Source organism: Pseudophryne corroboree, chromosome 10 (genome assembly GCF_028390025.1).
Source record: "Pseudophryne corroboree isolate aPseCor3 chromosome 10, aPseCor3.hap2, whole genome shotgun sequence".
Classification (NCBI taxonomy): Eukaryota; Metazoa; Chordata; class Amphibia; order Anura; family Myobatrachidae; genus Pseudophryne; species Pseudophryne corroboree.
This window is the reverse complement of record NC_086453.1, coordinates 364687903-364832081: the sequence shown is the minus strand read 5'-3', so window position 1 is coordinate 364832081 and position 144179 is coordinate 364687903. Positions and strand designations below refer to the sequence as shown.

At 42.9% G+C, this 144179-nt stretch overlaps 2 protein-coding genes and 1 pseudogene across 2 annotated transcripts; all 3 read right to left on the bottom strand.

Moving 5' to 3' along the window:
* Nucleotides 1-41208: 41208 nt before the first annotated feature.
* On the bottom strand, nt 41209-69794 carry LOC134965381 (nicotinamide N-methyltransferase-like). The gene is made up of 3 exons (XM_063941846.1): nt 69639-69794; nt 68407-68614; nt 41209-41971 (listed from the first exon to the last, which is right to left on the bottom strand). Exons 1-3 carry the CDS (start codon nt 69787-69789, stop codon nt 41551-41553), a joined length of 780 nt encoding a protein of 259 aa, XP_063797916.1. The 5' UTR covers nt 69790-69794; the 3' UTR covers nt 41209-41550.
* A 5016-nt stretch (nt 69795-74810) lies between these two features.
* On the bottom strand, nt 74811-74920 carry LOC134967948 (U5 spliceosomal RNA; annotated as a pseudogene).
* Nucleotides 74921-85816: 10896 nt separating this feature from the next.
* On the bottom strand, nt 85817-114220 carry LOC134965380 (indolethylamine N-methyltransferase-like). Its single transcript, XM_063941845.1, has 3 exons — nt 114070-114220; nt 112838-113045; nt 85817-86658 (listed from the first exon to the last, which is right to left on the bottom strand). Exons 1-3 carry the CDS (start codon nt 114218-114220, stop codon nt 86238-86240), a joined length of 780 nt encoding a protein of 259 aa, XP_063797915.1. The 3' UTR covers nt 85817-86237.
* Nucleotides 114221-144179: the final 29959 nt, after the last annotated feature.

Here is a 144179-nt window from a genome sequence, read left to right as displayed (position 1 = left end):
ACCCCTTGGCAGTGAATGGAAACAATGAGAGCGGGGAAAAGCCGCCCACCTGGAGACAGAAAGGACAGAGTAGTGCGAGCCGCTTCTGCTGTCCACGCTTCACATCCCCCCTCCCCTGTTGTGTATACACATTGCAGGGGGGGCCCGTAGATGTCTAGCGATGGATGAGAGGGCGGCTCTGAATACCTGTTTGGAGTCCAGGTCTATTGTGTCACTGAGCTGGGTTAGATCTCTGAAGGTAGCGGATAGCCGCTCGCGGGAGCCAGACGCCGGGTCGGGTGTATATCCCGCACCTCCGTGTTCTCTGCACGTCCGCACCCCGCTGGTAATCTCTTTGCCAAATGCTGCTGCATTTAGCAAAGAGATTACCAGCGGGGTGCGGACGTGCAGAGAACACGGAGGTGCGGGATATACACCAGACCCGGCGTCTGGCTCCCGCGAGCGGCTATCCGCTACCTTCAGAGATCTGACCCAGCTCAGTGACACAATAGACCTGGACTCCAAACAGGTATTCAGAGCCGCCCTCTCATCCATCGCTAGACATCTACGGGCCCCCCCTGCAATGTGTATACACAACAGGGGATTGGGGATGTGAAGCGTGGACAGCAGAAGCGGCTCGCACTACTCTGTCCTTTCTGTCTCCAGGTGGGCGGCTTTTCCCCGCTCTCATTGTTTCCATTCACTGCCAAGGGGTAACCACGGCACATGGAACAACAGCAGAAAGGGAAACCGTCACTACATACCTGGGACTCTACATCTCTTAGTTATTACACCTATCAATAACGAAGCAATTCTTCACTTGAATAGATAATAACAGCAGACTGTAATAGCAGTTGCAATTGACACCATTCCTTTATATAATATATCAATCTGTGAAGAATTAAATAGCGATGTTTAACAAAAGGGGAGAGTAAATGGAAGAGGTAAATTATGATATGAAAGAACATGTGTGTAAAAGAATACCGATGTGGTCTATGTTAATTATGAAACAGTCTGAATAATAAGAGACAACCAGAGAATTAATGTCTCTGAATTTGATTTATCAATTAGAGATTTAGATTGGCAGTATTTGCATATTGTAGTACCGCTGTTCCCTCTTGTGTGGATTACCTATAATATATGGTGATTGTCAAAATATGTGTGCCTGATGGGACGAGATTCTGTCATTTATCTAGGTATCCAATACAATTGATGACCATCATTGTAATAAATGCTCTCTAAATGTGATATACATCTTCTCATATGAATTTAGAAATGAACCATTATAGAGAGAAGTAGCCAATATTTACAGTAATCAGTCATATGTATACCTTAAGATCAGAGACAGTGTATAAATTATCTGTTCTCTTGTAACCACTGCTCCTTGTGTCCACAGTTGTATCTCATCAATGTGGATACAAAATGTATTAAATTACATCCGTGCAACCACTGCAGTCTGGTCAATAGACTGGCAGACAAAATGTGCGCATGTTACAATTGATATTTTTCTATGCATCCACAAAGTTGAAGGTAACCTTGAAGATCTACGCAGGGGGTTCTTTCAAGGTAATTATGAAATCTACCTCTATGAACTGTAATTATAATTATAGTTTTTATGACACAGAAAGGTCACTTATGCATACAGCAATAAATTCTCTCTAAAGTATAGTCTATGTCAGACTCATGTCAGAAATCTGAAGACCAATCAAGTTATGCTAATAGGCAATAACGACAGCAATTAGCATAGCTAATTTTCAACAATATTTCACTAAGCTTGGTAACAAGATATTTCTTCTGTCCCTACCATTTCGGTTATTTAACCAGTATATGAACATTTTAGTTGGGGATATTATTTTAGAATAAGTTCTACTCTTTGGCTATCAAATATATTCATGTGCCTGAACATAGAGATTTATTTCAAATGATGTAATAAAAGTTAATTTTTTTATTGATTAATAATCATTACAAAAGAGTGCGCCACAAACTAAGCTTCTTTTTTAGTGTAGAACCCACTAGTGGTTTACACTAATCACCCCTAGAAATATATACTGTAATTTCATCTTAGTGGCGCACCTCCAACCACACACAATTTCTGAGGCCTTGTCATAAAAGAAAGGCCAAGCGATTTCCTTTATTGGTTGGTTTCCTTACTATTATATGATGAATTGTTGAATGCTTGTGCAGTGTCCCTTGGACTTTGTCTTCTCTCCATAGAGAGTCGCCCCCAGTTATGCAAACATATTTATGGGACTCTGGGAGGAGTCATATGTTTGGCAGAATGAAGATCTGGGGGCGAACCTGGTATCATGGTCATGGTATATAGATGACATTTTGTTTATTTTGAAGGGAAATAGAGAGAGTTTAGGGACTTTTTGTTCCCATTTAAATAACAACACCCAGAATATCAAACTCACCTTTGATATTAGTGAATCTAGTTTGAATTTTCTGGACATCACCATATGCGTTAAGGACGGCAGATTAGAAACTAAAACGTATCAAAAACCAACTGACTCGACAGCTTACATCCATATTGACAGTTGCCACCATAGGAACTGGCTTGATGCAATTCCAGGGGGTCAGTTTAAGCAACTCAAACGTAATTGCACCAAAGTTTCTGTTTTTGAAGAACAAGCTGAACAAATTAAGCATTCCTTTTTGGCTTGTGGATATGATCAGGGTAAAGTAGAAAATAGCCTATTAAGAGCACAGGGTACTGAACGAAAGGATTTATTACAGAGTAAAGAAAATAAAAGGGATGATAATAAGTTTCAATGGGCATTCACTACTAATTTTAACTAACAGCATAAGGATATAGAGAAAGTTTTTAGAAAAAATTGGTGTACTCTACAATGAGACCCAATAATAGGGAAGTTACTACCTGATAAACCTTTACATATATATAGAAAAGCCATAAATATTAAGAACCAGTTAGTAAGAAGTATATATCCGAAAAAAGAGGAACAGATTAGTTTTAATAGGTTGAAAGGTTTTTATAGATGTAATTCTTGCATTGGCTGTAGAAACATTAATGGCTTAACCACCTCCAAAGTGGATAAAATTGCCATTAATGGGGTTGAACATAAAATAGAGGAATTTATAACATGTAATACAGCCAATGTTGTTTATGCAGTGGAATGCAAATGTGATAAATTTTACATTGGCCGCACGACACAACCTCTAAAAATATGAATATCCGAACACTGCAGAAATATTAAAAAGGGCCTAGATAGTCATGCGTTATCTCATCATTTTAAAGACAAACATAAGTGTTCTCTGTATGAAATTAAAAAATGTTATGGTTTAAAATTAGTCAAGCCCACTGAGAGATGAAAAGACCTTTTGGGTATTCTTGCTAAATTGGAAATGACTTATATATATAAGTATAATACCTTGTTACCATTAGGGCTTAACAGTGATTTTGAATTACAATGGTTTTTCTAGGTAACATGTAGAATTCCTGTGGGCTGATATTCTTAATTTTTTAATGTGGATAATTGCATGTTTTTTTTATGTTCTACTGGTCTGTTTATATATGTATTCATTGATGGTAATAGGACCTATAAGGATTACATACATGGATTTTTTCTCTCAAAGATTCTTTCTAGGCACCTGAGGATGGCCATTATAACATCAAATAGAAAGTTAATGTTAACTACACATATAAGGTGGAACGATTATGGGAGGATCGGATGAGGAGAGGAACAAATTCCTGGGACACATCTGAGGCGGAAGTGCGGCAGATCCGAGAGATCGAGAAAAGGAGATCGCGGGATGAACTCCCAGCGGAAGTGGGGCGGATGTGGCATCTTCTGTGAACGGAAGTTAGCGGCCGGGCTGGAGACCGGACCATCGGCGGAAGCGGGGAACACAACATGCTGCGTCTGGACGGAAGTTGGCTGGCGGCCATATTGGGAGAGGCGTGACTCGCTTCTCGGCCGGGACTGTTTGATTTAATAGGAACTATGCAATTAAGAGGAGCCCATATTTAGTATACAGAGGGAGGGGTTCTTTATACCAATTGTATACACCTGAATCATATTGTTAATTACTTTGGGTATTTATTGCACACATCACAGGTCACCCCTCACACCTTGACAAAGATCCGTGGAGGATTGAAACGCGTAGGTGGGGGTACCTGTGCCACGGGAAGGACGCTATCCGGTGAGGAGAGATTTCTGGGATTGTTCAAACTGGGCCCCATTTTTCTACAGTTACCATCTCATTCCTGGGATATCTCCAATCTGGGTATGCTCCTTAAAGTTTTTTTTTAAGAGAGTTGTTTTTAATAAAAATGTCTTTTTATGAGTGAAAACCGGCATATCATTCCACTTTTTTCTGAGGATTTACCTTGAGAGACGAGGGTGGAGTAAAACAACCACAAGGAAGAGAAAAGACCCACCTACTTTGCATATGGTGCATGGCCTACATCACAAAACATACCCAGAAAGACTAAGAAATCTCAATATGTATAGTTTGGAGCAGAGAAGGGAAAGGGGGGACATGATAGAAACTTTCAAATATATGAAGGGTTTTAACAAAGTCCAGAAGGGAAACATTCTCCAAATGAAGAGAAGCAATAGGACACGAGGACATGCACTGAGACTGGAGGGGGGGAGGTTCAGGGGAAATTTGCGGAAAAATTATTTCACAGAAAGGGTAGTGGACAAGTGGAATAGCCTCCCATCAGAGGTGGTAGAGGCTAAGACAGTAGAGCAATTTAAACATGCATGGGATAGACATAAGGATATCCTTACAAATAAATAAGGATCAAATAAGGTTAGTGTTAAAAAATAATATAAAAAAAAAATAAGGGGCAGACTAGATGGGCCAAGTGGTTCTTATCTGCCGACAAATTCTATGTTTCTATGTATATACAAGGTTTCGTGTGTGAGTGTCTTGTTTAAGGGGGCATCCTCTGATTTTCATCTAACATTGGAGTTATGTTACATGTTCCTATACAAGTCTTCTCTTGTGAGTCCTTTGTTGAAGGGGGCATCCCCTGACCCTTACATTCTACACTGATGTGATTGAGTTATTCTACATGCCTATATACAAGTTCTTACTTGTGAGTCATATATTGAAGGGGGCATCCCCTGAAACTTATATGGTGACGGTTCTCTAATATACCGGAAGATTTACATCTATTTCACCAATTCTGTGTGATTGTATTTAGGGTTATAAAACCCCGATCAAAATCCACATCACTAGTAGTGAGGTGTCGTCTCCCTATTTGAATGTGCAATCTTATCCAACAGTATTACACGAGGGTTTGTTTTTTGTTCTCTTTTATGTCAAACATCATCTAAAGAGACAAGTGGAACACCTCAAAGAACTACACGAATCAGGGGAGTACATATACCCTTTTCTCTTATTCATTTTTTTAGTTTAGGCACACTTATATACCAGAGATAATCTGTCTTTCCCTGTATTAAAAGATAATTGCTTTGAAAAGAATGTCACGCAACACCAGTCGCAGAACATCACGCAACGCCGTGCGTCAAATCAAGCGGATGAAAGAAGCATATTGCACAGTATTAAAACCGGGTAGTTTTAGCAGTATTGATAAATATTATAGCGCGGATAAAAATACATTTAAAAGATCCGACGTAGTGGTTACAAGAACAAGACCCATACACGTTGCACAAACCTGCAAGAAAAAACTATAAAAGGAACATGATATGTGTATTTATTATTTATTTATTTATTAACAGTTTTTATATAGCGCAGCAATTTCCGTTGCGCTTTAAAATTTGAAATAACAATAACAAACTGGGTGATAACAGTCATAGAGGTAGGAAGGCCCTGCTCGCAAGCTTACAATCTATAGGGAAATAGGCATATGTACACAAGGAAAGGTGCTATCTATTGCATAGAATGAACAGACATGTGAGGATATGTGTGGACTGTACAGAGTGGATGTAATTTGATAGGAAGGTTTATGAAAGTTATGTGGGCGGTTCAGGAATTTGATACGCTTGCCTAAAGAGGTGAGTTTTGAGGGAACGCTTGAAGGTTTGGAGACTAGAGGAGAGTCTTATTGTGCGTGGTAGGGCATTCCACAGAGTGGGTGCAGCCCGATGAAAGTCCTGCAGTCGTGAGTGGGAGCGAGTAATGAGTGTGGATGAGAGACGCAGGTCTTGTGAAGAGCGAAGAGGTCGGGTTGGGAGATATTTTGTGATAAGCGAAGTGATGTACGTTGGTGTAGTTTGGTTAATGGCCTTGTGTGTGAGTAAAAGTAATTTATATTAAATGCGGTAGAGTACAGGTAACCAATGGAGGGACTGACAGAGTGATCTGTGTATCAGAGTATATGTGTATCAGGTATAAATCAACAGTGGCAATGCGATTTGGTTTCGCTCATAGGGGGTAATTTTGAGTTGATCGCAGCAGGAACTTTGTTAGCAGTTGGGCAAAACCATGTGCACTGCAGGGGAGGCAAATATAACATGTGCAGAGAGAGATAGATTTGGGTGTGGTGAGTTCAATCTGCAGTCTAAATTGCAGTGTAAAAATAAAGCAGACAGTATTTACCCTAAACAGAAACAAAATAACCCACCCAAATCTAATTCTCTCTGCAAATGTTATATCTGCCCACCCCCTGCAGTGTACATGGTTTTGCCCAACTGCTAAAAAATTTCCTGCTGCGATCAACTTGGAATTACCCCATAGATCTGTCAAAATACAACGATGGTATTAAATACATATTAACTGTTATCGATATATTCAGTAAGAGGGCCTGGGCTGAAAGTCTGACCGCTAATAATACCGCACACATTCGTTAATGCTTTTGAAAAAAATATTCCAGCAGGGGGAAGTGCCGAAGAAGCTACAAACTGATAACGGTAAAGAGTTTCTAAACAGAATCCTAAAAAAGGTATTAGAAAAATACGGTATAAATCATTTCACAACCAATAACGATGTGAAAGCGGCGGTTATAGAGCGCTTCAATAGGACTTTAAAAACATGAATGTGGCGCTATTTCACGGCAAAGAATGCCTACAGATATATAGACATTTTACAAGACTTCATACACAGTTATAATAACACTTACCATAGAACGATTAAGCACGCTGCAAACGATGTGAGTGACTAACGCTTTGAGTGTCTTTGAGTGTGATTACTTTAAAAGTAAGAAAACACCCACTTGTTTAGGAATTGGTGACCATGTCCGTATTTCTAAATATAAGGACATATTTTAGAAAGGCTACGGACAGAGTTTTTCTGAGGAGATATTTGTAATACGAGGCGTGAACACGAAAGGTGTTAAGCCGCTTTACACGTTGGAGGATCTCTACGGTGAGACTATTACAGGTAGTTTTTATCCCGAAGAGCTTCAAAGCATACCAAAAAACTATAACAGGGTTTACAAAGTGGAAAAGATTTTAAAAAATAAGACGGTCAGAGGTCGGACATACACTTTAGTCAAGTGGCGGGGATACCCTGCAAAATTTAACAGTTGGGTCACGGCATCGGAGATAAAAGATATAAAAACAAAGAGGACTATGGATGATAAATCGTTCTACATAACACTGCTGAGTAACACCTCAGCAGCCACATTCCCACAAAATAAGATTTCTAACTATACAACAAAGTTGGCTAAACCGATGGACTTAAATGGCGAATGGGAAGTGGCTCTTACAGAGATACAATACCCGCACACGTGGAATAGTTTGGATATACAAGATCATAGGCTACAAATAACACAGGACGGCACGCTTTCCAAGTCGTTTGTGGATTTCACAACCGTGTGCGTTAAACCCGGTTTTTATAAAACAATAAACGCGCTAATGGATGTAATCAATACGGAAATTGGGCAGCATAAACTGGAGGGTGGATTAAGACTAACGTACGATCCGCTTAAGCGCATTGTAAAATGCGACAGTAAGCAGCTGTATCAACTTATAGCCGGTGATAAACTGGCAAGGATCCTTGGTTTACAACCTAAAGCTAAGATCTCTAAACCATGCGCCTACATCAAAGGCGGTCAATATACGCTGTACGTGTACACAGACATTATTGAACACCAGAGGGTCGGGGATAGTTATGTACCGCTACTTTGCACTGTTGAAATTTAGGGTTATAACAATGAGGTGATCACAATACGATACGAGAAGCCCGACAACGTACCATTGTGCAAAGTGCATTTTGTCACGATAGCCACAAAGAACGACCCAAATGAGAACATGGCATTTAAGTTTGGGAAAGCGATCGTGAAACTACATTTCAGAAGCCGTAAAACTGAATTTTATTAACTAAACAGAATGGTCGCTGTTAAAAATTATGGAGATCCTGCTCTCTATGCGCAATATTATAAATCTTTAGCCGGTAATGGATTACCCGGTTTTCACGGCAATGCATACATGTACGGTTGTGGATTAGGCGGCATATTTCGAAGTCTGTTCAGAAAGGCTGTGCCGCTTTTCCGAAGAGGCCTGGAGTTAGCAAAGCCCCACGTGAAGAACGCAGCACGCAATATCGCAAAAGACATCATCGGACAGGCTACAATGGCCATTGTGAATAAATTACACGAGGCAAACCAAACGAAGCAAGATGGTTCCGGATAAATTTATACGCGGAAAGGGGCGGTTAAATGAAAACGGAAGCGTTCGATGCAACTTCCACCTTGGTGCATGCCCCTTTTAAACAAAAACCGAGGCAGGCGCAACTTAAATAAAAAAAGGAATCAAAAGCAGAGAGTTGCTGATATTTTTTAAGCATGTCTTTCATACACAATGAATCCATGGAATGCGCAAAATCTGAGCTTGATCTTTTTGACGTGCCCCCAACGCAAACCAGCGTAGAGAAAAGTCTATATGTCAAAGTTCAACCTTTAGCGGCGTTATCCAAGACTGCTCCGCTTGAATTCTATATAGCGGCCAGCGATGAGCACTACTACGATCTGAACAACACGCTGCTGTACGTAAACTGTAAGATTGTACGGTCTGACAATAATCCAATACCAAACATATATATTGGTAGATGCTCAATTAGCTTAGTGATATCATTCAGGTGCTCGAAAGGGAGGGGTATTTCTAAGCAAGAAAAAAAGGCATTTGTTTCCCCCAGCACCCTGAATGATAACCGTAACCAGATATAAATTCCACATAATAATAGAATTCAGAGATCTTCGTTACACATATTTGCGCAAATGTGTGAATAAGCCCAAAAGATGCATCAAGGCGTCTCTGTATATTTGGGGTCCCTAGCGCTATATCTAGGTGCAGGGTGTGGCACCCCAAAACACCAGCATAAGCCAGAAAGCCCAGCGTAGCATACCAGTGAAAAAACTATAGTGTTAATAAATTAGTATATAGGAAGCCGAAGCTATAGAGAAAGTGATACAAAAACGAAATGCAATTAAAATAGAGAAATAGTGTTAAAAATTTAATAAGTGAAAATGGTTAATAGAATGTAAAGGTATGCCACACTAAGGCCATCCAGTTCAGCCAGTCCAGAGGCACCACACCTCACACCTCCATTACCCCAATCTGGGTCTAAGATTAACCAGCAAGGAGCCACATGATAATGGCTCATTACTAAAATATGTCTAAGCTAAGAGCTACCTACCTTGGAGCAACCCCATAATGCTCCATGTGGCATGTCAGGGCCTGCACCTCCTCCTAATGCAGGAACCTCTCTGCCTCTCACAACAAACATATATATTGGTAGATGCTCAATTAGCTTAGTGATATCATTCAGGTGCTCGAAAGGGAGGGGTATTTCTAAGCAAGAAAAAAAGGCATTTGTTTCCCCCAGCACCCTGAATGATAACCTTAACCAGATATAAATTCCACATAATAATAGAATTCAGAGATCTTCGTTACACATATTTGCGCAAATGTGTGAATAAGCCCCAAAGCTGCATCAAGGCGTCTCTGTATATTTGGGGTCCATAGCGCTATATCTAGGTGCAGGGTGTGGCACCCCAAAACACCAGCAAAAGCCAGAAAGCCCAGCGTAGCATACCAGTGAAAAAACTATAGTGTTAATAAATTAGTATTTAGGAAGCCAAAGCTATAGAGAAAGTGATAAAAAATGAAATGCAATAAAAATAGAGAAATAGTGTTAAAAAATTAATAAGTGAAAAGTGGTTACGGTTATCATTCAGGGTGCTGGGGGAAACAAATGCCAATAATCCGATACCGCAAGGGGCTCGGGCAGCGCTTATTAATTACCCCATAGCAACTTTATTCAACCAGGTGGATGTTTCTTTGGGCGATAGACTCATATCACAATCCAATAATCTTTATGCTTATAGGTCCTACATAGAGACCATATTGAATTATAGCTCAGATGCATTATCCACAAAACACACAACAGGATTATTTTACAAAGATGTGGCTGGAGAACACAACACCCGGGCGCTGGATGGGCTAATCACAGGATTTATAAAAAGAGCAAATGCAATGGCTCAAAGTCGATCGGTGGAATTACTAGGACCACCACACTGCAACCTTTTCCCATAAGATAATCTTAAACACAGTTGATTTGAAGATAAAACTCACCAGAAACAAAGACTCATTCTGCTTAATGTCGGCGGAGGTGGACGCTTTTAAAATTCAGATCGTCGCTGCGTCCCTGTTTGTGAAAAGAGTTCAGGTTTCACCCACCGTCCAGATCAGACATGCTCAGGCCTTGTTAAATGGCAGTGCAAAGTACGCGATTGATCATGGTGGTATGAAAATATACAGCGTACCAGTGGGAAGTAGAGTATTTAATTTAGAAAATCTGTTTTTAGGCAAAGAAGCAAAAACAGTTATTGCCGCGTTTGTAGACAACAAAGCGTTTTCAGGAGCCTATGACAGGAACCCTCTATGTTTTGAACATAAAAATGTAAACTTTGCATCCCTTTATCAGGATGGCACCCCGCATCCCGCCAAGCCATTTCAACCTGACTTTGAACACGGTAATGCTGTTCCTGAGTACATGTCACTCATACAGATCACAAATAAGCAAAAATCAGATTAAGGTATACTAATTGACCGTGAAGAGTACCTCAACGGTTACACGCTATTCGATTTTGATCTTTCACCTGAACAGGAATGCGCTGAGAACCTCTCGCTAATCAGAACAGGTAATCTACGCGCCGAATTCTGTTTTTCTGAAGTGTTAGACCGGACAGTCAATGTGATAATATATGCAATATTTGATAATATCATCGAAATTAATCAAAGGCGTGATGTGCTGTACGATTATCTATAAATGAAATAAATAATTTTAATATTTATTGTATATATTTTAACATATTTATCGCATGTTTTAACAAATAGTGTTACACAACAGCAAGATGAACACATTACAGATAAACTGCATACTGTACGCAAACCCAATGACGTGACTAATTTTTAAAGGTACCTTTCCATGCGATATGTTACCGACCGGTAAATTGTCGCAATACCCCTGCGCGTTTGTAATCATTACGCATAGCAGCGGGCAGCCGAGTGAGCACTGGTTGAACGTTTATTTTAATGAACAGCGTCAATGTTACTTTTTTGATTCTTACGGGCTAGCCCCTGACAGCGCCCTATTCCCAAAGGCTATAATACAATTTTTAAACTTGAATTCAAAAAGTATTTATCACCAAAATAAACAGTTGCAAAATTTTAACAGCACTGTTTGCGGGCAATATTGCGTATACTTTATATTTTTCATGTGTAAAAATATTACAAATATTACAAATATGCGAATGTACTGGCCCGTTTTAGTGTTGACACAAAACGTAATGATCGTTTTGTTTCAAATTTTGTAAGACGTCTCCCAAGAAATCATTATCTGAGTCATCATGCGGTTAGATATATACAGACTTGTGTAACTTGTAACCAACGTTGTGTATGAAGCGTTTTATGTACAATGCGTCATAACTATGACGCGTTGTACATAAAACGCTTCACACACAACATTGTGTGTGAAGCATTTTATGTACAATGCTGTATTGTTCGTGTAACTTGTAATCAACATTGTGTTTGAAGCGTTTTATATACAATGCATCATATCTATGATGCTTTTATAATAAACAACGCTGTTTGTTAAACTTTATATAGCGTGATTGAGATTTCTTCCGTGTATATCAATTAGAAACAATGAACAAAACTCTGTTTTATAAATCATTAGTATATTTTATTGGTATATACAAATCATAGTTACAGAAATATAGGCGTTGAATAACACGGTAAAACTTCACATTTAAAACATTACATAAAATATTATTGGAGCAATACAAGTTAAACATTGTGGTGCAAAATACCCACACAAAATACAGTGTATAAAAATAGTATAAATTAGTTATTTGTTATAGTTTCAGCCACTGTGTTTCCTGAAATAGATTTACGTCTCTTTTTCTAGGTAGCAAGTAGCCATGCGGCGTTGTTAATCCCGGGGAGTTTAAAACATTTATTCAACTTTTGTTAAGGATTTGTAGCAACATGGGCGATGTTACAGCGCCATCAGAGTCTTCATGCTTCTTGGCTTTTAAGCGATCTAGGTACATTATATTTACCGCATTGCCAATGACGGTTGAGGGAATATTTAATTTAGACATAGCGCTCATACATTCAGACCAATCGTTCGGCGTATTACGACTCGACATGCCGTGGCTTTGCGTGATGCTTCTTATTAGATCTAACATGTTGGAACCTGGTACAGCGCTGCCTTTATACAGAAACTCCCCTATACTGTTCCAGTCTGTGATGTGTTTAGAGCAGGTCATTTCACTCAATAGTATTTCACAGTTTTTTTTATACCTAGCATTAACACCGCTCAAAATCTCATGATAAACAGCATCGGTAGCAAACGGCTGTGCCGTATTATTTTGATCATCAACAGGTTTTGCAATGGGGATAAAATAACTAAAGTTGACATTTCACTATCAGCTTGTTTACACAACACCAGATACCTCTGCAACAATGCTGTATATCGCTTTGCCTTTTCATATTCTGATAAATCATTATTCTGTAGTATTTTCATGATCTCTACATCTAGACCAAGCGTTGCTGTTTTACGTATGTCGTCACTGTTCGACTTATTATGTAAACGCTCTATCTGATTCTGAGGCACCAGATACATTTTCTCAGCATACTCCATCAGCGATTAGACAATAGTCCTGTAATTAATGGTATAGCAAAACCAAGCAGCGAACCGATAAAACACCCAATTGTTTCACCAACCTCTTTTTTTTTTCCAATGGCACATTTCTTATTACAAAGCGATTTTATAAGCTCTCGCTTCTTTTTAATGTAGTTCAACTGTCGTTGAGACTGAGGTATTTTACCTTTAAGTGTGTTGAGCACTATCTCACAAATTGCCGTGACTAAATTGTTTGAAGCATTGGATAAAATAGCGTTTCTTTGGGATTGGCTGCCTTTAATTAACGTTTTTTAAAAGCGCTTAATTACACCATATCCGACCCGACATGTTTACTGTTGTTAAAATGACAACAAAATACTAAAGGTTGTACGGTTATGGCTTTATAGAACCGCGCTTCTTAATGACAAAAACGACAGGTGTGTCTGGTGGGAATAAGCCGCTTCGTAAATGATAATCGTCAAGAGCGTTGTTTCTTAAATCAACCAGTAAATACCCATAAGAGGCCTCCGTCGTGGATTCATAGGATTCGAGAAAAAAACAATATTTTGATGGACACATTTGTCTAGCCAGAATGCCCACCTGCATTTTATCCCTGGGGTTTTTGAACAGGATCATATATTTTGTGTTTAAATGTATAGTCCTGCTCTTTTTTCCTTGACAAAATATGTTTTGTACAAGGTACAGGATACTAAGATTACGTTGGTGTACATACCTTGTGAAAGCTTTCTCAACCTCAGAATTATTACTAGCTGCGTCCATCAGATCATCAACCACTGTTAAATTAATCTTATCAGGGGGAAAAAGTTGATCATCGCTAAAAGACTCGGGTAAACCCTCTGTAAAACGCATACCGGGGAAATCACGCAGAAGTTGGTCATATATAGGTTGCCAGCAGGTGTAAAACCAAACAACATTATCAGGTACATGAGTCATATGCGTAGCAGCGTGCTGCAACAGCGTTTTCACAAAATAACTTTGACTCGAATTGGACGGGCCCGCTAAAATACAAGAGAAGGGGTGCTGAAATCTGGTGTCCATCTTAATAGCTGAACGGAATTGTTGTGTAGTTGTCCATAAGAGCCATTTTAGTATAAACACACCTTTGCGTCTTCTGCAAAGCCTCCGTCTCCATCCGCCAGTACTTTTTCACACGTACTATACTGGGTTGACGGATCACAACCTTTTTCTGGTCATCGCCTTCGGGGTTTAAAGGATAATCTAAGACCAGATCTTTCAGACTGTCAAAGTTAACGTGCTGCACATTATCAACATTGAGCGTAATACCTTTAACTTTTAAACAGGTCTTAACGTTGTTTAGTTGATAGCCGTATGACTTGGGCCCGGCTGAGACAAATTCTGTTATATGTGTGCCTGTGGGTTGTTCACTAGTCAACTCACCTTAATAATCACCCAATGGTGGGTTCCAGTCACCAGGTCTACTGACAAAAATTACAGAATCTGTGTCGTGATACAGACATCTATCTTGTAATCTATCCAGTAGTTTGTACAACTCAACACGAGCATAAGCCGTTGTGAAGATACACATGTGTCCACTCTCATCTTTGCTTTTTTTACTGAATTTGGCACAACATGCAAACCATGGCTAAGCTGTTTTTCACAAGTAGTGAGTGGATGGATTTAAAAAATGTTGTTTGCCATAATAGAATATGTATAAAGCAACATATTAAAGAAGCAAATTAAGAAAACTCACAAGGCATGGCTGAATCTCTGAGTTTATGGCATGCAAAACTGTGCCATACATGGCGGGATATAGCAAATATGTATGTGGACACATCTGTACCTCCAATTTACCATAACTGTATCATCATCAACAAAGTCCAAAGCAGACATATCATAGTATGGTAAGAACGCGTATTCAAAAAGTTTGTTGGGGTCAGTCACTAGACACATATTGGACATGTTGCTACGTTGGGCAAATTTACCCCATAAGGAATTCAAAAACAATTTTGAAATTTGTCTTATGGCGGGGTTTATTTCTATGTGATCGGGCCGTAAAGACACACCTTCATTTTTTTGATAGTCATCTATATACTCTTGGCATTTCACAGAGTCTGTACATCAGTCAGGATAACCAGATGCCTCTAGTTTATCCCTGAGGTGCGTTTTAATGTGACTTGAAAACAATTTGTCAGATCTCTCATCAAAATGCCACACCTCATAGATTTTACACACTCTGTACCCCATTTCTACAGCCAAATTTAGTTCCACAGTACACCATGTACTGATGAGTTCCCGATTTTCTGAATCATGAACGCACGGCTCAGTCTGTCCAGACTCGGCACACGTGCGACATAATGGAAACTAACTTACCACCCATTTTAACCAGCAGAACCGGAAAGAAAAGCCCATGAGGCGGGTAAACTTTAACCCTGGCAAAACCAAAATACTTTGTGACATCACCGAAATCCTTATAAATGATGCGCGGGTGTTGTATAGGATACGTTTTGGTTTTGTTAACAAAAGGGCGCAGGCTGGTAAAGTCAAAATAGTGAATGTTTTCATCACAATCTGTTTTGTGATACAGCTTTATGGCATTCATGCAAAGACCATAAAGAGCATAACGTGGCTCCAAGGGTTCAGGTAATTCTTTACCCTTCAGAAAAGCCTGTAGACCCTCATCAGACTCTAGCATAGACATCCACTCACAACCCCTGATTTCACGTATCTGAAATCCGCATTGTTTAAGGTAATGCAACTTCACCTGCGTCTTGTGGCGCAATTGACCGTAGGTCATTTTAGTCAGTTTGTTTTCATCATCGGTGTTGTAATACGCTCCACAGCCGTGATAAAAACAACCTTGGAATTCAAAGGCTGTGGGTACGCTGTTAATCACGGTGTAACCATCCATGCTGTATTTAGAGACTTTCTTCTCGCCCCCTTGTAAAGCATGTCTTATACTCACACCTTCTTTGTGCTCTATGTACATTAACCACTGTATGGCAGGCATTGAGTAACGCTTCTGAGTTTTGTGATAGTTATCGCCCGGCACAATGGCCAGTGTGTTTTCCTGTAAAAATTAATGTCGGTACATGGCCATGCAGATGTAAGCCAGGATGGCCAATGGAAAAGGCTCGACGTGCCTCTTAACCAAAACATATCTTTTTTCCTTAGTTATTAGAAACTCCTGTTCTGTCATGGCTATAACAGCCGACCTGAAAGCCTCACAAGCTTTTTGTAATATTTTCACATAGTCTTTACAATATCGTATGAGTTCTTTTTGAAAGATAAATGGCTTGTGTACACACTAATTGTACCAAGCTGTAAAATTAGATAATTCATCTGACATCATGTATTGTGGACCAAAATACTCTATTGACAGTATATCCCCTATGTAATTTTGGTTATCAGCTGTGTTAAAAAAAAATGTGGGAAATAACCTTTGGTACCGTCAAAACCCATCGCCTTTGGTAACTTGCTAAGCCGCATGAGTCGATAAACCTTATCTTCAAATCTTTTACCATGATGCACATTATGTTGCCACCTCTAGATAATAATTGCATCTTTAATTTCTCCTTAATTAGCTAGCGCATCACAAAATACTCATCATAACGACCGGCATTATGGGCTATGAATGTGTAATGTGCAAATTTTGGTTTCATGAATGTTTTTACAAAATATTCACTACACGCAACACCCTTAAACTCCCAGTCTTTCTCTACCATTAATGTTAGTGCGTAACAGTAGTTTGGTATGTGCATCCTCGTCACCTGCATACACTCAAAATCATAAAAGATGTATTTCTTTGTGGGTTCTTCCAGCTTGATAGTTTGTATATAACACAAATGGTGTGAAAATCCATCAACGGTCACCTTACAGATGTGGCACTTTAGGCCTTGGCAGTTATGGTCTGTTCGCCGGTAGAGACAACACCTGTCACAATATACATATTCAAGACAGGATATTTTGTGATCAAAAGCTAAAGCTTTGTGTAGCTCTAAGCATTCGTTTGATCAACAAAATACCCTACACACCGAACACCTTAATGCAGTCACCACGTCATCAATACAATCCGACCTGTGACAAGCCTTACAAAAGAAAACACAATCATGATTATTTCTATGATGGAAAGGGCTATGACAACAGCTGCAATAATTTCGGGCACCAAGAAATGCTTTGATATCGAGAATTCCATAAAAGTGACAATCGTGATATAGCACAAACAGGGTGTCTTTGTAACGGCTAACCATACAATGGTATCTCTAGTCTCCATTGCTGTAATACAGAATCTTAACTGTAACATTTAAGTAATTTTCAAAAAATGCAACTTCACTAAAGCTGACCGCTTTATCAATCGTTAGATTTAAAGCTTTATGTAGTTGGATTGCTCTCTCTTGTATTACATGGTCATTGGCGTTTTTACCTTTATCCAGAAGTTTACAGACGCTAGCACCCAAACACGGGTTATTACTGATGTTTTTGAAATCGTACAAATAACGATTGTTTTTTTTAAATAATAAGGCTGTACGGAAAGCGTAGTAAACACCTAACTGTCAAACCTCCGTCTGCCCTGATCCTAAAAACACTGATCACAAACCTTAAACCTGTGGATAATAAGAATTCAGCGTTACTTTGAAGTGCGTTTGTAATCTGGTTCAAAAACTGGCCGCGTCTAATGTTTCTTGTGGCTTACGATGCGAATAGATAGCGTTGTGTAAACAGCCCGCCTTCTCCAATCTAAGCTGAACGCGATCGGAAGGATCCACGCCAGCTAGGAAGCCATCGAGCATGGCCTGTATAGCGGTATGAACGGCTCGAACTTGCTTTACAAATGATGTAACCCTGTCCAAATTAACAAACCGATAATGGTTGTGGTACTCAACGGCTCTGAAATTTGGTTGTTGTTGTTGTTCATAACTGTTAATTGCTTCTAAGTATACATGATGCTGACCTTCATCATTACCGGGCGATTCAACCCCGTGTGCCTCGTTCAATATTGTCAGGCTGTGATTCGTCAATCGATAATGCTTGGGGTTGCAATTGTTCTAAATCTACATTCCTCGCACTCTGCTCCCCACCTACCACATGTTACCGGGGTGGCGATTGTTCTAAGTCTACATTCCTTGCACTCTGCTCCCCGCCTACAACATGTTCCCGGGGTGGCAATTGTTCTTAGTCTACATTCCTCGCACTCTGCTCCCCACCTACCACATGTTCCTGGGATGGTGAATGTTCTAAGTCTACAAACCTCGCCCTCTTCCCCCGCCTACCTCCCATTCCCTGTGCTGTTTGTGCTTTCTCAATCTGGTTAATGTTGTTACAGCCTGTTTCACCTTTGCACGTCGGAATAACTGTGAGATTTTGTAAGTTACACAAGGTTTAAGTCTTGTTTTTTTTACAGACATTTAAATTTAAAACACGTTTCAAACCATTGCCTAACATGCATAGTCACGGATCAGTTTCAATTATTTATGCAAAATGATGTATGATGGCTTTAATGCAGTTGTCTTAAATGACCGATCTATGTATTTTGACATGACATTCATATACATCTCAACAACTTCTTTATTAATGTCATGTTTACATTTAGCACTGTGGCTCACACCTTTAATGTGTTTTAACAAATACCCGGCATTTACACCCATGTTCTCAACATCTTCCCGTATCTTACCCATCAATGAGTAAAATTGTATTTCAGCATCTTGGCCTACTTGTTATGTATTTTGACTTCCATCAACTATGTTGGGCGCTATCCCATGCGCCGGGGAACACGCATCTGCCGATACGTGTGCCCCGGCATCCGTGGTAAAAATATTGGGCATTGATGTTACCCAATCAACCGCTGTAGTATTACCAGGAATTCCTGCAACAGCTGATAACATTTCATCAGAACTATTCTGCTGTTCTTGTGTAGTTGACTATACACAGGGAGTAAAAAACTCTTGCGCATTTATGTCCTCAATATTTGATAACTCATCATTACCAGCTATGTGTCTTGTTTCTGTTTCAGAGCAATCCTGTGTATCAGGAATTATGATTACATCGGATTGTGACAATTGCTTAACTTTCATTCTTGAAAGGCGTGATGCTCTCTTAACCTTTACAGTCTTTGTATTACCAGTGTCAAATGACGTGTTTTTTGCTGTTACATTGCCCTCGTTATTTATGCTTGATACAGTTTGTAACACGATCCTTCTTCGTTGCGGCGTATCATTATCGGAATACGACAATTTTCTTTTAAGATCGGTAAATGCTGAATTATGACCTTTCTCATTCATTCTTGGTCGAGCAGGTTTGCGTTTTTATGGGTTGATACCACCGTGATGCATCCCCATAACTGATGGCCTAGCATTCTCCTTTAGGTGGTTATGTACGATCGACGGCGTTGCAAATGGTTGGTTCTCTGTTTCAGCGACGGTTGTGCAAATTTTTGTTTTCCCACTTGTGCTAGGCCTGTGTATTTGCGCATCTGCATCATTGCCTCCTGGTATCGTTGAATCATATTGTCGCGCTACAGCGTCATCTGTAACACATATATTATAAAATAATTATAAACACAGACGCACGTAAAACAGCATTTAAGTTACTTTATAATAATATACCGTATAACAATATAATCAGATGCACATAAAACAGTATTTAAGTTACTGAATAACAATATACCATATAACAATGTAATCAGATGCACGTAAAAAAGCATTTTTGTTACTATATAACAATATACCTTATAACAGTGTTTGATTACACACATTTATATTCGAATGTTTGAGCACGTCTCCCTGTCGAGCATCTCCAAACTGGTCGCTCATCAGCAGCATTGCCGGTCTGTATAGCAGTGTTGTGACAATGTGCAGGTATGTTCAATATGTCCCGCAGAATACTGTCAGCTGTTGCGTTATCCATTATTGTGGAATATTTAGCCAGTGAAAAAATAAAAAAATAATTATTACATACGGTATAAAATTAGAATAACATGAAAAAGAGCTGCATTATTGGGAACATAAAGTGTGTACAGGCGATACCAAATCCACACAATATTACAAGCGTTTAACCTCATTATTTTTAATTTATTTTAAAATCTAAAACATTTTTGGCTGTTACTTTATTACATACTGTATAAAATTATAATAACATGAAAAAGAGCTGCATTATTGAGAACATAAAGTGTGTACAGGCGTTGTTATTTTTTTGGATATCACACTTTACTCACATGCTGCTGGCAATACAAACATAGTAGTAAAATCTGGAACAACATTGTAATCTGAACCAAACGGATTTTCTCCAACATCATCAAAATTCTCTGTGTTTGCGGTATCTGTAGTTTAATTGTGAGAAATAACATTTTTAATTAGCTAATTAACCACTTTGTATCCACCTTGTTGTACGCTCATACTATTTAAACTTTTAAAAATACTTAAAAATGAACAAATTGTAGGTCGTGACTATAAGTTTGTACTATTTAAACTTTTAAAAAGAAATAAAAACAAGTCAATGATTTTTATAGGCTTAGTTTACCATGGTTCATTTGATAACTTGGTAAAACATCATCTTCAGAACCGGATGTGCACATGATGTTATCTTTGTTGACAATGTTCTGCATTGTCTGTCACTGAACCAATAATGAAGATGAGATACTATTAATGTCTGTGTTCTTTTAAACTAGATTAAAATGTAGATACGCTAAAATATCTTTAAAATATAATGTTTGTAAAATATGAGACAGCATATAGCATCTGTCTTCAAACAATATACATGAAATAATACAACACCATTAAATTATATATTTGTATGTATATATATTTAAATGCATTTTCAAAATGCGCCGCTAGATGGCGCTATTACCACATCAGAGTGCAGCATTTTTAAACAGCCATACAATGCCTGCAGTAAAACATCTTTTCCACACACACAACTACAGTATGTATTTCCAAATCAAGCGGTTTTAAATACAGCGTACATTGTACACGGTACTTACAAATACACATAGCCCCCTCACAGCACAATCATTAGAGCCATAATGATAATAATAATAATAATAATAATAGCAGATTAAAATGTAGATATGCTAAAATATCTTTAAAATATAACGTTTGTAAAATATGAGACAGCGTATATCATCTGTCTTCAAACAATATACATGAAATAATACAACACCATTAAATTATATATATATATTTAAATGCATTTCCAAAATGTGCCACTAGATGGCGATATTACCACATCAGAGTACAGCATTTTTAAACAGCCATACAATGCCTGCAGTAAAACTACTTTTCCACACACAAGACTACAGTATGTATTTCCAAAACAAGCGGTTTTAAATACAGCGTACATTGTACACTGTACTTACAAATACACATAGCCCCCTCACATCACAATCATTAGAGCAATAATAATAATAATAATAATAATAATAAGACCTTGAACACGTCGCAGTCAAGTTAGAGTAATAATAATAATAATAATAATAATAATTTTATTCCCTCACAGCCCAATCATTAGAGCCATAATAATAATGATAATTACAAGACCTTGCACATGTCACAGTCAAGTTAGAGTAATAATAATAATAATAATAATAATAATAATTTATTTTCTCTATTTTGCTATCATTCCGGACAAAACAACAGCCGTGTAACTAAGCCTAGTAAAAATCTATGTGTTTCCAAAACACATTATTTTAAATACAGCAGACAATTTTAAATACAGCATAGATTGTATTCAATACTTACAAATACACATAGCCCCCTCATAGCACAATTATTAGAGCCTTAGTTATAATAATAATAATAATAATAATAATAATAATACTTACTGCGACGTTGTGTGTGTATAGCAATGTAGCTTCAGTTGAAATTCCTTCTCGGAGCTGTGTCCCATTTCAGAGCTGTGTCCCATTCTTATAGTCCTGGGTATGAGCCAACTGGCCTCCACCAACCTGTGATATGCCGTCCCACATTTCCAAGATGCAGGGCCGGGATTTTAAACATATACACTTTGGACGTATAAATTATTAAGTATGATAATTATTTTCAGTTACAATGAAAATATAATCTTTTAGCTGATCCGTAACCACTTTATTTCATGCTTCTAAACAATACCAAATACTTATAATTTACCATTTATGAGATTATTTCATCCTATTTTCGTGTACTTCTATTTAAAGTATTGTGGTCTGTTGCAACACAGTTCTTGTAAGTTGCCTTTATTAGCCCAGAAATGGCTAACAAAAAAATAAATAAAATAAAAAAAAGGTTTGAAGCTCACGGTCATTGATATATATTTAAAAGACATCTTTAATCGCTTCATAATGTTTTACAGATCTGTTTGCAAGTTAAGATGTAATTTTGAGGCAAAACATTGACCAGTAGGTGGTGCTAATGGACTTTTGCAGAGATTAACACGTTATGTACATTAATGATAACCAGATGGCTGGTCATTAACCGTCTTGGCATTGGAGAGTCTGTAGCTGATACTCACACTACCGGCACCCTATTGGACATAGGTCATGCTATAATTGTACAAGGCCGTGCACAGCCAACATTGTTCATTGTATTTTTTTTATGATGGGCTGCTACTCCGTACATCTAAGACTTTTGAAATTTGTGCTGTCCTCATTAATCACACATGGCCCTGGTAATTAAAACCAGTACACTTTTTGAATCATCCCATGTGTGAGATAGCCTGAAATTTTAGCCTATGTAATGTGAGTCCCGTACATCTAAGACTTTTGTAATTTGCGCTGTCATCATTAATCATGCATGGACCTGGTAGTTAAAATCAGTAGACTTTTTAAAGCATCCCATGTGTGTGAGATGATTTTTTAGCAGATGGAATGTGAGAACCCTTTTGTGCCACTGTAAAAACTGTGTAATATACTTCTTTCAGCCTCTGTGCTACTTTAAAAACTGTTTAATATGCTTCTTTCATCCGCTTGATTTGACGTGCTGCGTTGCGTGACATTCTGCGACTGGTGTTGCGTGACATTATTTTCAAAGCAATTATCTTTTAATACAGTTTGATATCGAGCGCTATAAATTTTATATAAAATAGATATCAAGCACTATAATTTGATATCAAAGGGGATGTTGCCGGAGGGCTGGCTGTGGACATTAACCTGTCAAAATCAATTAAGTTTGATAGAAAGGTGCTCTCTCCCTCCTGTGGACACCCACGAGTGGGAATAGTCCCTGTTGGTCAGCAAGCTGACTGGCGGGATATTCAGACCCTGGGATCTCTGCGTCTGTATTGTGATTGGTGGTCTCCTGACAACCGGTCACATAACTATATCCCGACCATAACAGCTTCAGGTGGCATATCCTACATATTGGGGAATTACTAATTCTGCCTAATTTCTTCTCAGGAGATGCATGGAACCTATTTATTTTATCCTGTGTTATAGATTTAATTCAGGGAGAATATAATTTTTGGAGACTGGAGAAATGACAAGAATATAATAAAATACATGATAAACTATCAAGTATGATTTACCTTACCTGCTGAAATTACATAACTACAGAATCTGCATTATTTAAAGAAATATAGAAACATAGAATGTGACGGCAGATAACAAGCACTTGGCCCGTCTCGTCTGCCCATGTACACACACACACACACACACACACACACACACACACACACACACACACACGGGTTAATTTTGGTTGGGAGCCAATTAACCAACCAATATGTTTTTTGGGCTGTGGTAGGAAACCGGAGCACCTAGAGGAAACTCACTCAAGCATATGGAGAACATACAAACTCCACAAAGGGCCATGGTGGTAATCAAACCCACAACCCACTGCCCAAATAATTGGGTAACAATATCTCATTTGACAGCTGAGGTATGTTATGAACAGCAAATGAGAAGGTTTTAGGACAAGCGCACTGGAGTTCACCTTCAAATGGGTGAAATTATGCTATGTATTGGAATTATATTAGATCTTAAAATGATGAAACACTGTACTTAATGTATAGAGGATATAGAGCTATTTGAGGAACCGGTGGTGCTCCCTAGAGTTGTGTATATAATTGAAAGGAAGGAAGAAAAAGAAAAATCTCTTTTTTGGGGACACCCTTAGTTAGAATTTAAACTTAACTTTTATTTAAGTAAATAAAAAACACATCTACAAACAAACATCCAAAACTTATTTAAAATATATATGACAGTATAATGGAAAATATAATGGAAAATAAAAGGAGTCTTTTTTCTAATCAACTGTGGAGCGGCGGCCGCTCCACAGTTATAGACAGCAGATTTGTGTGCTTGCTATTGTAGTGTATATCTTCTGTATAGAGTTAATCCAAAGCTGTGAAGAAAATGCACTATTAGAACATATTCTTATCCAAGAGATCTTATGTTCTCTTAAAAGTTTACATTATAAAAAAATAATAAAAAAGGGTATTAAAAGACACTCTATAAGGACACTCTAAAAAACACTATAAAAAAGGAGCAATTTCAAAACTTTCTTTAAAACCCAGAGGCGACAGAGTTTTTCATTAAAAAATCCAATACATTTCTTTTCTTGATAATTTGTTTAGGATGTCACCACCTCTTTTACTAGGTTTAACTATTTCTATGGCTTTGAATGAAAGGTTATCTGGATTGGAGTTGTGAATCTCATGAAAATGTCTATAAATGGCGTCTGTTATCACTTTGTTCTTTAAATTCCTGACATGCACTTGTATACGTAGTTTAAGTTTCCTTAAGGTTTTTCCTATATATTTCAAAGCACAGGAACTTTCCAACATGCATATAAGACCATGGTCAAGTTGCAGTTGATGAAGTCTTTGATATTATATTCTTTTGAATTATCATGATTATGAAAGATTATTTTGTTTGGATGTACAAATGTACATATATTGAAGCTGTCCTGTACATTTTTTTAAGTGCTCTGTGTTGTCAGTGGTTTCAAAAGGCTTGGGGCTAATATCTCGTTCAAGTTTTTTGGTTTCCTGAATACAACCTTGGGTCTTTTTGGTAGAATCTCTTTCAGGATCTGATCCATCTGTAATACACTCCAATGCTTATTCAGAGATTTCTTTATGATGCTTTCTTGGCAACTGAAAGTAGTTACAAAGGGGAAGGAATTTTCTAATTTCCTTGGGGGTTTGTGTTTCAGGAGATCCAGTCTACTAGTCATATTCATCCTTTACATTGCTTTTTAATGATACCTCCTGGATAATCTATTTCCACAAACCACTCTGAGTAATTTTCCAGTTGTTTTTCACAGTCCTCCTCCTTTGTGCAATTACGCTTTATTCAGTAAAATTGTGAATATGGTATATTCATCTTCCAATATTCCGCATGACAACTTCTGTAGTGCAAATAGTTGTTTGTATTGACTGGTCTAATACAATTACATGTACTGATGTTTTCTCCAACTCCTATTAGTATTAAATCAAGATTCTCTATTTTGTCTTTTTTGGCGGAATAGGTGAACTTCAAATTTTAAGTGTTTGCACAAATGTATTCATAAAAACTTTGGAAAGACTCTTCTGTCCCCTCCCATATGATAAGTATATCGTCTATGTATCTTTTATACATTACAAGACTGTCCAGAAAAAGATTGTTTGTATAAATCATCTCCTCTTCCCAACTACACATCAATAAATTAGCAAAACTTGGTGCAATTATTGTTCCCATGGCAGTTCCATAAGATTGTACAGTATGTAAAAACAGTCAAAATTTTAAATTGTGAATTAAAATGTACCATATCAAATCACAATTTATGTTTTTATGTGTATCTCTCAATTCTGTGTCTCTCTCCAGAATTGTTCTACATGCCTGAACTCCTTTCTTGTGTTCAATGCAGGTGTATAAACTCTGCATGTCAATTGTCACCCAAAGGAAAGTGTCCTTCCATTTTATTCCAGAAAGTAAATTTAAAACACTGCTTGTGTCCCTGAGATACGTTGACAATTCAATGACGTATTTTCATAGGAAAACATCTACAGTATGTATTCAGACAAGTTTGAGGTCAACGAGTCAAGTCCTGTGACAATGGGGCAACCTGGCGGATTATTGAGCATCTTGTGAATCTTTGGTAAAAAGTAATAAATTGGTATCACCGGACTAGAAACCATTAAAAACTGAAGCTCGTCCTTCTCTAAAACTGTATTATGCAAATACTGTACTAAGAGTGTCCTCAATTTGTCAATGAATTTATTAGTGGGATCTTGAGGTAATACTTTATAAGACGTTTCATCTTTCAACAGTCTTAAAGCCTCTTTCTCATATGCCTCGCGGTCTAAAACCAAAATTCCTCCTCCCATGTTGGTTTGTTTAATAAAAATATCGGCCTCTGTCTGTCATTTCTTTAATGCTTCCTTTTCTGCATTCTTCAAGTTCGACTGTCTTTGTGGGTTATGTTGCTGTTCACAGAGGTATTTTTTGACTAGATCATAAAAAACCATTTAGGTGGTTCCCTTTTGAATCTTGGGGGTAGTATTTCAATTTTCTCTTGAGACCTGATTTTGATTCCATCACAGGTACTTAATCATTATCATTCTTAGCAAAATGTCTTTTGAAAACTGAGTGTCCATATACATTTATTCAAATTAATAAATGTTTAAAATTTATCCATTTGTTTTATGGGTGCGAATTTTAATACCTTACTTAACAATGATATCTCTGCAGAATTCAATGTATGTTGAAATAGATTAAATATACAATTTTTTATGTTTCTACTGTGGTAGGTATCTCTTTTTGAAATGTCTTCCTCCCAATGCCTCGAGTGCCTCTTCTTTAGGGAACCTTCTTTCCTTTGGTTAAGCTACTTTGAGTCTTTCTTTGAAGATTGTTTTTCTTTCTGAACGTGCAGCTTCTGGATTTAGGTCTGGGGATAAAAAATATGAATCACTATTTGATTCCATTCTTTGTAATGCTTTGAATCTATTCTTTGTAGTGAGACCTCTTGCATAAGGGGAATAAGTGTCCTCATTCCTTGTATAGGTCATGGTTTTTCTTTCTTTCTTCTTTTTGTTTATAAGGTGTTGTTTTCCATCTCTTCATTCTCTTGTCCGGTAAACTTGGATTCTGTGTTGGGCATTTCTCCCAGATTCTACTCCAGTTCTTTATCCTATTCATTGCATAATATTGTCTGTCCCTTGCAAACTTTTTCTCTTTATTTTTCATAATGTCTTCCTCTATTTTCTCTAATTTATTTTTCAACACCACATCATTAGCTTTTAAAATGTTTTTGTCCTGGTGGGTGGTCAAAATTTGTTCTTTAGACCTAATTTCTTCCTCTATTTTAAGTAAACAGTTTTTCTTTTCTTTCATGATCAATTTCATAAGACTAATAGAGCACTTGTGAAGTGTATTATCCCACTTCCTTGTAAATTCTTCATTAGTCTGAGCAAAGGCTGTTTTTTTTAAAAAAATTGCAGGCCTGTTGGGATCCTGTTAGCTATTATTCAGTGCTCCAATCCCTTTATTTCCCACCAAGCTTTAATTTCGTTTGTAAGCAATTTTTCCATATCCCAAAAAAGTGTATCCACATCTTCTGTGTGGGATATATCAGGGGGCTTATAATTTCATTCCTCATTGAAAATCTTCTGACAAAGGTCATCTCTTTTAGCTAAGCCTCTATTTTTAAACATTATAGAGAAGTGTTAAGAACACAGGCTGCTCAGTATTCAGTGGCACAAGTAAAAGTGAAAACGTGGAGAACAAAGCGCCAAATGTCCAAACAACACTTTGACCCATTAAAAGACAAAAATTCATGTAAGGCACACCCCATTAATTAGGGTGGCTGCTTAAAACAATTGGTGTGTTTGTGAGTCACACATACAGTATGAAACAATGGAGTCAGGGTTTCGTAAAAAGCGCCTGCTAGTGCAAAAAAATTTTTATAAAGTGACTTAGTGTAAAAAAGTGTCTTTAGCAGAAAATGTGACTTTAACAATAAAGTGCTAGAAGGTGCTAAAATATATTGAGATGAAACTTAGCTTTTTCCCTTCTGTCTTCGGTCATATGACCAATAAATTTCTAAGGTATATAAAAGAGACAATATGAGCAAACATTGTGTGTACTGTCTTAAAGCCACATATCTGTATAACAGTTGTATTTTAAAAAAAACTGTGTAGCTGGGATAGCAATCCAAAGAAATAATAATTTTCTTTCACTATTATACAATTTTTCACAGTTTTTCCTGCTTTGCCTTGGTAATGAAGGGACATTGTCAAGATGTACTAAGCAAAATCTTTCCCCACTGGCAATGTCCCCCAAACACTTCAGCACTGAGTGGAAGCAAGGAAGAGGCAAACAACTACAAACTAGTAAGTCTTAATTTGCTTGGCTATGATGCCTGGTGACAGAGACGCAAGCTCATGTGTAAAGTTAGCAGTGATCACTTCCCATTGTTTTTTTCTTATGCTGCAATACAGTAGCTACGTGACTTTGACGCTCACATATCCCTAATGTCGATGGACCATAGCTTTAATATGTTAGTTGCATATGTATACACTGTTTTTATTTATTGCATAGTTTATGGGATTTAGACATTCATATAACCCCTATGCCAATGGCGTTTGTTTTAACATGTTTGCTTTTGTCTGTATACACTATTTATAATGATTGATTTATTGGTTTATTTTTGGGTCCAGACAGAGAATTAATATTTTCTACAGTGTTCCTGAAGACCAGTGTTCACACAGTATTGTAGGCAGTCTACCCACTCCGCTGTTTAACAACCACCTCCCCCCTATCCTATGCTCATTTCACAGACAGGGAGGCCAGCTAACAGTCAATAAATTGACAGCACAGTATGTAAATGAAGGGCTGATACAGTACTACACTCGCTTTTATAGAGACACAAGCTCATGTGTAAATATTAGCAGTGATCACTTTCCATTGGTTTTGATTATGCTGCAATACTGTAGCTATGGGACTTGGACGCTCGCATATCATAAAATATGTTAGTTGCATCTGCATACTTTATTTTTATTTATTGCATAGTCTTACGGAAATTAGACATTCACATAACCCTAACACCAATGGGGATACGGTTATTAGGTTGACAGTCATTAGGTTGACCACTGAAGGTCGACATAAACATTAGACCTACATGCACTACATCAACATGGGTATTAGGTCAACATGAGTTTTCCCTTTTTTAACATTTTTTTACTTTTTCATACTTTACAATCCATGTGGACTACAATTGGGAACGGTAACCTGTGCCAAGTGCAGTAGTAGCGGAGTGAGGCACCTTGCCCAATGCATGGTGAGGAAAGCGAGCCATGGGAGGGGACGTGGTGCACTAATTGGGTTTCCCCATCACTTTACAAAGAATACAACACCAAAAATTTTCCAAAAACTCATGTTGGCCTTTTCACCTGTTGACCTACTACATGTCGACCTAATGCCCATGTCCACCTCGTGCATGTCGACCTAATGCCCATGTTGACCTTCAGTGGTCGACCTAATTACTGTTGACCTAAGTTGTGTTGACCCAACGACCCATACCCCGCCAATGGAACTTTGTTTTAACACATTCGCTTGTGTCTGTGTACACTATTTTTATTGATTTGATTTATTGGTTTATTTTTTGGGTCCCAACAGACAATTAATATTTTATGCAGTGTCCCTGAAGACCAGCATTCTCACAGTATTGTAGGCAGAGTACCCACTCTGCTGTTTAGCCACCACCTCTCCCCTCCCCCTTCTCCCTACCCTGGGAGACTGCTCATTTCACAGACAGGGAGGCCAGCTAACACAGTTTGTAAATGAAGGGCTGATACAGTACTACAGTCACTTTTATAGAGACAAAAGCACATGTGTAAATGTTAGCAGTGATCAACCTATTGGTTTTGCGTATGCTGCAATACTGTAGCTACGGGACTTGGACGCTCACATACTGTACTGTACAGTACTGTATGCCTAACATCAATAGACCATTGTTTTAATATGTTCCTTTGCATATGTATTCACTATTTTTATTTATTGGTTTGTCTATGGGACCTTATTGCCGCATTGTATTTTAGCTAGCGTAATTAGATACTCCTACAGCATTGCCCTGATTCATGCAAAATCTGTGTGCACAATTCTATTGAATGTGAAGGTATGTTAAAATAAAAAGATAACAAAATTAATAATGTATCAGGGAAAAAATAAAATCAGGCATTCACACTTTGGGAATCAAACCTGGGACCCTAAGCATGGGGATTGACACATTTCACCATGTGGCCCATGACACCTCCTGACAGATATACAAGCTCATGTGTAAATTTAAGCAGTGATCTCTCCCATTGATTTTGTTTCTGCTAGATTGGCTACCAGACTTGGATGCTCATACTGTATATACAGCAGTATCCCTAACATCAATGAACTACAGTATTGCTTTAACACGTTAGTTGCATCTGTATACACTATTTTTATTTATTGATTTGTCTACGGTACTTGGACACTCACATACAGTAACACGGCAATGGACCATTGCTTTAACACATTCATTTGTGTATGTATAAACTATTTTTATTGATCAATAATAATAATAATGATAATAATAATAATAATTTTATTTATATAGCGCTCTTTCTCCAATAGGACTCAAGGCGCTTAACAGAAACATAGCATAATATAGTACAGAAAATAATGAAGTACAGAAAAGCTCTTCATAAAATACAGAAAATGAAGATACTAAAGGGACATTATGGAAATGCTTGAGTAAACAGGAAAGTCTTCAGTCTACTTTTGAAGGATTCTATAGTTGGGGCATCTCGCACTGTGCGGGGAAGTGAATTCCATAGAGTCGGAGCCGCATGACTAAAAGGTCGACCCCCAGATGAATTACGGTAGATTCTAGGTACTGCTAAAAGTCCTTCATCTGCAGATCACAGTAATCGAGTGGGGCAGTATGGGATCAGAAGCTGCTTCAGGTACCTTGGGCCCTGGTCATGTAGTGCTTTGAAACTCAGTAGGCCAATCTTGAAGATGATTCGCCATCTTACAGGCAGCCAGTGAAGGAAGTAGAGTATGGGTGTTATGTGGCTAGAACAGGGCTGGTCGGTTAACAGCCTGGCAGCTGTGTTTTGCACCAGCTGTAAGCGGTGCAATTCTTTTGCTGGGAGACCAAGGTAGAGGGCATTACAGTAGTCTAAACGAGATGATACAAATGCATGGATGACTTTTGGCAGATTATCTGAGGGAATTAAGTGCTTGATTCTGGCTATGTTCCTCAGGTGAAAGAATGAGGATTTGATTGTGGCTGATATCTGATGTTTAAGTGTCAAGCCACCATCCAGGACAACGCCAAGATTCTGAACACTATCAGTGGTTTGTAATTCTGATTCCCTGAGTGTAAATCCAGTTGGTTGGCTATGCTGCAGTTTTGTCCTTTGATGTTGCGGTCATATCATAAGGACCTCTGTTTTATCCGGGTTCAGTCACAGCCAACTGGCACTCATCCACTCTTGGAGTTCAGATAGACAGTCATTTAGGGTTGATTGATTTATTGGTTTATTTTTTATTTATTGACTCTCTCAGTCTGACCATTGGTCTGTGTGTACAGTATACAGTAACATTACAGTCATCACTGACCATTTGTCAGAGCTTGTAGATCAATCCGCCGCTATTCGCTCTGCAGTACTGGATTAATGGAGCATTATCCACCCAGTGGTGAAGATGTGTATTGCATGCTGTGTTTGTTGTAATGCCTCAATGCGTCTGTCCGTGCATTAACTCAACAACCTAAACTATCACCTAGGTGCAACTAATCCTATGTTTAGGTGGAGAAAATGCAATGATGAGGGAGGCTCCATCTGTATGTGCGGGCCCCCTGCCGCACACACCTAGGTACACCCCTGGTCCCATTTACATGCATGTGAGCATACTTGTGTGTCTTGTTTATTTTATTAATATTTTATTTTTACATAAAGCAGCCCCTTAGATGTTTTAGAAGCCCCTTGTATGCCCCCACAGCAGCCTGTATCAGGCAAGTTGAGTTCGGGTGGGTTTGGAACAGTACTAAGCAGGACTGTGCAGTGCATTTTTTGTTATTAAGCCCCTGCCCTAGTGGGTAAGTTGAGTTTAGGTGGGTTTGTACAGTACAAAGCAGGATTCTGCAGTGATTTTTTTTTTATTCAGCCCCTGCCCTAGTGGGTAAGTTGAGTTCAGGTGGGTTTGTACAGTACAAAGCAGGACTGTGCAGTGATTTTTTTTTATTCAGCCCCTGCCCTAGTGGAGCTTACCACTCTACAGTCCAAACTGATTTCACACTACAAGTAGGACTGTGGAAGAAAGCAATGCTAACCTCTGTGCCACCAGCATGCCTCAGCCTGGCAAGCAAGACAGCTGCCTGGCTGTAAGCCACCACAAGACTCCATACTAGTCCCTTATTCAGGAACTGTTTGTGCATCACAGGAGCTTCTGGCCCATCTAGTGCTGCAGTGCAATGGAAAGCTGAGATTTCATTATGCAATGCAAGATCTCTGAAACTCCATTCTAATACCGCAAGGTCTTGCGATAACCCTACACAGCCCTTACATTGTTCAATTATTAACGAGAAAACATTAAAAAAATAAAGGAAATATACCCTGTACAACAAATGTGCATCTTGTATATAATCCCTAAATGTGGAACATTAATAATAAATCAAAATTAAGGTTGACTAATTAGAGCCATTAATTTGAGTCCCTAACATGAAATAATGGAGAAGAACCTCTTTCCAATGCTGGTTGCACAGTGCACACTAGAAGATATACTGCATCTACGAGAGATGAGCGGGTTCAGACAGAACACCCCTGGAATTACAGTATATGGCAAACATATAGACATAGGTGTGATTGGAGATTCTAATTATCTCCAGCCGTTGCCAGAAAAAATGAAGTAGGAGATGTTGCAATGTCATGTTCCACTGGATTATGATTATGTTTCTTCTGGCTGACTTTGGCCACAAATGAGGTGTCTCCCCATTTTGTAGTTAGAGATTTATGTTTATTGGAAAACATTTTGTCAAACTTGGAATTTCCAATTCCACAATTGCAGCTACATGTTTTCACAAATCTGGTGGTGATGTTGAAGCTTGTTTCATATTCTGTTTTAGCCTTTAATTTAAACCTAGTATTAAGTACAGCAGCACCCCTGGAATTATACGGCAGTGCCTCTGGATTTATACAGGAGATAGGCAGCACCCCTGGACTTATACAGCAGATAGGCAGTACCCCTGGACATATAGAGCATAGGCAGCACTCCTGGAGAATTACACAGCACAGCAGACAGGCAGCAGCACCACTGGACTTAAATAGCAGTGAGGCAACACCCCTTGACTGATAGGACAGAGGGACAGCACCCCTGTACAGCACCCCAGGACAGAATAGGATTGCAACACCCCTGTACAGCAGAGGATGGCACCCCTTTATATCACCCCTAACATCACAGAGCAGTGCACCATTATTTTTACAGCACACAAGATAGCACCTCAGCACCACTTTATTTTTACAGCACTCAGGACAATGCCACAGTGCCCATTTATTTCAAAGCACACAGGACGGCACCCTTTTATTTGTACAGCACACAAAACAGTGCCACAGCACCTCTTAATTTTTACAGCACACAGGACACTGCTCCTTTATTTTTACAGCAGACAGGACAGTGTTCCAAACAACACAGGAAAGCACCCCTGTACAGCACAGGACAGCACCCCCAAAACACAGGACAGCACTCCCAAAACACAGGACAGCAGCATCCCTGTACAGCACCCTTAACTGCACAGGACAGCACCCCTGTACAGCACAGGACAGCAGCACACTTGTACAGCAATCATAACAGCACATGACACCACAGGACAATACCCTAGAACAGCACCACACAACAGAACCCCTGTAAAGCACAGAACAGCAGCACCCCTGTACAGCAGCACCCCTAACAGAACAGGCCGGCACCCCAGGATAGCACAGGACAGAACAGGACAGCAGGACCCCTCTACAGCACCCTTAAACAAAACACAAAGTGACCCCACCTGACGCCAACACAAATAGAGAGACAGAGGTCTGTCTCCCTCACTCTCAAAGTCTAGAGTGAAAAAGGCGGTGACATGCAGCTCCTTATAAGGAATCCCAAACCAGCGAGAATCTGACAGCAGGATGATGACATTTTGCCTTGATCTGGAATCTGAGGAAGGCGGGAAGTCCAAGCCGGACTCGGATCCCGGCTCGGATCATGAAGTTCAAGGGGATTTAGATCTCTGAGATCCAAACCCGCTCATCCCTATTGATCATAGGTGTTGAGGTTGCAAATTTCTTCTTTTGATTCACAAAGAATGTAGTAAGCAGGTATTTCTTTCCAAATAGGTATAGGTCCTTTTCCCATTCAAATCAAAGAAATGTCTAAGTGGAAGATAAATTTAATACCTTTTGGAAGACTGATATGTGGTCAGTAGTAAACACAACCCTAGTAAGATTGATCACCTGCAAATAATTTGTTGTCACCTATTTTCTCCTGTTGGTCCTCTGTTGGTCCCCTGTTGGTCCCTTGTGATTGGTGCTGGGGAATTGGTGTCTCCCATAACCTTTGTTCACTTGTTCTTCGTTCCGTTCCCATGCATGGGTTGGGATTGAAATGCAAGTGGTTGTGATGTCAGCTCTCAGAATACTGAACACTGCATCCCGATGATCAGATTACTGACAGTGAAAGGTAAGTATACTTACCTTCCCTTTCTGGCCCACTATCCCTAACCCACCTTTCTATCAGCATAAACCAAACCCTCCCATCCCTGCAGTCAAAACCTCCCTGGTGGTGCCTTAAAGTAACCCCCCCTCCCTGAAGCCTATTCCTAACCATCTCACCACCCGCAGCCTCATCCTAACCCTCCGTGGGGGTGCCTAAACCTAAGCCCCCCTCCCCACAGTCTAAACCTAACACTGCTGTGCTGCAGCCTAACCCTCCCTCCACAACCTAAACCTAACTCTGCCTACCTTCCTCAGGTTTTACCTCTCCAGCAGCCAGCTGATGCTTATTTGGGATCCCGGCGGTTGGGATCCTGGCACCAGGCTGGTGACCCTATTCAGGATTCCAGTGTCGGCATTCCAACATCAGTATTCTGACAGCGGGGGACCTGACCGCCAGGATCCTGACTGGATCCCCTCATGCACAACCGCTGAGTGTTCGATACCTTCCTTTGGATCCCTGAGGAATTTCTAAAAAAGAAAGACCTGAGGTGAAAGAGGTGGAAATTGTTGTTTCCTCTGCATTAGATTAGTCAAGTAATGATTGTTGCAGGGTATTGGGGCTTAACTGTTGGATTTGCAATTCTATCTGGAAATCTTTCTATTCATGAAGTTCCATTTGTTTCTAGCAAATTTCTGCCTTTTCCTCTCAATGATCATCTGTTTATATTCTTGCAAATCTGATTTAGTTTTTGCAAAACACTTCTGAAACATTGGTCTTCCTGCAAAACTTCAATTTTTTTTGCCCAGTAATTCAATCTACTTGTCACATTCATCTAGGACCAATAGAATGTGTTTAACCAACACTGATATTAGGTCTTGCGAGCATTTAAGTAAACATGTTCCCCATTCTGTTTGTAAATTGGTTCTGACTAATTGGAAAGAAGGAAAAACTTGAGACTTCAGACCCCTAGAACAATTGTATTGTTTACAATAGCTCTCAGTTGTCATTAAATACCAGTGTTCTCTTGCAGGGTATCGCTATACATTTGAACATACATAGATACATTATTATAAGTCCATTCCTGTACAGACTCTAAAACCCAAATAAACACTAATCTTGCAGGGCTGCAAATGGGAAAGGGACTGCTGAGATGGTCAAAGAAAATAATTGGGAAACCTGTGATGAGTCAGAAGCATGCCATGGTGGTGGGGGTATGAATTAGAGGGTAGACCAGGACTGGATTAATGTGGTGGACACAGGAGGTGAGTGCCGACAGGCCCCCCTCTCTCTGGGGGCTCACTGGCCATAATTCGCCCGACCCATTTTTATTTGATGTATGGTCTGATGATTGTGACCAGGTTCTGTACCTTCACCTCTGGACTAATCAGCAGAGCGCAGGCATAAAAGGACTGGGATCACCTTGCACAATAACTTTTTTTTCCTATCTATGATGTGTACATGGAGTCATTATGTCAAATGCACTGAAGAATAGTGTGTAAGGAGTATACTGCTGTCACTGTCTCAAGGAGGAGCAAGGAGAAGATCCAGGTACAGTAAGTGGTGGCTGGAGGATGGGTAGCACAAACACAGGCTGCTGCTGCAGAGATATGGGGGGAGAGATACAGGCTGCTGCAGTAATATGGGAAGGGGGAACACATACTGCTGTAGAGACAACAGGGGGGCACAGGCTGCTGCAGAGACACCGGGCAGTAGGTTCCAAATTACTGACTTGCCGCTGGTAACAAATATCCTAGGTTTTGCCCTGACTCTTGCACATTTTTGTAAATTTGATTTAAGTGAGTTGGAGTCACTCTCCCACCTGATGTTAGGTGTTGTCTCTTGAATCTTGTCGGGAAAAATGCTGTCACATTCTTCTGTGGTGTGACCTTTGATGATGACTTCACTACTAAGATTCAGGCTAGCCATCTGATAGAAATTATAAGAATGTGTCTAATTCATAAAAGATATGATAACTTGCGATCCAGTCAGGATCCCGACACACAATCCTGGCAGTCAGAATACTGATGCCAGAATCCTGACATGGATTACAATCCCGGCTCCGAATGAAGGTCTGCCATGGCTTTGAATAGGTGAGCCTCGGGGGGAAAGGGGAAATTTAAGTTTATAATGTGGGTAAGAGTTAGGATTAGTCTTCAGGAGGGGAGGGTTAGCGTTAGGCTTTGGGGAAAGGGTGTTAGGGTTACACACCACCGGGGAGTGTTTGTGTTAGCAGGCCCGATGCTACATGTTCAGCAATGGGATGCAAAGTAGATAGGCACCTGGCTGGAGAGGATCTCTCTCTCCCTGCTGCTCCACCACTCTGTCCCCCCTGCTGCTGCTGCCAGTTGCTGTGCCTGTCACACTATATGACAGGTAGCAGCGTCGGCAGCTTGGAACCTCCTCTCCCTCTCCCCTGTGACAGTGGGGTTGTTCCAGAACAAAAGGGGTGGAGCTACATAGGAATGATGGGGCGGAGCTACATGTGTTTAAATGGCGTTACCACTGTGGGCATTATGTATAAGCGGCACTACTGTGGGCATTATGAATAAGGGGCGCTACTACTATGTGCATTATGTATACGAGGCAATACTACCATGGGCATTATGTGTTAAAGCAGCGCTACCACTGTGGTATTATGTATAAGCAGCAATACTACTGGAGGCATTATGTGTATAAGTGGTGTATAAGTGGTGCTACTACTATGTGCATTATGTATACGAGACAATACTACTATGGGCATTATGTGTTTAAGCAGCGCTACCACTGTGGGCATTATGTATAAGCAGCACTACTACTGGGGGCATTATGTGTATAAGTGGTGGTACTATTATGGGCATTAAGTATAAGCAGTCAGGAAAGTGCTTCTTGCTGAAAGCAGAGGGACATCACAAGTGTGACCTTTGGAAGCTCTTCTTGCCCTAAGTTCAGGATCTGTTCTTCTTGATGAAGTTAATGAGGCCATTGGTGGAGCCATTACAAAAAGATAACATGAGGTTTTTTTTTAATTAAAATGTTTTATACTTTACGATCCTCGTGGACTACAATTGGGAACAGTAACCTGTGCCAAGTGCAGTGGTAGCGGAGCGAGGCATCTTGACCAAGCATGGTGAGCAAAGCGAGCCATGCAAGGGGACATGGTGCCCTACTTGGCGTTCCTGGTCACTGTACGGAGAAAATGACACCAAAAAAAGTTTGGCCAATTATATGCTAACAACCTCTTGTTATACAGTATATTATATATTGTAATTTACAGTAATAATTGTATAGTGCATCTGCACCCATTTCTTCCCCTGTAGTACCATAAAATCTCAGCAGATAGCACATCTCATTACTACCACTAGGGTGTGAAGTGTAGACTAATTTCCTCTGTATAGTCTATACTATGTGTATATATACACACACCTGAAGTCTGAGATTACTTAATTCTTGACTAGCACCCCCCCCCCCCACACCTTCCCAACTGGATTTAAGCAGGGACCTACATCTGAATGCACATCAATGATTCAGGCATTATACAGTTAGTCCTATTATTTTCATATAGTGTCAGTTAATTTGGGTGTAAGCAGTGGGACGTGGGGTCCCCTGAACTGTTCTGTCTGATTCACTCTGGGGCATCACACCCTAACACTTATAGTCACTATTTTTCAATACCTCCTGTGTGTGTTATTTTATCCATGTATATTGTTTTCTCCCACTTTATATATAATTTTAAAACACTTTCTACACTCAGTAACTACCTCTGCTTTACAATGCACATTTATTGGCAAGCCGCTCAATCAGATTGTGATGTCACTCAGGTGCTAAAAGGGAGGGGTAATTCTGGGTAAGAGAAAAACATTTTGCCTTCCCTAATGCACACGGAGTGAGAAATAACACTACATAATAATCAGATAATACAGAGATCTTGGTTGTGTATATCTGCAGATATATACGGTTAAGCCCCCAGGCCAAACGGCAAGGCGTCTCTGTCACTGGGGGTCCCTAATACTAGGTGTGGGTCCGGGGTGCGGGACCCCATCATGTCGGCACAGGCCGGCTACCCCATGTGCATTGCATTTCAGAGGCATGGATGGATTAGCATTAGGAGGGATTGCTGACTCCAGAGTGCCATTGGAGAAGCTAGGGGTGTCTCCTGGTAAGCTGGCTCTCAGATGCTGTAGGAACCATTATCATGTGGCCTTACACTAGGCTATTAGACCCAGACATATTTGTTATTATTTATGGGGTGGGTCTGGGGTGTAATTTTCCCTGTGTTGGTTTGGCTGGGCTGCTTCAGGTTGGCACACCCTAACAGTTTATTAACACTTATGTTTTTCCCTATCACATTGTATATATTTTTGTATTATTTTAGTCACACCTCACTTAGATAGCACTTATGTGCTCCTTATTAACCCTTACTAATTTTCACCTGTGTGCTGCCCTGGGGTAGCCGGCCTGTGCCGACATGATGGGGTCCTGCACCCCAGACCTGACCTAGTATTCAGAGCCCCCAGTGACAGAGACGCCTTGCCATTCATCCTCGGGGCTTAACCATATATCTGCAGATATACTCAACCAAGCTCTCTGTATTATCTGATTATTATGTAGTGTTATTTCTCACTCAGTGTGCATTAGGGATAGCAAAATGTTTTTCAACTACCTCTGCTTATCCTATACTTTATTACACCTCACTATTTTTTACAAGTGGAATACTTTGGGTGCGTTCATGGCTGGGCTGATTTGGGGGTGCACTGTGCCCCAGTGTGAACCCCAAAGTGTTAGGGACTTGCTCGATAGAGGTGACCTCGACGCGGTGGGCAAGCCAATATCAGTGGCCAATTATATGCTAACAGCCTCTTATTATATATTACATATTGTAATTTACAGTAATGATTGTATAGTGCATCTGCACCCACTTCTACTGTAGTAACCATGAGTCTGCCGTGAGTATGACAACAATGATCCCTGGTGGGTGACAGAACCACTCACAGATCACACATGAATCTCAGAATCTTTATTCAACAGTAAACTTCAAAAAGTGACCAATTACTTAATTTGTTGATCAGGTTTTAACATCAGCTCAATATGAATGTATAGTAATACAGTATATGTGATTATTTTTTATTAATTTTAAACATTTGCAAATTGTCAGGAAGATTTGGTGCATTTATGTGTATTTGCATCTCAGACCTACAGTAGGGGCTGATCTGAGTCACATGCTGTGGCCAGGCTTGGACTGGCCCACAGGGTTACAGGGGAAACCACCGGTGGGCCCTACTGCCTGGGGGCCTACCTACTGCACTAAGGATCAGGTGTTCACTTTAATTATACATTATACATATGTTTCCTTATACTGGACTCTGGTGTATTCTCTACAGTGCATTGCTGTTATTAATCTGGTACATTATCATGCATGCAGCAGCTGAATTTACTGTATATATTTATGAAGGGACCCAGACGTTGCACTCTCTAATGGTTAGTCAAATCAATAAGGTGGGAGGCCACACCCCCTCTGCAGACTGGCCACACCCCTAAACATGGGCCCCTACTACTGCATTAACCCGGTGGGCCCTACATGCCCCATTCCAACACTGGCTGTGGCCGCTTCTTTTGGTGTAGTTGTGTCTGCGACTATATGATAATGAGGGTAGAAGCCCTTCCCCTGGTGTACAAGCTGTGACTGACTGTGCCAGGACTGAGACGCTGACCTCCAGCATCTGTAGACACTGTAACACCGCTCAGTATGTCATTACATGTCACCGTCAGTCACACCATAGATACTTACCCCAGCCCCATGTTAGGTGCATAGTTTCTGTCTGAGTGTGGCCTCCAATATGAGTATCTAAATGTTTGTGTATGCAGCTACTTACGTGACATACAGATGTGTCCTCATACACCTTTCCTATATCCTGCCATGTATGGCACGGTTTGGCATGCCATAGAGTCAGAGATTTAGCCATGCTTTATTATGCTACTTTATACATATTCTTTTATGGGAAAATACATTTTTTAAATCCATCCACTCGCTGCATGTAGAAAAATCTTAGCCGTGGTATGTATAGAAAAGGTGTAAGTGGACACATCTGTACCTTCAACACTTCCGTGACACTCACATACATACCACCCAACATTCTCCATGGTGACATAGGGACTCCTGCACCTGAAAAGGGGACATGGACTTGGCAAAAGGGGGGCATGGCTTTGCAGGAATGCTTGTTTTTAAACCCACACCCCGCACACCCTGCATCCATATAATTACACTTATCACTCCGCTATTCCTGCACTGGCTACAGAGCTGCAAAAATCACAGGGAAAGTGTCCGCTGTGGCCATTATCCTTCTGATTTGTGCACGAGCAGTAGAGATTTTCCCTGGGAACAAGGAGCAGGTGCCATGTTCCCAGAGACCTGTGCATGCAGAGTAAACTGTGGCACAAACCCAGAGTCTACTGCACTGCCAGAAAGGAGGGGGCCCACATAGAACCTGTACACGGGCCCCCTCCTCTCTGAAACCACACCTGGGAACACCTAATTCAGACCTGATCACAGCAGAAAATTTGTTCTCTAATGGGCAAAACCATGTGCACTGCAGGGGGGGGGGGGGGGGCAGATGTAACATGTGCAGTGAGTTAGATTTGGGTGGGTTATATTGTTTCTGTGCACGGTAAATACTGTCTGCTTTATTTTTACACTACAATTTAGATTTCAGTTTGAACACACCACACCCAAATCTAACTCTCTCTGCATATGTTATATCTGCCACACCTGCAGTGCACATGTTTTTGCCCATTAGATAAGAAATTTGCTGCTGCGACCAGGTCTGAATTAGGCCCACAATCAGGATGTATGCAATTGCACAGTGCGATTTAGACACATCTGCAGTAAAAAGAAAATGCTCAACTGCACCCGACACAGCATGTGACTCAATATGAGAACCTTATTACTCTCTATGAGCTGTGATAAATATAACAGTCTCATAGTCTGTATGGTCACTCACTGCTGTTCTTTTCTGGACTGCACAGTGGTCAATAACAAACCTTTCATCAGTGAGAACTTTTCTTACAAAGTTCTCATCACATTTGAACACATGTACCTTGTCCTGCCCAATCATTGCATAAGTTGTATTTAAAACGCCAAACAATATCAGGTGTCCTTCAGGTTTTAGTAGCTTCACAAATTTTCTGAAATTCTTTATATAATCATCTTGGTCTTTGCTGATGAACTCAAGCATCATTCCAATGAAGACACAGTCTGCTGGTGGGAGCACCTCCAGGTCTGTGAGATTCTCTTTGTCAATATCAAATTTTATGACCTTTGTTATTGCCGTCTTCAATGTCATGTCTTTGTCCTGACACTGGTCACTGAAATATACAAACACAATACGGTTCAATGGTATCTAGGACTAGTCATGCCACCACATGAGATATAAAAATTTTTATATGAATATTAAATGGGTGGGAAGGTATAATTAGGGAGGCATTGTTAGTTTTCTAGAAGGGTTCCTCAAAATTTGTAGGGACTGAACATTATTCTATACTTTCAATGAGGCACCCCTTTTATCTTCTAAGTGCATTTTATACTACAGTGGTGGGCAACAGGTACTGTGTAGATACCTCTATCTGTGACACTCACCTCCATTCAGATTTATTCCATTGCACAGACTTATTCTCTGCTTAAAACCCAGCTAGAATCAATTATAAAGCAGAGCATAAGACTGAACAAGATCTGAGCATCAGATTCTTCATTGCTTATCCTCATACAATATAAGTAGTGTATGTGGATCTTGGAGAATTTGTGCCACTTTTGGGTTAGTGGAAGCATATAGGGGCATGTACAATTATGATCAGCATGTGGGCTGGTGTGAGGTTTCTAGGCACCCTAGGCAAAGATTTACATTACTGCCCTAACTCCCCAATACAATCCTTCAGTCTATTTACATAAAACCACACTTGGTCTATGACAATGGGGGTGGAGTCATTTTTCATATGCACATCCATTTATCAACTCCCCCTCACAGCACCCATTAACACATTTGTCCACACTGTCAGAAACCCCTATCCTTCCGCTACCCAGCACCTACTAATCCATTCACCTGAGAACTCAGTAACCTTCCTCACAGCAGAAATCACTCCCCAACCCACCCAGCACTTATTAATCCATTCACCCCCAGCACTCATTAACTCCCCTTCTCACAGCACCCATTAACTTCAATCACATACCAAGAGCCCATTAAAGGTTCCCTTACTTGCCTGGCTCTTACTGCTCAGTCAGCTAATCATTCTTGTACAGCCTGTGGGGCAGAGTTTGCATTATTGGCTGTGCCAGAGGGGTGGGAAGGGTAGGAAAGGGAAGGGGGCATCCTCAGCAGGCTGCCCCTTTAGGTATCAGTGCCCTTAGGCAGCTGCCTAAACCTGCCTAATGGAAGTGTAGCCCCTATATGTGGGGGAATTTGTGTTCAGTGGTGATTTGAGTGCATGTAGAAGGATTTTAGTGTCAGGGCAGTGTCTTAGTTGCATATGGAAGATAAAGAAGAAAATGTAGGGTCCAATTAGGATCCCGATGGTTTAGATCCCAGCAGCTGAAATACTGATGCTTGAATCCTGACACTGCTCAGAATGCCGCAATCCCAAATGGAATCCCAATCCTGGTGACGGCACACTGATGGTCGGGATCCTGAACAAGTGACTGCCGGACCACAGGAGAGGTAAACCACTGTGGGTAGGTTAGGTTTAGGATGCAGGGGGATGGTTAGGGTTAGGCTTTGGGGAGGGAGTGTTAGGTTTATGCTGCGGGGAGGGAGTTAGGTTTAGACACCCCCAGGGAGGGTTTGACTGTGGGGGGAGAGGGTTATGGTTATGGGGGCATTGGGGGAATGTAAACCCAACCCTAACATATTTGCATTTTGAAATGTAAGTGGCTGATGTGGGTGTGCAGAAGTCATCTGGAAAATATATTTTTTTCTGAGATTAAGTGAAATAGCTGTACCAGAGCCACACATGCACAGTGTACAGGGTCCCATTCCATTTATACAAGAATATATCATTTTACACTAATCTAAAGCAAAGATGTCAACATTTTCAACAGAGAAATGCATGAAGTAAGTTATATGATTACTGCATTTTGCGAATAACTTGTACGCAGTCTGAAAAGAAGAAGGATCCTGCCATAAATTGAGTGGGGAGCCCAATATATATACCTGGGGACAGTAATAATGCATGCCAATATATATTTTTTACAGATATTGACTATTAGACAGGAAGGGAGAATTCATTATTGCAAATAAAAAATCCAATTATTGGGGAATTTATGAACATTATGGACCACATGTAACAGCCTGCGGTTTGGGGAGTTTGTGATACTATATCTCAGTGATTTAGCCACAAGGTTTTTAATCAATAACATATCCCCAAATTCTGCACCTGCTGCTATTACATGTGGCCCTATGAGTTTCTTCCTTACACGCTATCTGGGGCTTTTGTTTTTTAATTTTAATTCCTAAGTGGAATTCTTTGCTCACTTATCTAGATTTCTGTGACATCTACGTATTCTATAATCCTAATTATCTTTATCCAGATGATATTATCTTTAATTATGTAGTTTGCTAATTTCAAATAATGCAATAATATCTTTATCTGAAAATGTATTACACAATGTAGCCTTTTGCTGAACTTGATGTTCCACATGTTATTACTAGAGATGAGCGGGTTTGGATTTAACGCCAGAATTAACGCCAGTTCGGTTTTATCCGGATTTTTGTTATTGTCTATCCAAAACACGTGTCACCCGTGAGCCAATAAGATACCATTTTGAGATCCGAGTAAATCCGAACCCGCTCATCTTTAGTTATTACTAGAGATGTGCGGCAAACACTTTTCGGGTTTTGTGTTTTGGTTTTGGATCTGGATCTCCGCTCGTGTTTTGGATCTGGACTGGTTTTGCCAAAACCACCATTTAGGGTTTTGGTTTTGGATCTGTATGTTTTTTTAAAAAACTTGAAAACAGCTAAAATTACAGAAATTGTGGGTAATTTTAATCCTACAGTAGAGGTGAGCGGGTTTGATTTTACACGGTTTTACTTGGATTTACTCGGTTCTCAAACGGCATCTTATTGACTCATGGATGTCATGTGTTTTGGATAGCCAATAAGAAAAATCCAGATAAAACAGATCTGGTGTTAATTCTGGCGTTACATCCAAACCCGCTCATCTCTATCCTACAATATTATTGACCTCAATAACATTCATTTCCACTCATTTCCTAACTATTCAGAACACCTCAAACCTCACAATATTATTTTTAGACCAAAACGTTGCACCGAGGTTGCTGGATGACTAAGCTAAGCGACACAAGTGGGTGGCACAAACACCTGGCCTATCTAGGAGTGACACTGCAGTGGCAGACAGGATGGCAATTTTAAAAACTAGGCCCCAAAGAGCACATAATGCAAAAAAAATAAGAGGTGCAAGATTGTAATGTCTTGGGCCCTCACACCCACCCAGGCCCTCCCACCCACCCTTATGTTGTTTAAACAGGACATGCACAGTTTAATAAACCCATCCTTTCTGCGACAGGTGATCCCCTTGGAAAATGAACGCCAAGTTCTCTGAATCATAGCTAGCTACAAACATACCACCTACTTTTTTGATGACTTTTCACATTATGAGAAGAGGCAAGAGGAAGAGGACAGTGTCAAGAAGGTGATTAAAAATTAGAGAGACACACGCAATCAGTAACAACACACAGGCTTTCACGTCCACTCCTATATTGGTGTGGAACGGAAAGAACTTCAACCAATGAAATATATAATTAACACATACTGGACAAACTGAAAAACTAGGGGCCAAAGACTCCAAATTTGTACCTCCTTCTCCATTTTCAGGGATTAAGATAATTTGGGATTTAATGCAGGGATGCAAATAAACTAGTGATGAGTGGGTTCGGTTCCTCGGGATCCGAACCCCCCAAACTTCACCCATTTTACACGGTTCTGAGGCAGACTCGGATCTTCCCGCCTTGCTCGGTTAACCCGAGCGCGCCCGAACGTCATCATCCCGCTGTCGGATTCTAGCGAGATTCGTATTCTATATAAGGAGCCACGCGTCGCCGCCATTTTCACTGCTTTGGGAATGATAGCGAGAGGACATGGCTGCGTTCTCTCAGTTTCTGTGTTCAGTGTGCTGCAAATATCTGTGCTCAGTGTGCTTGCAAATATCTGTGCTCAGTGTGCAGAAAATATCTACGTTCTCTGACCCAAAAACGCTCCATATCTGTGCTGCATTGTAGTATATATATATATAGTAGGAGGACAGTGCAGAATTTAGCTGTGACCACCAGTATATATATAGCAGTACGGTACATTAGTCCACTGCTCTACCTCTGTGTTGACGTCAAGTATACTATGCATCCATACCTGTGCTGCATGTTAGTTGTGCGCTGTATATAGTAGGAGGGGACAGTGCAGAATGTTGCTGTGACCACCAGTATATATATAGCAGTATGGTACAGTAGTCCACTGCTCTACCTCTGTGTCGTCAAGTATACTATGCATCCATACCTGTGCTGCATTTCAGTTGTGTGCAGTATATAGTAGGAGGGGACAGTGCAGAATGTTGCTGTGACCACCAGTATATATATAGCAGTACGGTACAGTAGTCCACTGCTCTACCTCTGTGTCAACGTCAAGTATACTGTGCATCCATACCTGTGCTGCATTTTAGTTGTGCGCAGTATATAGTAGGAGGGGACAGTGCAGAATGTTGCTGTGACCACCAGTATATATATAGCAGTCCGGTACAGTAGTCCACTGCTCTACCTCTGTGTCGACGTCAAGTATACTGTGCATTCATACCTGTGCTGCATTTTAGTTGTGCGCAGTATATAGTAGGAGGGGACAGTGCAGAATGTTGCTGTGACCACCAGTATATATATAGCAGTACGGTACAGTAGTCCACTGCTCTACCTCTGTGTCGTCAAGTATACTATGCATCCATACCTGTGCTGCATTTTAGTTGTGCGCAGTATATAGTAGGAGGGGACAGTGCAGAATGTTGCTGTGAATACCAGTATATATATAGCAGTACGGTACAGTAGTCCACTGCTCTACCTCTGTGTCGTCAAGTATACTATGCATCCATACCTGTGCTGCATTTCAGTTGTGCGCAGTATATAGTAGGAGGGGACAGTGCAGAAAGTTGCTGTGACCACCAGTATATATACAGCAGTACGGTACAGTAGTACATTGCTCTACCTCTGTGTCGTCAAGTATACTACAAAAGTTGAGTAAAATGACCAAAAAATCAAAATTAAAACCGTCTGATGAGAAGCGTAAACTTGCCAATATGCCATTTACGACACGGAGTGGCAAGGAACGGCTGAGGCCCTGGCCTATGTTCTTGGCTGGTGGTTCAGATTCACATGAGGATGGAATCCTCTCCCTAGAAAACTGCAGTGCCACTCCTAGATGGGGCAGGTGTTTGTGTCGGCCACTTGGGTCGCTTAGCTTAGTCACACAGCTACCTCATTGCACCTCTTTTTTTCTTTGCATCATGTGCTGTTTGGGGACTATTTTTTTAAATCTGCCATCCTGTCTGAAACTGCAGTGCCACTCCTAGATTTGCCAGGTGTTTGTGTCGGCCACTTGGGTCGCTTAGCTTAGTCACACAGCTACCTCATTGCACCTCTTTTTTTCTTTGCATCATGTGCTGTTTGGGGACTATTTTTTAAATCTGCCATCCTGTCTGACACTGCAGTGCCACTCCTAGATGGGCCAGGTGTTTGTGTCGGCCACTTGGGTCGCTTTGCTTAGTCACCAAGCTACCTCATTGCACCTCTTTTTTTCTTTGCATCATGTGCTGTTTGGAGACTATTTTTTATATCTACCATCCTGTCTGACACTGCAGTGCCACTCATAGATGGGCCAGGTGTTTGTGTCGGCCACTTGGGTCGCTTAGCTTAGTCACACAGCTACCTCATTGCACCTCTTTTTTTCTTTGCATCATGTGCTGTTTGGGGACTATTTTTTAAATCTGCCATCCTGTCTGACACTGCAGTGCCACTCCTAGATGGGCCAGGTGTTTGTGTCGGCCACTTGGGTCGCTTTGCTTAGTCACCAAGCTACCTCATTGCACCTCTTTTTTTCTTTGCATCATGTGCTGTTTGGAGACTATTTTTTATATCTACCATCCTGTCTGACACTGCAGTGCCACTCATAGATGGGCCAGGTGTTTGTGTCGGCCACTTGGGTCGCTTAGCTTAGTCACACAGCTACCTCATTGCACCTCTTTTTTTCTTTGCATCATGTGCTGTTTGGGGACTATTTTTTTAATCTGCCATCCTGTCTGACACTGCAGTGCCACTCCTAGATGGGCCAGGTGTTTGTGTTGGCCACTTGGGTGGCTTAGCTTAGTCATCCAGCAACCTCGGTGCAAATTTTAGGACTAAAAATAATATTGTGAGGTGTGAGGTGTTCAGAATAGACAGGAAATGAGTGGAAATTATGGTTATTGAGTTTAATAATACTATGGGATCAAAATGACCCCCAAATTCTATGATTTAAGCTGTTTTTGAGGGGTTTTTGTAAAAAAAACACCCGAATCCAAAACACACCCGAATCCGACAAAAAAATTTCAGGGAGGTTTTGCCAAAATGCGTCCGAATCCAAAATACGGCCGTGGTACCGAATCCAAAACCAAAACACAAAACCCGAAAAATTTCCGGTGCACATCACTAAAATAAACTGGTGTAAACCACAGGATCAAGATTGGATATTTTCTCATCCACAGAGTCTGGAGACATTTTTTCAAAAATCTAGTGGTTTTCTTTTTTTCCATTTTTTTTATTCCATTTTTAATTTACAGATTTTCTGGCAGATGCCTTATTTTTGTTTTCCGCAGCTCACAGTTACACGCATGTGAGCATACCTGTGTATTTTGTTAATATTTTTCATATTCATTTTTAAATAATGCATCCCCTTTGATGTTTTAGCAGCCCCTCCTGTGCCCCCACAGCAGCCTCGTATGCTGCAAGTTGAGTTCGGGTGGGTTCGGTACAGTACTAAGCAGGGCTGTGCAGTGAATTTTTTGTTATTGAGCCCCTGCCCTAGTGGAGCTTACCACTCTACAGTCGAAAATTATTTCATCCTATAAGTAGGACTGTGGGAGGAAGCAATGCTAACCTCTGTGCCCACAGCATGCCTCAGCCTGGCAAGCCAGACATCTTCCTTGCTGTAAGCCACCATGAGACTCCATACTGGACCTTTTTTAGTAACTGTGCCTCACAGGAGCTCCTGGCCCATCTATTGCTGCATTGCAATGGAAAGCTGATATAATGCAAGATAGATCACTGAAAATCTGATCTGAGGTCTTGCGATAACACTATGCAGCCCTTAGGAAAAGAACCCTGTACAACAAATGTGCATCTTCTAAATAAATAATCCCAAAATGTGGAACATCAATAATAAATCAAAATTAAGGTTGACTAATTGGAGCCACTGATTTGAGTGAGTCCAAAACATGAAATTATTGAGAAAACATCTCTATAATGCTCCTGCAGAACATCTCTCTTTTACCTCTCCGGGAGTTGTGCTGGATTATGATTCTTTCTCTTCTGAGTTACACTGACTTTGGCCTCAAATGTGGTCTCTCCCCACTTTATTAAAAAACACTTCATCAAAATAGCAATTTGCATTTCCACCTTTGCGGCTATGTTTCCACAAATCTGTTTGTGATGTTGCAGCTTGTTTCATATCTTCTCTAGTCTTTCATTTAAACCTAGGATCAAGTATAGCAGCACCCCTGGAATTATACGGTAGCACCCCTGGATTTATACAGCATAGGCAGCCCCCCTGGAGAAATACATAGCACAGCAGACAGGCAACAGCACCCCTGGACTTAAATGGCAGTGGGGCATTACCCCTGGGCTGATAGTGTAGAGGGGCAGCACCCCACATAGGGCAGCACCCCTGGAATGATGTGGCAAAGAAAAGATGTGAAAGATGGAATTGTCCTTTGGCCCTCCCACCCAACTTTATGTTGTATAAACAGGACATGCATACTTTAACAAACCAATAATTTCAGCGACAGGGTCTGCCACACGACTGTGGTTGAAATGATTGGTTTGTTTAGGACCCCACCAAAATTTAAGCAATTAATCTCTCCTTGCACAAACTGGCTCTACAGTGGCAAGATGTCATTCTCATCCCCAGATTCCCCCCTTCAGTGTTTACATCCTCACCCTCATAGATAGATAATATTCAAACAAACCACATCATTTAGGTGTCAGTGGACTGCACATGCTATTACTGAAAGTTTGTGAACTTGACAATGACTTATGATGAATGCACTGCTGGTGACGTATAAGAGAGGATGTTGCTAGGTGATTGATGTCCTTACCCACACTTATTATGGATTGACAAAGGCAACATATGGCTTGACATCTGGTGCCCAGATTTGTGGAGAATTAATTCCTCACCAAAGAGGTGGCTCTTTTGGTATTTTGCCCAGGCATGACAATGGGCTTTTTCATCCCATGGCCAACTTTTCAAAACACCCCTGTAATTTTACAGCATACAAGCAAAGGCCAGTGTCCAATTATTTTCAATGCACCCCTGTATTTTACAGCATACAGGACCAGTGTACTTTCATTTTAACCGCAGCACCCTTGTTTTTTTACAGCATACAGGACTAGTGTAATTTTATTTTAACAGCAGCACCCCTTTTTTTGTTACAGCATACAGGACCAGTGTACTTTTATTTTAACAGCAACACCCATGTATTTTTACAGCATACAGGACCAGTGTACTTTTATTTTAACAACAGCACTCCTGTATTTTACAGCATACAGGACCAGTGTACTTTTATTTTAACAGCAGTACCCCATAATTTTTACAGCACACAAGACAGGGCCAGTGTACATTTTTTTCACTGAACCCAGAATTTTTACAGCATACAAGACAGGGCCAGTGTACATTTGTTTGCACTTCACCCCTGATTTTTTACAGCCAGAGCCTCTGTATTTTCACTGCATACAGGAGGACTGTGCCCCTGCCCGCTGTACAACTCGGTGACAGCCAGGGCAGAAACACCCATGTACAGCTGCAGCTTCCCTAATGGAATATGAAACACCAGTGACAACCAGGACAGCTACCCTATCAGCACAGGGACTCCACAGTGATAGGAACAGCACACCTACAGAGCACACACTGACCCCACCTGACACCACCACACACACAGAGAGTCAGAGGTCTGTCTTCCTCACTCTCCAAGTCTGTAGTGAAAATGGCGGCAATGCCAGGCTCCTTAAATGGAATACAAAATCCATGAGAATCCGACAGTGACATGATGATGTTTTGCCCCGTTCTGGTTTCCATGTCTAACAGGAAGTCCCGAGATAGACTCAGACTCCTGCTCAGAACGCCTCCTCTGTTCTCATTGTAGACAAGTCACCCCCTTCCCACCACTGAGAAGCAGCCAACCTCACTCCCCTCAGATGTAGCTTTATAATTTCCAACTTCTGGCCCTTCTCTACGTTCTATCTACACCCAGCACTGCTACTCTGCTCCTCATTTACTTCCTCCCCAGGCCTCAGCAGCAGCCAGCAGCCAACCTCACCCATTCCAGACTTCCCTCCTCAGCAGCAGCCTTCTATCCTTCACCTTCTGGCCATGCCCCTTCTCCCCACACTCAGCAGCACCACTACTCACCCACTGATTCTATCCCAGACTGAAGAAAGTAGGGGCCAGGGCAATGGAGTCATCTTCTGCTTCATTTAACATCCTCCTTGCTGGGTGCATGGACGGCAACATCGGTGTCCACGTGACCACAGTGACTGACCTGTCTGGGACTTCTTGCTAGTTGCCTCAGTCCCTGTGGTGGCGCTTCTTCCCTCGGTGGCGCTGACTCTGTCTGACTCCTCCAGATCCCGGGTTGATATATGGGCTGTCACTGAGCCCTGAACATTAGCTACTGGGCTCCTCAGCACTGAACATGTCACATGTGTGCAGAGAACCAATACCTATCAAGCCTATCCCTGCAAGTTTAATGCTGGAGGTGGAGCTGCTGGGCTGATCAAGAAAGCCTGCCCAGGGGAGGGCTGATGGGCAGACTGACATTTGTGGCAACCAGTTAGGGAGGGTCACACAGCAGTGTGTCATGCCCCCTCTGGATCCATCCCTGCATCTACCTGCCAATCAGGCAGAAGCAATCACACAAGTGAGGTGCTGTTGCATCTCACTGTGTGCTCACGTACAATGCGGCTGCTGCTAAGGTGACCAGTTCTGAATTAGGCATACCAAAGAGAATTTGATCAAACATATGTGTCATAGTATCTCCTACCCCCACGTTCTGGCTCAGTGTGCTGCGCCTATGTGCCTATGACAAAATTCAAGTGCACAGTTGGAACCTGATTCCTAGAGGAGGAGACAGACAATGGGGCTCAGTGGGGGTTTTCCCTGTACCCCTGTGGGCCAGTCTGACTCTGGCCAGGTCAGAAAAGTGGCAATACAGATTGTATCAGTTAGATATGAAGCATTAGCATTGTGCAGGTATTACACTTGTTTATATTATCAGAAACATTAGAACTAGACTAAAGTCAGGTACATTTAATTCTTTGAGATGTTTTTTTCAATTATGACAGTGGTTCTTAAACTGTGGCTCCATGGCGTGCCTCAGGAAACTTGCAGGGGTGCCTTTGATTTATGGTCCAGGACTAATTCAAATTATTTATGGTCAATGTAATAGGCAAAAACCAGTGCTGGTGGCTGCTACTCATAATATATGTGGACAAACAGAAGCAGATATTGCCCCTCACCACACAATTGAACCTAATGATGACATAAAAAGACAATTTACTTAATTTAATATTTCTTTCTTAATGACTCAATAAAATAACTTTTAGCCTATGGGTGCAGTGAAAGGATTTTTGGTACTGTAGGGCGCCGTGATTCAAAAAGTTTGAGAACTTCTGGACTAGGAGATTTACAGATATAGCCAGGCTCATCACTGCCGCAATGTATACGTACATGCATACGCATCACAGCAATGACTAGCCATGCCTGGCTGAGCCCATTCGTACTCGTGACTAAGTCAATGCAGAACAGTGTGTCTCAATAAATAGTATATTATGATAACAGTATGTGAGATATTTGTATTTGTTTGTCGGGAGGATAGCTACCTAACAACAACTGGTGGGTTATGTAGCAAGCATCATGATTTTCTGCTGGAAGGCAGGGAAGGAAAATTTTTAAATCACTAAAGCTGGGGCCACACATAGTGTCAAGCGGGTCCTGCTGAATGGGACCAACTTTGCTATGAGGGGGTGTTCTGCAGGATGCCACAGAACAGGATCTGGTTAGAGACACACGGGATTTCATAGAACACACCACAGCCACACTGTGTGAACACATGCATTGAAATGTATGTGTTAACACTGAAATCCTTTCATCCTGCTATCCGGCCCAACCGCAGCATGTTGCATTTGGATCCGGCGGCAGCGAGACTGCCGCACATCTGTTGACACCTGCATAAGTGCCCATGTGCACTCTCCTTTCGGCCAAGCGGTTCCCACTAAACGGGACCCGCTTGGCCGCTATGTGTGGCCCCACCCTAACTTGCCAACACTAACAATGAAATTGCACTTGCCCAGCAGGCTAGGTTGTGCAAAGGTCACATGCAAACTGTCAGCTGGGCAGGACTGAATCAGATTTTTCTTCAGCACTGAAGGATGAGGACGCAGGCTCAGTCTCTTTGGCTGACACGGTTCCGGTATGAATGGTCGACCATGTTATTGTCGACAGTCATTAGGTCGAACACTATTGGTCAACATTGGCATGGTCAACATGGACAAATGGTCGACACATAAAATGGTCGACACCTGAAAGGTCGACACATGAAAAGGTCAACATGAGTTTTTTTACTTTTTTGTGTAGTTTTTTGTGTAAAGTGACGGGGAATCCCAATTAGTGCACCGCGTCCCCTCGCATGGCTTGCTTCACTCGCCATGCTTCAGGCAAGGTGCCTTGCTCCACTACCGCTGCGCTCAGCACAGATTACCATTCCCAATCGTAGATCACGATCGTAAAGTATGGAAAAGTTCCACGATTTAAAAAAAACAAAAACTCATGTCGACCTTTTCACATGGCGACATTTAATCTGTCGACCATTTTCATGTGTCGACAATGTGTCCATGTCATCCATGTCAATGTGTCCATGTCGACCATGTCAAAGTCGACCAATAGTGGTCGACCTAATGACTGTCGACCATAACATGGTCAACCATCCAAACGGACACAGGCTGACACACTGTTTTTTCCTCATATATTGCAACAATGGACATAAAAACTTTGGTAAAGGTTATTTCAGTGTCCACTACTCCCTCATGTGAGAGAAAGTATTTATCAGAGGGAATGAGAAATTCTTCAGAAATAATCCCTGATGTCCAATTCACATAGGTACTACTTTCAGCTTATCACTCAGGTCTTATCTCCATATTATGGTAAATTTGTTGCTGTCAAATCTAACTATATAAATACAAGTAATATGGATTTCTCACAGGGATGCCTGTTCAGGCCAATCTATTTTATCACTCCCTGAAACTGCCCATAGCAGGCAAACCTATCCAGAGCTGACAGGAACAGTACTACCTGTAGCTGGCAATATACCTCTGCCCAGAGCTGACAGAACAGTACTGACAATAGCTGGAAATATACCTCTGCCTGGAGCTGACAGAATAGTACTGCCCATAGCTGGCAATATACCTCTGCCCAGAGCTGACAGAACAGTACTGACAATAGCTGGCAATATACCTCTGCCCGGAGCTGACAGAACAGTACTGCCCATAGCTGGCAATATACCTCTGCCCAGAGCTGACAGAACAGTACTGACAATAGCTGGCAATATACCTCTGCCTGGAGCTGACAGAATAGTACTGCCTATAGCTGGCAATATACCTCTGCCCAGAGCTGACAGAACAGTACTGCCCGTAGCTGGCAATATACCTCTGCCCAGAGCTGACAGAACAGTACTACCAATAGCTGGCAATATACCTCTGCCTGGAGCTGACAGAATAGTACTGCCCGTAGCTGGCAATATACCTCTGCCCAGAGCTGACAGAACAGTACTGCCTGGAGCTTGCAATATACCTCTGCCTGGAGCTGACAGAACAGTACTGCCTGTAGCTGGCAATATACCTCTGCCCGGAGCTGGCAGAACAGTACTGCCCGTAGTTGGCAATATACCTCTGCCCGGAGCTGATAGATCAGTACTGCCCATAGCTGGCAATATACCTCTGCCTACAGCTGATAGATCAGTACTGCCCATAGCTGGCAATATACCTCTGCCCGGAGCTGGCAGAACAGTACTGCCCGTAGCTGACAATATACCTCTGCCCGTAGCTGAGAGAACAGTACTGCCCATAGCTGGCAATATACCTCTGCCCGGAGCAGGCAGAACAGTACTGCCCGTAGCTGGCAATATACCTCTTCCCAGAGCTGACAGAACAGTACTGCCCGTAGCCAGCAATATACTTCTGCCTGGAGCTGACAGAATAGTACTGACAATAGCTGGCAATATACCTCTGCCCAGAGCTGACAGAACAGTACTGCCCATAGCTGGCAATATACCTCTGCCCGGAGCTGATAGATCAGTACTGCCCATAGCTGGCAATATACCTCTGCCTGGAGCTGATAGATCAGTACTGCCCATAGCTGGCAATATACCTCTGCCCAGAGCTGACAGAACAGTACTGCCTGTAGCTGGCAATATACCTCTGCCCAGATCTGACAGTACAGTAATGCCCATAGCTGGCAATATACCTCTGCCCAGAGCTGACAGAACAGTACTGCCTGTAGCAGGCAATATACCTCTGCCTGGAGCTGATAGATCAGTACTGCCCATAGCTGGCAATATACCTCTGCCCGGAGCTGGCAGAACAGTACTGCCCGTAGCTGGCAATATACCTCTGCCCGTAGCTGAGAGAACAGTACTGCCCATAGCTGGCAATATACCTCTACCTGGAGCTGACAGAACATTACAGCCTATATCCGGCAATATACCTCTGCCTGGAGCTGACAGAATAGTACTGCCCAAAGCCGGCAATATACCTCTGCCCAGAGCTGACAGAACAGTACTGCCTGTAGCTGGCAATATACCTCTGCCCGGAGCTGGCAGAACAGTACTGCCCGTAGCTGGCAATATACCTCTGCCCGGAGCTGATAGATCAGTACTGCCCATAGCTGGCAATATACCTCTGCCCAGAGCAGACAGAACAGTACTGCCAGTAGCTGGCAATATACCTCTGCCCGGAGCTGGCAGAACAGTACTGCCCGTAGCTGGCAATATACCTCTGCCCGGAGTTGATAGATCAGTACTGCCCATAGCTGGCAATATACCTCTGCCCGGAGCTGGCAGAACAGTACTGCCCATAGCTGGCAATATACCTCTGCCCAGAGCTGATAGATCAGTACTGACAAAAGCTGGCAATATACCTCTGCCCGGAGTTGGCAGAACAGTACTGCCCGTAGCTGGCAATATACCTCTGCCCGGAGTTGGCTGTAAGTGGAGACCTGAAAAATGATTTAAGGGTACTCTGATGACAAACCCAATGCTGGTCCTTCCCACTGAGGAGCTTTCTGTCAGAGACCGATGATAGAACATGCAGCGCTAGATTCTGTCACAGGTATACTGTGTAATTTGCATCTGACTGTAGCAGGCCTGAGTATACAAAACACACATTAGAAACCCATCTCAGAATAAGAGATAATGTGACTGATGGCCAATTCTTTCCAAAACTTTCCCTTCCTAATAATTTACACACTTCTGAATGGGAATCCTAATGCCAGATCACAGGGGTGGCTCTAGCTGCCAGGACACTTCTGCCTAACCTATACTCTGTCCTCACACTGGGCTTTGCATTCACAATCTGAGGTGCTGAAAATTGTAATCAGGTATTCTTGTCTACACTTATAGAATAATATTATATGGTGCTGAGGATTCTCATAGGCCTGCTTGATGTGCCAATTACTATTATTATTATTATTATCATTATTATTATTATCATTTATTAATATGGGGATCCGGTCTGAAGATCGACAGTGTCTAGGTCGACAATGTTTAGGTCGACCACTATAGGTCGACAGTCACTGGGTCGACATGGATGGAAGGTCGACAGGGTTTCTAGGTCGACATGTGCTAGGTCGACAGGTCTAAAGGTCGACATGAGTTTTTCACATTTTTTTCTTTTTTTGAATTTTTTCATACTTAACGATCCACGTGGACTACGATTGGAACGTAAAGTGTGCAGAGCAAAGTGGTAGCGGAGCGAAGGCACCATGCCCGAAGCATGGCGAGCGAAGCGAGCCATGCGAGGGGACGCGGTGCACTAATTTGGGATCCCGGTCACTCTACGAAGAAAACAACACAAAAAAAAAATCCTCATGTCGACCTTTAGACCTGTCGACCTAGCACATGTCGACCTAGAAACCATGTCGAGCTTCCATCCATGTCGACCTAGTGACTGTCGACCTATAGTGGTCGACCTAAACATTGTCGACCTAGACACTGTCGATTTGATGAACCACACCCATTAATATGGTGCCGCGTGGGATCGGCAGCGCCCAATTGTAGAGTAAACAAATAATCAAAACGTGAAGACAGTGACTTACAGTTCAATACAATATAGGACAAGTACAGGGTATATAGACATAGCTGCATCAGTATACAGCACTGAAATAAGTATCAGGGTAGCAGAAAACTGAAGGATTTGGTGCCATCAAAGGGAGTATTGAAAAGATAGGTTAAGTAAGAGACGTAAAAGCACATGAGGGAAGAGGACAATGCTTGTGAGAGCTTACATTCTAAAGGGGAGGGGCACACAAACAGGGGTGACACAGATGGGGTAGAAAGTGAGCGTGGGCCACAGAAGGCTTAGGATGAGAGATGGGTTTGGAGAAGTCGTGTGTCTTGAGAGTCCATTTGAAGTTTTGTAGAGAGGTGGAGAGTCTGAGGGGGAGAGTTAGAGAATTCCAGAAAAAGGGAGCAGTCTGTCCAAAATTTTGGAGGTAGGAGTGGGAGGAGCTAATCAGAAGGCAGGAGAGGTGGCATGCATTAGCAGAACGAAGAGGACAGGCGGGAGTGTAAAGGGAGATGAGGTCAGAGATGTAACTAGGAGAGGAGTGGGTGAGGGCTTTATAAGTAAGTGTTAGAAGCTTGAGATGGTTTCTGAAGGGGAAGGGGAGCCAGTGAAGGGCTAGTAAGAGCGGGGAGGTGGATGTAGTGCGTTTGGTGAGGAAGATGATCCAGGCAGCAGCATTGAGGATAGATTGGAGTGGAGATATGTATGTGTTAGGGATGCAAGTCAGGAGGAGATTACAGTATTTCAGTCTGGAGATAACCAGTGAGTGGATAAGGGTCTTAGTAGCATCCTGGGTGAGAAAGGGTCTGATCCTGGAAATATTTTTGATATAAAAATGACAGGTTTGTGATAGGTGCTGAATGTGTGGTTTGAAGAAGAGGGAGGAGTCAAGGTTCACTCCAAGACAGCGCACTTGGGGGCTAGAGGAGATAGTAGTACCATCTATAGATAATGAAATTGAGGGAGGTGAGGTTGTGCGGGAGGGAGGGAAGATGATCAGCTCAGTTTTAGAGATGTTACGTTTAAGAAAGTGCTGGAACATCCAAGAAGAGATAGCAGAGAGACAGTTGGAGACACGATTGAGGAGAGCAGGAGAGCGGTCAGGGGAGGAAAGGTAGATTTGAGTATCATCAGCATAGAGTTGATATTGTAAGTCAAAAGAGCTAATGAGTTCTCCTAGAGAGAACAGAGCCTTTGGGGACTCCTACAGTTAGTGAAAGTGGGGGGAGGTGGAGCCATGAGAGGAGACAGAGAAGGAATGGTCAGAGAGGTTGGAGGACAACAAGGAGAGGAAAGTATCACATAAATCAAGGGAATGAAGGATTTGCTGAAGGAGAGGGTGGTCCACAGTGTCAAAAGCAGCAGAGAGGTCAAGTAGAATATGCAAAGAATAGTGACCCTTGTATTTAGCAGATAGGAGGTCATTGCAGACATTTGTGAGGTCAGTTTCAGTGGAGTGGAGAGAATGGAAGCCAGACTGGAATGGGTCAAGTAGTGAGTGGGGGGAAAGAAAGGCAGTCAGGCAGTTATAGACAATACGCTCAAGGAGTTTGGAGGTAAAAGGAAGAAGAGAGATTGGTCGATAGTTGGAGAGAGTGTGTGGATCAAGGGTAGGTTTTTTTAAAAATAGGTGAGATGACTGCTTGCTTGAAGGCAGAGTGGACAGTGCCTGATGAGAGGGAGAGATTGAGGAGGTGGGCAAGAAGGGCGCAGACAGAGAGAGAGAGGTAGCGGAGGAGGTGGGAGGGGACAGCTTCAAGTGAGGAGGTGGAGGGGTTGAGGAACGGATAAGGGCCATGACTTCCTCACCAGATACATGGGAAAAAGATGTCAGAGTTGGTAAGAGAGAATGGTAGGGGTGGTAAGGGATAGGAGGTGGGTGGTTGCTGATATTTTTGGTGGGATGCAATGTCCTGATGTATGGAGTCAATTTTGGATGTGAAGTAAGTGGCAAAGTCAAGAGCAGAGAGTGAGGGGGAGACAAAATGCGGGTGGGCAGAGGAGGGAGTTGAGAGTGGCAAAGAGGCGCCATGGATTGGCAGACTGGGAGGATATGAGGATTTGGAAGCATGACTGTTTAGTGAAGGAAAGGGCAACACTGAATTAAGAGAACATAAGTTTGAAATGGAGAAAGTCTGTCTGGGAGCGTGATTTCCTCCACTGTCACTCAGCAATATGTGAGCATTTTTGCATCTCTCTGGTGCATTTGGTGTGCCACGGTTGAGGTATTGATCTGCGAGGGCGAATATTGGTTGGTGAAGCAACAGAGTTGAGAGCAGAAGTAAGGGAAGCATTGTACATGGATGTGGCTTGTTCAGGGCATGAGAGAAACAGTATAGGAGGGAGAAGTGAGTCGAGTAGGGAGGATAGGGAAGTGGTGTCGATAGCCTCAATGTTGCATTTAGTGATGGTAGCCTTAGGAGGTAGAGATGGAGTAGCAGAGAGTGATAAGTTAAAGTAGAGCAGGTGGTGGTCTGAGAGGATAAATGGGGAGTTGGAGAAATCAGAATTATCACAGCGATGAATGAAGACCAGATCCAGTGTGCTCCCTTTCACATGGGAGGGGGAGGAGGTCCATTTGGAGAGACCAAGTGAAGATGTAAGGTTAAGGAGTTTAGAGGCAGAGGATTTTGTGGGGATATCAATTGGGATGTTGAAGTCGCCTAAGATAATGGAGGGAATGTCAGAAGAAAGGAAGTTAGGAAGCCAGGAAGCAAAGTTGTCAAGGAATTTGGAGGACATACCAGGGGGGCGGTAAATGACAGCTACTCGTAGATGGACAGGTTGGAAGATGCGTATAGTATGGACCTCAGATGTAGAGAGTGTAAGGGATGGTTCTTGGGGGATGAGCCAATTCTTTCTCCCATTTTTTAATGCAATTTTTAATACATTATTGTTTGATAAACTGCTGATTTCTTAAATAAACTCTGAGAAAAATAATCAAACTGATAGTTGCAGCAGGTCCTCTGCTATATGTCCTGGGCAAGGCAGAAAGGAAGGGTAATCTGTATGCTCGAAACAGAATAAATAGAAGTGCTCAAGGGATCAGAAACTTCGCTTTCTAAATAATAAGTTTATCAGTCAGAAGAGCCGGGAATGTAAAGTACAAATGAGATACATTTAATATGCATAGAAAACAAACCATAATGTTCACACAAAAAAACAAAAACAAATATAACACAATAAAAAAGCTGATATCAGCGGAATTAATAAAAAACCATAGATATACTGTATGAATATCCTTGTTTGTATGATTAGTGCGGTCCTGGCTATTAGTATACAAAGTAATCTGTTAGCACAGAAACATTTATTATGATTGTTACAGTCTGAAGTTTTGTATAGAATAACACTCAGGGGCCCGTGTGCACTGCACCCATTGTAGAAACACCTATGATCTGGACTATTTTAGTCTCTCACATGCAGACCTGTTTGGACCAGAGTTTCTGTCAGGAGTAAGATCTTGTTATATGGTTCACAGGTCATTTGTGGTGCTGAAGCCTAGATCTAAAGGTAAACATACTGTATTAAGTAGAGATGTGCGGTGAACACTTTTCAGGTTTTTTGTTTTTGTTTTGTATCTGAATTGGTTTTGCCAAAACCACCCTTTCTAGTTTTGGTTTTGGATCTGGATTTAAAACAAATAAATAAACAAACAAACAAACAAACAAACAAACATAAAAACAGCTAAAATCACAGAATTTGGGGGCATTTTTGATCCTACAGTATTATTAACCTCAATAACATTTATTTCCACTCATTTCCAGTCTATTCTGAACACCTCACACCTCACAATATTATTTTTAGGCCAAAATGTTTCACCGAGGTAGCTGGATGACTAAGCTTAGCGACACAAGTCTGTGGCACAAACTCATGGCCCATCTTGGAGTGGCACTGCAGTTTCAGACAGGATGGCAGTTTTAACAACTAGACCCCAAAGATCACATAATGCAAAAGAAATGAGGTGCAAGATGGAATTGTCCTGGGGCCCTCCCACTCACCCTTATGTTGTCTAAACAGGACATGCACAGTTTAATAAACCCATAATTTCAGCGACAGGTGGTCCCCCTGGAAAAGGTTCTTCAAATCATAGCTAGCTACAAACATACCACCTCCATATTTGATGACTTTTCACATTATGAGAAGAGGCAAGAGGAAGAAGACAGTGTCAAGAAGGTGATTAAAAATTAGAGAGGCACATGCAATCAGGAACAACACACAAGCTTTCAATTCCACTCCTATATTGGTATGGAACAGAAAGGGCTTTAACCAAGCAAATGTATAATTACCACATTACTGGACAAACTGAAAAACTAGGGGCCAAAGCCTCCTAATTTGTACCCCCTTCTCCATTTTAAGGAATTAAGATAATCTTGGATTTAATGCTGGGATGCAAATAAACTGGTGTATACCACAGGATCAAGATTTTATATTTTCCCATCCACGTAGTGTGGAGACTTATTTTTTTTTTAAATCTCGTGGGTTTCTTTTTTTCAATTTTTAATTGCATTTTAATTTTTATATTTTGTGACAGAAGCCTTCATTTCATTTTTCTCAGCTCCCAGTAACACATATGTGAGCATACCTGTGTGTCCCAGTTACATGCATGTGAGCATACCTGTGTGTCTTGTTTATTTTATTCATTTTTTTTTAAAGAAAGCAGCACAGCAGATGTTTTATCAGCCTCTCCTGAGCCCCCACAGCAACCCTGGATGGGGCAAGTTGAGTTCGGGTGGGTTCGGTACAGTACTAAGCAGGACCGTGCAGTGATTTTTTTTTGTAATACAGCCCAAGCCCTAGTGAAAATTACCACTCCACAGTCTAAACTCTTTTCATATTACAAGTAGGACTGTGGGAGGAAGCAATGCTAACCTCTTTTCCCACAGAATGCCTCAGTCTGGCAAGCCAGATTTCTTCCTGGCTGTAAGCCACCATGAGACTCCATACTGTGCCCTTATTCAGTAACTGTTTGTGCGTCACATGAACTCCTGGCCCATCTAGTGCTGTAGTGCAATGGAAAGCTGATGAAAAGGAAGATCTCTGAAACTCTGTTCTTCTAACACCACAAGGTCTTGCGATAACCCTATGTAGCCCTTATATTGTACAATTATTAAGGAGAAAACATTTACAAAATAAAGGAAAAGTACCCTGTACAACAAATGTGCATCTTGTAAATAATCCCAAAATGTGGAACATTAATAATAAATCAAAATTAAGATTTACTAAATGGAGCCATTCATTTGAGTCTCTAACATGAAATAATTGAGAAGAACCTCTCTCTAATGCTGGGTACACAGTGCACAATAGAATATATATCTGCTAGAGATAAATGGGTTCAGAATGGGCACCCCTGGAATTATATGGCAGAGATAAAGACATAGGTGTGTTTAGAGAATCTAGTTTTCTCCGGCAGTTGCCAGAGAAAATGAAGTAGTAGATGTTGCCATGTCACGTTCCACTGGATTATGATTGTCTCTTCTGAGTCTGACTGACTTTGGCCACAAATGTGGTCTCTCTTCACTTTATTAAAAAAACGCTTTGTCAAAATTGCAATTTCCATTTCTAACTTTGCGGCTATATGTTTACATAAATCTGGTTGTGATGTTGAAGCTTGTTTGATATTCTGCTCTAGGTTTTATTTTAAAGCTAGGATCAAATACAGCAGCACCTCTGGAATTATATGGCAGTGCCTCTGGATTTATACAGCAGATAGGCAACACCCCTGGTCTTATACAGCATAGGCAGCAACCCTGGATAATTACATAGGCAGGCAACAGCACCCCTGGACTTAAATGGCAGTGGGACAGCAACCCTGGACTCATAGGGCAGAGGGGCAGCACCCATATAGGGCAGCACCCCTGGAATGATGTGGTAGACAAAGAAAAGACGTGCAAGATGAAATTGTACTTTTGCCTTCCCACCCTTATGTTTTATAAACAGGACATGCACGCCTTAACAAACAAAGCATTTCAGCTAAATGGTTTTCCATATGACTGTGGCATAAATGATTGCTTTGTTTGGGCCCCCAACAAAAAAGAAGCAATTATTCACTCCCTGCAGAAACTGGCTTTACAGAGGCAACATGTCATCCTCATCCTCCGATTATTCACCCCCTTCAGTGTTTACATCCTCACAGAGAAATAATTCCACACCGAAGAGGTGGATTTTTTGGTATTTTGCCCATGCATGACAAAGAGCGTTTTCATCTCATAGCCAACAACTGTCTCCACTGGTGCCTTATTCAAACAAACCACATCACCATCAGAATCCTCATCATCAACTTCCTCCTCAGCGCCAGCTACACCAATAATCTCCTTATCCTGGTGTACTTCTACAGTGACATCCTCAATCTCAATATCAGCAACTGGATGGCAGTGCTCCTCCCAGCATTTGCAGATGGTGTGAAAATGGTCATAGGAGCCTCATCTTCCCATACAGTCTTTGGAAGGTAAGGCCTAGGCACACTTGGACTCTCCTTGGGGATTTTTAATAACTCTGAATGCACAGTTGTTTTTTCCTGTGCTTTATTTTTTTTTCTTTTTCAAGAGGGAGGAGCGCTTCCATCTTTATGAGAAGCTGATCTACCAGTCATGAACATAGGCCAAAGCCTTAGCCTTTCCTTGCCACTTTGTGTCGTGAATGGCATACTTCCAATTTTATGTTTCTTATCAGATAATTGTTTTTTGGTTATTCATTTTTGCTTCTTGGATTTTGCATGGCCTCTATGACATTGGGCATCGGTCTTAGCCGACGACGTTGATGGAATTGCATTAAAAGAAAAGAATGTATATATACAGTAGATCTATCTATACATGCTGCTGCCAGCTGCTGCGCCTGTCACGCTCTATGACAGGCAATGGCGCCGGCATCATGAAGCCTCCTCTCCCCCTCCCCTGTCACACACTCACCTTACAGTGCAGTGTGCTGGGCGGTTCTTAAAGGGAGGAGCTACACAGGAATGGGGGGGGCAACACGGGGCAAGGCTGCAGCCTGCAAAACAGAAGGACGAGTTGCCAGACTTCTTTATGCAAGTGGCTGGAAAGAGTGAAAGTGTGTGTGAGTGTATACGTATACAGTATCTGTGTGTGTATGTATACAGTATCTGTGTATATGTATGTGTGACTGTACTGTATGTGTGTAATGTATGTACAGTATGTGTATGTGTGTATGTGTGACTGTGCAGCATAATGTGTGTAAGCATCACTGCTACAGAGGGCATTACGTGTGCAAGTGTCACTGGTACAGGGGGTGTTGCGTGTGTAAACATCACTGGTACAGGGGGTGTTGCATGTGCAAGCGTCACTGGTACAGGGGGCATTATGTGTGCAAGCATCACTGGTACAGGGGGTGTTGCTTGTGTAAGTGTCACTGCTACAGGGAGCATTGCATCTTGTATAAGCATCACTGGTACAGGGGGTGTTGCGTGTGTAAGCGTCACTGGTACAGGGGGCATTACGTGTGCAAGCGTCACTGGTACAGGGGGTGTTGCGTGTGTAAGCGTCACTGGTACAGCGGGTGTTGCTTGTGTAAGCATCACTGCTACAGGGAGCATTGCATCTTGTATAAGCATCACTGGTACAGGGGGCACTATGTGCATGCGCCCGCATTTACTGTGGGTGACCCAAAGTACATACGAACCCCTCTGCCTGATTGACAGGCAGAGGCATTCGCAGGGTGGGGGTGGGGGTGGCAATGCTCCATTTCCAAGGCGGAGACAAAGCATTGCAGGGGGGGAGGGGCGGCGGGAGGGAAACCGGGGCGGAGTCTTCTGAATGGGGTGTGTGGAGTGGGCGTTATCAGAGCAGCTGCGTGATATCAGACTCAGCCACTCTGAACAAAAATATGGCGGCAGGCCTGATACCACCGCAGCCAGGCTGTGCCGGCAGGAGCCGTCCACAATTTCGGCACGATCACAGTGGGTGGGCTGTGGGCTGCATGCTGGGTGGCAGTGCCCTGTGATCGGTGGCCCCCAGTATGCAAGCAAAATGATTGTAAATTGTGTTGTTTAGCAGAATGTACAATCTTTACTGAATAGGGTCCTATATCCTTTCCTCGTATACTGGTTCCCACTAATGCAGAATGCAGCATCCTGGCCGGCAACTTTCAGCCTGGGGGGCAAATGCAACCAAGTGGCCCCTGCTTTCCTACCAGCCCTTACCCATATATCTCCCCTCCCTGTCCCCTCATTACCCCCTCTATATCTCTCTGTCTCTGTCTGTTCCTTCCATATTATTATTATATTTATTATTATTATCGTATATTTATATGGCACCACATGGGATCTGCAGCGCCCAATTACAGAGTAAACAAATAAGCAAAACATGAAGACAGTGACTTACAATTCAATACAATATAGGACAAGTACAGGGTATATAAATATAACTGCGCCAGTAAACAGCAATGAAATAAGTGTCAGGGCAGCAGAAAACTGAGGTATTCGGTGACTACAAAGTGAGTATAAAAAAGAAGATAGGTTAAGAGACATAAAAGCACATGAGGGAAGAGGAACCTGCCCGTGAAAGCTTATACTCTAAAGAGGAGGGACACACAGACAGAAGTGACACAGATGGGGTATTAAGTGGGCGTGGGCCACAGAGGGCTTAGGATGAGAGATTGCTGGATTTGGTGAAGACGTGTATCTTGAGAGCCGTTTGAAGTTTTGTAGAGAGGTGGATAGTCTGAGGGGGAAAGGTAGAGGAATCCAGAGAAAGGGAGCAGTACGTGCATATTCTTGTAGGTAGTAGTGGGAGGAAGTAGTAAGTAGGCAGGAGAGGCGGCGTGCATTAGCAGAGTGAAGAGGATGTGTGGTAGTGTAAAGGGACATAGGTCAGAAATGTAACGGGAGAGTATTGGGAGAGGGCTTTGTAAGTGAGTGTGAGAAGCTTAAAATGGATTCTGAAGGGGAAGGGGAAACAGTGAAGGGCTTGTAATAGAGGGGAGGTGGATGTAGTGCGTAGGTGAGGAAGATGAGCTGGGCAGCAGCATTGAGGAAAGATTGGAGGGGTATGTGTCAGGAATGACACTGAGCCCCTTGCAACACTCACCTCACAGCTAACCCACTTATCCTTTCCTCCACAGTTCACACACTGACCGCACAGCACACACTGGCCTCACTATACCAGCAACAGAACTCACTGTCCACCTCAGGGCACTCACCAACACCCTCACTGGCCCCTTACAGCACTTACGTTCTACTTCACTGTCTATGTGTCACCCCCATCCCTTTCAAAGTTCACCTCACAGTCCTCCCCTTTTCTCTACAATCCACTTCATTGCACCCCCCACTTCCCCTGTCCCTCCTAACAACCACCCCACAGCACTCCGGACCCATCAATATCCACCTCACAGCTGTCCCACCGGGGCCTTCACTGTCCGGGATGGACATGGAATATGCACTGCCCACCTTTAATAACAACCTCACTGGCCCCCTGCACCTTCAGTGCTGACCACCCGGCACTCACCCCCTTTCCATGTCTACCTCAAGCACCCTTCCCCCTTTTTATGTCCAGTTATCACAGAACTCCCCCTTCTATATCCACCCCACACAGCACCCCCCTACAATATCCATCTCACATCACTCCCTAACCCTTTTAATGTCCACCTCACATCATCTCCTTTCAGTGCACTCACCCCTTCAACAACCACCACCACACATCAACCCCCTACTCAGGCCCCTTAAGTGTCCACCCCACAGCACACTCCTCTCTCCCCACCCATTCCACAGTAATCGTCCTGGTTCCTCCAATAACCACCCCTCAGCAGTACAAACAAACTTACCTGCTCTACTTTTGCCTAGTCTCCTGTGGCTGCTCAGCTCTTCTTGGGGGTGATTCCGAGTTGTTCGCTCGCTAGCTGCTTTTAGAAGCATTGCACACGCTAGGCCGCTGCCCTCTGGGAGTGTATCTTAGCTTAGCAGAATTGCGAACGAAAGATTAGCAGAATTGCGAATAGAAAATTCTTAGCAGTTTCTGAGTAGCTCGAGACTTACTCCTACACTGCGATCAGCTCAGCCCGTTTCGTTCCTGGTTTGACGTCACAAACACGCCCTGCGTTCGGACAGCCACTCCCCCGTTTCTCCAGACACTCCCGCGTTTTATCCTGGCACGCCTGCGTTTTTCCGCACACTCCCTGAAAACGGTCAGTTTCCGCCCAGAAACACCCACTTCCTGTCAATCACACTCCGATCACTTCAACGATGAAAATTCTTCGTTCTGCCATGAGTAAATCTACTAAGTTTTGTGCTAAAATACTTCGTGCATGCGCACTGCGTACCATGTGCATGCGCATTTTCGCAGTAATAGCTCCGTTGCGAAAATCTGCAACGAGCGAGCAACTCGGAATGACCCCCCTTGTCCGATGATGGCAAGCTCCCCAGCAGCGGCACGCACCACCCCGATGCACATGCGTAGTCACACCTGACTGTCAGTAAGAGAGGAGCTCAGGGAGGTAGAGCTGTCTGGCCAGCTACTCTTATTGTGTTATAGTGCAGAGCGGCCAGGTGGGGAGCATCCTCTCTATCTACCTCCTTCCTGCCTCCCACAGCTGGCCATGTGCAAGCAGAGTGTGGCTGCAGGTGGCCCAGAAGCTCAAATTTATACCGGCCCAAGTGGCAGATGGCACCATGCCCAATCCCAGACCGCCACTGGCTGGATCCGACTTATAAAATAAGATGCCAGAACTTTTATAGATCTAACTTAATAATATGCTCATTCATTTACCACAAGAGATTAATAACTAACAGCCAACAGAACGGTTTCCCATAATGCAGCCAGACTCACGCCAGTAATGTGCTACTAGGCTCTTTTTGAATAATTCATGTCTATATTCTGCAAGGTGCAACTTAATGTCCCCCACAATTTTTTTTTATTTTTTTTTACTGATTGCGCTACTTCAGGAGAGAAGAGAAGAAGAATCCATATGTATCTAGGCTATTAATGAATTTAAAACCCAGGGATTTGAGCAAGTTGTTTATTTCAAATAAAATAATTAAACAGTTTGGGTTTTAGTAATATTAGCTAAGTCTGGTGAACTACATGTAACAAGAGACCATGTTATGCGCTTTACCGCAGAGATATTTATTTCAGCCCAGGCTAATGAGGCCCAGTGTAAAGCATTTAGAAAAGTGCTGACACTGGGTTTACACTTGATAGATGTTTTGGGAGATATGTTTTCTTACCTATTTCCTTCTGTGCATTTAATATATGGCATTATGTGAGACCAATCAAACGCTCCGGTACGTGTGTTAATCCATTTGTTCAGCTCCATAATACATTGCTCAGAGACCTTCAGCACAAGGATCTGTTTGAAATATCCACTGGCTGCATAGAGATGATGAATGAGGGATCCAATACTGATGTCAATCAAAAGATCTCCCTTAATGTGACCTGCAGGGAAAGACCCCAGTGATTACAGAGTGTAATATACTGTAACATGTAGCATCTACACTACTCTACTATACATCATTCTGTAATGTCCTGTTACAGGTAGAGATGTGCGGGTTATTTACTCAGTACGTTTTGCCACATATATTGCAAGTTTAGATTTATCCAGATTTATCTTATTGGTTATCCAACACAAGTGAGAACCCGCACATCCCTAGATACAGGTAAGCCACTTCCTCACAACACACCTGTTGCTGCTTCAGGGTAATGTATGTGGTATGTAAGTATTTCTTTGATCAGCATTTCCAGTAACTGGGGTCACTTTTCCTGCATATTCACACAGACATTTACAGACCTCAGAAGTGTCCATAATGTGCCATAATGTAAACTCTTAGGAAACATGCACACTTAGATATCACTGATGCCTGGTGCAAGTGAGCCACAAGTTCTCCCTTCTAGCGTCAATTGCAGTGCAATGCACCTAGCCCGTACCAGGAGACTGGGCTGATTAATATGATATGCAACTACGTATGTTTGTGTGTGACTGTACACAAAGCACAACAGAACTTGGCATGGAAACAAACTGTTGCCCCTGCTAGTCCTTATCATCTGACAGTGTGATTACACAGGATTCTTTCATCTACACTCAATATACAGTAACTGCAGTATGTCAGTGACAGATATAATGATGTAATGCATATTCCTAACACTCAATGGCAATCAGTATGTACTGTACACAGTCATGTTACGTCATCAAAGACAGACTCATAGGCATTGCATTTAGCAAATTAAAAAAGTAATTCCTTCACTTTAACTAATGCATATAAATATATAATCTTACCTCCATCATAAAGTATCATTATTACAATTTATTTATATAGTCCAAGCACTTTATGCATTGGAGAGAACAGTCTAAATTCACTAATACACAATCATGTACATGCAATCACTCACACTAGGGTAAGTTGGTCAGTATAGTATAGTATAGTATAGTATACATCCTGTCAGTATAGTATAATATACATACCCTCACTGAAAGCACGGTCTAAACATTCCATTGGAAATTTTATTGAATCATCTCCAAAGCCCATTTCTTGTTTGTTAGAAAAATATGTTTCCAGATATTCTCTAGAATCAAAGCCATGTACAGGATAGAATTTATGGGCGCTGGAATCCATCTTGTATTCCTGTATCACAGACTGGCTGACTCTCACGTCTTCCCTCTTATATGTGACTGGCCCAGAATATCTGTGTACAGTATATTCACCAGGATCCAGTTATGTATATTCATCAGTAACCAGGTTATCTGTGTTATCACATGATGAATTATAAAGCAAAATAAGTCATCATACTAATTCTTTTTCAATTTATATTTAAATGTTGTAGCAACACACACAGTGACCCTACGCAACACCAACACAAACAGAGAGACAGAGGTCTGTCTCCCTCACTCTCAAAGTCTGGAGTGAAAATGGCGGCGACACGCAGCTCCTTATAAGGAATCCCAAACCAGTGAGAATCTGACAGCAGGATGATGACATTTTGCCTTGACCTGGAATCCGAGGAAGGTGGGAAGTCCAAGCCGGACTCGGATCCTGGCTCGAATCATGAAGTTCAAGGGGATTTGGATCTCTGAGATCCGAACCTGCTCATCCCTATTGATCATAAGTGTTGAGGTTGTAAATTTCATCTTATGATTCACAAAGAATGTAGAAAGCAGGTATTTCTTTCCAAACAGGTATAGATCCTTTTCCCATTCAAATCAAAGAAATGTCTTAGTGAAAGAGAAATGTAATACCTTTTGGAAGACTGATATGTGGTCAGTAGTAATCACAATCCTAGTAAGATTGATCAACTGCAAATAATTTTTTGTCACCTATTTTCTCCTGTTGGTCCTCTGTTGGTCCCTTGTGATTGGTGCTGGGGAATTGGTGTCTCCCATAGCCTTTCTTCACTTGTTCTTCCTTCCGTTCCCATGCATGGGTTGGGATTGAAATGCAAGTGGTTGTGATGTCAGCTCTCAGAATACTGAACACTGCAGCCCGATGATCAGATTACTGACAGGAAAAGGTAAGTATACTTACCTTCCCTTTCTGGCCCACTATCCCTAACCCACCTTTCTATCAGCATAAACCAAACCCTCCCATCCCTGCAGTCAAACCATCCCTGGTGATGCCTTAAAGTAACCCCCCTCCCTGAAGCCTATTCCTAACCATCCCACCACCCACAGCCTCACCCTAACCCTCCATGGGGTGCCTACAACTAAGCCCCCCTCCCCACAGCCTAAACCTAACACTGCTGGGCTGCAGTCTAACCCTCCCTCCACAGCCTAACCCTAACTCTGCCCTCCCCCCTCAGGTTTTACCTCTCCAGCAGCCAGCAGATGCTTATTTGGGATCCTGGCAGTTGGGATCCTGGCACCAGGCTGGTGACCCTATTCAGGATTCCAGTGTCGGCATTCCAAGTAGTGTTAGGATTCCAGCATCAGTATTCTGAGAGCCGGGGACCCGACCACCAGGATCCTGACTGGATCCCCTAATACACAGCCTCTGAGTGTTCGATACCTTTCTTTGGATCCCTGAGGAATCTCTAAAAAAGATAGACCTGAGGTGATAGAGTTGGATTTTGATGTTTCCTCTGCATTAGATTAGACAAGTACTGATTGTTGCAGGGTATTGGGGCTTCACTGTGGGATTTGGAACCAGTGGCGGAACTACCGCCAGTGCAAGCAGTGCCTTGCACTGGGGCCCGCCACTGTCAAGGTGCCCAAAGCCAGCGGCATGTAATGAGTCAAACTGACTCATTACATGCCGCCTGCCGCCAGTTTTACCGCAAGGCCCCGCCGACAGGGCACGGCTGAACTGGACGAGTGCTGGGCTTTTCATGGTCCCGGCACGCTGTCCGTTATTAGACAGCTGCCGGGTGCCGGATCCTCTAGTGCTCACCTGTCACTGTACATTGAATGTGTTGTGCGTGTGACATCATGATGCACGTGCGCATGATGTCACATGCATGCAGAGAGGATACTGCCGGGACGCAGTGTAAACGCCGCGCTGATACTGTGACTGTGCCGCTCTCCAGAGCCCTATGTCTGTAATCATGCTGCAGGAGAAGGGGGATCTCTGTCTATCCTGTGCAAGGTAAGAGCGAGGGGGATCTTTTTACCCGTGCCTTCCCCCAAGACTGTTCACTGAAACTGAAAGCCAGCAGCCTACAGCCATAGCAAATACCTGCTGCTGGCTGGAGTATATGTGCCTGTGGAGGGGAGGAGATGAGACCCCTAGATGCAGCATAGACGGGCAGAGGGGAGGCACATAGTTAGAAACATGACTTTCTTTGTGGTTGTAGTCGGGTGACAGTGTCGGTGAGTGAAAATGTGTTGCAGCGAGTGGTCACGTGTGGCAGTGCGAGGTGAATCATCATGTGTGAAAGTGCGAGGTGAGTCGTCATGTGTGACAGTGCGGGGTGAGTGGGAATATGTAACAGTGCAGGGTGAGTGGTCATGTGTGACAGTGCGGGGTGAGTGGGTATGTGTGACAGTGCAGGGTGAGTAATGTGTAAAAAGGAAATGCTGTCTGCCACAATGTGTAAAAGAAGGAGACGCTGTCTGCCGTAATGTATAAAAAGGGATCTAAGGAAAGGCTACAAAGAAGAACAAATACAAACGGAAGTCGATAAAGTATTACATCTGGATCGAAAAATGATGTTGCAATATAAAGAAAAGAAAACAGAGAACAACAACATCCAAACCTCCTTCATCACCCAATATAATTCACACCACAAGGAGATTGAAGACATCATCAAGAGAAATTGGCACATACTGATGCTTGATGAAAATCTCAAAACTATAATACCGCAAACTCCGAAAGTGATCTATAGAAGGGCAAGGAATCTGAAACAAGAACTGACACATAGCTTCCTTCCAATAGAGAATCATCAGAAGATAAAGGGAAACAATGGATTCCATGCATGCTTAACATGCCTGGGATGCAAAAAATCAGGAAGAAGAACAACTCAACCAATAACATCCTTCACATCAAACCACACCAAAGAAAATAGGATTTTGGTACTTACCAGGTAAATCCTTTTCTTTGAATCCATAGGGGGCACTGGAGTACTCTTGGGATATGGACGGGCGTAGCCGATCAAAGGCACTGAACATTCAAATCTAGGACTCTCCCCCCCCTCCATATCCCCAAGTACCCCAGTGTACCTTGCCAGTGTTTTTTACTGAGCGAACAGGATATAGAGAGGTTGACAATGGAGAATCCCTATAACATAACGGACAACCACAAAGTTGATCCGTAACCTTATTGTCAACTAAACAGTTGACACCTTAACCGATAGAACTTTATAATTTGATCCAATCGGTGAAAATGTGTTACCATAAGCTCCTTTGAGCTTAATACCACCCAAGTAAAATTTGTTCACTAAGCTCCCTTGAGCTTAAACAACCCAGGTAAAACTGCTCTGGGTGGGCGTCCAGTGCCCCCTATGGATTCAAAGAAAAGGATTTACCTGGTAAGTACCAAAATCCTATTTTCTTTATCATCCACTAGGGGTCACTGGAGTACTCTTGGGACGTACCAAAGCTTCCCTCGTGGGCGGGAGAGCTGTTTGATACTTGTAACAGTAGGCAGCCAAAGCTAAATGCTGATGGCGCCACCATTCATAACGTGTAAACGTGCACCAACGTGGTGCACTGAAGGCTATGTAGCCGCGTCGTAGACGCTCCACGACCCGCTGGGTCCGACATTCCCACAGAACCTGTGGAATGAACTATTACTGACGTAGGCGATTGTAACTTAGCCTTAAAGTAAACCTGACTTGTAGTCATTATTATCCAACTGGATAATGTCTGCTGAGAAACTGGCTAACACCAGTTTGCAGTATCATATATAACAACAACGTATTCATATCACGTACTGTAGACGTTCGGTACATATATAAACGCGTAACGCGTGTACCACATTCAGAATTTTAGAATGTGCTGTCCACACAGTAACCACTATTGGTATATTGATGTGATGAATACGAAAGCGGATTTCGTCCGAAGATCTGATTTGTCATGAGAAACTCAAATACGGTGGCTTGGAATACAAGGCACCCAAATATGAAAACAAACCCCTTGCCGAAGCACCCTTGCCGTAGGCAAGGCTAGAAGAAAAATGTTTTCCAAAGTGAGAAACTTAATCCCCATTTTTTTAAAAAGGGTTCCAAAATATGAAAATTTAATTCCCTTTTGTTAAAAAAAGGTTCCACAATATGAAAACTGTAAGAAATCTGAACCCAACCTCAAATCGCCTGGCGCTGTAGGTGGGATAAATAGAGTCTGAACTTTGGTGACACCTTGTAGAAAGATGTTCACAGACGTAAATAGAGGCAAACGCTTTGAAAATAAGTTTACCACACAGATACCTGCACTCTTAGTGCAGATGACCGCAGTTTTCCATCCCATTCCGTTTAACAGAATACGGGTACTTGAAGTATGATGTTGGAAACTTCCGAGAGTTACAACCTATGTAAGCACACGAAATTTCTTAATAATGAGCTGCCTTAAGCGGCTTACTATTTCGTAACATGGTTGGTATAACCGATACTGTAACGCTCTATTTTTTAAGAGGGCGGTCTGAACCCTCACCCTGTCAACCGCAGCTGCGGTACATAGATAATAGGTACATAGGTAACTATGGGTAAAAGAAACGTTTCCTGATGTAACAGGTTGGACGTATTATGAGCGGGGCCAGATCGTGTGCAAGTATTCCTTGACAATTCGAGAAGCAAACTTCTCTGAAACCCATGAGATACCACCAGTATGACTGTGACGAACTGTCTTCTGATCCGTTTTGGCAACGAAGAGAGAAGCAGAAAATGGTGGAGCTAGATACACGATGCTGAATGACCCCATGAATGTGATGTACACATACTGAGCTTTCATCATTGTGGCGAGATGCCATCATGTATACTTGAGGGTAACCCCCTTGTGTGGACTCACCTATGAAACACCTCTGGATTTAATGTCCAGTTTCCAAGATCCAAACCCTGACGGGTGAGATCGTGTTTCTTGACATTTTCACATAATGGCGTTCTGAGCCATTAAAGATTTGAGTTACCTGCCGCATAGTCATGCGGCTTCTTGGTTCTCACTGTTGTTGAGTATGCAACTGCCGTTGCTTTGTTTGACTGCTTAAAGGCAGCGTGAGCCAGGGCTGAAAAACAAAATTACATGAAACTCACGGTTGTTTTTCTCCACAGAAATCTTTAGTAAAAAGCGAAAGATTTATTCGTTCTGAAGAGAAACCAGATTCTATCCCTGGTCAGACTGAAAGCGAATCATTTAATGTATTGTAAAATGCACAGAGTTTTAGGACATTTATCTATTGCATTGTAAAATGCACAGAGTTCTAGTACCTTTATCGACAGGAATCTGTCGTGTTTTAGAACCTTTGCGTTGATTTTAACTACAAATCCTGACTCTCTGTGACTGTCGTCCAGAGTATACGCACCCTTGTCCCTCTGTGAGAAACGCGATTGAAAACACATCTTTATTCTTAATAAGTGAATACAGCAATGTACCGCTAATGTGCGTGTACCTTTGTTCTTGCTGGTGTAGTAGGTAAAAGTCTTTGATTTACCGTATTTATAATCTTACCTAGGAATTGACATCGTTTAGACCGACTTAGATGTGATTGTTTTCGAACTTAATATGCTACCGCAACTTAATATGCTACCGCAGTATACCTTAGTAGCACAAGATAGAGGAACTTTGTTGATACATAGTTCTTATGTGAGATTAGCTATCATTTCAACATCACTTTGGTAAATACCGGAAGCGATAAGCAACGGAAGAAATGAACTGGTTAATGGTTGTGGCGATTTGCAAACGCTAGAACCTGATATGAATAAACCTGACTGGGTAAATACGCATTGTGAAAATCAATGCAATTATACAATTGTGTGGCTCCAATAAGCAAAAACTAACCGCAGAAAAAACCATTTTCTAACTGTAGTAAATGACTTGCTGATTGATATTCCACGGAGCTGTTTGATTTTGCTCAAACAGAAGGGAATAAGTAACTTTGACTCTGTTAGCGTACTATTGCCTGGTTTATAAACCAGCAACGACTAAATGACAACCTGCCAAACCGTTCGACAGAAGCAGTTTTGTACTGTAAGCTGTAACTAGCTGCGACATATATGAGTTGAAGTCATGAAACCTCGCAACTGTAACATGAAAAGACGCACTTCCACAATTGTAAAGGCGGTCATCAAACCACTGGCTTGCAGACTGTAACGTCCTGTCGTTACATTTCTTATAAAGGAATAAAACGCCGTTACAAGTATACTGTATGCGTATGCGCTAATGGCAGAATATCCTAAAGGGATAAAATGGCGTTACCAGTATATCAAATTTAGGAGCAAACAAGCTCTGGCCTCGTCGCGCTTAACTAGCGACAATGAAAATAACCGGCGTTAGCAGAAGCTTTACAGATATACTCTGCAGCTTCTTTTAACCGTGATCGGTATGGTTTCATACATAGATCTAGTGACCCAAATGTATCTGGGGTTTTTATAATGTTTGACAGAAACGCATTTACCAATGCCGGATCGCGTCCTTTTGGACACGATTATGTATGGTTGTCCAAAACCCCGCACTATCTGAGTGCTGGACTAATGTACCCTTCTCACTTGTAGTTATCGGTGTGAGATTTGACATAGAATCGTGCATTAAATTATAAGACCAGTGAAAGAAACACTCTGGTACCCAAAGGAAAATTGTCACTTTGGAAAGCTTGTCTTTTGTTAGCGCTGGCGGAGTTATTCTGAGACTCCGATTACCGCTGTTTTAATTTGAATTGCCAATGTTAACATTTTTAGTCTGCACTAGAGCCTTATTTGCTATGTCGACAGACATCATAATAGGCAACAGACAGACACTTGCACGACTTAATAAAGTTATTATATGGCATATATATCTATAGATATATGTTATTGCTGAACAGCATATTTATTAGGAAACTAAAGTGTTCTTTATGTGAAAAGCAGTTCACATGGGCATGAAACCCGAACCAAATTCCTACTAACACCCCTGCGCCTTCTGGTGGCTTAAAGATGTAGGGCAGGAATGTTCTAGAATTATCCTGCACTACAACTTCCCACTAACACCCCTGCGCCTCCTTGTGGAGTAGAGGTGTATGGCCGGTGTTATGGAATTATAACTGGAAAACCAGCAATGATTAAAATGGCCGTCATGCCATGCTTTCCCAGACAATCACAGTACAGGTTACCTGCTGCAGTTGTAATATAGGCTTAATAGCCTATTATACAGTTACTATGCTTAATAGCCTTTTATACAGTGATAACCCTGGTGTTGGATACAGTAAAATATATGCAATTAGTCAATTAATATGAACACTCAAAAATAACAGAAAACATGGTTAAACTTGCAATAGGTTATCCACTGGTAACCTATTGCCAGCCAAAGCCTCATATATATATTATATATATATATATATACCAAGTGTTTACACATATAATCACAGTTTATACTGATATCATAGACAGTTCTGCCAGCCAAAGTTTCATTATATATTATATATATAAACCTGCAGAAACATATAATACCCCGTACACAGCTTGTCTTTGCTGCTGCTATAGGTATTATTCCCCCTCCCCCTCCCCCCTGCATCCCCATGTTACCTGCAGCGTACAGGGATCGGGTGCAGGGAGAGCCTGAATTCCGCGCCGGGGAGCCGTCCGGAAGCTGCTTCCTACAGCAGTACACAGTCTCCCTGTGTCTGCGGTGTCTCTGTGGAAGAGTGGCCGGCGTCCTTTAATGACGTGCGGCCACTGTTTAGTACAGGGGAGTCTCGGCGGCGTGTAGCGGTGCCGGGCCATCAGATCAGTGAGAGCGGCCGGCGTCTGAGTGCCGAGCGGCCGCTCTCTTAGTTGAGCACACAGTGCGTGTCGTTAGAGCAGTGAGAGCGGCCGGCGTCTGAGTGACGTGCGGCCGCTGTGCTTTAGGCCAGCGCACGGAGAGTCTCGGCGGCGATCAGCGGTGCCGGGCCATTAGTGCAGTGAGAGCGGCCGGCGTCTGAGTGACGTGCGGCCGCTCTGCTTTAGGTCTCAGCGTGATTAGCGGTGCCGGGCCATTAGCGCAGTGAGAGCGGCCGGCGTCTGAGTGACGTTTGGCCGCTCAGCGCGTATAATGTGAGGAGAACTCTCTCATTCTCCCCAACTATCAGGTGGAACTTCATATATAAGAAGTGCTCCTCTACTTCAGCGGGACCCGTCAGCGCCTGTACAGTATAACACACACAGCAGGGCGGCAGCGTGAGCTGACCGCCCTGACACACATACCTTGCTTTCCTGGCTGTGACGAGCTTCTCTGTGTAAGCTACGTTTCAGCCTCCAGCTTCTCTCCTCGTGTCTGCTGTAAGCTCTTTCTTCCAGCTCTTTGTCTCATCCTGGCTGTAACGGATCTTCTTTCTGTAAGGTCCGTTCAGCTTGCAGGAGACAGTGGCTGCCTGTGGTTGTGAGGGTGCTCGTTGTGAGGACCGACACGCCATGCGCTTGCTTATAGCGCCTGTGGCTGTGAGGGTGCTCTTTGTGAGGACCGACACGCCATACGCTGCCTTGCAGCGGCACCATCCCGGACCCAAGTTTTTCAGAAACTGGGACGGGAAGTGTAAAAATTAAAAAATAAAAATAAAAAATAAAAATCTTCTGAAAAGTGGCCATTGCCACAAGCCGATGATCATGCTGTGAGCACCGAAAAAACACTGGCAAGGTACACTGGGGTACTTGGGGATATGGAGGGGGGGGAGAGTCCTAGATTTGAATGTTCAGTGCCTTTGATCGGCTACGCCCGTCCATATCCCAAGAGTACTCCAGTGACCCCTAGTGGATGATAAAGAAAATTACTCCATCAAACAACAGATATCGTGCACAACAGAGGGTGTCATATACCTATTGGAATGCCCATGTGGGCAACAGTATATAGGGCAGACCAAAAGAAAACTCAAAATCCGTATAGCAGAACATGAATATAATATCAAAAGAGGATTGGATACCCACAGTGTCTCTCAACACTATGCGGAACGACATGGAAGAAATCCGGATGGTCTGAAATTTATGGCCATACAAAAAGTGAATGTAAACTGGCGAGGGGATGATATATCAACAGAATTAAGAAAAGCTGAGACGAAGTGGATTTACGAACTGAGAACTTTAAAACCACATGGTCTCAACATTGACATTGACTTAAATGTCTTCCTTTAAATATAGTTCATCCTTCTACATATTCTATTTTTGCATTTCAGCTACATTATATACTTTTTCAGCTACATCACATACATACACAGTCTAATGCTGAAGCAGGTGCTTGCCGCCTATTTTTTGGAAGTTCCTGTTGACAACTTCCGGTTTTAAAAGCCGTTTTTAATAAAGTTTATTGAAACCAGGGAGGATAAAAGGAATCTCCCTAACAATATTCAGTATCCTGGACAAAGTGCCGCAGTGCATGAAACGCGTCGATACACGAAGATCCCGTCACCGCGTCACCCGGAAGTGACGTTCCGCGGCGCCTCATCAACTTCCGGTTAGGAAGAAGAGACGCCGGCCGCCGAGAACGAACTGACCAGTGTGAGATCCACAGACCAGAGGACCCAGAGGTAGGATAGGGACAGCTAGTACACCTGCCGGGGACCTTGCTATTGTGCCTGGAGGGACCACATTAAGCTGGAGATCGGGACTTTTTAAAATTTTCAAAAAAGAGCTTAAACATTACAGGGCACCTTGAGTTTATAACTAACCCACTGTGTTTAAACCTGTTTTTCTTTTTCAGCATTAGACAGTGACACATTATCAAGCGCTCCACATACACATTAATTATAAAAAGGGATCACTGCCTGCCGCAATGTGTAAAAAGGGGACGCTGTCTGCTGTAATGTGTAAAATGGGGACGCTGTCTGCGCAATGGTAAAAAGGAGACTCTGTCTGCTGTAATGTGTAAAAAGGGGAATCTGTCCACCGTAATGTGTAAAAGGGGCACTACCTGGTGTAGTGGTGCTACTGTGCGGCGTAATTTGAATAATGGAGACTACTGTGCACCGCTATATGAATTGGTATTTTGTGGCCACACCCCTTCCCCATGAAACCACGCCCCTATATTTTTTGTGCGCGCCTACGGCACGCACTGCCCCTATTTTACATAAAGGAGGGGGTGCCAATGGCGTTTCTTGCACACAGTGCTGAAATTTCTAGTTACGGCAATGTTGCTAGGTGTCCATTTCCCTGGAACTGAGCAGGTCCCCCTCACCAGATCCTCTCCAGGGGTTAGGGGGTGGACTTGGACGGGATGAGGGGGTGGGGGGGTGGCAAAGCATTTTGTTGCACCTGGGCCCACCGCTCGCTAGTTCCGCCACTGTTTCGAACTCTATCTGGAAATCTTTCCACTCCTGAAGTTCCATTTGTTTCTAGCAAATTTCTACCTTTTCCTCTCAATGATCATCTGTTCATATTCTTGCAAATCTGATTTAGTTTTTGCAAAACACTTCTGAAATCTTGGTCTTTCTGCTAAACGTCAATTTTTTTTTTTGCCCAGTAATTCAATCTACTTGTCACATTCATCTAGGACTAATAGAATGTGTTTAACCAACACTGACATTAGGTCTTGCGAGCATTTAAGTAAACATGTTCCCCATTCTGTTTGTAAATTGGTTCTGACTAATTGGAAAGATGGAAAAACTTGAGACTTCAGACCCCTAGAACAATTGTATTGTTTACAATAGCTCTCAGTTGTCATTAAATACCAGTGTTCTGTTGCAGGGCACCTCTATACATTTGAACATACATAGATACATTATTATAAGTCCATTCCTGTACAGACTCTAAAACCCAAACTCTTGCACATTTTTGTAAATTTGATTTAAGTGAGTTGGAGTCACTCTCCCACCTGATGTTAGGTGTTGTCTCTTGAATCTTGTCGGGAAAAATGCTGTCACATTCTTCTGTGGTGTGACCTTTGCTGATGACTTCACTACTAAGATTCAGGCTAGCGATCTGATAGAAATTATAAGAATGTGTCTAATTCATAAAAGATATGATAACTTGCGATCCAGTCAGGATCCCGACACACAATCCTGGCAGTCAGAATACTGATGCCAGAATCCTGACATGGATTACAATCCCGGCTCCGAATGAAGGTCTGCCATGGCTTTGAATAGGTGAGCCTCGGGGGGAAAGGGGAAATTTAAGTTTATAATGTGGGTAAGAGTTAGGATTAGTCTTCAGGAGGGGAGGGTTAGCGTTAGGTTTTGGGGAAAGGGTGTTAGGGTTACACACCACTGGGGAGTGTTTGTGTTAGCAGGCCCGATGCTACATGTTCAGCAATGGGATACAAAGTAGATAGGCACCTGGCTGGAGAGGATCTCTTCCTCCCTGCTGCTCCACCACTCTGTCCCCCCTGCTGCTGCTGCCAGTTGCTGTGCCTGTCACACTATATGACAGGTAGCAGCGTCGGCAGCTTGGAACCTCCTCTCCCTCTCCCCTGTGACAGTGGGGTTGTTCCAGAACAAAAGGGGTGGAGCTACATAGGAATGATGGGGCGGAGCTACATGTGTTTAAATGGCGTTACCACTGTGGGCATTATGTATAAGCGGCACTACTACTGTGGGCATTATGAATAAGGGGCACTACTACTATGTGCATTATGTGTACGAGGCAATACTACCATGGGCATTATGTGTTAAAGCAGCGCTACCACTGTGGGATTATGTATAAGCAGCAATACTACTGGAGGCATTATGTGTATAAGTGGTGCTACTACTATGTGCATTATGTATACGAGACAATACTACTATGGGCATTATGTGTTTAAGCAGCGCTACCACTGTGGGCATTATGTATAAGCAGCACTACTAGTGGGGGCATTATGTGTATAAGTGGTGGTACTATTATGGGCATTAAGTATAAGCAGTCAGGAAAGTGCTTCTTGCTGAAAGCAGAGGGACATCACAAGTGTGACCTTTGGAAGCTCTTCTTGCCCTAAGTTCAGGATCTGTTCTTCTTGATGAAGTTAATGAGGCCATTGGTGGAGCCATTACAAAAAGATAACATGAGTTTTTTTTTTATTAAAATGTTTTATACTTTACGATCCTCGTGGACTACAATTGGGAACAGTAACCTGTGCCAAGTGCAGTGGTAGCGGAGCGAGGCATCTTGACCAAAGCATGGTGAGCAAAGCGAGCCATGCAAGGGGACATGGTGCCCTACTTGGCGTTCCTGGTCACTGTACGGAGAAAATGACACCAAAAAAAGTTGAAAAACTCAAGTTGACCTTTTCTCACGAAGACCTAGTACATGTCGACCTAGAGTTCCTGTTGACCTATAAACCATGCCGACTGACTTACTGTTGACTAATAGTGGTCAACCTAGACAATGTTGACCTAAGTCTAATCTACCTAACATACCACACCCCTAACACGTATAGTCACTATTTTTTCACTACCTCCTATGTGTGTTATTTTATCCATGTATATTTTTTCACCAACTTTATATCTAATTTTAATACACTTTCTACACTCAGTAACTACATCTGCTTATCCTATACTTTATTACACCTCACTATTTTTTTACTAGAGTGATGCCTTGGAGGGATTTGTGGCTTGGCTGAGTTGGTGGTGCCCTGTGCCCATGTGTTAGGGACTTGCTCGATAGAGGGGACCTCGATGTGGTGGGCAAGCCCATATCATTGGCCAATTATATGCTAACAACCTCTTGTTATACAGTATATTATATATTGTAATTTACAGTAATAATTGTATAGTGCATCTGCACTCATTTCTTCCCCTGTAGTACCATAAAATCTCAGCAGATAGCACATCTCATTACTACCACTAGGGTGTGCAGTGTAGACTAATTTCCTTTGTATAGTCTATACCAGGCCTGGCCAACCTGTGGCTCTCCAGATGTTGTGAAACTACACAACCCAGCATGCCCTGCCACAGTGTTAGCATTCCCTAATAGCAAAACTGTGGTAAAGCATGATGGGAATTGTAGTTTTACAACAGCTGGAGAGCCACAGGTTGGCCAGGCCTGGTCTATACTATGTGTATAGATACACACCTGAAGTCTGAGATTACTTAATTCTTGACTAGCACCCCCCCCCACCTTCCCAACTGGATTTAAGCAGGGACCTACATCTGACTGCACATCAATGATTCAGGCATAATACAGTTATTCCTATTATTTTCATATAGTGTCAGTTAATTTGGGTGTAAGCAGTGGGACGTGGGGTCCCCTGAACTGTTCTGTCTGATTCACTCTGGGGCATCACACCCTAACACTTATAGTCACTATTTTTCAATACCTCCTGTGTGTGTTATTTTATCCATGTATATTGTTTTCTCCCACTTTATATATAATTTTAAAACACTTTCTACACTCAGTAACTACCTCTGCTTTACAATGCACATTTATTGGCAAGCCGCTCAATCAGATTGTGATGTCACTCAGGTGCTAAAAGGGAGGGGTAATTCTGGGTAAGAGAAAAACATTTTGCTATCCCTAATGCACACGGAGTGAGAAATAACACTACATAATAATCAGATAATACAGAGATCTTGGTTGCGTATATCTGCAGATATATACGGTTAAGCCCCCAGGCCAAACGGCAAGGCGTCTCTGTCACTGGGGGTCCCTAATACTAGGTGTGGGTCCAGGGTGCGGGACCCCATCATGTCGGCACAGGCCGGCTACCCCATGTGCATTGCATTTAAGAGGCATGGATGGATTAGCATTAGGAGGGATTGCTGACTCCAGAGTGCCATTGGAGAAGCTAGGGGTGTCTCCTGGTAAGCTGGCTCTCAGATGCTGTAGGAGCCATTATCATGTGGCCTTACACTAGGCTATTAGACCCAGACATATTTTTTATTATTTATGGGGTGGGTCTGGGGTTCAATTTTCTCTGTGTTGGTTTGGCTGGGCTGCTTCAGGTTGGCACACCCTAACAGTTTATTAACACTTATGTTTTTCCCTATCACATTGTATATATTTTTGTATTATTTTAATCACACCTCACTTAGATAGCACTTATGTGCTTCTTATTAACCCTTACTAATTTTCACCTGTGTGCTGCCCTGGGGTAGCCGGCCTCTGCCGACATGATGGGGTCCCGCACCCCAGACCTGACCTAGTATTCAGAGCCCCCAGTGACAGAGACGCCTTGCCATTCATCCTCGGGGCTTAACCATATATCTGCAGATATACTCAACCAAGCTCTCTGTATTATCTGATTATTATGTAGTGTTATTTCTCACTCACTGTGCATTAGGGATAGCAAAATGTTTTTCAACTACCTCTGCTTATCCTATACTTTATTTACACCTCACTCTTTTTTACAAGTGGAATACTTTGGGTGCGTTCATGGCTGGGCTGATTTGGGGGTGCACTGTGCCCCAGTGTGAACCCCAAAGTGTTAGGGACTTGCTCGATAGAGGTGACCTCGACGCGGTGGGCAAGCCAATATCAGTGGCCAATTATATGCTAACAGCCTCTTATTATATATTACATATTGTAATTTACAGTAATGATTGTATAGTGCATCTGCACCCACTTCTACTGTACTAACCATGAGTCTGCCGTGAGTATGACAACAATGATCCCTGGTGGGTGACAGAACCACTCACAGATCACACATGAATCTCAGAATCTTTATTCAACAGTAAACTTCAAAAAGTGACCAATTACTTAATTTGTTGATCAGGTTTTAACATCAGCTCAATATGAATGTATAGTAATACAGTATATGTGATTATTTTTTATTTAGTTTAAACATTTGCAAATTGTCAGGAAGATTTGGTGTATTTATGTGTATTTGCATCTCAGACTTACAGTAGGGGCTGATCTGAGTCACATGCTGTGGCCAGGCTTGGACTGGCCCACAGGGTTACAGGGGAAACCACCGGTGGGCCCTACTGCCTGGGGGCCCACCTACTGCACTAAGGATCAGGTGTTCACTTTAATTATACATTATACATATGTTTCCTTAAACTGGACTATGGTGTATTCTCTACAGTGCATTGCTGTTATTAATCTGGTACATTATCATGCATGCAGCAGCTGAATTTACTGTATATATTTATGAAGGGACCCAGACGTTGCACTCTCTAATGGTTAGTCAAATCAATAAGGTGGGAGGCCACACCCCCTCTGCAGACTGGCCACACCCCTAAACATGGGCCCCTACTACTGCATTAACCCGGTGGGCCCTACTTGCCCCATTCCAACACTGGCTGTGGCCGCTTCTTTTGGTGTAGTTGTGTCTGCGACTATATGATAATGAGGGTAGAAGCCCTTCCCCTGGTGTACAAGCTGTGACTGACTGTGCCAGGACTGAGACGCTGACCTCCAGCATCTGTAGACACTGTAACACCGCTCAGTATGTCATTACATGTCACCGTCAGTCACACCATAGATACTTACCCCAGCCCCATGCTAGGTGCATAGTTTCTGTCTGAGTGTGGCCTCCAATATGAGTATCTAAATGTTTGTGTATGCAGCTACTTACGTGACATACAGATGTGTCCTCATACACCTTTCCTATATCCTGCCATGTATGGCACGGTTTGGCATGCCATAGAGTCAGAGATTTAGCCATGCTTTATTATGCTACTTTATACATATTCTTTTATGGGAAAATACATTTTTTAAATCGATCCACTCGCTGCATGTAGAAAAATCTTAGCCGTGGTATGTATAGAAAAGGTGTAAGTGGACACATCTGTACCTTCAACACTTCCGTGACACGCACATACATACCACCAAACATTCTCCATGGTGACATAGGGACTCCTGCACCTGAAAAGGGGACATGGACTTGGCAAAAGGGGGGCATGGCTTTGCAGGAATGCTTGTTTTTAAACCCACACCCCGCACACCCTGCATCCATATAATTACACTTATCACTCCGCTATTCCTGCACTGGCTACAGAGCTGCAAAAATCACAGGAAAAGTGTCCGCTGTGGCCATTATCCTTCTGATTTGTGCACGAGCAGTAGAGATTTTCCCTGGGAACAAGGAGCAGGTGCCATGTTCCCAGAGACCTGTGCTTGCAGAGTAAACTGTGGCACAAACCCAGAGTCTACTGCACTGCCAGAGAGGAGGGGGCCCACATGGAACCTGTATACGGGCCCCCTCCTCTCTGAAACCACACCTGGGAACACCTAATTCAGACCTGATCACAGCAGAAAATTTGTTCTCTAATGGGCAAAACCATGTGCACTGCAGGGGGGGGGGCAGATGTAACATGTGCAGTGAGTTAGATTTGGGTGGTTTATATTGTTTCTGTGCACGGTAAATACTGTCTGCTTTATTTTTACACTGCAATTTATATTTCAGTTTGAACACACCACACCCAAATCTAACTCTCTCTGCATATGTTATATCTGCCACACCTGCAGTGCACATGTTTTTGCCCATTAGATAAGAAATTTGCTGCTGCGACCAGGTCTGAATTAGGCCCACAATCAGGATGTATGCACAGTGCGATTTAGACACATCTGCAGTAAAAAGAAAATGCTCAACTGCACCCGACACAGCATGTGACTCAATATGAGAACCTTATTACTCTCTATGAGCTGTGATAAATATAACAGTCTCATAGTCTGTATGGTCACTCACTGCTGTTCTTTTCTGGACTGCACTGTGGTCAATAACAAACCTTTCATCAGTGAGAACTTTTCTTACAAAGTTCTCATCACATTTGAACACATGTACCTTGTCCTGCCCAATCATTGCATAAGTTGTATTTAAAACGCCAAACAATATCAGGTGTCCTTCAGGTTTTAGTAGCTTCACAAATTTTCTGAAATTCTTTATATAATCATCTTGGTCTTTGCTGATGAACTCAAACATCATTCCAATGAAGACACAGTCTGCTGGTGGGAGCACCTCCGGGTCTGTGAGATTCTCTTTGTCAATGTCAAATTTTATGACCTTTGTTATTGCCGTCTTCAATGTCATGTCTTTGTCCTGACACTGGTCACTGAAATATACAAACACAATACGGTTCAATGGTATCTAGGACTAGTCATGCCACCACATGAGATATAAAATTTTTTATATGAATATTAAATGGGTGGGAAGGTATAATTAGGGAGGCATTGTTAGTTTTCTAGAAGGGTTCCTCAAAATTTGTAGGGACTGAACATTATTCTATACTTTCAATGAGGCACCCCTTTTATCTTCTAAGTGGATTTTATACTACAGTGGTGGGGAACAGGTACTCTGTAGATACCTCTATCTGTGACACTCACCTCCATTCAGATTTACTCCATTGCACAGACTTATTCTCTGCTTAAAACCCAGCTAGAATCAATTATAAAGCAGAGTGTAAGACTGAACAAGATCTGAGCATCAGATTCTTCATTGCTTATCCTCATACAATATAAGTAGTGTATGTGGAGCTTGGTGAATTTGTGCCACTTTTGGGTTAGTGGAAGCATTTAGTGGTATGTACAATTATGATCAGCATGTGGGCTGGTGTGAGGTTTCTAGGTACCCTAGGCAAAGATTTACATTACTGCCCTAACTCCCCAATACAATCCTTCAGTCCATTTACATAAAACCACACTTGGTCTATGACAATGGGGATGGAGTCATTTTTCATATGCACATCCATTTATCAACTCCCCCTCACAGCACCCATTAACACATTTGTCCACACTGTCAGAAACCCCTATCCTTCCGCTACCCAGCACCTACTAATCCATTCACCTGAGAACTCAGTAACCTTCCTCACAGCAGAAATCACTCCCCAACCCACCCAGCACTTATTAATCCATTCACCCCCAGCACTCATTAACTCCCCTTCTCACAGCACCCATTAACTTCAATCACATACCAAGAGCCCATTAAAGGTTCCCTTACTTGCCTGGCTCTTACTGCTCAGTCAGCTAATCATTCTTGTACAGCCTGTGGGGCAGAGTTTGCATTATTGGCTGTGCCAGAGGGGTGGGAAGGGTAGGAAAGGGAAGGGGGCATCCTCAGCAGGCTGCCCCTTTAGGTATCAGTGCCCTTAGGCAGCTGCCTAAACCTGCCTAATGGAAGTGTAGCCCCTATATGTGGGGGAATTTGTGTTCAGTGGTGATTTGAGGGCATGTAGAAGGATTTTAGTGTCAGGGCAGTGTCTTAGTTGCATATGGAAGATAAAGAAGAAAATGTAGGGTCCAATTAGGATCCCGATGGTTTAGATCCCAGCAGCTGAAATACTGATGCTTGAATCCTGACACTGCTCAGAATGCCGCAATCCCAAATGGAATCCCAATCCTGGTGACGGCACACTGATGGTCGGGATCCAGAACAAGTGACTGCCGGACCAAAGGAGAGGTAAACCACTGTGGGTAGGTTAGGTTTAGGATGCAGGGGGATGGTTAGGGTTAGGCTTTGGGGAGGGAGGGTTAGGTTTATGCTGCGGGGAGGGAGTTAGGTTTAGACACCCCCAGGGAGGGTTTGACTGTGGGGGGAGAGGGTTATGGTTATGGGGGCATTGGGGGAATGTAAACCCAACCCTAACATATTTGCATTTTGAAATGTAAGTGGCTGATGTGGGTGTGCAGAAGTCATCTGGAAAATATAATTTTTTCTGAGATTAAGTGAAATAGCTGTACCAGAGCCACACATGCACAGTGTACAGGGTCCCATTCCATTTATACAAGAATATATCATTTTACACTAATCTAAACCAAAGATGTCAACATTTTCAACAGAGAAATGCATTAAGTTATATGATTACTGCATTTTGCAAATAACTTGTACGCAGTCTGAAAAGAAGAAGGATCCTGCCATAAATTGAGTGGGGAGCCCAATATATATACCTGGGGACAGTAATAATGCATGCCAATATATATTTTTTACAGATATTGACTATTAGACAGGAAGGGAGAATTCATTATTGCAAATAAAAAATCCAATTATTGGGGAATTTATGAACATTATGGACCACATGTAACAGCCTGCAGTTTGGGGAGTTTGTGATACTATATCTCAGTGATTTAGCCACAAGGTTTTTAATCAATAACATATCCCCAAATTCTGCACCTGCTGCTATTACATGTGGCCCTATGAGTTTCTTCCTTACACGCTATCTGGGGCTTTTGTTTTTTAATTTTAATTCCTAAGTGAAATTCTTTGCTCACTTATCTAGATTTCTGTGACATCTACGTATTCTATAATCCTAATTATCTTTATCCAGATGATATTATCTTTAATTATGTAGTTTGCTAATTTCAAATAATGCAATAATATCTTTATCTGAAAATGTATTACACAATGTAGCCTTTTGCTGAACTTGATGTTCCACATGTTATTACTAGAGATGAGCGGGTTTGGATTTAACGCCAGAATTAACGCCAGTTCGGTTTTATCCGGATTTTTGTTATTGTCTATCCAAAACACGTGTCACCCGTGAGCCAATAAGATGCCGTTTTGAGATCCGAGTAAATCCGAACCCGCTCATCTTTAGTTATTACTAGAGATGTGCGGCAAACACTTTTCGGGTTTTGTGTTTTGGTTTTGGATCTGGATCTCCGCTCGTGTTTTGGATCTGGACTGGTTTTGCCAAAACCACCATTTAGGGTTTTGGTTTTGGATCTGTATGTTTTTTTAAAAAACTTGAAAACAGCTAAAATTACAGAAATTGTGGGTAATTTTAATCCTACAGTAGAGGTGAGCGGGTTTGATTTTACACGGTTTTATTTGGATTTACTCGGTTCTCAAACGGCATCTTATTGACTCATGGATGTCATGTGTTTTGGATAGCCAATAAGAAAAATCCAGATAAAACAGATCTGGTGTTAATTCTGGCGTTACATCCAAACCCGCTCATCTCTATCCTACAATATTATTGACCTCAATAACATTAATTTCCACTCATTTCCTAACTATTCAGAACACCTCAAATCTCACAATATTATTTTTAGACCAAAACGTTGCACCGAGGTTGCTGGATGACTAAGCTAAGCGACACAAGTGGGTGGCACAAACACCTGGCCTATCTAGGAGTGACACTGCAGTGGCAGACAGGATGGCAATTTTAAAAACTAGGCCCCAAAGAGCACATAATGCAAAAAAAATAAGAGGTGCAAGATTGTAATGTCTTGGGCCCTCACACCCACCCAGGCCCTCCCACCCACCCTTATGTTGTTTAAACAGGACATGCACAGTTTAATAAACCCATCCTTTCTGCGACAGGTGATCCCCTTGGAAAATGAACGCCTGGTTCTCTGAATCATAGCTAGCTACAAACATACCACCTACTTTTTTGATGACTTTTCACATTATGAGAAGAGGCAAGAGGAAGAGGACAGTGTCAAGAAGGTGATTAAAAATTAGAGAGACACACGCAATCAGTAACAACACACAGGCTTTCACGTCCACTCCTATATTGGTGTGGAACGGAAAGAACTTCAACCAATGAAATATATAATTAACACATACTGGACAAACTGAAAAACTAGGGGCCAAAGACTCCAAATTTGTACCTCCTTCTCCATTTTCAGGGATTAAGATAATTTGGGATTTAATGCAGGGATGCAAATAAACTAGTGATGAGTGGGTTCGGTTCCTCGGGATCCGAACCCCCCAAACTTCACCCATTTTACACGGTTCTGAGGCAGACTCGGATCTTCCCGCCTTGCTCGGTTAACCCGAGCGCGCCCGAACGTCATCATCCCGCTGTCGGATTCTAGCGAGATTCGTATTCTATATAAGGAGCCACGCGTCGCCGCCATTTTCACTGCTTTGGGAATGATAGCGAGAGGACATGGCTGCGTTCTCTCAGTTTCTGTGTTCAGTGTGCTGCAAATATCTGTGCTCAGTGTGCTTGCAAATATTTGTGCTCAGTGTGCAGAAAATATCTACGTTCTCTGACCCAAAAACGCTCCATATCTGTGCTGCATTGTAGTATATATATATAGTAGGAGGACAGTGCAGAATTTAGCTGTGACCACCAGTATATATATAGCAGTACGGTACATTAGTCCACTGCTCTACCTCTGTGTTGACGTCAAGTATACTATGCATCCATACCTGTGCTGCATGTTAGTTGTGCGCAGTATATAGTAGGAGGGGACAGTGCAGAATGTTGCTGTGACCACCAGTATATATATAGCAGTATGGTACAGTAGTCCACTGCTCTTCCTCTGTGTCGTCAAGTATACTATGCTTCCATACCTGTGCTGCATTTCAGTTGTGTGCAGTATATAGTAGGAGGGGACAGTGCAGAATGTTGCTGTGACCACCAGTATATATATAGCAGTACGGTACAGTAGTCCACTGCTCTACCTCTGTGTCAACGTCAAGTATACTGTGCATCCATACCTGTGCTGCATTTTAGTTGTGCGCAGTATATAGTAGGAGGGGACAGTGCAGAATGTTGCTGTGACCACCAGTATATATATAGCAGTCCGGTACAGTAGTCAACTGCTCTACCTCTGTGTCGACGTCAAGTAAACTATGCATTCATACCTGTGCTGCATTTTAGTTGTGCGCAGTATATAGTAGGAGGGGACAGTGCAGAATGTTGCTGTGACCACCAGTATATATATAGCAGTACGGTACAGTAGTCCACTGCTCTACCTCTGTGTCGTCAAGTATACTATGCATCCATACCTGTGCTGCATTTTAGTTGTGCGCAGTATATAGTAGGAGGGGACAGTGCAGAATGTTGCTGTGAATACCAGTATATATATAGCAGTACGGTACAGTAGTCCACTGCTCTACCTCTGTGTCGTCAAGTATACTATGCATCCATACCTGTGCTGCATTTCAGTTGTGCGCAGTATATAGTAGGAGGGGACAGTGCAGAAAGTTGCTGTGACCACCAGTATATATACAGCAGTACGGTACAGTAGTACATTGCTCTACCTCTGTGTCGTCAAGTATACTACAAAAGTTGAGTAAAATGACCCAAAAATCAAAATTAAAACAGTCTGATGAGAAGCGTAAACTTGCCAATATGCCATTTACGACATGGAGTGGCAAGGAACGGCTGAGGCCCTGGCCTATGTTCATGGCTGGTGGTTCAGATTCACATGAGGATGGAATCCTCTCCCTAGAAAACTGCAGTGCCACTCCTAGATGGGCCAGGTGTTTGTGTCGGCCACTTGGGTCGCTTAGCTTAGTCACACAGCTACCTCATTGCACCTCTTTTTTTCTTTGCATCATGTGCTGTTTGGGGACTATTTTTTAAATCTGCCATCCTGTCTGACACTGCAGTGCCACTCCTAGATGGGCCAGGTGTTTGTGTCGGCCACTTGGGTCGCTTAGCTTAGTCACCAAGCTACCTCATTGCACCTCTTTTTTTCTTTGCATCATGTGCTGTTTGGAGACTATTTTTTATATCTACCATCCTGTCTGACACTGCAGTGCCACTCATAGATGGGCCAGGTGTTTGTGTCGGCCACTTGGGTCGCTTAGCTTAGTCACACAGCTACCTCATTGCACCTCTTTTTTTCTTTGCATCGTGTGCTGTTTGGGGACTATTTTTTTAATCTGCCATCCTGTCTGACACTGCAGTGCCACTCCTAGATGGGCCAGGTGTTTGTGTCGGCCACTTGGGTCGCTTAGCTTAGTCATCCAGCAACCTCGGTGCAAATTTTAGGACTAAAAATAATATTGTGAGGTGTTCAGAATAGACAGGAAATGAGTGGAAATTATGGTTATTGAGTTTAATAATACTATGGGATCAAAATGACCCCCAAATTCTATGATTTAAGCTGTTTTTGAGGGGTTTTTGTAAAAAAAACACCCGAATCCAAAACACACCCGAATCCGACAAAAAAATTTCAGGGAGGTTTTGTCAAAATGCGTCCGAATCCAAAATACGGCCGTGGAACCGAATCCAAAACCAAAACACAAAACCCGAAAAATTTCCGGTGCACATCACTAAAATAAACTGGTGTAAACCACAGGATCAAGATTGGATATTTTCTCATCCACAGAGTCTGGAGAAATTTTTTCAAAAATCTAGTGGTTTTCTTTTTTTCCATTTTTTTTATTCCATTTTTAATTTACAGATTTTCTGGCAGATGCCTTATTTTTGTTTTCCGCAGCTCACAGTTACACGCATGTGAGCATACCTGTGTATTTTGTTAATATTTTTCATATTCATTTTTAAATAATGCATCCCCTTTGATGTTTTAGCAGCCCCTCCTGTGCCCCCACAGCAGCCTCGTATGCGGCAAGTTGAGTTCGGGTGGGTTCGGTACAGTACTAAGCAGGGCTGTGCAGTGAATTTTTTGTTATTGAGCCCCTGCCCTAGTGGAGCTTACCACTCTACAGTCGAAAATTATTTCATCCTATAAGTAGGACTGTGGGAGAAAGTAATGCTAACCTCTGTGCCCACAGCATGCCTCAGCCTGGCAAGCCAGACATCTTCCTTGCTGTAAGCCACCATGAGACTCCATACTGGACCTTTTTTAGTAACTGTGCCTCACAGGAGCTCCTGGCCCATCTATTGCTGCATTGCAATGGAAAGCTGATATAATACAAGATAGATCACTGAAACTCTGATCTGAGGTCTTGCGATAACACTATGCAGCCCTTAGGAAAAGAACCCTGTACAACAAATGTGCATCTTCTAAATAAATAATCCCAAAATGTGGAACATCAATAATAAATCAAAATTAAGGTTGACTAATTGGAGCCACTGATTTGAGTGAGTCCAAAACATTAAATTATTGAGAAAACATCTCTATAATGCTCCTGCAGAACATCTCTCTTTTACCTCTCCGGGAGTTGTGCTGGATTATGATTCTTTCTCTTCTGAGTTACACTGACTTTGGCCTCAAATGTGGTCTCTCCCCACTTTATTAAAAAACACTTCATCAAAATAGCAATTTGCATTACCACCTTTGCGGCTATGTTTCCACAAATCTGTTTGTGATGTTGCAGCTTGTTTCATATCTTCTCTAGTCTTTCATTTAAACCTAGGATCAAGTATAGCAGCACCCCTGGAATTATACGGTAGCACCCCTGGATTTATACAGCATAGGCAGCCCCCCTGGAGAAATACATAGCACAGCAGACAGGCAACAGCACCCCTGGACTTAAATGGCAGTGGGGCATTACCCCTGGACTGATAGTGTAGAGGGGCAGCACCCCACATAGGGCAGCACCCCTGGAATGATGTGGCAAAGAAAAGATGTGAAAGATGGAATTGTCCTTTGGCCCTCCCACCCAACTTTATGTTGTATAAACAGGACATGCATACTTTAACAAACCAATAATTTCAGCGACAGGGTCTGCCACACGACTGTGGTTGAAATGATTGGTTTGTTTAGGACCCCACCAAAATTTAAGCAATTAATCTCTCCTTGCACAAACTGGCTCTACAGTGGCAAGATGTCATTCTCATCCCCAGATTCCCCCCTTCAGTGTTTACATCCTCACCCTCATAGATAGATAATATTCAAACAAACCACATCATTTAGGTGTCAGTGGACTGCACATGCTATTACTGAAAGTTTGTGAACTTGACAATGACTTATGATGAATGCACTGCTGGTGACGTATAAGAGAGGATGTTGCTAGGTGATTGATGTCCTTACCCACACTTATTATGGATTGACAAAGGCAACATATGGCTTGACATCTGGTGCCCAGATTTGTGGAGAATTAATTCCTCACCAAAGAGGTGGCTCTTTTGGTATTTTGCCCAGGCATGACAATGGGCTTTTTCATCCCATGGCCAACTTTTCAAAACACCCCTGTAATTTTACAGCATACAAGCAAAGGCCAGTGTCCAATTATTTTCAATGCACCCCTGTATTTTACAGCATACAGGACCAGTGTACTTTCATTTTAACAGCAGCACCCTTGTTCTTTTACAGCATACAGGACTAGTGTAATTTTATTTTAACAGCAGCACCCATTTTTTTGTTACAGCATACAGGACCAGTGTACTTTTATTTTAACAGCAACACCCATGTATTTTTACAGCATACAGGACCAGTGTACTTTTATTTTAACAACAGCACTCCTGTATTTTACAGCATACAGGACCAGTGTACTTTTATTTTAACAGCAGTACCCCATAATTTTTACAGCACACAAGACAGGGCCAGTGTACATTTTTTTCACTGAACCCAGAATTTTTACAGCATACAAGACAGGGCCAGTGTACATTTGTTTGCACTTCACCCCTGATTTTTTACAGCCAGAGCCTCTGTATTTTCACTGCATACAGGAGGACTGTGCCCCTGCCTGCTGTACAACTCGGTGACAGCCAGGGCAGAAACACCCATGTACAGCTGCAGCTTCCCTAATGGAATATGAAACACCAGTGACAACCAGGACAGCTACCCTATCAGCACAGGGACTCCACAGTGATAGGAACAGCACACCTACAGAGCACACACTGACCCCACCTGACACCACCACACACACAGAGAGTCAGAGGTCTGTCTTCCTCACTCTCCAAGTCTGTAGTGAAAATGGCGGCAATGCCAGGCTCCTTAAATGGAATACAAAATCCATGAGAATCCGACAGTGGCATGATGATGTTTTGCCCCGTTCTGGTTTCCATGTCTAACAGGAAGTCCCGAAATAGACTCAGACTCCTGCTCAGAACGCCTCCTCTGTTCTCATTGTAGACAAGTCACCCCCTTCCCACCACTGAGAAGCAGCCAACCTCACTCCCCTCCTCAGATGTAGCTTTATAATTTCCAACTTCTGGCCCTTCTCTACGTTCTATCTACACCCAGCACTGCTACTCTGCTCCTCATTTACTTCCTCCCCAGGCCTCAGCAGCAGCCAGCAGCCAACCTCACCCATTCCAGACTTCCCTCCTCAGCAGCAGCCTTCTATCCTTCACCTTCTGGCCCTGCCCCTTCTCCCCACACCCAGCAGCACCACTACTCACCCACTGATTCTATCCCAGACTGAAGAAAGTAGGGGCCAGGGCAATGGAGTCATCTTCTGCTTCATTTAACATCCTCCTTGCTGGGTGCATGGACGGCAACATCGGTGTCCACGTGACCACAGTGACTGACCTGTCTGGGACTTCTTGCTAGTTGCCTCAGTCCCTGTGGTGGCGCTTCTTCCCTCGGTGGCGCTGACTCTGTCTGACTCCTCCAGATCCCGGGTTGATATATGGGCTGTCACTGAGCCCTGAACATTAGCTACTGGGCTCCTCAGCACTGAACATGTCACATGTGTGCAGAGAACCAATACCTATCAAGCCTATCCCTGCAAGTTTAATGCTGGAGGTGGAGCTGCTGGGCTGATCAAGAAAGCCTGCCCAGGGGAGGGCTGATGGGCAGACTGACATTTGTGGCAACCAGTTAGGGAGGGTCACACAGCAGTGTGTCATGCCCCCTCTGGATCCATCCCTGCATCTACCTGCCAATCAGGCAGAAGCAATCACACAAGTGAGGTGCTGTTGCATCTCACTGTGTGCTCACGTACAATGCGGCTGCTGCTAAGGTGACCAGTTCTGAATTAGGCATACCAAAGAGAATTTGATCAAACATATGTGTCATAGTATCTCCTACCCCCACGTTCTGGCTCAGTGTGCTGCGCCTATGTGCCTATGACAAACTTCAAGTGCACAGTTGGAAACTGATTCCTAGAGGAGGAGACAGACAATGGGGCTCAGTGGGGGTTTTCCCTGTACCCCTGTGGGCCAGTCTGACTCTGACCAGGTCAGAAAAGTGGCAATACAGATTGTATCAGTTAGATATGAAGCATTAGCATTCTGCAGGTATTACACTTGTTTATATTATCAGAAACATTAGAACTAGACTAAAGTCAGGTACATTTAATTCTTTGAGATGTTTTTTTCAATTATGACAGTGGTTCTTAAACTGTGGCTCCATGGCGTGCCTCAGGGAACTTGCAGGGGAGCCTTTGATTTATGGTCCAGGACTAATTCAAATTATTTATGGTCAATGTAATAGGCAAAAACCAGTGCTGGTGGCTGCTACTCATAATATATGTGGACAAACAGAAGCAGATATTGCCCCTCACCACACAATTGAACCTAATGATGACATAAAAAGACAATTTACTTAATTTAATATTTCTTTCTTAATGACTCAATAAAATAACTTTTAGCCTATGGGTGCAGTGAAAGGATTTTTGGTACTGTAGGGCGCCGTGATTCAAAAAGTTTGAGAACTTCTGGACTAGGAGATTTACAGATATAGCCAGGCTCATCACTGCCGCAATGTATACGTACATGCATACGCATCACAGCAATGACTAGCCATGCCTGGCTGAGCCCATTCGTACTCGTGACTAAGTCAATGCAGAACAGTGTGTCTCAATAAATAGTATATTATGATAACAGTATGTGAGATATTTGTATTTGTTTGTCGGGAGGATAGCTACCTAACAACAACTGGTGGGTTATGTAGCAAGCATCATGATTTTCTGCTGGAAGGCAGGGAAGGAAAATTTTTAAATCACTAAAGCTGGGGCCACACATAGTGTCAAGCGGGTCCTGCTGAATGGGACCAACTTTGCTATGAGGGGGTGTTCTGCAGGATGCCACAGAACAGGATCTGGTTAGAGACACACGGGATTTCATAGAACACACCACAGCCACACTGTGTGAACACATGCATTGAAATGTATGTGTTAACACTGAAATCCTTTCATCCTGCTATCCGGCCCAACCGCAGCATGTTGCATTTGGATCCGGCGACAGCGAGACTGCCGCACATCTGTTGACACCTGCATAAGTGCCCATGTGCACTCTCCTTTCGGCCAAGCGGTTCCCACTGAACGGGACCCGCTTGGCCGCTATGTGTGGCCCCACCCTAACTTGCCAACACTAACAGTGAAATTGCACTTGCCCAGCAGGCTAGGTTGTGCAAAGGTCACATGCAAACTGTCAGCTGGGCAGGACTGAATCAGATTTTTCTTCAGCACTGAAGGATGAGGACGCAGGCTCAGTCTCTCTGGCTGACACGGTTCCGGTATGAATGGTCGACCATGTTATTGTCGACAGTCATTAGGTCGAACACTATTGGTCAACATTGGCATGGTCAACATGGACAAATGGTCGACACATAAATGGTCGACACCTGAAAGGTCGACACATGAAAAGGTCAACATGAGTTTTTTTACTTTTTTGTGTAGTTTTTTGTGTAAAGTGACGGGGAATCCCAATTAGTGCACCGCGTCCCCTCGCATGGCTTGCTTCACTCGCCATGCTTCAGGCAAGGTGCCTTGCTCCACTACCGCTGTGCTCAGCACAGATTACCATTCCCAATCGTAGATCACGATCGTAAAGTATGGAAAAGTTCCACGATTTAAAAAAAAAAAAAACTCATGTCGACCTTTTCACATGGCGACATTTAATCTGTCGACCATTTTCATGTGTCGACAATGTGTCCATGTCATCCATGTCAATGTGTCCATGTCGACCATGTCAAAGTCGACCAATAGTGGTCGACCTAATGACTGTCGACCATAACATGGTCAACCATCCAAACGGACACAGGCTGACACACTGTTTTTTCCTCATATATTGCAACAATGGACATAAAAACTTTGGTAAAGGTTATTTCAGTGTCCACTACTCCCTCATGTGAGAGAAAGTATTTATCAGAGGGAATGAGAAATTCTTCAGAAATAATCCCTGATGTCCAATTCACATAGGTACTACTTTCAGCTTATCACTCAGGTCTTATCTCCATATTATGGTAAATTTGTTGCTGTCAAATCTAACTATATAAATACAAGTAATATGGATTTCTCACAGGGATGCCTGTTCAGGCCAATCTATTTTATCACTCCCTGAAACTGCCCATAGCAGGCAAACCTATCCAGAGCTGACAGGAACAGTACTACCTGTAGCTGGCAATATACCTCTGCCCAGAGCTGACAGAACAGTACTGACAATAGCTGGCAATATACCTCTGCCTGGAGCTGACAGAATAGTACTGCCCATAGCTGGCAATATACCTCTGCCCAGAGCTGACAGAACAGTACTGACAATAGCTGGCAATATACCTCTGCCCGGAGCTGACAGAACAGTACTGCCCATAGCTGGCAATATACCTCTGCCCAGAGCTGACAGAACAGTACTGACAATAGCTGGCAATATACCTCTGCCTGGAGCTGACAGAATAGTACTGCCTATAGCTGGCAATATACCTCTGCCCAGAGCTGACAGAACAGTACTGCCCGTAGCTGGCAATATACCTCTGCCCAGAGCTGACAGAACAGTACTACCAATAGCTGGCAATATACCTCTGCCTGGAGCTGACAGAATAGTACTGCCCGTAGCTGGCAATATACCTCTGCCCAGAGCTGACAGAACAGTACTGCCCGGAGCTAGCAATATACCTCTGCCTGGAGCTGACAGAACAGTACTGCCTGTAGCTGGCAATATACCTCTGCCCGGAGCTGGCAGAACAGTACTGCCCGTAGCTGGCAATATACCTCTGCCCGGAGCTGATAGATCAGTACTGCCCATAGCTGGCAATATACCTCTGCCTACAGCTGATAGATCAGTACTGCCCATAGCTGGCAATATACCTCTGCCCGGAGCTGGCAGAACAGTACTGCCCGTAGCTGACAATATACCTCTGCCCGTAGCTGAGAGAACAGTACTGCCCATAGCTGGCAATATACCTCTGCCCGGAGCAGGCAGAACAGTACTGCCCTTAGCTGGCAATATACCTCTTCCCAGAGCTGACAGAACAGTACTGCCCGTAGCCAGCAATATACTTCTGCCTGGAGCTGACAGAATAGTACTGACAATAGCTGGCAATATACCTCTGCCCAGAGCTGACAGAACAGTACTGCCCATAGCTGGCAATATACCTCTGCCCGGAGCTGATAGATCAGTACTGCCCATAGCTGGCAATATACCTCTGCCTGGAGCTGATAGATCAGTACTGCCCATAGCTGGCAATATACCTCTGCCCAGAGCTGACAGAACAGTACTGCCTGTAGCTGGCAATATACCTCTGCCCAGATCTGACAGTACAGTAATGCCCATAGCTGGCAATATACCTTTGCCCAGAGCTGACAGAACAGTACTGCCTGTAGCAGGCAAAATACCTCTGCCTGGAGCTGATAGATCAGTACTGCCCATAGCTGGCAATATACCTCTGCCCGGAGCTGGCAGAACAGTACTGCCCATAGCTGGCAATATACCTCTGCCCGTAGCTGAGAGAACAGTACTGCCCATAGCTGGCAATATACCTCTGCCTGGAGCTGATAGATCAGTACTGCCCATAGCTGGCAATATACCTCTGCCCGGAGCTGGCAGAACAGTACTGCCCGTAGCTGGCAATATACCTCTTCCCAGAGCTGACAGAACAGTACTGCCCGGAGCTGGCAATATACCTCTGCCTGGAGCTGACAGAACAGTACTGCCTGTAGCTGGCAATATACCTCTACCTGGAGCTGACAGAACATTACAGCCTATATCCGGCAATATACCTCTGCCTGGAGCTGACAGAATAGTACTGCCCAAAGCCGGCAATATACCTCTGCCCAGAGCTGACAGAACAGTACTGCCTGTAGCTGGCAATATACCTCTGCCCGGAGCTGGCAGAACAGTACTGCCCGTAGCTGGCAATATACCTCTGCCCGGAGCTGATAGATCAGTACTGCCCATAGCTGGCAATATACCTCTGCCCAGAGCTGACAGAACAGTACTGCCAGTAGCTGGCAATATACCTTGGCCGGAGCTGGCAGAACAGTACTGCCCGTAGCTGGCAATAAACCTCTGCCCGGAGTTGATAGATCAGTACTGCCCATAGCTGGCAATATACCTCTGCCCGGAGCTGGCAGAACAGTACTGCCCATAGCTGGCAATATACCTCTGCCCAGAGCTGATAGATCAGTACTGACAAAAGCTGGCAATATACCTCTGCCCGGAGTTGGCAGAACAGTACTGCCCGTAGCTGGCAATATACCTCTGCCCGGAGCTGGCAGAACAGAACGGCCCATAGCTGGCAATATACCTCTGCCCGGAGCTGATAGATCAGTACTGCCCATAGCTGGCAATATACCTCTGCCCGGAGTTGGCTGTAAGTGGAGACCTGAAAAATGATTTAAGGGTACTCTGATGACAAACCCAATGCTGGTCCTTCCCACTGAGGAGCTTTCTGTCAGAGACCGATGATAGAACGTGCAGCGCTAGATTCTGTCACAGGTATACTGTGTATTTTGCATCTGACTGTAGCAGGCCTGAGTATACAAAACACACATTAGAAACCCATCTCAGAATAAGAGATAATGTGACTGATGGCCAATTCTTTCCAAAACTTTCCCTTCCTAATAATTTACACACTTCCGAATGGGAATCCTAATGCCAGATCACAGGGGTGGCTCTAGCTGCCAGGACACTTCTGCCTAACCTATACTCTGTCCTCACACTGGGCTTTGCATTCACAATCTGAGGTGCTGAAAATTTTAATCAGGCATTCTTGTCTACACTTATAGAATAATATTATATGGTGCTGAGGATTCTCATAGGCCTGCTTGATGTGCCAATTACTATTATTATTATTATTATCATTATTATTATTATTATCATTTATTAATATGGGGATCCGGTCTGAAGATCGACAGTGTCTAGGTCAACAATGTTTAGGTCGACCACTATAGGTCGACAGTCACTAGGTCGACATGGATGGAAGGTCGACAGGGTTTATAGGTCGACATGTGCTAGGTCGGCAGGTCTAAAGGTCGACATGAGTTTTTCACATTTTTTTTCTTTTTTTGAATTTTTTCATACTTAACGATCCACGTGGACTACGATTGGAACGTAAAGTGTGCAGAGCAAAGCGGTAGCGGAGCGAAGGCACCATGCCCGAAGCATGGCGAGCGAAGCGAGCCATGCGAGGGGACGCGGTGCACTAATTTGGGATCCCGGTCACTCTACGAAGAAAACGACACCCAAAAAAAAAAATCCTCATGTCGACCTTTAGACCTGTCGACCTAGCACATGTCGACCTAGAAACCATGTCGAGCTTCCATCCATGTCGACCTAGTGACTGTTGACCTATAGTGGTCGACCTAAACATTGTCGACCTAGACACTGTCGATTTGATGAACCACACCCATTAATATGGTGCCGCGTGGGATCCGCAGCGCCCAATTGTAGAGTAAACAAATAATCAAAACGTGAAGACAGTGACTTACAGTTCAATACAATATAGGACATGTACAGGGTATATAGACATAGCTGCATCAGTATACAGCACTGAAATAAGTATCAGGGTAGCAGAAAACTGAAGGATTTGGTGCCATCAAAGGGAGTATTGAAAAGATAGGTTAAGTAAGAGACGTAAAAGCACATGAGGGAAGAGGACAATGCTTGTGAGAGCTTACATTCTAAAGGGGAGGGGCACACAAACAGGGGTGACACAGATGGGGTAGAAAGTGAGCGTGGGCCACAGAAGGCTTAGGATGAGAGATGGGTTTGGAGAAGTCGTGTGTCTTGAGAGTCCATTTGAAGTTTTGTAGAGAGGTGGAGAGTCTGAGGGGGAGAGTTAGAGAATTCCAGAAAAAGGGAGCAGTCTGTCCAAAATTTTGTAGGTAGGAGTGGGAGGAGCTAATCAGAAGGCAGGAGAGGTGGCATGCATTAGCAGAACGAAGAGGACAGGTGGGAGTGTAAAGGGAGATGAGGTCAGAGATGTAACTAGGAGAGGAGTGGGTGAGGGCTTTATAAGTAAGTGTTAGAAGCTTGAGATGGTTTCTGAAGGGGAAGGGGAGCCAGTGAAGGGCTAGTAAGAGCGGGGAGGTGGATGTAGTGTGTTTGGTGAGGAAGATGATCCAGGCAGCAGCATTGAGGATAGATTGGAGTGGAGATATGTATGTGTTAGGGATGCAAGTCAGGAGGAGATTACAGTATTTCAGTCTGGAGATAACCAGTGAGTGGATAAGGGTCTTAGTAGCATCCTGGGTGAGAAAGGGTCTGATCCTGGAAATATTTTTGATATAAAAATGACAGGTTTGTGATAGGTGCTGAATGTGTGGTTTGAAGAAGAGGGAGGAGTCAAGGTTCACTCCAAGACAGCGCACTTGGGGGCTAGAGGAGATAGTAGTACCATCTATAGATAATGAAATTGAGGGAAGATGATCAGCTCAGTTTTAGAGATGTTACGTTTAAGAAAGTGCTGGAACATCCAAGAAGAGATAGCAGAGAGACAGTTGGAGACACGATTGAGGAGAGCAGGAGAGCGGTCAGGGGAGGAAAGGTAGATTTGAGTATCATCAGCATAGAGTTGATATTGTAAGTCAAAAGAGCTAATGAGTTCTCCTAGAGAGAACAGAGCCTTTGGGGACTCCTACAGTTAGTGAAAGTGGGGGGAGGTGGAGCCATGAGAGGAGACAGAGAAGGAATGGTCAGAGTGGTTGGAGGACAACAAGGAGAGGAAAGTATCACATAAATCAAGGGAATGAAGGATTTGCTGAAGGAGAGGGTGGTCCACAGTGTCAAAAGCAGCAGAGAGGTCAAGTAGAATATGCAAAGAATAGTGACCCTTGTATTTAGCAGATATGAGGTCATTGCAGACATTTGTGAGGTCAGTTTCAGTGGAGTGGAGAGAATGGAAGCCAGACTGGAATGGGTCAAGTAGTGAGTGGGGGGAAAGAAAGGCAGTCAGGCAGTTATAGACAATACGCTCAAGGAGTTTGGAGGTAAAAGGAAGAAGAGAGATTGGTCGATAGTTGGAGAGAGTGTGTGGATCAAGGGTAGGTTTTTTCAAAAATAGGTGAGATGACTGCTTGCTTGAAGGCAGAGTGGACAGTGCCTGATGAGAGGGAGAGATTGAGGAGGTGGGCAAGAAGGGCGCAGACAGAGAGAGAGAGGTAGCGGAGGAGGTTGGAGGGGACAGTTTCAAGTGAGGAGGTGGAGGGGTTGAGGAACGGATAAGGGCCATGACTTCCTCACCAGATACATGGGAAAAAGATGTCAGAGTTGGTAAGAGAGAATGGTAGGGGTGGTAAGGGATAGGAGGTTGGTGGTTGCTGATATTTTTGGTGGGATGCAATGTCCTGATGTATGGAGTCAATTTTGGATGTGAAGTAAGTGGCAAAGTCAAGAGCAGAGAGTGAGGGGGAGACAAGATGCGGGTGGGCAGAGGAGGGAGTTGAGAGTGGCAAAGAGGCGCCATGGATTGGCAGACTGGGAGGATATGAGGATTTGGAAGCATGACTGTTTAGTGAAGGAAAGGGCAACACTGAATTAAGAGAACATAAGTTTGAAATGGAGAAAGTCTGTCTGGGAGCGTGATTTCCTCCACTGTCACTCAGCAATATGTGAGCATTTTTGCATCTCTCTGGTGCATTTGGTGTGCCACGGTTGAGGTATTGATCTGCGAGGGCGAATATTGGTTGGTGAAGCAACAGAGTTGAGAGCAGAAGTAAGGGAAGCATTGTACATGGATGTGGCTTGTTCAGGGCATGAGAGAAACAGTATAGGAGGGAGAAGTGAGTCGAGTAGGGAGGATAGGGAAGTGGTGTCGATAGCCTCAATGTTGCATTTAGTGATGGTAGCCTTAGGAGGTAGAGATGGAGTAGCAGAGAGTGATAAGTTAAAGTAGAGCAGGTGGTGGTCTGAGAGGATACATGGGGAGTTGGAGAAATCAGAATTATCACAGCGATGAATGAAGACCAGATCCAGTGTGCTCCCTTTCACATGGGAGGGGGAGGAGGTCCATTTGGAGAGACCAAGTGAAGATGTAAGGTTAAGGAGTTTAGAGGCAGAGGATTTTGTGGGGATATCAATTGGGATGTTGAAGTCGCCTAAGATAATGGAGGGAATGTCAGAAGAAAGGAAGTTAGGAAGCCAGGAAGCAAAGTTGTCAAGGAATTTGGAGGACATACCAGGGGGGCGGTAAATGACAGCTACTCGTAGATGGACAGGTTGGAAGATGCGTATAGTATGGACCTCAGATGTAGAGAGTGTAAGGGATGGTTCTTGGGGGATGAGCCAATTCTTTCTCCCATTTTTTAATGCAATTTTTAATACATTATTGTTTGATAAACTGCTGATTTCTTAAATAAAACTCTGAGAAAAATAATCAAACTGATAGTTGCAGCAGGTCCTCTGCTATATGTCCTGGGCAAGGCAGAAAGGAAGGGTAATCTGTATGCTCGAAACAGAATAAATAGAAGTGCTCATGGGATCAGAAACTTTGCTTTCTAAATAATAGGTTTATCAGTCAGAAGAGCCGGGAATGTAAAGTACAAATGAGATACATTTAATATGCATAGAAAACAAACCATAATGTTCACACAAAAAAACAAAAACAAATATAACACAATAAAAAAGCTGATATCAGCGGAATTAATAAAAAGCCATAGATATACTGTATGAATATCCCTGTTTGTACGATTAGTGCGGTCCTGGCTATTAGTATACAAAGTAATCTGTTAGCACAGAAACATTTATTATGATTGTTACAGTCTGAAGTTTTGTATAGAATAACACTCAGGTGCCCGTGTGCACCGCACACACTGCACCCATTGTAGAAACACCTATGATCTGGACTATTTTAGTCTCTCACATGCAGACCTGTTTGGACCAGAGTTTCTGTCAGGAGTAAGATCTTGTTATATGGTTCACAGGTCATTTGTGGTGCTGAAGCCTAGATCTAAAGGTAAACATACTGTATTAAGTAGAGATGTGCGGTGAACACTTTTCAGGTTTTTTGTTTTTGTTTTGTATCTGAATTGGTTTTGTCAAAACCACCCTTTCTAGTTTTGGTTTTGGATCTGGATTTAAAACAAATAAATAAACAAACAAACAAACAAACAAACAAACATAAAAACAGCTAAAATCACAGAATTTGGGGGCATTTTTGATCCTACAGTATTATTAACCTCAATAACATTTATTTCCACTCATTTCCAGTCTATTCTGAACACCTCACACCTCACAATATTATTTTTAGGCCAAAATGTTTCACCGAGGTAGCTGGATGACTAAGCTTAGCGACACAAGTCTGTGGCACAAACTCATGGCCCATCTTGGAGTGGCACTGCAGTTTCAGACAGGATGGCAGTTTTAACAACTAGACCCCAAAGATCACATAATGCAAAAGAAATGAGGTGCAAGATGGAATTGTCCTGGGGCCCTCCCACTCACCCTATGTTGTCTAAACAGGACATGCACAGTTTAATAAACCCATAATTTCAGCGACAGGTGGTCCCCCTGGAAAAGGTTCTTCAAATCATAGCTAGCTACAAACATACCACCTCCATATTTGATGACTTTTCACATTATGAGAAGAGGCAAGAGGAAGAAGACAGTGTCAAGAAGGTGATTAAAAATTAGAGAGGCACATGCAATCAGGAACAACACACAAGCTTTCAATTCCACTCCTATATTGGTATGGAACAGAAAGGGCTTTAACCAAGCAAATGTATAATTACCACATTACTGGACAAACTGAAAAACTAGGGGCCAAAGCCTCCTAATTTGTACCCCCTTCTCCATTTTAAGGAATTAAGATAATCTTGGATTTAATGCTGGGATGCAAATAAACTGGTGTATACCACAGGATCAAGATTTTATATTTTCCCATCCACGTAGTGTGGAGACTTATTTTTTTTTTAAATCTCGTGGGTTTCTTTTTTTCAATTTTTAATTGCATTTTAATTTTTATATTTTGTGACAGAAGCCTTCATTTCATTTTTCTCAGCTCCCAGTAACACATATGTGAGCATACCTGTGTGTCCCAGTTACATGCATGTGAGCATACCTGTGTGTCTTGTTTATTTTATTCATTTTTTTTTTAAAGAAAGCAGCACAGCAGATGTTTTATCAGCCTCTCCTGAGCCCCCACAGCAACCCTGGATGGGGCAAGTTGAGTTCGGGTGGGTTCGGTACAGTACTAAGCAGGACCGTGCAGTGATTTTTTTTTGTAATACAGCCCAAGCCCTAGTGAAGATTACCACTCCACAGTCTAAACTCTTTTCATATTACAAGTAGGACTGTGGGAGGAAGCAATGCTAACCTCTTTTCCCACAGAATGCCTCAGTCTGGCAAGCCAGATTTCTTCCTGGCTGTAAGCCACCATGAGACTCCATACTGTGCCCTTATTCAGTAACTGTTTGTGCGTCACATGAACTCCTGGCCCATCTAGTGCTGTAGTGCAATGGAAAGCTGATGAAAAGGAAGATCTCTGAAACTCTGTTCTTCTAACACCACAAGGTCTTGCGATAACCCTATGTAGCCCTTATATTGTACAATTATTAAGGAGAAAACATTTACAAAATAAAGGAAAAGTACCCTGTACAACAAATGTGCATCTTGTAAATAATCCCAAAATGTGGAACATTAATAATAAATCAAAATTAAGATTGACTAAATGGAGCCATTCATTTGAGTCTCTAACATGAAATAATTGAGAAGAACCTCTCTCTAATGCTGGGTACACAGTGCACAATAGAATATATATCTGCTAGAGATAAATGGGTTCAGAATGGGCACCCCTGGAATTATATGGCAGAGATAAAGACATAGGTGTGTTTAGAGAATCTAGTTTTCTCCGGCAGTTGCCAGAGAAAATGAAGTAGTAGATGTTGCCATGTCACGTTCCACTGGATTATGATTGTCTCTTCTGAGTCTGACTGACTTTGGCCACAAATGTGGTCTCTCTTCACTTTATTAAAAAAACGCTTTGTCAAAATTGCAATTTCCATTTCTAACTTTGCGGCTATATGTTTACATAAATCTGGTTGTGATGTTGAAGCTTGTTTGATATTCTGCTCTAGGTTTTATTTTAAAGCTAGGATCAAATACAGCAGCACCTCTGGAATTATATGGCAGTGCCTCTGGATTTATACAGCAGATAGGCAACACCCCTGGTCTTATACAGCATAGGCAGCAACCCTGGATAATTACATAGGCAGGCAACAGCACCCCTGGACTTAAATGGCAGTGGGACAGCAACCCTGGACTCATAGGGCAGAGGGGCAGCACCCATATAGGGCAGCACCCCTGGAATGATGTGGTAGACAAAGAAAAGACGTGCAAGATGAAATTGTACTTTTGCCTTCCCACCCTTATGTTTTATAAACAGGACATGCACGCCTTAACAAACAAAGCATTTCAGCTAAATGGTTTTCCATATGACTGTGGCATAAATGATTGCTTTGTTTGGGCCCCCAACAAAAAAGAAGCAATTATTCACTCCCTGCAGAAACTGGCTTTACAGAGGCAACATGTCATCCTCATCCTCCGATTCTTCACCCCCTTCAGTGTTTACATCCTCACAGAGAAATAATTCCACACCGAAGAGGTGGATTTTTTGGTATTTTGCCCATGCATGACAAAGAGTGTTTTCATCTCATAGCCAACAACTGTCTCCACTGGTGCCTTATTCAAACAAACCACATCACCATCAGAATCCTCATCATCAACTTCCTCCTCAGCGCCAGCTACACCAATAATCTCCTTATCCTGGTGTACTTCTACAGTGACATCCTCAATCTCAATATCAGCAACTGGATGGCAGTGCTCCTCCCAGCATTTGCAGATGGTGTGAAAATGGTCATAGGAGCCTCATCTTCCCATACAGTCTTTGGAAGGTGAGGCCTAGGCACACTTGGACTCTCCTTGGGGATTTTTAATAACTCTGAATGCACAGTTGTTTTTTCCTGTGCTTTATTTTTTTTTCTTTTTCAAGAGGGAGGAGCGCTTCCATCTTTATGAGAAGCTGATCTACCAGTCATGAACATAGGCCAAAGCCTTAGCCTTTCCTTGCCACTTTGTGTCGTGAATGGCATACTTCCAATTTTATGTTTCTTATCAGATAATTGTTTTTTGGTTATTCATTTTTGCTTCTTGGATTTTGCATGGCCTCTATGACATTGGGCATCGGTCTTAGCCGACGACGTTGATGGAATTGCATTAAAAGAAAAGAATGTATATATACAGTAGATCTATCTATACATGCTGCTGCCAGCTGCTGCGCCTGTCACGCTCTATGACAGGCAATGGCGCCGGCATCATGAAGCCTCCTCTCCCCCTCCCCTGTCACACACTCACCTTACAGTGCAGTGTGCTGGGCGGTTCTTAAAGGGAGGAGCTACACAGGAATGGGGGGGGGCAACACGGGGCAAGGCTGCAGCCTGCAAAACAGAAGGACGAGTTGCCAGACTTCTTTATGCAAGTGGCTGGAAAGAGTGAAAGTGTGTGTGAGTGTATACGTATACAGTATCTGTGTGTGTATGTATACAGTATCTGTGTATATGTATGTGTGACTGTACTGTATGTGTGTAATGTATGTACAGTATGTGTATGTGTGTATGTGTGACTGTGCAGCATAATGTGTGTAAGCATCACTGCTACAGAGGGCATTACGTGTGCAAGTGTCACTGGTACAGGGGGTGTTGCGTGTGTAAACATCACTGGTACAGGGGGTGTTGCATGTGCAAGCGTCACTGGTACAGGGGGCATTATGTGTGCAAGCATCACTGGTACAGGGGGTGTTGCTTGTGTAAGTGTCACTGCTACAGGGAGCATTGCATCTTGTATAAGCATCACTGGTACAGGGGGTGTTGCGTGTGTAAGCGTCACTGGTACAGGGGGCATTACGTGTGTAAGCGTCACTGGTACAGCGGGTGTTGCTTGTGTAAGCATCACTGCTACAGGGAGCATTGCATCTTGTATAAGCGTCACTGGTACAGGGGGCACTATGTGCATGCGCCCGCATTTACTGTGGGTGACCCAAAGTACATACGAACCCCTCTGCCTGATTGACAGGCAGAGGCATTCGCAGGGTGGGGGTGGGGGTGGCAATGCTCCATTTCCGAAGGCGGAGACAAAGCATTGCAGGGGGGGAGGGGCGGCGGGAGGGAAACCGGGGCGGAGTCTTCTGAATGGGGTGTGTGGAGTGGGCGTTATCAGAGCAGCTGCGTGATATCAGACTCAGCCACTCTGATCAAAAATATGGCGGCAGGCCTCCTACCACCGCAGCCAGGCTGTGCCGGCAGGAGCCGTCCACAATTTCGGCACGATCACAGTGGTGGCAGTGCCCTGTGATCGGTGGCCCCCAGTATGCAAGCAAAATGATTGTAAATTGTGTTGTTTAGCAGAATGTACAATCCTTACTGAATAGGGTCCTATATCCTTTCCTCGTATACTGGTTCCCACTAATGCAGAATGCAGCATCCTGGCCGGCAACTTTCAGCCTGGGGGGCAAATGCAACCAAGTGGCCCCTGCTTTCCTACCAGCCCTTACCCATATATCTCCCCTCCCTGTTCCCTCATATCCTCTATATCTCTCTGTCTCTGTTTGTTCCTTCCATATTATTATTATATTTATTATTATTATCGTATATTTATATGGCACCACATGGGATCTGCAGCGCCCAATTACAGAGTAAACAAATAAGCAAAACATGAAGACAGTGACTTACAATTCAATACAATATAGGACAAGTACAGGGTATATAAATATAACTGCGCCAGTAAACAGCAATGAAATAAGTGTCAGGGCAGCAGAAAACTGAGGTATTCGGTGACTACAAAGTGAGTATAAAAAAGAAGATAGGATAAGAGACATAAAAGCACATGAGGGAAGAGGAACCTGCCCGTGAAAGCTTATACTCTAAAGAGGAGGGACACACAGACAGAAGTGACACAGATGGGGTATTAAGTGGGCGTGGGCCACAGAGGGCTTAGGATGAGAGATTGCTGGATTTGGTGAAGACGTGTATCTTGAGAGCCGTTTGAAGTTTTGTAGAGAGGTGGATAGTCTGAGGGGGAAAGGTAGAGGAATCCAGAGAAAGGGAGCAGCACGTGCATATTCTTGTAGGTAGTAGTGGGAGGAAGTAGTAAGTAGGCAGGAGAGGCGGCGTGCATTAGCAGAGTGAAGAGGATGTGTGGTAGTGTAAAGGGACATAAGGTCAGAAATGTAACGGGAGAGTATTGGGAGAGGGCTTTGTAAGTGAGTGTGAGAAGCTTAAAATGGAATCTGAAGGGGAAGGGGAAACAGTGAAGGGCTTGTAATAGAGGGGAGGTGGATGTAGTGCGTAGGTGAGGAAGATGAGCTGGGCAGCAGCATTGAGGATAGATTGGAGGGGTATGTGTCAGGAATGACACTGAGCCCCTTGCAACACTCACCTCACAGCTAACCCACTTATCCTTTCCTCCACATTTCACACACTGACCGCACAGCACACACTGGCCTCACTATACCAGCAACAGCACTCACTGTCCACCTCACCAACACCCTCACTGGCCCCTTACAGCACTTACTATCTCCTTCACTGTCTATGTGTCACCCCCATCCCTTTCAAAGTTCACCTCACAGTCCTCCCCTTTTCTCTACAATCCACTTCATTGCACCCCCCCCACTTCCCCTGTCCCTCCTAACAACCACCCCACAGCACTCCGGACCCATCAATATCCACCTCACAGCTGTCCCACCGGGGCCTTCACTGTCCGGGATGGACATGGGATATGCACTGCCCACCTTTAATAACAACCTCACTGGCCCCCTGCACCTTCAATGCTCACCACCCGGCACTCACCCCCTTTCCATGTCTACCTCAAGCACCCTTCCCCCTTTTTATGTCCAGTTATCACAGAACTCCCCCTTCACTATCCACCCCACACAGCACCCCCCTACAATATCCATCTCACATCACTCCCTAACCCTTTTAATGTCCACCTCACATCATCTCCCTTCAGTGCACTCCCCCCTTCAACAACCACCACACATCAACCCCCTACTCAGGCCCCTTAAGTGTCCACCCCACAGCACACTCCTCTCTCCCCACCCATTCCACAGTAATCGTCCTGGTTCCTCCAATAACCACCCCTCAGCAGTACAAACAAACTTACCGGCTCTACTTTTGCCTAGTCTCCTGTGGCTGCTCAGCTCTTCTTGGGGGTGATTCCGAGTTGTTCGCTCGTTAGCTGCTTTTAGAAGCATTGCACACGCTAGGCCGCCGCCCTCTGGGAGTGTATCTTCGCTCAGCAGAATTGCGAACGAAAAATTAGCAGAATTGCGAAAAGAAAATTCTTAGCAGTTTCTGAGTAGCTCGAGACTTACTCCTACACTGCGATCAGCTCAGCCCGTTTCATTCCTGGTTTGACGTCACAAACACGCCCTGCGTTCGGACAGCCACTCCCCCGTTTCTCCAGACACTCCCACATTTTATCCTGGCACGCCTGCGTTTTTCCGCACACTCCCTGAAAACGGTCAGTTTCCGCCCAGAAACACCCACTTCCTGTCAATCACACTCCGATCACTTCAACGATGAAAATTCTTCGTTCTGCCATGAGTAAATCTACTAAGTTTTGTGATAAAATACTTTGTGCATGCGCACTGCGTACCATGCGCATTTTCGCAGTAATCGCTCCGTTGCGAAAATCTGCAACGAGCGAACAACTCAGAATGACCCCCCTTGTCCGATGATGGCAAGCTCCCCAGCAGCGCCACGCAGCACCCCGATGCACATGCGTAGTCACACCTGACTGTCAGTGAGAGAGGATCTCAGGGAGGCGGAGCTGCCCGGCCAGCTACTATTATTGTGTTATAGTGCAGAGCGGCCAGGTGGGGAGCATCCTCTCTACCTACCTCCTTCCTGCCTCCCACAGCTGGCTATGTGCAAGCAGAGTGTGGCTGCAGGTGGCCCAGAAGCTCAAATTTATACCGGCCCAAGTGGCAGATGGCACCATGCCCCAATCCCAGACCGCCACTGGCTGATCCGACTTATAAAAGAAGATTCCAGAACTTTTATAGATCTAACTTAATAATATGCTCATTCATTTACCACAAGAGATTAATAACTAACAGCCAACAGAACGGTTTCCCATACTGCAGCCAGACTCATGCCAGTAATGTGCTTCAAGGCTCTTTTTGAATAATTCATGTCTATATTCTGCAAGGTGCAACTTAATGTCCCCCACAATTTTTTTTTATTTTTTTTTACTGATTGCGCTACTTCAGGAGAGAAGAGAAGAAGAATCCATATGGATCTAGGCTATTAATGAAATTAAAACCCAGGGATTTGAGCAAGTTGTTTATTTCAAATAAAATAATTAAACAGTTTGGGTTTTAGTAATATTAGCTAAGTCTGGTGAACTACATGTAACAAGAGACCATGTTATGCGCTTTACCGCAGAGATATTTCTTTCAGCCCAGGCTAATGAGGCCCAGTGTAAAGCATTTAGAAAAGTGCTGACACTGGGTTTACACTTGATAGATGTTTTGGGAGATATGTTTTCTTACCTATTTCCTTCTGTGCATTTAATATATGGCATTATGTGAGACCAATCAAATGCTCCGGTACGTGTGTTAATCCATTTGTTCAGCTCCATAATACATTGCTCAGAGACCTTCAGCACAAGGATCTGTTTGAAATATCCACTGGCTGCATAGAGATGATGAATGAGGGATCCAATACTGATGTCAATCAAAAGATCTCCCTTAATGTGACCTGCAGGGAAAGACCCCAGTGATTACAGAGTGTAATATACTATAACATGTAGCATCTACACTACTCTACTATGCATCATTCTGTAATGTCCTGTTACAGGTAGAGATGTGCGGGTTATTTACTCAGTACGTTTTGCCATATTTATTGCAAGTTTAGATTTATCCAGATTTATCTTATTGGTTATCCAACACAAGTGAGAACCCGCACATCCCTAGATACAGGTAAGCCACTTCCTCACAACACACCTGTTGCTGCTTCAGGGTAATGTATGAGGTATGTAAGTATTTCTTTGATCAGCATTTCCAGTAACTGGGGTCACTTTTCCTGCATATTCACACAGACATTTACAGACCTCAGAAGTGTCCATAATGTGCCATAATGTAAACTCTTAGGAAACATGCACACTTAGATATCACTGATGCCTGGTGCAAGTGAGCCAAAAGTTCTCCCTTCTAGCGTCAGTTGCAGTGCAATGCACCTAGCCCGTACCAGGAGACTGGGCTGATTAATATGATATGTAACACTGTATGTCCGTGTGTGACTGTACACAAAGCACAACAGAACTTGGCATGGAAACAAACTGTTGCCCCTGCTAGTCCTTGTCATCTGACAGTGTGATTACACAGGATTCTTTCATCTACACTCAATATACAGTAACTGCAGTATGTCAGTGACAGATATAATGATGTAATGCATATTCCTAACACTCAATGGCAATCAGTATGTACTGTACACAGTCATGTTACGTCATCACAGACAGACTCATAGGCATTGCATTTAGCAAATTAAAAAAGTAATTCCTTCACTTTAACTAATGCATATAAATATATAATCTTACCTCCATCATAAAGTATCATTATTACAATTTATTTATATAGTCCAAGCACTTTATGCATTGGAGAGAACAGTCTAAATTCACTAATACACAATCATGTACATGCAATCACTCACACTAGGGTAAGTTGGTCAGTATAGTATAGTATAGTATAGTATACATCCTGTCAGTATAGTATAATATACATACCCTCACTGAATGCACGGTCTAAACATTCCATTGGAAATTTTATTGAATCATCTCCAAAGCCCATTTCTTGTTTGTTAGAAAAATATGTTTCCAGATGGTCTCTAGAATCAAAGCCGTGTACAGGATAGAATTTATGGGCGCTGGAATCCATCTTGTATTCCTGTATCACAGACTGGCTGACTCTCATGTCTTCCCTCTTATATGTGACTGGCCCAGAATATCTGTGTACAGTATATTCACCAGGATCCAGTTATGTATATTCATCAGTAACCAGGTTATCTGTGTTATCACATGATGAATTATAAAGCAAAATAAATCATCATACTAATTCTTTTTCAATTTATATTTAAATGTTGTAACAACAGACACAGTGACCCCACGCGACACCAACACACACACAGAGAGACAGAGGTCTGTCTCCCTCACTCTCAAAGTCTGGAGTGAAAATGGCGGCGACACGCAGCTCCTTATAAGGAATCCCAAACCAGCGAGAATCTGACAGCAGGATGATGACATTTTGCCTTGATCTGGAATCCGAGAAAGGTGGGAAGTCCAAGCCGGACTCGGATCCCGGCTCGGATCATGAAGTTCAAGGGGATTTGGATCTCTGAGATCTGAACCCGCTCATCCCTATTGATCATAGGTGTTGAGGTTGTAAATTCCTTCTTATGATTTACAAAGAATGTAGTAAGCAGGTATTTATTTCCAAATAGGTATAGATCCTTTTCCCATTCAAATCAAAGAAATGTCTTAGTGAAAGAGAAATTTAATACCTTTTGGAAGACTGATATGTGGTCAGGAGTAAACACAATCCTAGTAAGATTTAGTGATGTGCACCGGAAATTTTTCGGGTTTTGTGTTTTGGTTTTGGGTTTGGTTCCGCGGCCGTGTTTTGGGTTCGAACGCGTTTTGGCAAAACCTCACCGAATTTTTTTTGTCGGATTCGGGTGTGTTTTGGATTCGGGTGTTTTTTTCAAAAAACACTAAAAAACAGCTTAAATCATTGAATTTGGGGGTCATTTTGATCCCATAGTATTATTAACCTCAATAACCTTAATTTACACTCATTTCCAGTCTATTCTGAACACCTCACACCTGACAATATTATTTTTAGTCCTAAAATTTGCACCGAGGTTGCTGGATGGCTAAGCTAAGCGATACAAGTGGCCGACACAAATACCTGGCCCATCTAGGAGTGGCACTGCAGTGTCAGGCAGGATGGCCCTTCCAAAAAATACTCCCCAAACAGCACATGACGCAAAGAAAAAATGAGGCGCAATGAGGTAGCTGTGTGAGTAAGCTAAGCGACCCTAGTGGCCGACACAAACACCTGGCCCATCTAGGTGGCACTGCAGTGTCAGGCAGGATGGCCCTTCCAAAAAATACTCCCCAAACAGCACATGACGCAAAGAAAAATGAAAGAAAAAAGAGGTGCAAGATGGAATTGTCCTTGGGCCCTCCCACCCACCCTTTTGTTGTATAAACAGGACATGCTCACTTTAACCAACCCATCATTTCAGCGACAGGGTCTGCCACACGACTGTGACTGAAATGACTGGTTGGTTTGGGCCCCCACCAAAAAAGAAGCAATCTCTCCTTGCACAAACTGGCTCTACAGAGGCAAGATGTCCACCTCATCATCATCGTCCGATTCATCACCCCTTTCACTGTGTACATCCCCCTCCTCAAAGATTATTAATTCGTCCCCACTGGAATCCACCATCTCAGGTCCCCGTGTACTTTCTGGAGGCAATTGCTGCTGGTGAATGTCTCCATGGAGGAATTGATTATAATTCATTTTAATGAACATCATCTTCTCCACATTTTCTGGAAGTAACCTCGTACGCCGATTGCTGACAAGGTGAGCGGCGGCACTAAACACTCTTTCGGAGTACACACTGGAGGGAGGGCAACTTAGGTAGAATAAAGCCAGTTTGTGCAAGGGCCTCCAAATTGCCTCTTTTTCCTGCCAGTATACGTACGGACTGTCTGACGTGCCTACTTGGATGCGGTCACTCATATAATCCTCCACCATTCTTTCAATGGTGAGAGAATCATATGCAGTGACAGTAGACGACATGTAAGTAATCGTTGGCAGGTCCTTCAGTCCGGACCAGATGTCAGCATCAGCAGTCGCTCCAGAGTGCCCTGCATCACCGCCAGCGGATGGGCTCGGAATTCGTAGCCTTTTCCTCGCACCCCCAGTTGCGGGAGAATGTGAAGGAGGAGATGTTGACGGGTCGCGTTCCGCTTGACTTGACAATTTTCTCACCAGCAGTTCTTTGAACCTCTGCAGACTTGTGTCTGCCGGAAAGAGAGATCCAACGTAGGTTTTAAATCTAGGATCGAGCACGGTGGCCAAAATGTAGTGCTCTGATTTCAACAGATTGACCACCCGTGAATCCTGGTTAAGCGAATGAAGGGCTCCATCCACAAGTCCCACATGCCTAGCGGAATCGCTCTGTTTTAGCTCCTCCTTCAATGCCTCTAGCTTCTTCTGCAAAAGCCTGATGAGGGGAATGACCTGACTCAGGCTGGCAGTGTCTGAACTGACTTCACGTGTGGCAAGTTCAAAAGGTTGCAGAACCTTGCACAACGTTGAAATCATTCTCCACTGCGCTTGAGACAGGTGCATTCCACCTCCTTTGCCTATATCGTGGTCAGATGTATAGGCTTGAATGGCCTTTTGCTGCTCCTCCATCCTCTGAAGCATATAGAGGGTTGAATTCCACCTCGTTACCACCTCTTGCTTCAGATGATGGCAGGGCAGGTTCAGGTGTTTTTGGTGGTGCTCCAGTCTTCTGTACGCGGTGCCTGTACGCCAAAAGTGGCCCGCAATTCTTCTGGCCACCGACAGCATCTCTTGCACGCCCCTGTCGTTTTTTAAATAATTCTGCACCACCAAATTCAAGGTATGTGCAAAACATGGGACGTGCTGGAATTTGCCCAGATGTAATGCACGCACAATATTGCTGGCGTTGTCCGATGCCAAAAATCCCCAGGAGAGTCCAATTGGGGTAAGCCATTCTGCGATGATCTTCCTCAGTTGCCGTAAGAGGTTTTCAGCTGTGTGCGTATTCTGGAAAGCGGTGATACAAAGCGTAGCCTGCCTAGGAACGAGTTGGCGTTTGCGAGATGCTGCTACTGGTGCCGCCGCTGCTGTTCTTGCAGCGGGAGGCAATACATCTAGCCAGGGGGCTGTCACAGTCATGTAGTCCTGAGTCTGCCCTGCTCCACTTGTCCACATGTCCGTGGTTAAGTGGACATTGGGTACAACTGCATTTTTTAGGACACTGGTGAGTCTTTTTCTGACGTCCGTGTACATTCTCTGTATCGCCTGCCTAGAAAAGTGGAACCTAGATGGTATTTGGTAATGGGGGCACACTACCTCAAGCAATTGTCTAGTTCCCTGTGAACTAACGGCGGATACTGGATGCACGTCTAATACCAACATAGTTGTCAAGGCCTCAGTTATCCGCTTTGCAACAGGATGACTGCTGTGATATTTCATCTTCCTCGCAAAGGACTGTTAGACAGTCAATTGCTTACTGGAAGTAGTACAAGTGGTCTTCCGACTTCCCCTCTGGGATGACGATCGACTCCCAGCAGCAACAACATCAGCGCCAGCAGCAGTAGGCGTTACACTCAAGGATGCATCGGAGGAATCCCAGGCAGGAGAGGACTCGTCAAACTTGCCAGTGACATGGCCTGCAGGACTATTGGCTTTCCTGGGTAAGGAGGAAATTGACACTGAGGGAGTTGGTGGTGTGGTTTGCGCGAGCTTGGTTACAAGAGGAAGGGATTTACTGGTCAGTGGACTGCTTCCGCTGTCGCCCAAAGTTTTTGAACTTGTGACTGACTTATTATGAATGCGCTGCAGGTGACGTATAAGGGAGGATGTTCCGAGGTGGTTAACGTCCTTACCGCTACTTAATACAGCTTGAAAAAGGCAACACACGGCTTGACACCTGTTGTCCGCATTTCTGTTGAAATACTTCCACACTGCAGAGCTGATTTTTTGGGTATTTTCACCAGGCATGTCAATGGCCATATTCCTCCCACGGACAACAGGTGTCTCCCCGGGTGCCTGACTTAAACAAACCACCTCACCATCAGAATCCTCCTTGTCAATTTCCTCCCCAGCGCCAGCAACATCCATATCCTCATCCTGGTGTACTTCAACACTGACATCTTCAATTTCACTATCAGGAACTGGACTGCGGGTGCTCCTTTCAACACTTGCAGGGGGCGTGCAAATGGTGGAAAGCGCAAGCTCTTCCTGTCCAGTGTTGGGAAGGTCAGGCATTGCAACCGACACAATTGGACTCTCCTTTGGGATTTGGGATTTCGAAGAACGCACAGTTTTTTGCTGTGCTTTTGCCGCAGGTCTTTTCTTTTTTCTAGCGAAAGGCTGAGTGCTTCCATCCTCATGTGAAGCTGAACCACTAGCCATGAACATAGGCCAGGGCCTCAGCCGTTCCTTGCCACTCCGTGTCGTAAATGGCATATTGGCAAGTTTACGCTTCTCCTCAGACGCTTTTAATTTTGATTTTTGGGTAATTTTTTTACTGATCTTTTGTGTTTTGGATTTTACATGCTCTCTACTATGACATTGGGCATCGGCCTTGGCAGACGACAATGATGGCATTTCATCGTCTCGGCCATGACTAGTGGCAGCAGCTTCAGCACGAGGTGGAAGTGGATCTTGATCTTTCCCTATTTTTTTAACCTCCACATTTTTGTTCTCCATATTTTGCGCACAACTAAAAGCCACCACAGGTATACAATGTAGATGGGTGGATAGTATAGTATTATATTACTTATGGACGACGAGTGATGACACAGAGGTAGGTACAGCCGTGGCCTACCGTACTGCTGCTTATATATATAATATACTGTATAACGGACCTGGTGGACACTGTCAGCAGACTGCTAAACTAGTATGAAGAAAAAAAAACCACCACCGGTATACAATGTAGATGGATGGATAGTATAGTATTATATTACTTATGGACGACGAGTGACTACACAGAGGTAGGTACAGCCGTGGCCTACCGTACTGCTGCTTATATATATAATATACTGTATAACGGACCTGGTGGACACTGTCAGCAGACTGCTAAACTAGTATGAAGAAAAAAAAAACACCACAGGTATACAATGTAGATGGATGGATAGTATAGTATTATATTACTTATGGACGACGAGTGACGACACAGAGGTAGGTACAGCCGTGGCCTACCGTACTGCTGCTTATATATATAATATACTGTATAACGGACCTGGTGGACACTGTCAGCAGACTGCTAAACTAGGATGAAGAAAAAAAAAACACCACAGGTATACAATGTAGATGGATGGATAGTATAGTATTATATTACTTATGGACGACGAGTGACGACACAGAGGTAGGTACAGCCGTGGCCTACCGTACTGCTGCTTATATATATAATATACTGTATAACGGACCTGGTGGACACTGTCAGCAGACTGCTAAACTAGGATGAAGAAAAGAAAAACACCACAGGTATACAATGTAGATGGATGGATAGTATAGTATTATATTACTTATGGACGATGAGTGACGACACAGAGGTAGGTACAGCCGTGGCCTACCGTACTGCTGCTTATATATATATAATATACTGTATAACGGACCTGGTGGACACTGTCAGCAGACTGCTAAACTAGTATGAAGAAAAAAAAAACAACACAGGTATACAATGTAGATGGATGGATAGTATAGTATTATATTACTTATGGACGACGAGTGCACTGATGACACAGAGGTAGGTACAGCCGTGGCCTAACATACTGCTGCTTATATATATAATATACTGTATAACGGACCTGGTGGACACTGTCAGCAGACTGCTAAACTAGGATGAAGAAAAAAAAAAAAAACACCACAGGTATACAATGTAGATGGATGGATAGTATAGTATTATATTACTTATGGATGACGAGTGACGACACAGAGGTAGGTACAGCCGTGGCCTACCGTACTGCTGCTTATATATATAATATACTGTATAACGGACCTGGTGGACACTGTCAGCAGACTGCTAAACTAGGATGAAGTAAAAAAAAACACCACAGGTATACAATGTAGATGGATGGATAGTATAGTATTATATTACTTATGGACGACGAGTGACGACACAGAGGTAGGTACAGCCGTGGCCTACCGTACTGCTGCTTATATATATAATATACTGTATAACGGACCTGGTGGACACTGTCAGCAGACTGCTAAACTAGTATGAAGAAAAAAAAACAACACAGGTATACAATGTAGATGGATGGATAGTATAGTATTATATTACTTATGGACGACGAGTGCACTGACGACACAGAGGTAGGTACAGCCGTGGCCTACCGTACTGCTGCTTATATATATAATATACTGTATAACGGACCTGGTGGACACTGTCAGCAGACTGCTAAACTAGGATGAAAAAAAAAAAAAACACCACAGGTATACAATGTAGATGGATGGATAGTATAGTATTATATTACTTATGGACGACGAGTGCACTGACGACACAGAGGTAGGTACAGCTGTGGCCTACCGTACTGCTGCTTATATATATAATATACTGTATAACGGACCTGGTGGACACTGTCAGCAGACTGCTAAACTAGGATGAAGAAAAATAAAACACCACAGGTATACAATGTAGATGGATGGATAGTATAGTATTATATTACTTATGGACGACGAGTGACGACACAGAGGTAGGTACAGCCGTGGCCTACTGTACTGCTGCTTATATATATAATATACTGTATAACGGACCTGGTGGACACTGTCAGCAGACTGCTAAACTAGTATGAAGAAAAAAACAACAACACAGGTATACAATGTAGATGGATGGATAGTATAGTATTATATTACTTATGGACGACGAGTGCACTGACGACACAGAGGTAGGTACAGCCGTGGCCTACCGTACTGCTGCTTATATATATAATATACTGTATAACGGACCTGGTGGACACTGTCAGCAGACTGCTAAACTAGGATGAAAAAAAAAAAAAACACCACAGGTATACAATGTAGATGGATGGATAGTATAGTATTATATTACTTATGGACGACGAGTGCACTGACGACACAGAGGTAGGTACAGCCGTGGCCTACCGTACTGCTGCTTATATATATAATATACTGTATAACGGACCTGGTGGACACTGTCAGCAGACTGCTAAACTAGTATGAAGAAAAAAAAAAACACAGGAGTGTTTTTCAGGCAGACAAACGTATACTGGACTGGTGGTCACTGTCAGCAAAACTGTGCACTGTACTCCTGCTATAACTGCTCCCCAGTCCCCACAATTAGGCAGTGTGAGCAGAGCAGTGCACTCAGCACAGATATATCATGCAGCAGTGCAGCACACTGAGTGAGCACAGATATGGTGGTCGGAGCGTTTTTTTCAGGTAGAGAAACAAAGGATTAAACTCACTGGTGGTATAATCAAAACCCTGCACTGTACTCCCTAACAGCTGCTCCCCGTCCCCAATCCTCCCCACAATTATAACTAACTAAGTCACTCTGTGTTCTACTATAACGAAGAGGACGCCAGCCACGTCCTCTCCCTATCAATCTCAATGCACGTGTGAAAATGGCGGCGACGCGCGGCTCCTTATATAGAATCCGAGTCTCGCGAGAATCCGACAGCGGGATGATGACGTTCGGGCGCGCTCGGGTTAACCGAGCAAGGCGGGAGGATCCGAGTCGCTCGGACCCGTGTAAAAAAAAGGTGAAGTTCGGGCGGGTCGGATTCCGAGGATCCGAACCCGCTCATCACTAGTAAGATTGATCACCTGCAAATCATTTTTTGTCACCTATTTTCTCCTGTTGGTCCTCTGTTGGTCCCTTGTGATTGGTGCTGGGGAATTGGTGTCTCCCATAGCCTTTGATCACTTGTTCTTCCTTCTGTTCCCATGCATGGGTTGGGATTGAAAAGCAAGTGGTTGTGATGTCAGCTCTCAGAATACTGAACACTGCAATCCGATGATCAGATTACTGACAGTGAAAGGTGAGTATACTTACTAATTGTTAATTGGTTCTTACTAATTGGAAAGCAGGAAAAACTTGAGAGACCTCAGACCCCCTAGAACAATTTTATTGTTTACAATAGCTCTCAGTTGTCATTAAATACCAGTGTTCTGTTGCAATGCATCTCTATACATTTGAACATACATTATTATAAGTCAATTCCTGTACAGACTCTAAACCCCAAATAAACACTAATCTTGCAGGGCTGCAACTGGGAAAGGGACTGCTGAGATGTTCAAAGAAAACATTTGGGTAACGTGTGATGAGTCAGAAGCATGCCATGGTGGTGGGGGTATGCTTTTGAGGGTAGACCAGGGCTGGATTAATGGGGGGACACAGGAGGTGAGTGCCCCCAGGCCCCCCTGTCTCTGGGGGCTTACTGGCCATAGCTCGCCCGACCCATTTTTAGCTGATGTACGGTCTGATGATTGTGACCAGGTTCTGTACCTTCACCTCTGGACTAATCAGCAGAGCGCAGGCATAAAAGGACTGGGATCACCTGGCACATAAACTTTTTTCCTACCTATGAAGAACAATGTGTAAGGAATATGCTGCTCTCACTGTCTCAAGGAGAAGCAAGGAGAAGATCCAGGTACAGGGAATGGTGGCTGCAGGAGGGGTAGCACAAACACAGGCTGCTGCTGCAGAGATATGGGGGAAGAGACACAGGCTGCTGCAGTGATATGGGAAGAGGGAACACAGACTGCTGTAGATACAACGGGGGGGCACAGGCTGCTGCAGAGACACCGGGCAGTAGGTTCCAAATTACTGACTTGCCGCTGGTAACAAAAATCCTAGGTTCTGTCCTGACTCTTGCACATTTTTGTAAATTTGATTTAAGTGAGTTGGAGTCACTCTCCCACCTGATGTTAGGTGTTGTCTCTTGAATCTTGTCGGGAAAAAAGCTGTCATGTTCTTCTGTGGTGTGACCTTTGCTGATGACTTCACTACTAAGATTCAGGCTAGCCATCTGATAGCAATTATAAGAATGTGTTTTATTCATAAAATATATGATAACTCGCGATCCGGTCAGGATCCCGACACACAAGATCCTGTCAGTCAGAATACTGATGCCGGAATCCTGACATTGATTACAATCCCGGCTCCAAATGAAGGTCTGCAATGGCTTTGAATAGGTGAGCCTCAGGGGGTGAGGGGAAGTTTAAGTTTATAATGTGGGGAAGAGTTAGGATTAGTCTGCAGGGGGAGGGTTAGTGTTAGGCTTTGGGGAAGTGGGGTTAGGGTAAAACACCACCAGGGAGTATTTGTGTTAGCAGGCCCAATGCTACCTGTTCAGCAATGGGATGCAGAGTAGATAGGCACCTGGCTGGAGAGGATCTCTCCCTCCCTGCTGCTCCACCACTCTGACCCCCCTGCTGCTGCCGGTTGCTGTGCCTGTCACACTATATGACAGAACACTGCGTCGGCAGCTTGGAGCCTCCTCTCCCTCTCCCCTGTGACAGTGGTGTTGTTCCAGACCAAAATGGGGTGGAGCTACATTAAAATAGTGGGGCGGAGCTACACAGGAGCTACATGTGTTTAAATGGCATTACCACTGTGGGCATTATGTATAAGCGGCCCTACTACTGTGGACATTATGTAAAAGCGGCACTACTTCTGTGGGCATTATGTATAAGGGGCGCTACTACTATGTGCATTATGTATACAAGGCAATACTACTATGGGCATTATGTGTTTAAGCAGCGCTACCACTGTGGTCATTATGTATGAGCAGCACTACTACTGGGGGCATTATGTGTATGGGTGGTGCTACTTCTATGGGCATTAAATATACAGTAAGCAGTCAGGAAAGTGCTTCTTGCTTAAAGCAGAGGGACATCACAAGTGTGACCTTTGTAAGCTCTTCAGGCCCTAAGTTCAGGAGCTGTTCTTCTTGATGAAGTTAATGAGGCCATTGGTGGAGCCATTACGAAAAGTAAACATGAGTTTTTCACATATTTTAAAACATGTCTTAACTTTTTTATACTTTACGATCCTCGTGCACTACAATTGGGAATGGTAACCTGTGCCGAGTGCCGCAGTAGCAGAGCGAGGCATCTTGACCAAAGCATGGAGAGTGAAGCGAGCCATGCAAGGGGACACGGTGCACTAATTGGTGTTCCTGGTCACTGTACAAAGAAAATGACACACAAAAAAGTTAAAAAACTCATGTCGACCCTTCCTCATGTCGACCTAGTACATGTTGACCTAGAGTCACTGTCGACGTAGAAACTATATTGACCTACAGATGGGTCCACGGTTATCTTGACTAGTTTTCTGTGCCTAGGCACAACATGACTTATTAGCATTAACCCTTCATCTATTGTTCTCAAATGCAATACAATACAGAGAACAATACAGCAGGGGATTAAGTCATTACAGCAGGGGATTAAGTCCGACTGGCCAGTCTCAATTAATACTATTAAAGGTCAAGATAAATGTGGACCCATCTGTACTTATTGTCGACCAATAGTGGTCAACCTAGACAATGTCGACCTAAGTCTAAACTACCTAACATACCACACCCCTAACACTTATAGTCACTATCATTTCACTACCTCCTATGTGTGTTATTTTTAGAGATATGCGGGTTCGGTTCATCGAGATCCGAACACCCCCGAACTTCACCCATTTTACATGGGTCCGAGGCAGCCTCAGATCTTCCCGTCTTGCTCGGTTAACCCGAACGAAGGTGAACGTCATCATCCCACTGTCGGATTCTTGCGAGATTCGTGTTCCAAATAAAGACTGCGCATCGCCACCATTTTCACTCGTGCATTGGAGATTGAACGGAGAGTACGTGGCTACGTTCTCTGCCTGAAAAGCTCCATATCTGTGCTCAGTGTGCTGCAAATATCTGTGCTCAGTGTTCTGCAAATATCTGTGCTCAGTGTGCTGCAAATATCTACGTTCTCTACCTGAAAGGCTCTATATCTGTGCTCAGTGTGCTGCAAATATCTACGTTCTCTGCCTGAAAAGCACCATATCTGTGCTCAGTGAGCTGCAAATATATGTGCTCAGTGTGCTGCATTGCTGGGACCACCAGTATATCATTAAAGTAGTAAAGTACCATAGGCCATTGCTGTATCTTGCAGCTCCGTGTCAGACTCAGTTCTAGACAGTATCCTGATCATCAGTGCTCAATATCGGCTGCATTGTTGTGTGACCAGTATATACTATATATATTATATATAGTAGTACAGTGCAGCATTTTGGTGACTACCGGTATGGTAGTAGAGTAAAGTAGGCCATTGCTGTATCTTGCAGCTCAGTATCACTTCAAGTATCCATATCTGTGCTGCATTGTTGTGAGCAGTATATATAGTAGTACAGTGCAGCATTTTGGTAACCAACAGTATATAGTTGTACAGTACAGTAGTCATTGCTGTATCTTGCAGCTCCGTGTCACTGCAAGTATCCATATCTGTGCTGCATTGTTGTGAGCAGTATATATAGCAGTACAGTGCAGCATTTTGGTGACCAACAGTATATAGGGGGTAATTCTCAGTTGATTGCAGCAGGATTTTTGTAAGCAGATGGGCAAAACCATGTGCACTGCAGGTGAGGCAGATATAACATGTGCAGAGAGAGTTAGATTTGGGTGTGGTGTGTTCAATCTGCAATCTAAATTGCAGTGTAAAAATAAAGCAGCCAGTATTTACCCTGCACAGAAACAAAATAACCCACCCAAATCTAACTCTCTCTGCACATGTTATATCTGCCTCCCCTGCAGTGCACATGGTTTTGCCCAACTGCCAACAAAAATCCTGCTGCGATCAACTCAGAATTACCCCAATAGTTGTACAGTACAGTGGTCCATTGATGTATTTTGCAGCTCCGTGTCACTGCAGGTATCCATATCTGTGCTGCATTTTTGTGAGCAGTATATATAGTAGTACAGTGCAGCATTTTGGTGACCAACAGTATATAGTTGTACAGTACAGTAGTCCATTGCTTTATCTTGCAGCTCCGTGTCACTGCAAGTATCCATATCTGTGCTGCATTGTTGTGAGCAGTATATATAGTAGTACAGTGCAGCATTTTGGTGACCAACAGTATATAGTTGTACAGTACAGTAGTCCATTGCTGTATCTTGCAGATCCGTGTCACTGCAAGTATCCATATCTGTGCTGCATTGTTGTGAGCAGTGTATATAGTAGTACAGTGCAGCATTTTGGTGACCAACAGTATATAGTTTACAGTACAGTAGTCCATTGCTGTATCTTGCAGCTCCGTATCACTTCAAATATCCATATCTGTGCTGCATTGTTGTGAGCAGTATATATAGTAGTACAGTGCAGCATTTTGGTGACCAACAGTATATAGTTGTACAGTACAGTAGTCCATTGCTGTATCTTGCAGCTCCGTGTCACTGTAAGTATCCATATCTGTGCTGCATTGTTGTGAGCAGTGTATATAGTAGTACAGTGCAGCATTTTGGTGACCAACAGTATATAGTTTACAGTACAGTAGTCCATTGCTGTATCTTGCAGCTCCGTATCACTTCAAATATCCATATCTGTGCTGCATTGTTGTGAGCAGTATATATAGTAGTACAGTGCAGCATTTTGGTGACCAACAGTATATAGTTATACAGTACAGTAGTCCATTGCTGTATCTTGCAGCTCCGTGTCCCTGCAAGTATCCATATCTGTGCTGCATTGTTGTGAGCAGTATATATAGTAGTACAGTGCAGCATTTTGGTGACCAACAGTATATAGTTGTACAGTACAGTAGTCATTGCTGTATCTTGCAGCTCCATGTCACTGCAAGTATCCATATCTGTGCTGCATTGTTGTGAGCAGTATATAGTTGTACAGTACAGTAGGCCATTGCTATTGATATAATAATATTACTGGCATATAATTCCACACATTAAAAAATGGAGAACAAAAATGTGGAGGGTAAAATAGGGAAAGATCAAGATCCACTTCCACCTAGTGCTGAAGCTGCTGCCACTAGTCATGGTAGAGACGATGAAATGCCATCAACGTCGTCTGCCAAGGCCGATGCCCAATGTAATAGTAGAGAGCATGTAAAAACCAAAAAACAAAAGTTCAGTAAAATGACCCAAAAATCTAAATTAAAAGCGTCTGAGGAGAAGCGTAAACTTGCCAATGTGCCATTTACGACACGGAGTGGCAAGGAACAGCTGAGGCCCTGGCCTGTGTTCATGGCAAATGGTTCAGCTTCAAATGAGGATGGAAGCACTCATCCTCTCGGTAGAAAAATGAAAATAGTTAAGCTGGCAAAAGCCCAGCAAAGAACTGTGCGTTCTTCTGTATCACAAATCCCCAAGGAGAGTCCAATTGTGTCGGCTGCGATGCCTGACCTTCCCAACACTGGACGGGAAGAGGTGGCTCCTACCACCATTTGTACGCCCCCTGCAAGTGCTGGAAGGATCACCCACAGTCCAGTTCCTGATAGTCAAATTGAAGATGTCAGTGTTGAAGTACACCAGGATGAGGAGGATATGGGTGTTGCTGGCGCTGAGGAGGAAATTGACAGGAAGGATTCTGATGGTGAGGTGGTTTGTTTAAGTCAGGCACCCGGGGAGACACTTGTTGTCCATGGGATGAATAAGGCCATTGACATGCCTGGTCAAAATACCAAAAAAATCACCTCTTTGGTGTGGAATTATTTCAACAGAAATGCGGACAACTGGTGTCAAGCCGTGTGTTGACTTGTCAAGCTGTAATAAGTAGGGGTAAGGATGTTAACCACATAGGAACATCCTCCCTTATACGTCACCTGGAGCGCATTCATCAGAAGTCATTGACAAGTTCAAAAACTTTGGGTGACAGCGGAAGCAGTCCACTGACAACTAAATCCCTTCCTCTTGTAACCAAGCTCCTGCAAACAACACCACCAACTCCCACAGTGTCAATTTCCTCCTTAGACAGGAAAGCCAATAGTCCTGCAGGCCATGTCACTGTCAAGTCTGACGAGTCCTCACCTGCCTGGGATTCCTCCGATGCATCCTTGAGTGTAATGCCTACTGCTGCTGGCGCTGATGTTGTTGCTGCTGGGAGTCGATCGTCATCCCAGAGGGGAAGTCGGAAGACCACTTGTACTACTTCCAGTAAGCAATTGACTGTCCAACAGTCCTTTGCGAGAAAGATGAAATATCACAGCAGTCATCCTGTTGCAAAGCGGATAACTCAGGCCTTGACAGCTGTGTTGGTGTTAGACGTGCGTCCAGTATCCGGCGTTAGTTCACAGGGACTTAGAGAATTTCTTGAGGTAGTGTGTCCCCGGTACCAAATATCATCTAGGTGCCACTTCTCTATGCAGGCGATACCGAGAATGTACAAAGATGTCAGAAAGAGTCACCAGTGTCCTAAAAAATGCAGTTGTACCCAATGTCCACTTAACCACGGACATGTGGACAAGTGGAGCAGGGCAGACTCAGGACTATATGACTGTGACAGCCCACTGGGTAGATGTATTTTCTCCCGCAGCAACAAAAGCAGCAGCGGCACCAGTAGTAGCATCTCGCAAACACCAACTCGTTCCTAAGCAGGCTACGCTTTGTATCACCGCTTTCCATAAAAAGCACACAGCTGACAACCTCTTACAGAAACTGAGGAACATCATCGCAGATTGGCTACCCCAATTGGACTCTCCTGGGGATTTGTGACATCGGACAACGCCACAAATATTGTGCGTGCATTACATGTGGGCAAATTCCAGCATGTCCCATGTTTTGCACATACATTGAATATGGTGGTGCAGAATTTTTTTTTAAATGGCAGGGGCGTGGAAGAGATGCTGTCGGTGGCCCGAAGAATTGTGGCCCACTTTCGGCATTCAGCCACCGCCTGCTGAAGACTGGAGCACCAGCAAACACTGCTGAACCTGCCCCGCCATCAGCTGAAGCAAGAGGTGGTAACAAGGTGGAATTCAACCCTTTATATGCTTCAGAGGATGGAGGAGCAGCAAAAGGCCATTCAAGCCTATACATCTGAGAAAAAAAGAAGAAAGAGGGGACTCCTATCACAACGGCGCCTATAAGCTGCCCTGAACTGCGCCCCTTCTTAGAGTGTCACCACACTCCCACACAAATGGTAAGTACAGAAAGATAGAAGGGATACAACTCTTGGCGCTATAACATAATATTTAACACTCTAAGTGTACATGTATCAACGGTTACACAATATGTTCCTTTCAGTGGATCCTCAGGATATTTTTCTCTCTTATCTTCTTCTTATATTCATCCAGTGTTATATTCCATTGGTGTGAATAATATGTAAAAAATAAAAATAATACATGTGTAGAACAGTCTCTGTCTCTATAAAACACTGTGCAAAAAGTCCTTTAAATAGATGATCAGAAGCGTGGTCTAGGCGTACCCCAACTCACACTATTCAACGTAAAACTGTACGTATAAAGGTATCTTTCTTTCCTTCTTTCCACCACCAGATCACCAATTTTACTGTGTTTTAGATTGGCGTACCCCACTCACTAGGTTTGTAAGGTGAAGAAAACACATAAAGGTATCTTTATCTTCAGATGCGTACCCTACTTACAGGGTTGAAAGTGATCACAAGCGTATCAAGGTTTCTTTTTCCCTTAGTTTTCGACTGGCAGCAACTTTATCTTTCTCCACAGTCTCTCTCAGGTAATCGGTGTCAAGCATGTGGGAAAAGATTTAAAAGACAAATGTGTAGACTGGACCAGTGAATTAGTACAAAAAAATTGTGTAAGAAAACCTCTCTCCTAATATTAGAGTGGAATGTGCCATGAAAAAAAATGTTAAGTAAAAATATACCTGTATATAAAGGTATATATATATATATATATATATATATATATATGTAGGTAAAAAGCTGCGCATTAAACACACTTTCCTTTTGATGTATTAGTCCATTAATAATGTCCTGTGTCCCGTTCTTTATGATGTACGCTGCCGCTTCCTCCGTTAGGAATTAGAGCCACTAATTCCAATGTACATGTAACGAAAGAAGAGTGGAGGACGCAGGTATAAATAAAAAGGTTTACAATTCCATTTATTAAAAACAAATGCTCACATACATCTCAGTTTAAAATGATGAACTCAGTCCTCCATATATCAGTCAAGCCTCGGAACCGCTCTCTCCCATAATCGATCGTCCGTCTATTATCAGGAATCACGGGTGCCGCTCGTTCTTTCACCGGGACCAAGACAAAGTTCAGACAATCTGACAGATGATCTAATGATCATTCACAATATAAAGCTGGCCCCGAGATCCCTATCGGGCACAGTACAGCACCTCCCGCTAAAGCAGTGCATGATATGGTTTCCTCGACTGACGCGCATATATAAAAAATCATATTTAGTTAACATGGCCACGAATACTTCCAGGAATTGACATCTGATAATTACAAATCAATTATCATAAAGTAAGATAAATACATATAACAGCAGTGCAGTGACATGTCTCTCGCTTGTTCTTCCAGCTGACAGGATTATTCCTTGTTTTGTGAAATCTGCAAAAAAGTGTCATAAAGTAGTTTCAGTACTTGATTCTTAATATGAAATATATGACATATTCAAAAAGACATAATATGCATTATTATTGATTCAGTTTATAAATCCAGTATGAACCATGGAACATGACATATTTCCATACATAGTTACATAATCGATATCATACTATATATAATGGCAACTCATATTTAACAGGACCCACTTTACAAGAACCACTTCAGTTCGAAGTCACTGTTTAACCCACCTGGTATCAGGGTTTTACAATTGTAAATGAGATTCATCTCACTTTTGGCCAGCATTTGGCCAGCATTGTTGCCTGATCATGGCACCTGATGTTACCCTTAATTGCCTTAATGCCCCAGAAGCCAGCTATATTTGAAACAGAACAATTATGATCTTTCTTAAAATGAGTTGATAAAGCATGTGTCTCAACTCCTTTTTTAACATTCCTCAGCTGTTCACCCATGCATACTTTTAATGGACGTGATGTCCTCCCTATATAGTATTTATTGCAACTACAAGCAATAGCATAAATCACATTTTTAGTACTACATGTAATGAACTCTTTAATTGGGATTGTTTTACCATTAATAGTTAGTTTGTCTGTTTTTTCCCCACCTTTGCCTGAAATATTTTTGCATCCTATGCACACTCCACACCTGTAGAAGCCTGTGGACTTTATACTGGATCTACAGGGAGTGGGTGCATACATGCTTGAAACAAGTTTTGATTTGATTTGATTTGATTTCAGGTTCGGTGCCTTTCTATATATATATATATATATATATATAGGTTTATCCAGCAGCATGGGGCCCAAGATTGTATCCTTTTCAGGATGTGCCAATGCTTGGCAAATACTTTTTCTACTTTTTTATGTTCTTCCGAATATTGTGATATAAATGCAAACTCCTGACCCCCATTATCTCTATTCTTCCATGGTTCCATATTTTTGGCCTTAAAAATTGCTTCATCTACCCCACGTTCCTCATAGCCACTTGCCAAGAACTTTTTTTTCATGGTAGTGGCCTGTTCCTCAAAAGTTACATCCTTGGAACAGTTCCTATTCAGCAGCCTTTTAAACTGTCCATTAGGAATTGATTTAATCCAATTGGGATGATGGCAGCTAGATGCTGCTAAATACGCACTAGAGTCTGTGGGTTTTGTATAATTTTTAAAATGTAATTCCCCTTCTTCTACATATGTTATAATATCCAAAAAATGTATGGCTTGACTTTGTACATCAAAACTTAAAACAATATTCTTGTCATTATTGTTTAAATACTCACAAAAAGATTTACGTTCCTCTCTCCCTCCCCTCCACACGAAAAAAATATGGTCAATGTATTTGGCGTAGGACACCAGGTTCGCTCCAAATGGGTTATTAGCCCAGATGATGTTGAGTTCCCAGAAACCTAGAAAGAGGTTTGCATAACTCGGAGATGTGAAGCCTATACATCTGCCTACAATATAGGCAAAGGAGGGGGAATGCAACCATTGGAACTTGCCACACGTGAAGTCAGTTCACACACTGCCAGCCTGAGTCAGGTCATTCCCCTCATCAGGTTTTTGCAGAAGCACCTGGAGAGATTAAAGGAGGAGATAAAATGGAGCGATTCCGCTAGGCATGTGGGACTTGTGGATGGAGCTCTTCATTCGCTTAAGCAGGATTCACGGGTGGTCAATCTGTTGAAATCAGAGCACTACATTTTGGCCACCGTGCTCAATCCTAGGTTTAAAGCCTATGTTTTATCTCTCTCTTTCTGGCAGACACAAGTCTGCAGATGTTCAAAGACCTGCTGGTGAGATACTTGTCAAGTCAAGCGGAACGTGACTCGCCAATAGCTCCTCCTTCATTTTCTCCCGCCACTGGAGCTGCCAGGAAAAGGATCAGATTTCCAAGACCACCCGCTGGCGGTGATGCAGGGCAGTCAGGAGCGAAAACTGACATCTGGTCCGGACTGAAGGACCTGCCAACGATTACTGACATGTCGTGTACTGTCACTGCATATGATTCTGTCACCATTGAAAAAATGGTGGAGGATTATATGAGTGAAAGCATCCAAGTAGGCACGTCAGACAGTCTGTGCGTATACTGGCAGGAAAAAGAGGCAATTTGGAGGCCCTTGCACAAACTGGCTTTATTTTACCTAAGTTGCCCCCCCTCCAGTGTGTACTCCAAAAGAGTGTTTAGTGCAGCTGGTCACATTGTCAGCGATCGGCATACAAGGTTACTTCCAGAAAATGTGGAGAAGATGATGTTCATCAAAATGAATTATAATCAATTCCTCCGTGGAGACATTCACCAGCAATTGCCTCCAGAAAGTAAATAGGGACCTGAGATGGTGGATTCCAGTGGGGACGAATTAATACTCTGAAGGAGGGGGATGTACACAGTGAAAGGGGCGAGGAATCGGAGGATGATGATGAGGTGGACATCTTGCCTCTGTAGAGCCAGTTTGAGCAAGGAGAGATTGATTGCTTCTTTTTTTGGTGGGGGCCCAAACCAACCAGTGATTTAAGCCACAGTTGTGTGGCAGACCCTGTCGCTGAAATGATGGGTTCGTTAAACTGTGCATGTCCTGTTTATACAACATAAGGGTGGATGGGAGGGCCCAAGGACAATTCCATCTTGCACCTCTTTTTTTATTTATTTATCTTTGCATCATGTAATGTTTGGGTCCAATTTTTATAAGTGCCCTCCTGTCTGCCACTGCAGTGCCACTCCTAGGTGAACCAGGTGTTTGTGCCAGCCACTTGGGTCGCTTAGCTTAGTCATCCAGCGACCTCGGTGCAAATTTTAGGACTAAAAATAATATTGTGAGGTGTGAGGTGTTCAGAATAGACTGGAAATGAGTGGAAATTATGGTTATTGAGGTTAATAATACTATAGGATCAAAATTACCCCCAAATTCTATGATTTAAGCTGTTTTTGAGGGGGTTTTGAAAAAAAAACACCCAAATCACAAAAAATTTTAAGGGAGGTTTTGCCAAAATGCGTCCAAATCCAAAACACGGCCGCGGAACCAAATCCAAAACCAAAACACAAAATCCCAAAAAATTCCGCTGCACAACTCTAGTTATTTTACCCATGTATATTTTTTCACCAACTTTATATCTAATTTTAATACACTTTCTACACTCAGTAACTACATCTGCTTATCCTATACTTTATTATGCCTCACTATTTTTTTACTAGAGTGATGCCTTGGAGGGATTTGTGGCTGGGCTGATATGGGGGTGCCCTGTGCCCATGTGTTAGTTACTTGCTTGATAGAGGGGACCTTGACGCGGTGGGCAAGCTCATATCATTGTCCAATTATATGCTAACAACCTCTTGTTATACAGTATATTATATATTGTAAGTTACAGTAATGATTGTATAGTGCATCTGCACCCATTTCTTCCCCTGATGTACCATAAAATCTCAGCAGATAGCACATCTCATTACTACCACTAGGGTGTGCAGTGTAAACTATTTTCCTCTGTATAGTTTATACTATGTGTATATATACACACCTGAAGTATGAGATTACTAAATTTTTGACTAGCACCACCCCCCCCCCCCACCTTCCCAACTGGATTTAAGCAGGGATCTACATCTGAATGCACATCAATGATTCAAGGATAATACAAAGTTAGTCCTATTATTTTCATATAGTGTCAGTAAATTTGGGTGTAAGCATTGGGACGTAGCGTCCCCTGAACTGTTCTGTCTGGGTCACTCTGGGACATCACACCCTAACACTTATAGTCACTATTTTTCAATACCGCCTGTGTGTGTTATTTTATCCATGTATATTGTTTTCTCCCACTTTATATATAATTTTAAAACACTTTCTACACTCAGTAGCTACATCTGCTTTACAATGCACATTTGTTGGTAAAATGCTCAATCAGATTGTGATGTCACTCAGGTGCTAAAAGGGAGGGGTAATTCTGGGTAAGAGAAAAACATTTTGCTATCCCTAATGCACACTGAGTGAGAAATAACACTACATAATAATCAGATAATACAGAGATCTTGGTTGCGTATATCTGCAGATATATACGGTTAAGCCCCAGGGCTGAACGGCAAGGCATCTCTGATACTGGGGGTCCCTAATACTAGGTGTAAATCCGGGGTGCGGGACACCATCATGTCGGCACAGGCTGCTTACCCCTGGGCAGCACACAGGTAAAAATTAGTAAGGGTTAATAAGAAGCAAATAAGAGCTATGTAAGTGAGGTGTGATTAAAATATTAAAAAAAATATACAATGTGATTGGGGAAAACATAAGTGTTAATAAAGTGTAAGGGTGTGCCAACCTGAAGCAGTCCAGCCATACCAACACAGGGAAAATTGCACCACAGACCCACCCCATAAATAATAACAAATACAGATGGATCATCTGTTATATTGACTGTTTCTGTGCCTAGATGGACGTTTAGTCACGCTTAGGTGATAGCTTAGCTTGCTGAGTTTAATCACGGACAGGCGCGTTGAGGCGATACTAGATACTCAGCATGCATTACACATCTCCACCACTGGGCGGCTAATGCTCCACTAATCCAGTACTTTAGATTGTATAGTGGTGGATTGATCTACAGCTCTGGCAAATGGTCAGTGATGACTGTAATGTTAATAGATGGTGACCAAAGGTCAGACGGTGAGAGTTCTCAAAATAAATAAATAGTTTATACAGACACTAACGAACATGTTAAAACACTTGTGTATGCAGACGCAAGATTGTGTATGCAGACACAACTGATTGTGTAAAAGGAAGTGTGTATAATGCGTAAACACTGTGCTTTTGAAATACATGTATGAGCGTCCTAGTCCCCTAAGGCATAAACCAACACCAATGTTGGTTGCTCTTTGCAGTACTTTTACATATAAACTTGTGAAGCTCTCATGAAGCATCGTGGGCTAGCAATGAAGGCTCCCACCTCCCACGCTGAGAGTCCCGGGTTCGAGTCCTAAAGTGCCAACTATTTTTTATGTGTTCCCGTGACATTCACTTTAATATTATTATTTTTTCTTTGTGAGTTTACGCTAAATGCAAATACACAGCGGTAATGAGTATAAATTAGTGTATTCTGACGTAACTACAGTAACTGAGCAACACAGTACTGTAGATCGTCGGCGTTTGTGTATTGCACATGACCTGAACTCCCTCCCTGTCTACTGCATGACCTGTGCAGGCTCCCAGGGTAGAAGGGTGATGGGGTAGGGGGAGGCAGTGGAAAATACAGTGCTTTTGAAATACAAGTATGAGCGTCCGAGTCCCCTAAGGCATAAGCCAACACCAATGTGAAGGAAATGCCAACCTTTTTTTAATGTGTTCCCGTGACATTCACTTTAATATTATTATTTTTTCGTTCTAATGCATTCAATGGAAGGGTGCACACAGGTTTCACATAAATCAGAGTAAATGTACAGTTGCGATTCTTTATGCTTAACGCAAATACACAGCGGCAATGACTATAAATTAGTGTATTCTGGCGCAACTGAGCAACACAGTACTGTAGATCGTCAGCATTTGTGTATTGCACATGACCTGAACTCCCTCCCAGTCTACTGCATGACCTGTGCAGGCTCCCAGGGGGGAAGGGCGATAGGGTTAGGGTGACACGGTGGAAAATACTGTTTTTGGAATACAAGTATGAGTGTCCGAGTCCCCTAAGGCATAAACCAACACCAATGGGAAGGGGTCACTCTTTGCAGTACTTTTACACATGAACTTGTGAATCTCTCATGAAGCGTTGTGGGCAAGCAATGAAGGCTTCCACCTCCCCATGCTGAGAGTCCTGGGTTCGAGTCCTAAAGTGCCAACTTTTTTTTTATTGTGTTCCCGTGACATTCACTATAATATTATTTTTTTCTTTCTAATACATTCAATGGAAGGGTGCACACAGGTTTCACATAAATCAGAGTAAATCTGCAGGAGTGATTCTTTACGCTAAATGGAAATACACAGCGGTAATGAGTATAAATTAGTGTATTCTGACGCAACTAACTGAGCAACACAGTACTGTAGATCATCAGCGTTGGGTATTGCACATAACCTGAACTCCCTCCCTGTCTATTGCATGACCTGTGCAGGCTCCCAGGGGGGAAGGGCGGTGGGGGTAGGGGGAGGCGGTGGAAAATACTGTGCTTTTGAAATTCAAGTATGAGCGTCCGAGTCCCCTAAGGCATAAACCAACACCAATAGGAAGGGGTCGCTCTTTGCAGTACTTTTACACATGAACTTGTGAATCTCTCATGAAGCATCATGGGCTAGCAATGAAGGCTCCCACCTCCCATGCTGAGAGTCCCGGGTTCGAGTCCTAAAGTACCAACCTTTTTTTGAATGTGTTCCCGTGACATTCACTTTATGAGTATAAATTAGTGTATGCTGACACAACTAACTGAGTAACATGGCATTAGAGAATCTGTGTTGTGAGAATCTGTGTTGTACTTAATGAGAAAGGATCACTGCTACTGTACCATTTACACATCTACACAGTATCAACGTGACTGCAGTTCTCTTTTTGATTTTGTGTTTTCTATGTGAGGGGGGAAGGGGGAAGTGGGATGGGGTAGGGAGAGGCAGTGGAAAATACTGTGTTCAAAGAAAAGGCATAATCAAAACCAAGGGAAACTGACATACAGTAACAACCTGGAATGCCTGGAACGCACGACGTCTGAGATGCACGATGTCTGAGATGCAAGACGTCTGAGACGATCATTGCAGCTAAGGACTGTATCATGGCTGCTGTGAGGGATCGTCCTTATGCACTGTGAGAGCTCCGTCTCCTCATTTGCTGGCTGGACAGACCTCTAGCCAGCAACGAGGAGACAATAAGTTCCTACCAGAGGGCCAGTAAGGAGATCATCCAGAAATATAACCGGAGGAGGACTGTAAGGTTACTCCAAAGGCGATGGAGTGACCTAGTCCGGAGGACCCCAAGGCACCTGCAGGCCATACGGGATTGTAAGTACAGTACATTACTGTAGATTGCTGTACTTTAAGTTACTGTTGTTACAGGTACAGAATAACACGGGCTGCTGTAGCAGCAGGTATCCGGTCTATACAGCACTGTACATGTGGTAAACAAATGGTTAAACAAGGCCCAAACATTAACCAGGGTCAAAAGGTCAATTTTGTTTTTTGTACACTTTTCCAATTTTTTTGCATTTACTATCCATGTCAAAAGCGACACCATCTAGGTCGACACACCATGTCAACCTATATCTAGTGTCATCCAATTGGTGTCAACTTAAGGTGTGTCGACCTAGATGGTATCACTTTTGAAATTGGTTGACACCAGATATAGGTTGACATGGCCGTTAAGTCAACATGGCAAAATGTCGACATGAGTTTTAGAAAAAATATATTTTTTTAAACTTGTTTATACTGTTCTTTACAATCCACATTGTCTATGATTGTGCAGTGTATCATGCAGTGTACAGTATGTGCAGTGTATCACAGTGTATTGTGCTGTGTAATTGCAGCGTGTCATGCAGTGTACATTCAGTATATGGTATTGTGCAGTGAAATTGCAGTGTAATGCATAGTGAATCACATCGTGCAGTGTACTGTATACACATATGTGGTAATTGCAGTGTTTTGTGCAGTGTACAGTACATGCATTGTATCATATTTTGCAGGGAAATGTGCAGTGTATTGTGCAGTAAAATGTGCAGTTTGTCATATCACGCAGTGTATTGTGCAGTGTACTGTATCACATAGTGGAGTGCATATGCAGTGTTGTGTAGTGCATCATGTGGTGTAATTGCAGTGTGTCGTGCAGTGCATCGTGTGGTGTAATTGCAGTGTGTCGTGCAGTGTACCTGCAGTGTTTTGTGCAGTGTATCGTACATTATCATTCAGTGTAACATGCAGCTGTAATTGCAGTCTCCTGCCTCCTACGATGAGAGTCCCGGGTTTATTCCCAAAGTGCCAATCAATATTTTTTTTTATAAGGGAGATTTTTGTTTCAGATAGTATTCTAAGTGACGTTACTGTGGTAGAAATTATTCTAAGGGACATTACTGTGGCAGAAATTATTCTTAGTGATGTTACTGTGGCAGAAATTATTCTAAGGGACGTTACTGTGGCCTAATGTGTTATGACTTACATTACTCTTGCATAATGTGTTATAAGGTTCATGACTGTGACAGATCTCTACTTTGTGACGTAATGTGGATATACTACTGCACTACTGTGACGTACAGTACAGTAATGTGAATAAGGTGCTCTACTGTGTGACACAATGTAAATCAAGGACAGTACTGTGACGTGACATGAATAAACTGCACTACTGTGATGTGACGTGAATAAGATGAATTCAGGTGAGTGCTACATCATTTGTCATGAAATCAATTTATACTGTAATGAACAGTACTGAGATGGTTAAGGGTGGGAGGGCCTTATGTTGATGTTGAAGGGCATTGCTAATGTGTGTCACAATGTCTATAAAGGTAGTGTTCTGTTTAATACCCTGGACCTACTGTATCGTACTGTAGCGATACTGTAAGTGTACTGTATGTCACATTTAGAAATGTGCCCCTTAAGTTTTGAAGACAGTACAGTACACTATGCCCTCCTGAGTGATTAGGTGCAGGGTGCAAGAATGAACAATTCCATTGATTGTGATGTCATAAAGATGCTGTCAATGTTGAATTTCATTGGCTGTACGGTATGCTGCCATTATGCTGTTTATATATTTTTACAGTGCTGAAAGCATGATGCCAGAGAAGGCGGGACAGGTGCCGCCAAGCTGGTAAGTATTGTCAAGTACAGTATTGTACATAGTGATTTATACAGTCCCACTTCCCTGTCCTGACCAGCACAGATAACTCACTGCAATCTGGGTGGGACACTTACTGTGAGATCCGGCTGCCCGGGATGTTAAGAATGTCTGTTTACAAAAATAAATGTAAATATTAAACACACAGTATAAATAACATTGCAGATAGCTGAATACCCATGCTTCGCTATGGGATGAGGATGGTAAATTACAGTAATACAGTAGTTGTTTGTTAATTTACGTTTGTTGGCAATCTAGGATACTGTATACTTTAGGCATACTGTATCTGGCTTCTCTGATGCAGATTGTGCTGTGGCTGGACCCCTTTTTGGTCCCCCTGCTCTTGCCACTATACAACTCTCAGTCTGTGGCTTCCTTCTGCCTCCATTCCCCTCCTCACATCATGTCACATGCAGCCCTGTCATCACTGACACATCACTCATCTCCTAATATACTCTGTGCTGCTGGGGACCCTGCTCCTCGCACTATATAACTCTTGGTCTGTGGCTTCCTTCTGCCTCCATTCCCCTCCTCACATCATGTTGGTGCTCCTGTGAAATTATCTTTTTTTTATAGTTTCTTATATAGTGCAGCACATTATCTATCTCCTGATATACTCTGTGCTGCAGGGGGACCATGCTACTTCCAGTATATAAATCTCAGTGTGTGGGTTTGTGCTACCTGCATTCCCCTCCTCACATCATGTCACTGTCCATGTCACATGTAACCCTGTTATCACTGACATACTGTATCATGCATGTCCTGATATAGTCTGTGCTGCTGGCCCACCCCTAAGGGTGCTAGGGGTGTTTTGTGATTATCCCCACAGTATTTGTTCCCAGCCTGTAAGTTATATGTGTACCGAGTGTGTTGTAAATAGGTCCAGGCAGTCGGGAGTTATGCTGTCTGCTGACATACTCTGTGCTGCTGTCTCCCCCTAGGGGTGCTAGGGATTTCTAATTGTATTAGTTGCGTCCGCCGTGTTTTAATACGCTCGTATGCCAAATTTTTTGATCCTCACTTGTAAACTGTGGAATTGTATAGAAAGACAGAAGGACAGACACTCGCTTTTATATACAGTAGTAGATAATTTATACACTACAGCTTCACTTTCGGTACTGTTAATTTTTTTTTCACAGTACCACCGCCACCTGCCAGCCCACATGCCCTGGCTGGTGATGAGGTGCCAGGCACCAGCGCAGCCAATAAGCATACTTCTCTCTGATTACTGCTTTACTTCCCAATGGTATTGTGTAACGAGAATTCTGGTGTGACTGTCATCGTTACACTACTGTACATATGTCCTGGATACTGTATAGTACATGTTACAAATTGACAGCTTCACTTACAGTACTGTTATTTTTTTTCCCACAGTACCACCACCACCTGCCCACCCACACCCACCACATGGCCAGGAGGAGGAGGAGGTGCCGTCAGACCCCATATCATCCGGTAAGCACACCTCTCTGATTACTGCTTCGCTTCCCAATGGTATTGTGTAACGAGACTTCTGGTGCGACTGTCATCGTTACACTACTGTACATGTGTCCTGGATACTGTACAGTATATGTTACAAATTGACAGCTTTACTTACAGTACTTTTATTTATTTTTCACACAGTACCACCACCACTTACCCGCCCGCACCCACCACAGGGCCAGGAGGAGGAGGAGGAGGAGGTGCTGCCAGGCCCCATATCATCCGATAAGCACACTACTCTCTGATTTCTGCCTCGCTTCCCAATGGTATTGTGGATCATGGCAGTCGGGATCCCGGTGCTGGAATCCACAAAATGCGGTGCTGATGTCTTGAATTGGGTTGGAGACCGGCTACATGATCCCAACAGACAGGATCCGGATCGTAAGGACGCCAGATGCAATGCGTATAAAGCCAGGGAAGGGAAAGTTAAGTTTAGGCACCACCGAGAGGGACTCAGGGTTAAGCACCAAGGGGTAGGTTTAGGCTGCAGGAGGGAATCTTTAGGGTTAGAGGGGAGAGGGTTATTACAGTCTCAGTGGTGCAAGTGCAGTAGAAAATTTTTCTTAGTGGTACTGATAGTTGAAAAGGGTGTCATGAGGGGGCGTGGTAACACAAAACTAGGGGAGTTGCTACATGACAATAGGGGCATGGCCACGTTATGCCAGACACCATAATGCCCCTTACACATTATGCCAAACACCATAATGCCTTACATACAGTATTATACCACACACCATAATGCCTATTACAGTACATATTATGCCACACACAGTTATGCCACTGACACCATTTTATGTACCACACTCTAAATTGCCCCTTATAAATTATGCACCAGTGGAGGGCTGATGGTACTGTGTACCACCACAAAAGTTCTTAATGGTACTCCATACCACCCTACTGTTCTTTCACAATTGGGTATAGTACTATACAGTACTTAACGAATCATTGTTGGATTTTCGCATTTGGTATTTTTGCATTCGGGATGCCATCGGCTGGATACTGAGCGCCGGCATCTCGAATGCCGGCATATATTATGATATTTAATGATTTATTTTTATCCATTATTTACTGTACTGTATTTCATTGTACTGTGCAGTAGCTTATGTTACAGTGTTATTTTTCCACAGCACTGCGTGCCCCACCCACCCAGGAGCCGGAAGTGGCAAGGTCCGGAAGTGGTAATCATTATTATTGTTACAGACACACTAGTTTCCTACAGTATTACTGTAATTTTTTAATGTTACAATACTTGTTATCTTTTACACACAGACCGCCTCATTACAGGTTGAGTATCCCATATCCAAATATTCCGAAATACAGAATATTCCGAATTACGGACTTTTTTGAGTGAGAGTGAGAAAGTGAAACCTTTGTTTTTTGATGGCTCAATGTACACAAACTTTGTTTAATACACAAAGTTATTAAAAATATTGGTTGAAATGACCTTCAGGCTGTGTGTATAAGGTGTATATGTAACATAAATGCATTCTGTGCTTAGATTTAGGTCCCATCACCATGATATCTCACTATGGTATGCAATTATTCCAAAATACGAAAAAATCCGATATCCAAAATACCTCTGGTCCCAAGCATTTTGGATAAGGGATACTCAACCTGTATTAATAGAGACAGAGGAGGATGGGAGAGCCCTCAGGCCAGCCTGGTAAGAATTATTATCTACTGTACAGTACTCTACTGTACTGTATTGTACATGTAATATTTATTTATTTATTAACAGTTTCTTATATAGTGCAACATATTCCGTTGCGCTTTACAATTAGATTAACAGTAATAGAACAAAACTGGGTAAAAACAGACAGACATACAGTAGAGATAGGAAGGCCCTGCTCACAAGCTTACAATCTATAGGGAAATAGGCATTGATTCACAAGGATACAGTAGATGCTACTGTACCTATTGCATGATGGTCCACCAGATTGCTTGGTTCTTAATGGGTTGTATGATATGATCACCCCGCAATGTTGTCAAAGGGTCAAGAGGGTGTGAGAGTAAAGAGAGAAAATATGTGAGGTTATGTGTAATGTACAGAGAGGATGTACAGTAATTAGATAGGGAAGCATTGAAGGTAATGTTGGTGGGTCTGGAATATGATACAGTAGGCTTGTCTGAAGAGGTGAGTTGTCCAATTGTGTACCAATGGCTTGGGTTCGCGTGACCAGTGGTCAGGATTCCAGCAGTCAAGTGGCCGACAGCTTCATCCTGATTGCAGAAATTCCATCAGGATGAGGTACGGTATCCAAACCCTCCTCCACTACCCCCTAACCCTCCATTCATACTCCGATTCCGGCCTCTTCATTCTGAATGCCAGGGTCATGACAGCTGGTACAGTATTTTAAATGAAGGTACAGTACGTCCCCTACCAATGGATGGTCATTCTACACTCCTACTAAGAATGTCTCTCTGCCTCCTGTACTCTACTTCCTGTAGCACTGTACTAATGTAAAGTATTGGACAATACTGTAGTACAGTAGTATTGGAAATAACAATGTAAAATTTTACATTTCTTTTTTGGTTTATAGTATTTTTTTTATATTCACCAATATATCAGTTACATGGAGTCGGGGGAGGAGGAGGAGCCACAGCCACAGTCACAGTATAGTAAGTACAGTATTTCAGTATTGACGTGTCCGCCTTTATTACTCTCTCAGGCAGGGAATTCCAAACATGTACAGTTTTGCCATTACTGTGAAGAACCCTTTTCGCCTCTGTGTGCGAAATCTCCTCTCCTCCAAACTGAGCGGCTGTGCACTTGTCCTCTGTGTCGATATTATCAAAACACTTCCTCCACAAGCTCTGTGTATTGTGCCCTTACTGTATATATTTGTAAAGGTTAATCATGTCCCCTCTTAATCTCCTCTTTTCCAATGTAAACATGCCTAGCCTAGCAAGACTTTCCTCGTATTCCAGCGTCTCAATCCACTTGATCGGTTTGGTCGCCCGCCTCTGAACCTTTTCTAGTTTCACAATATCCATTTTGTAGTATAGTGCCCAAAATTGTGCATCCTACCCACCCTCCACTAGCCTAACCATCCAATCATATTCTAATTCCGTACTCAGCATTCTGAATTTCGGGATTCCGACAGATGGTTTTTAAAGTACAGGTACAGTATAGTACCCCTACCACTGGACAGTCATTCTGCTCCTACTGTATTATGAATCTCTCTCTGCCTCCTGTAGCACTGTACTACTGTAGACTACTGTGCAATTTTGTAGTAACTGTACTCTACTGTATTTTGTTTATAATCATTTTTTATTTTCCACTCAGTAATTATCATTGACAGTAAAGATGAGGAGGAAGCGGA

Excerpts from the sequence above, each read along its gene's own strand:
- LOC134965380 (XM_063941845.1), bottom strand. The coding sequence starts at position 114,220 with ATGGATTCCAGCGCCCATAAATTCTATCCTGTACACGGCTTTGATTCT. Across the intron at positions 113,046-114,069 it reads AGACCGTGCATTCAGTGAGG|GTCACATTAAGGGAGATCTT; the intron begins GTATGTATATTA and ends CTTTCCCTGCAG. Across the intron at positions 86,659-112,837 it reads AAATGCACAGAAGGAAATAG|TGACCAGTGTCAGGACAAAG; the intron begins GTAAGAAAACAT and ends TGTATATTTCAG.
- LOC134965381 (XM_063941846.1), bottom strand. The coding sequence starts at position 69,789 with ATGGATTCCAGCGCCCATAAATTCTATCCTGTACATGGCTTTGATTCT. Across the intron at positions 68,615-69,638 it reads AGACCGTGCTTTCAGTGAGG|GTCACATTAAGGGAGATCTT; the intron begins GTATGTATATTA and ends CTTTCCCTGCAG. Across the intron at positions 41,972-68,406 it reads AAATGCACAGAAGGAAATAG|TGACCAGTGTCAGGACAAAG; the intron begins GTAAGAAAACAT and ends TGTATATTTCAG.